The 144179-nt window shown below is 42.6% G+C and overlaps 2 protein-coding genes across 2 annotated transcripts; one reads left to right on the forward strand and one right to left on the reverse strand.

The window, feature by feature from the left end:
• The first annotated feature begins 20880 nt into the window (after nucleotides 1-20880).
• Nucleotides 20881-69331, forward strand: castor2 (cytosolic arginine sensor for mTORC1 subunit 2). Its single transcript, XM_047051878.1, has 9 exons — nucleotides 20881-21283; nucleotides 39380-39450; nucleotides 48552-48745; nucleotides 52107-52239; nucleotides 62011-62134; nucleotides 62435-62545; nucleotides 67203-67285; nucleotides 67582-67676; nucleotides 67779-69331. The coding sequence occupies exons 1-9, from the start codon at nucleotides 21105-21107 to the stop codon at nucleotides 67842-67844; spliced, it is 1056 nt and encodes a 351-aa protein (XP_046907834.1). The 5' UTR covers nucleotides 20881-21104; the 3' UTR covers nucleotides 67845-69331.
• On the reverse strand, nucleotides 69136-89660 carry rcc1l (RCC1 like). Its single transcript, XM_047051877.1, has 11 exons — nucleotides 89006-89660; nucleotides 88599-88728; nucleotides 87997-88125; nucleotides 85541-85607; nucleotides 84920-84971; nucleotides 84653-84737; nucleotides 72472-72653; nucleotides 71495-71582; nucleotides 71136-71309; nucleotides 70880-70965; nucleotides 69136-70763 (listed from the first exon to the last, which is right to left on the reverse strand). The coding sequence occupies exons 1-11, from the start codon at nucleotides 89285-89287 to the stop codon at nucleotides 70686-70688; spliced, it is 1353 nt and encodes a 450-aa protein (XP_046907833.1). The 5' UTR covers nucleotides 89288-89660; the 3' UTR covers nucleotides 69136-70685.
• Nucleotides 89661-144179: the final 54519 nt, after the last annotated feature.

Genomic DNA, 144179 nt, shown 5'->3' on the forward strand with positions numbered 1-144179 from the left:
TATAAAATTTGCTATGAAAATACTACTATGACGCTTTCTAACATGGCAGCTGCCTAAAAGACTAGGCGGTCTCACGGGCGACCCGCACTTGCTCAATTTACAAAAACTTTGACAACCTAAATCAAACATCCGAGATTGCAGTTCCACTCGAAATCGCTTTCTCAACAAAGCCAAATGGTTGGGATTTTTTGGGGGTGGTATTTTTCACTGGTAATCCAAGCTCCAATTTGCGTGCTAGAACGTCTCTATCACGTTGTATCCATGAGTCGTTGCTAACGTGTGTTGACGTGGTGACGTAGATAGCACAGATTACCCTTCGTCGACTAAAGGCACTTTGACGCCACAAAAACGTTGTAACCTCCTAAACTGTACAACGGAAGGTAAATCCCAATACAAGCAACTCAATCGCTAGCAAGACGAAACTTTTTACACCTAGGTTGTCTATGTAGTCGAAATATTGACTGAGTTTTAGGGGTGTGAAGAGAAACAATAATAATAATAATATATATGTGAGATAACAATGATATGTGCTAGCCGAAGGCAAGCACACCCCAATAAACTAACAATGACGTGACCTGACGGAGGAATCCTAATAATACTAACAATAACAATAGGTTTCCTCCTGACGGAGGAATCTTAATAATAATAAAACTAACAAAAACAATAGGTGCCTCGCAACTTTGCGTCTTGGCCACCAATAAAACGAACAGCTTCGCTGCTTGGCCCCTAATTATAGTCAAAGCCACCCTCAGCTTTATCCTAGCAGCGAAGAATCGCAGGAGAGGTAAACGGGCCGGTGCTTTGGTGCGACTTCATCGGCGCGGAGTGCGCACAGCATTACTGGGGATATTTCTCTCCAACGTTTGTTCGCTGAGCAACAAACTGGACGAACTTCAGCTACTGGTATGGAAAAACAGAGACTTTCGTTAATCTTCCGTTTTGTGCTTTACGGAAACATGGCTGAGTGAAATGATCCCAGACTCTGCACTACAGCTAGCAGGTTTCAAACTGCTGAGAGCGGATCGTGACTCCCTGCTTTCTGGCAAAACGAAAGGCGGTGGTATTTGCTTTTTTATTAACAGTGGCTGGTGTGAAGATGTGACAGTGATTCTGCAGCATTGTTCTCCTGATCTGGAAACATTTTTTATTACCTGTAAACCTTTTTACTCGCCACGTGAGTTTGCTTCATTCATACTGGTCGGCGTCTACATGCCTTCTGAGGCTAGCGCCAACGAGGCTCATCGTGTTCTCGCCAACCAGATATTGTGCGTGGAGCATGAAAATCCAGATTCCTTGGTTATTGTGCTAGGCGACTTTAACAAAGGCAATCTCACTCAAGAACTCCCTAAATACAAACCCTACCAGAGAAGAGAACACTTTGGATCACTGCTACTCTACTATCAGTAAAGCATACCATGCAGTTCCCCGAGCAGCACTGGGTCACTCAGACCACGCCATGGTCCACCTGATTCCTGCATACAAGCAGAAGCTTAAACGCTGTAAGCCTGCTGTGAGGACATCAAAACAGTGGACCAGTGAGGCTATGGAGGAACTGCGGGCGTGCTTGGACTGTACTGACTGGGACATGTTCATGACTGCTACCAATAGTCTGGATGAGCTCACGGAGGCTGTGACATCAAACATCAGCTTCTGTGAGGACTGCTGTATACCAACACGCACCAGGGTAAGCTACAACAACGACAAACCCTGGTTTACAGCTAAACTCAGAAGGCTGAGGCTGGACAAGGAGGCCGCGTTTAGGAGTGGGGACGGGGACAGATTCAAGGAGTCGAAGAACAGGTTTAGCAAGGCGGTGAGAGAGGCTAAACGACTGTACTTGCAGAGACTGGAACGTCAGTTCTCTGCTAACAACTCTGCTTCTGTCTGGAGAGGCCTCTAGCAGATTACCAACTTCAAGCCCAGAGCCCCCCACTCCACTAACGACTCCCGCCTGGCTAACGACCTGAATGAGTTCTACTGTAGATTTGAGGGACAATTGGACAAAGGCAAAGCCCCCCCCCCCCCCCCCCCCCCCCCCCCCCCACTGTGACGACCCTCTCCATTCAAAAGGGTGAAGTTAACAGACTTTCAAGAGACAGAACCCCCGCAAAGCAGCCGGGCCGGACTCTGTCTCTCCTGCCACCCTCAAGCACTGCGCTGACCAGCTGTCTCCTGCGTTTACAAACATCTTCAACAACTCCCTGGAGACATGCCATGTGCCAGCCTCTCAAGTCCTCCACCATCATCCCTGTGCCAAAAAAGCCAAGGCCAACAGAACTTAATGACTACAGACCCGTCGCCCTGACCTCTGTGGTAATGAAGTCTTTTGAGCGCCTTGTGCTGGCACACCTCAAATCCATCACAGACCCCTTCCTGGACCCACTGCAGTTTGCCTACAGAGCCAACAGGTCGGTGGATGATGCCGTTAACATGGCCCTCCACTTCACCCTACAGCGTCTGGACTCCCAAGCATCCTACGCCAGGATCCTGTTTGTGGACAGCTCTGTGGACAGCTCTGCCTTCAACACCATCATCCCCGCCCTGCTCCAGGACAAGCTCTCCCAGATGACCGTGCCCGACTCCACCTGCAGGTGGATCACAGACTTCCTATCTGACAGGAGGCAGTGCGTTAAGCTGGGAACACAAGTCTCTGACTCCCTGTCCATCAGCACCGGATCTCCTCAGGGCTGCGTCCTTTCTCCTCTGCTCTTCTCCCTGTACACCAACAGCTGCACCTCGAGTCATCCGTCTGTCAAACTCTTGAAGTTTGCTGACGACACCACCCTTATTGGGCTCATCTCTGACGGGGACGAGTCTGACTACAGGTGGGAAGCGGACAACCTGGTGACCTGGTGTAGCCAGAACAACTTAGAGCTCAATGCTCTTAAGACAGTGGAGATGGTTGTGGACTTCAGGAAGAACACAGCCCCACTCACCCCCATCACCCTGAGTGACTCCCCAGTCAGCACTGTGGAGTCCTTCCGCTTCCTGGGCACCATCCTCTCCCAGGACCTCAAGTGGGAACTTAACATCAGCTCCCTCACCAGAAAAGCAGAACAGAGGATGTACTTCCTACGGCAGCTGAAGAAATTCAACCTGCCAAAGACAATGATAGTGCACTTCTACACAGCCATCATTGAGTCCATCCTCACTTCTTCTATCACCATCTGGTACGCTGCTGCCACTGCCAAGGACAAGAATAGACTGCAGCGTATCATCCGCACTGCCGAGAAGGTGATCGGCTGCAATATGCCTTCCCTCGAGGATCTGCACATCTCGAGGTCCCTGAGGCGAGCGAGGAAGATTGTGGCCGACCCCTCCCACCCTGGACACTCCCTGTTCCAGCTCCTCCCCTCCGGCAGAAGGCTGCGGTCCATCAAGACCAAAACCTCACGCCACAAGAACAGTTTCTTCCCATCCGCTGTTGGCCTCTTTAGCAAGGCCAAGGACTCACCCTGACTTTAAATCACAATCTGCACAATGACACCCTGCACATTTCAATTTGCACTATTGTATCGTTTGCACTATCTGTATTTTTAGGTTAGATTGTAAATTAGGGCTCCTTATATTACATTTTTTATTTTTTATTTCCCTTAGTATTAGCTAGACCCCCCTTAGTGTTAGCTAGACTTTGCTCCTTTTGTATAGTTAGTCCACATATTTAAGTTTCAATATTCCTGTTCATTCATGTTTAATGTATGCTCCTCCCTGCCAAAGTAAATTCCTTGTTTGTGCAAACATTCATGGCGAATAAAATCCTTCTGATTCTGATGAAACAAGGAGATTCACTTCCAGGAAAGTTTGCTGTTCATGGCCTTATGGCCAGATCCAGTGTTTCCCCTACGTTGATTTTGTCGTGGCGGCCCGCCACGGCTAAAATTCTGCCGCCACGGTATCAGAAATAGGTCTGTCCAAGATTTTAGGCCGTTTATCAGCGATGATTGTTAGAGTGTATGTCGGAGAATAGCACGGAAACGCGCTTCACAGCGCAGTTGAGATTGCGTGTGTGTGCGTCCTTGAGAACTGTAAGTCGTATAACTTATGTTTTCAGTTCATTAAAGCCTGTTATTGTATTAGTCTACAGTTATTGCAAATTTAAGTTAACTGGTGATTTTCGTTGTTTGTATTCTTCCCCTGCTAGCATAATTGCATGTCTGTTGATTCGATAGCAATTGCTGCCCTTGCTCACATTTTAGGTGCATTATTATGCTGAAGTAGTTTTTATTAATAATGGGTATATTGTTATTATTTGCTATAGAATGCTTAGCCTATCAAGATCAAATGAAGCCGACAGTGTACATGCTTTCGAGTACCTTGATCGATAGGCTAGGCTACTGACCATTTACAATAAGTTGTTACGTCAATTATTAATTGGCAGCATATTTCTGCCATTTAGAACATACTTCAAGTAGCCTAACTGTATTGCTTTACGGAAAATAGGACAACAATATATGCAATATTGCATTTGTTATTAGACTACTACATTAATTTAATCCAAAATATTGGGTTAGAACTTTATTTCGGCTGAGCGATGGGTGGCGGACAGACCTGCCCCACTGCAAAAAAACATCTTAGGGGAAACACTGAGATCTATATACACATTTAGTATCCAATGGGATTGCAGGCAATACAATAAAACCCAATGGCCATGTATATGTGGTCTTTCCAAAAAAAGCTAAAGGTAACGTTGTAATATTACAATAAGGGGTCTTACAGGGTTAAGACTGCAAGGGAAGCTAAGCTTCAAACATTTCAACACATTTCTGGTCAAATATTTACTTTTGTGTTAACATAGTTCAGAATCATCTATATATATTAGCAGGTCGACTGATGTTCCTTCTCATACATTCCCGTAGTGCCAGCTCAGCTTCCAAGACTCCAATGGGGCTGCTTTGAAAGATCCTGTAAAGTGGAATTATTGATCTTATAAGATCTTAAAACTTTGAGAGACCACACCTGAAGACCAAAAATCCTAGATTTAGCCGTTTCGCTCCTACAGTGTGTGGTGTGCCATAATTTGACAAAGACAGCACACCACACACAAACAGATTTCCAACTAGTGTCCCAACTTGACACAAGAAATCTCGCAAAATCTCTCGAGACTTAAGAATAAGCATGGAGGACGATATGCAGGAAGAAATTGCGATGATAGTCTTTGCAATGATTTTCACAGAAAATTCACTGAAAAAAGAAAAGGGTTTGCTGTTGAATCCGTGTACCCTTCATTCTTTAATTTTTCAGCTTCAAAACCAAATCGGAAAAAACGAAAAACAAACTTGTTTTTTGGTTTTTCTGTTTTAAAACCAGAACGGAAAAGTGGGGGAAAAGACCAACAGAAAGAAATCACTAGTTCTGTAGCGGTTTTTGTGTTTCAAAACCAAAACTGAAAAATGGGAAAATTACGTTTTTGATTGTTTCGTCATTGTAATATTTTGATCGTGGAATTCTGGTGGAAATGTGTAGGTGCAGGCGCATGTAGTGCACAGTTCAAGATGACTGCAAGGCTTCATTGTTTTTCGGGGGATGATATATATGTTAATATACATTCGTCCCCTCCTTGAGTCACCACCTTACCGCGGTGGAGGGGTTTGCGTGTCCTAGTGATCCTGGAAGCTATGTTGTCGGGGGCTTCATGCCCCTTGGGTCACCCAAGGCAAACAGGTTCCAGGTGAAAGACCAGACAAAGCGTGGCTCAAAAAACCAACCATGAAGAAATACAACAATGGTTCTCAGTTGCCCCTGCCCGGAAGCGGGTCACCGGGGCCCCCCCCGGAGCCAGGCCCGGGGGTGGGGCTCGATGGCGAGCGCCTGGTGGCCGGGCCTTTTCCCATGGGGCCCGGTCGGGCACGGCCCGAAGAGACAACGTGGGACCCTCTTCCAGTGGGCTCACCATCCGCAGGAGGGGTCATGGGGGTCGGGTGCAGTGTGAGACGGGCGGCGGCCGAAGGCGGGGGCCTTGGCGGTCCGATCCTTGGCTGCAAAAGCTACCTTTAGGGACGTGGAACGTCACCTCGCTGGCGGGAAAGGAGCCTGAGCTGGTGCGCGAGGTAGAGAGTTTCCGGCTAGATATAGTCGGCCTCGCCTCGACGCACAGCGTAGGCTCCGGAACCAGTCTCCTTGAGAGGGGCTGGACTCTCTTCCACTCTGGAGTTGCCCTTGGTGAGAGGCGTCGAGCTGGGGTGGGAATACTGGTTTCCGCTCGGTTCGGCGCCTGTACATTGGGGTTCACCCCGGTGGACGAGAATGTAGCCTCCCTCCGCCTTCGGGTGGGGGGACGGGTCCTCACTGTCGTTTGTGCTTATGCACCAAACGGCAGCTCAGAGTACCCACCCTTTTTGGAGTCTCTGGGGGGGGTGCTGGAAAGCGCTCCTCCTGGGGATTCCCTCGTCCTCCTGGGGGACTTCAATGCTCATGTGGGCAATGACAGTGAGACCTGGAGGGGCGTGATTGGGAGGAACGGCCCCCCCGATCTGAACCCGAGTGGTGTTTTGTTGTTGGACTTCTGTGCTAGACACGGTTTGTCCATAACGAACACCATGTTCAAGCATAGGGGTGTCCATATGTGCACCTGGCACCAGGACACCAGAGGTCTCAGTTCGATGATCGACTTTGTAGTCGTGTCATCGGACTTGGGGCCGCATGTCTTGGACACTCGGGTGAGGAGAGGGGCGGAGCTGTCAAATGATCACCACCTGGTGGTGAGTTGGCTTCGATGGTGGGGGAGGACGCCGGTCAGGCCTGGCAGGCCCAAACGTAATGTGAGGGTCTGCTGGGAACGTCTGGCGGAACCCTCTGTCAGAAGGAGCTTCAACTCCCACCTCCGGGAGAGCTTCGATCATGTCTCGGGGGGGGCCGGGGACATTGAGTCCGAATGGGCCATGTTCCGGGCCTCCATTGTTGAAGCGGCTGACCGGAGCTGCGGCCGCAGGGCGGTCGGTGCATGTCGCGGCGGTAACCCTCGGACCCGGTGGTGGACTCCGGAGGTGAGGGATGCCATCAAGCTGAAGAAGGAGGCCTATCGGACTTTATTGGCTGGTAGGACTCCAGAAGCAGCTGATGTGTACCGGCTGGCCAAGCGGAACGCGGCTTTGGCGGTCGCGGAGGCAAAAACCCGGGCATGGGAGGAGTTCGGCGAGGCCATGGAGAATGACTTCCGAACGGCTTCAAAAAGGTTCTGGACCACCATCCGGCGGCTCAGGAGGGGGAAGCAGTGCTCTGTCAACACTGTATACGGTGGGGATGGTGCGCTGCTGACCTCGACGGGGGACGTCCTGGATCGGTGGAAGGAATACTTCGAAGACCTCCTTAATTCCACCAACACGCTTTCCGACGTGGAGGCAGAGTCTGGGGACATCGGGGGGGGCCCTTCTATCTCTGGGGCTGAGGTCGCCGAGGTGTATGAAAAGCTCCGCGGTGGCAGGGCCCCTGGGGTGGATGAGGTCTGCCCAGAGTTCCTTAAGGCTCTGGATGTTGTAGGGCTGTCTTGGTTGACACGACTCTGCAACATCGCGTGGACATTGGGGACAGTGCCTCTGGACTGGCAGACCGGGGTGGTGGTTCCCCTCTTCAAAAAGGGGGACCGGAGGGTGTGCTCCAACTTTAGGGGGATCACACTCCTCAGCCTCCCTGGGAAAGTCTATTCAGGGGTCCTGGAGAGGAGGGTCCGTCGGATTGTCGAACCTCGGATTCAGGAGGAGCAATGTGGTTTTCGTCCTGGCCGTGGAACAGTGGACCAGCTTTATACCCTCCGCGGAGTCCTGGAGGGTACATGGGAGTTCGCCCAACCAGTCTACACATGTTTTGTGGATTTGGAAAAGGCGTTCGACCGTGTCCCTCGGGGGCTCATGTGGGGGGTGCTCCGAGAGTACGGGGTACCGGATTTCCTGATCGGGGCTGTCCGGTCCCTGTACGACCGGTGCCAGAGTTTGGTCCGCATTGCCGGTAGTAAGTCGAACTTGTTTCCGGTGAGGGTTGGACTCCGCCAGGGCTGCCCTATGTCACTGATTCTGTTCATTACCTATATGGACAGAATTTCTAGGCGCAGGCAGGGTGTTGAGGGGGTCCGGTTTGGTGACCTCAGGATCGGGTCGCTGCTTTTTGCGGATGATGTGGTCCTGTTGGCTTCATCGGGCCGTGACCTTCAGCTCTCACTGGAGCGGTTCGCAACCGAATGTGAAGCGGCTGGGATGCGAATCAGCACCTCCAAATCTGAGGCCATGGTAATCGACCGGAAAAGGGTGGAGTGCCATCTCCGGGTCGGGGAGGAGATCCTGAACCAAGCGGAGGAGTTCAAGTATCTCGGGGTCTTGTTCACGAGTGAGGGAAGAATGGAGCGCGAGGTCGACAGGCGGATCGGTGCGGCGTCCGCAGTGATGCGGGCCCTGCATCGGTCCGTCGTGGTGAAGAAGGAGCTGAGTCGAAAGGCAAAGCTCTCTATTTACCAGTCGATCTACGTTCCTATCCTCACCTATGGTCACGAACTATGGGTAGTGACCGAAAGAATGAGATCGCGAATACAAACGGCCGAAATGAGCTTTCTCCGCAGGGTGTCCGGGCTCTCCCTTAGAGATAGGGTGAGAAGCTCGGTCATCCGGGAGGGGCTCAGAGTAGAACCGCTGCTCCTCCGCGTCGAGAGGAGCCAGCTGAGGTGGCTCGGGCATCTGATTAGGATGCCTCCTGGACGCCTCCCTGGTGAGGTGTTCCGGGCACGTCCCACTGGGAAGAGGCCCCGGGGAAGACCCAGGACACGCTGGAGGGACTATGTCTCTCGGCTGGCCTGGGAACGCCTTGGGGTCCCCCAGGAAGAGCTGGCGGAAGTGGCCGGGGGGAGGGAAGTCTGGGCCTCCCTGCTTAGGTCGCTGCCCCCGCGACCCGATCCCCGGACAAGCGGCAGATGACGACGACGACGAATATACATTCGTGCAACAGTCATACACAAATCCATTAAATGCATTAGACTCAATGATATACAATGCATAGACCAGATATACTGAAGATACATTTAATCTCCAAACCACAATTTCAAATTCACTAATTCAGTGCTTGATAGGGAGCGCTAAAAAGTATGTTTTAAATGGAGCTTTGATAATAAGCATGTCTGGCTGGGTAGCTGGTCAATGCCTCAAGGGGCGCCTACTAATTGCGGAGAGGGGTACTGTGTGTAAGTGACGTCGGCAGACACCCCCTGTGGATAAAGGGTAATGTGAGTTTAGATATAGTGACATGGAGGAGAAAGGGGAAGAGGTGAGACTCTGCAGCGCTGAAGCATGTGATGACAGGTAAGGAGGGCTAAAATGTTCTACAAAGCAGAAATGTGGTGAGTGATAGCTGTCAATCATCCCTCTGTGCTCCTTTGTCAAGAGAAACAATATTACTTTTGCTTTGCATAGTATAGTACTCACCTGTACACCTCATCATAAATAATAACATCATTTTTAATGGACATGGTTGCAATTGCCACAATTGTGGCCACGTGGGTGGCCCCAAACATGCACATTTTTCCATGTGTAATTTATGGCCCATGTATTCGGCATGGTAGGGGATGGGATTTAGATTACGACACCCTTTAAATAGAAGAGGAATATGCTTAACGCTGATTCGTCGGTCCTTCAGTGCATGCAAATGTAATGACACAATTTAAATTACAAAACAAATAATATAAATTTGCCAAAGTTAGGCTGCTTACATGTCGTTTTCAGCAGCATGTAGTCGTGAAGAGGATAGGACTTTGGTGATTTGGGCAGAAAAAGTTCCACGCATTGCATTTATGGGGAAAACCAAACTTAAAGTGAATGTATATGCCTTCATTTTCTGTTTCCCTTTCCCTTTTGGTTTTAAAACAGAAAAAAAAACAAAAAACAAGTTTGTTTTTCGGTTTTTCCGATTTGGTTTTGAAACGGAAAAATGAAAGAACGAAGGGTACACGGATTCAATCGCCACAAATCAATTCCATTTAACTTTGTGCTGCGCCGTGACTCCGTTTGTTATGCTTCCGTCTTCTCTCAGCTTGCTTTCTGATTGGATATTGTTTATTTTCACGTGATAAACTCTGCGTTTGTCCTCAGGATTCCCCCCACACATCAGGATTTCTGATCGCAAATATTCAACATGTTGAACATTTAGGATTCACGATCGCGGCGCCTCCGACGTCCTTCCAAGCTAATTTGGTCACTCTTGACACACCTCACACCAAGGGAACATCTGATAAAATTATGTGTAGAACCATCAAGATAATCGGGACGTTACCTAGGATTGTCGGAAAGAGCGAAATCGGCCCGATTATCCTGTAGTGTGTCCCCAGCATAAGCTACCTTTGACCCCGATAATGGACGCTACGTCAAGCCAAACAAAACAGGATAGAATTAGAATTTATTTGTTCAATGAGTGAAACATACAGATGCATATGAAATGTTACCCTGAGCTGTAACACAGGAGTAAAAATGTACACCATAGACAGCAGACAGTGAGCTTTCCAACTACTTCTAGCACATTAGCTACCATTTCACCATAATCCCACCATTCTACACCGAGTAGCCTAATATCAAGTTAGCGGTTTGCAGTAACTCAGCAGAGATACCTCTGGAAAAGTTATCTAGTATAATTATAACAAGCACACAGAACTGAGTGATGAATTGCTGGCGGCGGTGGAGGGTCCAGGTGCGACCGGAGAATGAACGGCCGGAGGGGCGATGCTTGGTACTAGTGATGTGTCGTTCGTGAACGATTCGTTCATTTTGAACGAATCCTTATAAGGACTCGGGAGTAATGAGTCCTCTCAACGAGTAATTCGTTCATTTCCCGACTCGGTCTTTCTACGAGTCTTTGGATCTTTTTCCACGTGACCTGCATAGGCTCTGTAGCTACAGGGAAACAAACGATTCGTTCATTTGGGTATTTCACACTGTTCCTTAAGGTCTCCGAATAGGGTATGTAACATTGGTTGGGTTGAAAATGGCCCGGGTGCTGTTCTATGCCCTCTGACAGATCCTCTGAAATGTTTCCGTGAAAAAACACTAGCTTTTCTCCTTTTATGGTATGCTCATTAATATTTAGATAAGCTGCGCGCTGATTGGTTGGTTACCAAGAGTGAAGCTGGGAGCAAAAACGCAACACGGCCAACAGTAGCACTCGCTGAAACACCGAAGTTGGAGACTTGAAATAAAAACGTGCAAATAAATCTATTGTGTCTACACAACATTGTTTTCAACAGATTGACTATATATCATTTGAAATGATAACATTACTTGTTTCCACTTCTGTTGTTGAAGCAAACTGGATTGACTTAGGTGGGTAGAACGTTAGGCTACAGCTTAGCAACCAAACCATAGCGTGATTCTACTCGGCTTCAGTTAGCTCTAGATATCTTGCTGTAAAATAACATGACAAAGATCTTGACAAACATGCATCGTGAATTGTAGATTTTCCTTACACAGGTTATTTATTTGAATGAAACACAGTCAGGAACATGAATCAACGTTAGCCCCATTGCTAATAAACTAGGCTAAATTATCACACATTCTACCTATGCTCTTGCGTTAACTAGCAAGCTAAACTTGTTTACATGCCTACAGTCTAGGTGTTACTAGTAACAGTTACTAGCAATGCTAACGTATCCTGTATCTAGAACCTGCCTTTCTCCAGTTCTTTCAAATAGATTATCTAGACAGGCGTTAGCAATAAGCCAGACTGCTGTTAGTTTTCTGGCTATTTTTCGGAAGCTTCCCTTCTAATGCCGACTACAGCTAGTCTAGCTAGAGTCATTTGATGTGTGTAGAAAAGTATTTAGCATTCTACTAGTACCTGGTATGCTATATACAGGAAACGTTAGCATTGCTAATAACTGTTAGCACAACATCATACTGTCCTTATAGCTTGCGGTTGCAATGAGCATACGATCGGAACAGCACCTCTTTCCAGGTTCAGCTTCCTAGCAAATCCTGCTTGAAATTGTCCAAGGTTGTCAAAACTGTCTTGGGTGAAATGTTCAGAGCAAATGAATGATTGAGTGTCGAACTTTGCCGGGATCTTCTCATAGACAACAGCAGCCATGCCTGTTGAATGTTTGGCTCCTTGGGAAGACTGTGAGTGTTAGCCTTCCCTGTACAGCCTGGAACACAGCATTTACGACCGTGGTCCATTTTCAATATCCTTGTTATAATTCAAAACGTTCTTCTTTGTAATTCCTTATAAGTAGCCTACACAGAGCAGCGCGCAGCTAAACTAGTATCGGAGGGAGATAGACGCTACCTCGGGCTGGTCTGGATGTAAATTCTGGGGCGTGACAAAGATACAGATACAGACCAGAGCCAATAAGAAGGCGATCACCGGTCCTACGTAGGATCATCATACAAATCATACAAACTCATGATACATTATTTAAATGCATGAATTTCTTTTGAAATAGTATCTGCTGGTGCACATGTCATGCACTAACCTACATGAGAATATCATACGTGTTTGCAGTGGACGTATAGCACCCCCCCCCCCCCCCCCCCCCCCCCCCCCCCTTGAAATGAACAAATGACTCAAAAAAAGATTGGTTCATTTTACTGAACGAGATTCAAAGAACCGAATCAGTAAAATGAACCGAACTTCCCATCACTACTTGGTACGGCTCTGCGCTGCAAGAGAAGCCGTGTGTTGGTGAACCCCTTCTGTCTCTGGTCCATGTTAAAACTGTCTGCCGAGAAATGGTCAGTGCAGAGGCGGCTGGTGGAGTTTATCCAAAGCTTTCCATGAGCGTGGCTCTTCACAAAATCTATCCACCTATTTTTCCTTTCATTATCAATTTGTTATTGCTTTGTTAGATGGTTTGTTCATTCATTAATTAATTCAGTAGGTTAGGCTAGTGTCATAGGGGTGAACTAGCCAGTGAACTAGCCTGCTAACTGCTAAATGAATGGAACTTTTTTAGGATGTAGGCCGAAAATGAGCTTCCCCTCTTTGAAAGACCAGCAGCCGCCACTGACATAAATACACAGTAGCGGTTAGAACCGAAACTGTACTGTAGCGAGTGGTACGTGACAGTGGAGTGAGTGGCCATGACGGTAGCTAGTGGTACATGCCAGTGCCTCCACTGGCACGTGACAGTGGCTATGTGCCAGTGCCTCCACTGGTACGTGACGGTAGCTAGTGGTACATGCCAGTGCCTCTACTGGCACATGACAGTTACTGTGCTGTTGATAGTGGTATGCAAATGTCTCGTGGCAGTAGCATTGGGTATCTTGCAGCTTTTGTTTACCGTCGTTTAACTGCCTCGCGGCCATTTTAGAATAGGAGAACAGGCTATACATTTTAATTTTTTAAATATAAGTTAAACTGTTTGTGCTAACAACTCGAAACCAGACTTTTGATGTCTCACTACATGCTCACCATACAAAGTAGTCGATTGACACATGATTTTGCATATAGTGTAATGGTGTGACTGTAATGTAAAGCAGACTTGTACACACGTAATTGAATTAACAAATTATTTTACTCAGAGTAACTGAATTTAAGCGTGCACATGAGCCACCGTTGTAGACTCTCCTACGTCTCTAATGCATATTGTTGTGTTGTTATCAGCGCTTCCTGGTGGCGTATATCATTAATTGTAATAACTGAAGTCAATATAGGTAGCCTACATTTGCATTTTGATACTCTGAGTAAATATAGTTGTTAATATTAGTTCATTATTATACGTATGAAGAACCATGTCAATACATGACACCCTATGATTGCAAATGTACTTTCTGGGTATTATACATATTGGAAACTACAAACTCTTCTGGATACAAATCTGTTTAACTCACTCAGATATCTTTATCACAACTGAAGTTACATCATTTTAAAGTCGACCTGTGTCAAAAAGTGATATGGGAGAAAATCATTTTGTTCTTAATGACGTTGTGAATGTAAATGTCAGTTTAAGTATAGGCTACATTAATAACTTCTCAGCAAGTTATTTCATTGATCAGTTTTTATGTAAGGTGGCCCAATGGTGCACACCACAGCAACATTAGCGAAGCAAACAAAAGTTAAAACCACAACAACATTAACACACAACACAACGACATTAACAAAAACAAAACATTTATAAAAACGCTATATTTCAAAAAACAATCTACTACTTACAACACAACAGCATTGGTACACAACACCAACATCAGTCGAGAACACACCAGCATTAGCCGAGAACACAACAGCATTAGCCGAGAACAACGCAGCATTAGCACAAAACACAACAACATTTGCAGAAACGCTGCATTTTAAGTTCACACCAAATCGTTCTCCAGACCAGTGGCAGTGCATGCAAAGTGGGGTGTTTTTGGTGTTTTACCTGTTGTTGTAAAATCAAGTTAAGTAAATTAACTCTACGGGACCACGCTTACGTAGCCTACCTTTAGGAAGTTTGCTATCGAACATAACGCAGTACAACATCACTGAAACTAAGAGAGGGCGTGCATTTTGTAAATCACAAGATTATAATTAAAATATAATAAAACCAACTTTCATTGGTGAATTTAAGTTGTGTTCTTGGTTCATGTTCTTGATTTGAATGATTTCAAATTGACCGGCTGTCAAAAAGTTCGTTTTTATTTTGGTGAGAACCCAACTAATTCCGCTTTGCACTACCCCTAGTGGTCTGGAGAACGATTTGGTGTGAACATGAAATGCAGCGTTTCTTCAAATGTTGTTGTGTTTTGTGCTAATGCTGCAGTGAGATAGCCATGGGAGGACCTTGAGTTGCTGATTTTTTGTATTGAAATTTTGCAGCAGTCACAAACTCAAGGTCCTCCCATGGCCATCTCAGTCCCCAGACCTTAACTCAATCGAAAACCTGTGGGGCAAGCTAAAGAGGAGAGGGCATAAGAGAGGACCCAGGACCCTGGATGATCTAGAAAGTGCAAAGAAGAATGGTCAAATATCCCTCTCTCTGTGTTCTCCAATCTTGTGAAATGTTATAGGAGGAGATTAAGTGCTGTCTTGTTGGCAAAAGGGGGTTGTACAAAGTATTAACATCAGGGGTGACAATAATTGTGGGACACAAGATTTTTTTTTCTTCTAAATGTGTGATTTTTCTTTTACCACCAAAATAATGTACTTAAATGAAAGGTTGGATTTTTCTCTTTTTTGCATTTGGGTTCTATGTTGTTTTTTTTAAGGAGAATTTTTTGAAATCCACAACCACATCTTAAACAGGGTTGCCGATAATTGTGGAGGGCACTGTACATTTGAAAGGGTATTCCCAATGTGAAAATGATATAGGTTTTTATTAGTGCTGTCAGTTAAACGCGTTCTTAAAGGCGTTAACGCAAACCCAAATTAACGGCGTAAATTTTTTTATTGCGCGATTAACGCTCTTTTTGACCTAGCAAACTTTGTAGTTTTTTTCACATTCTGTTGCAACATCCACTGACGTTAGAAAAACTACAATACCGCACCGGATCTAGCTAGACCGGAAACAAAACAACAGGCACGCCACACACACTTGTTTGGGCTTGCGAGCCAGCTAAAGAGTAGTAGCAGAGCCCATTTACAGATATTAGACATTCTCTGGTAGTAGGCTAACGTTACGTTTTGAGTTGATGCCGAAATGGATGCCAATAAGATTCTGAATGGAAAGTTTACTTTTAAAAGGTTGCCAAATGATTCCATTGACAAGACTAAAGTGATCAGTGTGTTCTGTCGTTGTGAACTGAGCTATCATCGCAGCACATCGTGGAGTCTAAAATACAATTTTGATGGCCAAGCACACAGCTGATGCGAATTCTGCGCCCGCTCGTCAAAGCCAGGCGATTGCAATGTTGTTTTCAATTAAAAATGTCCCTGGGGGGAATGTCCCTGTACTTACTGTAAGTTGCTCTGGATAAGAGCGTCTGCTAAATGACTAAATGTAAATGCAATCTGAACCACTTTTCCATCTTGATAAGAGCATTAAAATTTGAATAAATGATGGATGAAAAAGAAATCAAGGGACATTTAGAATAGAAGAAAATGGGCCATTAATCGCGAGTTAACTTTGACATTAATGCGATTAATCGCGATTAAATATTTTAATCGTTTGACAGCTCTAGTTTTAATTTTAATTTTAATTTGAGACTTTTAGACACCGCATTTATTTCCACACCACCTTTATCTCCACACCACATTTATTTCTGTGCTGTATTTATTTTCGATCTCACATGCAAACGAGAGGGGTTATCTTCAGACCAATGCAGCTCCACACAAGATCGAAGGCAGATAGGGACACCTAGATTCGGTAGATTATAGAAGACATTAGTCGTGTCAGAGATCGCATGCTGGCCTTATAGATCAACTTGATGTCTTGTCAGGATTATTTTGGCACACATTGTAGATTTTGTAGAGGTACTTGGGCGGATAAGTGCTCTACACAGAACATAGATATTGAAGTCTTAAATACCACCTAGGAAGATGTAGTGGTGGCAGTAATTGTTAGCTTTAAAGACGGATTACACTTCACACAAACTAAAGAAATGTTTATAAAGGTAACTTCAGCGCTACGTCACAGCTATCAAAGACCAAGTCCTCACACGTAGGCTACCATAGGTCACCGCCATCACTCCCATTGGGAACCAATGATAAAAAGGCAGAGATGACACAGACATTGTAGGCAAAGCTTGTCTACATTGTGTAGTGAATGACGGGGTTAGTTAGGGGAGCGGTCAAGCACTGCACTGATAATTGGGCAAGTGGCTGCACCTGTGGAGGGGAGTGTCGAGAAGGGTATAAATGGGGAGAAGGTCGGTAGGGGAGTGGTTGGTCTGGGAGCCGTTGTGGTGGACATCGCAAATCGTTAGACGCACTGTACGCAATCGGGGGGTGGCGGCGTTCGCAGATCATTTAGGGCTGCCGGCGTGAAGACAGCAAGGGGGGACAGGGCGAGGTTCCTGGCGGGTTAGGGCGACCTAGATAGCGGGGCTATAGGCGTACCCTTGTCCGCTCCCAGCCTGTGGAGGAGGCTCTCCTGCTATTTGTGGAGCGGCCTCAAAGCGCAGACCCCAGGGGAGGGTCCTGAACCCCCGGAGAGCTGAGTATATGATTATAATCTCTGTCTCGTTCATTGTGCAGGTAGCCGCACATGATTCGTTTTAGGTTGCGATTTTAAAGAATAGAGCGGGGAGCTAGAGTACCGCGGGAGGCACTGCGCACCCGTGCATAAGAGACACCCCACCAGGGGTCCCGAGAACACGCGTGACTTTGCGGTGAACTGTGGGTGTAATAGCACCGTGTGGCCAATGCTTGCTGTGCCCTAGGGGGATTTGAGCGTGGGTTTGCTATGTAAGGACACCTTTGCCGTGCCCGGTGGGGGTATGTATTTAAGAGGGGCTGCCCGAGTGACAGGCACTGGGGTCGGCCCGGTGGGGGGTTTCTAAGTGCGGGGGCTCTATCAAAGGCCGGAAGATCTGTGTGCCTGGCTCAATGCTCTCTTATGAATTCAAATAAAGTGACGTTTTTGTACTTTGAGTGTTCCCTCTCCTATGTCCAGCGCGTGTACTCTCACTAGCCTGCATTGACTAACTACACTCCATAGCGGAAGCAAGGTTTAATACAATTGTATGCTTTTCGGCAGTGCGATGCCACTGTCACCCCCAGGGACGCAAAAAGTGGGTATATGCGGCGCATAGGGGCGCAGCACCATGTGGGCGCCAAAGCGATGGTGAAAAATAATAAATGTAAACAAAAAAAAACAATATTTTGCTTCTGTTGTGCGTTTCTGCATTTCCTCAATGTAATATAACATTTTTGAGGAGTAACAGCCTAGAGCAGGCTTCCTGCTATCTCATAAGACTCCGTCATAGAATTTTGAAATAGAAGAGGGAGATGGGGTGCCATGAGCCCTGAGCGAAGATGGATAAAGCAAAAAAGCTGTCGGGGGCGAAAAATAAAAAAAAAAGGGGAAAGGGAGATGACATGTCGAGGGATGCAACATCAATTAAATATGTGGATGGTGAAAGGCAAAAGGTAGCATTTAAAATGTCACGTCTGTGCTTGAAGGCTTGCAAATATTCATGTTAACAGCTAGTGTTTGCTAACACTGGGAATGTAGCAGCCAAATTGGGGTTTAAGACTAGTTTAGAATATGCTAAAACGAGGTTGCTGAGCTGAAAACTGGAAAATATAAAGGTGTATCATGTAAAATAAATGACAATAATCTGGAAAACATAACTAATGCAATAACTCTGGTTTACCATCATGCATCAAGCTAGATACCAAACTTGAAGGCTTGCCAATATTCATGTTAACAGACTGTTCTCAGATTAGCTAACGCTAGTGTTTTCAAACACTAGCTGAAGTGGGGTTTACGGCTATCTTAATGCAAACCAACGTTTATGATAGCAAGATTTAGATTTTGGTTAAACCCTATGGTACCAATCCCCCGCATGACATATCTCAATTGTATTAAGATAAAATAACAACTGGTAAAGATTAGCTGTGCTGTCAGACATACAGGCTGACACAGTAATTAGAAGTTGTCTGACAGATTTAGCAATCTTCAGCTAATGTCCGAATAGTTTAAGTTCATCTTTAAAATGAAACACATGACAAAAGCTGAGTTGGAGGAATCAGTGACAAGATATGCCCTGGCTACTAAGAATGTTTCAAGAGATATCATTTAGGAAATTTACCCAGCGAGCCGTGTACTTAGGGGTCATGAAAAGTCTCTGGATAAATTAAATGTCCTCCTACAGGAGAACCTTGATTTGGTTTTTCCAAATCTAACGGTAGCCCTGAGAGTTTTCCTGACAATGCCCATGACAGTTGCCTCTGCGGAGAGATCGTTCAGCAAGCTAAACTTGATAAAGACATACCTTCGTTCCAACATGAGTAATGATCGCTTAACCCAATTAGCAATCATTTCAATAGAAAACAGTGTGGCACAAAGTATTTCATTTGATGCAATACAGGATAAATGGGCAAGTGCAAAGGCACGCCATGTTACAATTTAGCAGGAACTAAAGAGCGCTCTAGAATCTTTGGTAGCAACAATGTTACATAAGCTACATTATAGGAGGGTTCTAAAGGATCTTCGTTTGTAGGCTTACTTTTGCATTTTAAGGCATTATGTTGCAATGGTTACATGTTATATAGGTTATAATGATAATGTTAATGTTTGTCAATTTGCAACTGTTTATTAGCTGTTAACATTGTTAATAATACCATATCATTATGTATCATTATGGTAGGCCTACAGTGGCTGATACACTTGAAAATAAACCTTTATTATTTACACTTATTTATTTTTCGCCAAAATTGATGCTGCATACCCCTCCGACACTGGGTAGTTGCGCCCCTGGTCACCCCCATACAGGTAGCTCTACAGCTATCCCCTTAGCACAGGTGCTGGACACCCGCGTGGTTATCGCCCTGGTTTCCAGACTACCAGGTTTCTGTAAGCATGCGAGCTGTACGTTCACCTAACAGCAGCAGCTGCCGTTGGCCTCTATCACCAGATTCGTCACAAATTCACACAACACTCAACATTATTGTCAAATTTCAAGTCGCATCTCATATTCGCTGCTGTAGGTTAAGAAAATAAAACAGTTGCAAGCTGGTATTAAGTGGGATTCGATCGCACTAGAGCAAAAATACATGATTGTAGGTCCATTGAAGCTATTCAGGCTCATGGATGAAAGGAGCTTGTAGTCACAAATTTATTGGCATTTAAGCAACATTTTGTATGGCCTGGGTTCATCAAAAACAGCTGGTTATCGTGGGCACACGTTGTCTTGAGGCAATAGCCAAATTTCCCACGATACCACAGCCCCTTATGAAACTACATCTTAAAAATTAGCCTACTTAAATCGTCACTGTGAACCCAGACAATAGGTTACGATCAAAATACGCTAAACCCTAAAGGAAGATTCTTGTTGTGGCTTTCTACACTTGCCGTTTTGCACACAAACACGGTGCTTGATAAGTCTCAAACCATTTAAGACTTAGCACTTATCCGCCCGAGTACCTCTACAAAATCTACAATGTGTGACAAAATAATAGTGTCCCTATCTGCCTTCGATCTTGTGTGGAGCTGCGTTGGTCTGAAGATAACCACGCCCCTCTCGTTTGCATGTGAGATCGGAAATAAATACAGCACAGAAATAAATGTGGTGTGGAAATAAATGTGGTGTGGAAACAAATGTGGTGTGGAAATATATGTGGAATTAAATGTGGTGTGTTAAAGGCTCAAAAATAAATAAATGTGGCATTAGGAAATAGTCCCATGAAATAAATAGATGTTGTCTTTACAAAAACGTCATTTTGAAATAAATACATGTATTTATTGATGTCGGTAAATTGATTCAGCTATATAATTATATAATGCTATATTTATTGCAATTTTTTTTTAATTTCAGAATTTTTTTCATAGCCATAATTATTCATGTTGGGAGTCAGATGGCTGAGCGGTGAGGGAGTTGGGCTAGTAATCAGAAGGTTGATGGATCGATTCCCCGCCGTGCCAAATGACGTTGTGTCCTTGGGCAAGGCACTTCACCCCATTTGCCTCCGGGGGAATGTCCCTGTACTTACTGTAAGTCGCTCTGGATAAGAGCGTCTGCTAAATGACTAAATGTATGTATTTATCTATTTATTTATTTAATTTGGACTAACTTGGCGTTCCATACAGTGTAACCTGGTATTATATATATATATATATATATATATATATATATATATATATATACATACATATAACATTTTGAATATATATATATTCAAAATGTTTCTTAAATGGAACAGTTTAAAACCCCTCCAATATTCCAAGATCCTATATTCCCCTATAATCCTATGACGACATTGGAAATACTGAACTACAAGTTCCAACATGCTCCAGTTTCCACAGAGGTCCTCCCCCTCTTTTGAGTGGCAACTTGTTTGTTTCACTGTTACCAGCTGCTGGACGATTCCAATCCTTGTAGGAGAGAAAATACGGGGACCGACAGTCCTCTCTTCTCCCTCCCGTTAACCTAATTGTGCTTTCTTTTTATTTCGCCTTGCTTTTCTCTTTACCCTTTCTCTACCACTCTTTTCCTTAGAAGACAACTTTTCCTTATCACTCCCTTGCTTTCATCTCCGTTTTACGATTTTAAGATCTACACAGGTGCATGTATTTATGTATTATTAGGAATATATATTATTTTAGTTATTCCTCAAATGAGAAGACGGAAAAGATGGAGTTACATATTTTAGAACACAGTTTGAAAGTAGCGAGTATAGCAAAAGAGGGTATTCAGATTTGCACTCATGGATTAATCAAACTCGCCTTCCTGCCCTCTAAAACGAGGTAAGTAGCATAAGGATATGAACAATGTTAAAACATTGGTTAATGTAACACTTGTTATAGGCTATGCATTAGCCTACATGATTGTGAACTAATGACGAGGGCAAACGTTGCATTTACATTTTGTTCGGGCTGTTATTTTCGCACCTTTTGAACAACAAAATAGTATGCGTTGTTTTAGTATGCGTCAACACCGCCAATTTCAATAACCTTTTTCTGCACTGGAGCCTACAATTTCTTAGATTTTGTTGTTGTTGCTTTTATTCGTTTTCGTACGCTCAACGTGAAGGGGTGTGTGTCTACGGGCTTACATCGCTGTCGTGTGGTTTTTCCGTTGTGTAGTTGTAAAATTATATGGGGGAGATGGTTGCTTTAAATCAAACTTGAACCGGCAATGTGAGACATGCGTAACCTGCAATGATGCAAAATAAAGTGTCATGTTCCTATCAGTAATTGTTTTAGGCTGTGGCGCCGGGGTTTTGTCTATAGACTCACTCTCCAACAAAAACGCTCCGCAAGTTGGCTCACAGTTATAATTTTTGTCTAGATTACATTTATTGAACATGTAAGACAAAGCCTGTTAATCATAAAACAAGTGACTGATCTGCCACTGTTTTTGTGCATTTAAAATGACATCTCAAAGGTAAATCTGTCTAGACAATGTTCACATTATGGTTTCATTTTTTGGCATATTTTAAAGCTCTAGTGACCACTGGAAAGAACCATATAGGCCTCAAGATGTGAAACGGCACTAAACGTGTCTGACCTTTTGGGACTTCTGTACATGAAATGTCTCATGGTCTTTAATATAAAGACATTGGCATACAGATTGGATAGGAGCAAGTAGAACACGATCAATGGGGGGGGGGGTCTGATTTCCAGATACAAAAGGAAAATGTAAATATTTGCTGTTAAAAGTAGGTTGTGTTTTTCTCCTCATATTTTGGAACTGCTCCAGTACTGATTGCCAACAGTGGAAACAATGAAGGACTTGAAGAATGAAGTTCTGTTTAAAACATTGTTTGGTCTAAACAAATCAATCTTTGATTTAGGCCATTTTACAGCTGTCAAGTCTGTCTGGGCAATCTGGCTATATTTGTTAATTGGCTTCTCACTATATCCAAGTACCCCTTGTACTTTAGCTGCATAATTTTGTGTATAAAGTTACTGAAAGGTTGTGGCCTTGTAGCTTAACCTTACACAAACTAATTTAGAGAGTTTGTGTGAAGTGCCTCACATTCACTTTGAATGTATGTGATGCTAATAAAAAGCCTAGGCTGAAAAACAGGCTGAACCTCATTGAAAGTTCATTACCATCTCGAGTGTTTTTAATTTTGCAATCTCCCCAAATGTGCTATCTAACTGATAAGGACACAAATTAGCTGTGCAGACATTATGAATCGAGATCACCATTGGTAAAAAGTTCAGGAGGGAATTTAATCTAGCTGTACCTCTACATATCCACTTCCATCAGAGACACTGACTGTCTCTCCACCTTCAAGAAAAGGCTCAAGACGCACTTGTTCCGGTAGTACAACGGTACTTAGGAATGGTTTGCTGGACCCAATGTTAGTTTCCTCAAGGATCACAATGACTCTTGCTTAGAGACTTGTTGCTCTTGTTGGTTAGTGGTAACTGATTTAAATTGTTGTACTTGCTGCGAAATATCTATATACATATTATTATTTTTTTTACTGTTGCTTGCTTTTCTACAGGTACGCTTGCACTTATAGCGATTCATGTTGTTTAATTGTAACTTGCTTAACTATATGCTCTTATGGTTCTTCCCTTTGGCACTTATTTTTGGTTGTTCACGATATGTGCTTCATGTTTTTGCTACCCGCAATGTTTTTGGGGCTATCTTGTTGTTATTATCAGTGACCTATGCACTTTGTAAAGCTCTCTCTTGGAAGTCGCTTTGGATAAAAGCGTCTGCTAAATGAATAAATGTAAATGCAATGTAATGCATAAGTGTTTAACAATGCATGTAATCTCTTGATGTATGGTGAGTCCTCAGAACCTGATCTAGATACTGGGTTGTAAATGGTTTGCTAAAAAACTCAGAAACTCGGGTAGTTTAGCTTTCATTATTTGGACTTGTCAACTATTGAATACCATAAATGGGAAGGCTAGGTTGGAGGCCTTGTTTGCTGTCTCATTATGTTTCTTTACACCTTTGTACCTTACACAAAGTACAAGCATTCAATTGCAAGGATATGATCTGATTAGCATGGCCCCATTGTTTGTTTTTGCAAGTGTTTATTACATCTAAGAGTGGTTAGCGAGAAGTGCAAATCAAGTCAGTTAATAGACGGAAGTAAAGGGAGAGCATGCATTGGTGCCAAATGATTTGAGTATTCACGGTTCTAACCCTTGATTAATGTGGTGACATTGGCTAGGGCTGGGCGATAAATCGATAAAAATAACTATCGAAGTAATGACTTCCCTCGATAAAGATATCGTAACATTAATTCATTTTCAATTATATCGATAATGTCGATAGAGAATAATTAGGAACAGCAGTCCATTTAATTTCTGTGATGCAGCAGGAAGTTGCGGAGAAATGGTAGCCTACGCTCACTAATATATACTGAGCACCTCGAGTGGAGTAGCTAATGTTAACCGCGCAAAATTTGTCTTATTGCCGTAAACAGTGGCAGCGATAGCCATGGCAAGGGAACAACTTCCAATGAAGAAATTATTGATAAAAAGGGTTCAGCTTCTTCAGTTATTTGGAAGTTGTTTGGCTTTTTGAAATCCAACAAAGAGCAGAGCAATGTTCGGTGCAAATTGGTGTAATAAACAAACAGGTGGCTACCAAGTCTGGTAATACGACAAACTGCAAATGTGGAATTATTGTTGACCTCAACCTACGGTCTCGGTTAACAAACGTTTTAACAAATCTCTGCTTACAAAGGCGTTGGTAGATCTGTCGAAAGTCCATATTAGTTTTTTTTATATAATATAACAACACGTAGGAAAATCCCAAATCAAACACGACGAATCTAGAGCAGACGCCATGTTGTCAACATCTCCAAGGCAACCGCTTGCTAGGTCTGTAAATTGGTTTTGCGGATTTCTTCGAACGTCTCTGGACATATAAGAACAGCGTTTTGGTCCAATTATAATACTAATATATAAGAAACCTTTTTTACCACCTGAAGCAAAATCAGTCATTGGAACATGCAGAAAGTGTGAGTTTGCGCCAAGGTATTAATAGGTAGGCTTTTGATAAAAAGCAAGGTTTTAAAAAGCTTTTACTTGACCCCAGGTACATGCTCCCTGGCCGCAAAAAAAATTCTCCCACCGCTCTGCCTAAACTTTATGCTGAGTGTAGGTAAAAAGTTGAGGAGAAGACTTATTTGGCTACTACTTATTTGGCTACTATCGTTTTTTAATTATCGTTATCGAATGAATAAATATCTATATTGAGAATTTTTTACCCATATCGCCCAGCCCTAACATGGGATATATTCCCTTACATGATCATTTAAATGATTATTGACGTAAATACATTCTTATTGTGTAAAAGCCCTACAAATGCATGTTCAAGGGGGTGTTCCATCAACGTCGCTAACGCAAGTCGCGCTAACACGAATAAGTCTCACTTGGGTAAACGTCAACTTAGACTTAAGCCTCACGCCGTTCCACTAACGTTCCGTTCCACTAACAGGCAACGCTAATTCAAGCAAGACCTCAATAAGCTTTGACTGCAGCCCAGATCAGGCCATAGCAAGCCCTCAGCTTGAGGCAACGGCCCCGGTGGATGTAGGTGGTATTGCATTTCCGATTTGCTACCCGACTCGTCCGTTCGTTTTTATTCTATTAACTCCAGTCAACATATCTAAAACTATCTCCCCCAATAATTTTTTTTCGATTCTTGAACCTGGCTCATACTACTAGCTTTTTCATAGAATAATTTTTCCAGATTTTTGCTGAGTTTGAAACCAATCCGAAATGGGTAAACTAGCACCCCATTTATTTGCTTACGTCAAGAAAAGTTGCCTGGAAACGTGCTCGCGGATACGAACAAGGGACGAGCACAGAAGGGAGCATCAGCAAATCGCTGATTCACTTGAGCTGAATGAGAACAAAGAGAAAGGACTTGATAATCTACAGCTGCCTGCCTTTATTGTAGCTAGTGATGGGGGAAACAAAGCTTTCCGAAGCAACAAGCTTTTTGACACAATTGTCTCGAAAAAGTATCGCTTTTTCGAAGCGTTTGATACATCTTTTCCATAGGGACATCTGCTGGTCAGTTTATAGTATGGCGACTGGATCGAGCGAAGGAAGGAATCAAGTGACGTCAAGTCCTCGAGACGTCAGTCTCACAATCGTCATTGACAACTTGATAAATAAAGGTTATGTGACAAATATTTCGATTTGCAAGTGTCAAAAACATGTTATCATATATCTTCTTGTATTATAACAGTGTTTCCCACAGATTAGAAATCTAGTTGTGGCGGGGAGGGGGGTGGGGGTTGTCAGGGGGGGGTAGTCGTAATAATTCCTTCGTTAATAATTTGTTACACAGTTAATAATTTGTTACATTAAATATTAATCCTAAATGATTCACACTTTCACAAAATTAACAACAACTAATATATCATTTCTGCATTATGCATGTAGCCACGCTAGTGCTAAACAACTATTTAACTGGTCGGCTGCAGGACGCCGGGTAAGTAGCTAGCTCCTGAGACTTCTCACCAAAAGTACGAAGGGGAACCTTCGAGTAAGGTACCTAGCGAAAAGTAGCCTCAACTTTCCTCAACTTTTAGCTACGGCACTAATGCTGAAAACTCGCTGATATAGCTGTCGGTCTTACTAGAACGGCGTATGTATGCATTGTTGCTAACGTGTGCTGACGTTGTGTTTGCGCATATGTGAGAAAGACGCATGAGTGACAGAGAGACGGAGGGAGGGCAGGGGAAAGGAAATGCAGTTGAACGAATACGCTGCGTGTTTTAACCTCAATAGCGTTTTCACGAGCTGTGTGAAAATGTTTCACGAAACGCAATATGTGGTGGCCGGTGTTGATTTTGTGGCGCACCGCAGTTCACCATAGTCTATGTGTGGGAAACACTCTATAAACAACGTAACGTCTTTGCTACTTTACCAACTCACCAACCAGATCACCAACTCCAAGCCCAGAGCCCCTCACTCCACTAACGACTCCCGCCTGGCCAACGACCTGAATGAGTTCTACTGTAGATTTGAAAGACAATTGGACAGTCCTGAAGAACCCCTTTCCACCCGTGAGGCCCCCCCCCCCCCTTCCCCCATCTACAGTGACGACCCTCTCCATTCAGGAGAGAGAAGTGAACAAACTGTTCAAGAGACAGAACCCCCGCAAAGCAGCTGGGCCGGACTCTGTCTCTCCAGCCACCCTCAAGAACTGCGCTGACCAGCTGTCTCCGGTGTTTACCTACATCTTTAACACCTCCCTGGAGACATGCCATGTGCCAGCCTGTCTCAAATCCTCCACCATCATCCCTGTGCCCAAAAAGCCCAGGCCAACTGGACATAATGACAACAGACCCGTCGCCCTGACCTCTGTGGTAATGAAGTCTTTTGAGCGCCTGCTGCTGGCACACCTTAAATCCATCACTGACCCTCTACTGGACCCCCTGCAGTTTGCCTACAGAGCCAACAGGTCTGTGGACGATGCAGTTAATTTGGCCCTCCACTTCACCCTACAGCACCTGGACTCCCCAGCATCCTACGCCAGGATCCTGTTTGTGGACTTCAGCTCTGCCTTCAACACCATCATCCCCGCTCTGCTTCAGGACAAGCTCTCCCAGCTGAACGTGCCTGATTCCACCTGCATGTGGATCACATACTTCCTGTCTGACAGGAAGCAGTGCGTTAAGCTGGGAACACAAGTCTCTGATTCCCGGTCCATCAGCACTGGATCTCCCAAGGGCTGCGTCCTTTCTCCTCTGCTCCTCTCCCTGTACACCAACAGCTGCACCTCCAGCCATCCGTCCGTCAAACTCCTGAAGTTTGCGGACGACACCACCCTCATTGGGCTCATCTCTGGTGGAGACGAGTCCGACTATAGGTGGGAAGCGGACAACCTGGTGACCTGGTGCAGCCAGAACAACCTAGAGCTCAATGCTCTCAAGAAAGTGGAGATGGTTGTGGACTTCAGGAAGAACACAGCCCCACTCACCCCCATCACCCTGTGTGACTCCCCAGTCAACACTGTGGAGTTCTTCCGCTTCCTGGGCACTATCCTCTCCCAGGACCTCAAGTGGGAACTGAACATCAGTTCCCTCACCAAGAAAGCACAACAGAGGATGTACTTCCTGCGGCAGCTGAAGAAATGCAGCGTATCATCCGCACTGCAGAGAAGGTGATCTGCAATCTGCCTTCCCTCGAGGACCTGCACACCTCGAGGACCCTGAGACGAGCGAAGAAGATTGTGGCGGACTCCTCCCACCCTGGTCACTCCCTGTTTCAAACACTCTCCTCCGGCAGAAGGCTGCGGTCCATCAGGACCAAAACCTCACGCCACACAAACAGTTTCTTCCCTTCCGCTGTTGGCCTCCTCAACAAGGCCAAGAGCTCACACTGACTCTAATGACTTCATGTCTTAAAACGTTTTACTTTGCACTACATTCAATTTCTGTAATATTTGTATTTTATATTGTAATTTGTCAACTCATATTTTATTTTATGCCCACTTATTCTATTTTAGTATATTCCACTTATTACTGCTAGTTTTAGTATAGTTAGACCACATACTTAATTTTAAGATTCCTATATGTTTATTGTATGCACCTTCCTGCCAAAGCAAATTCCTTGTCAGTGCAAACTTTCATGGCGAATAAATCTGATTCTGATTATTTTGTTCATTTTCATCTCAAGTTATAAAAAATGTATTCTTTACTCAAAATAAACCTTCAAACTTTAATTGCTTTTTGGTCATGGGACCTATAATCCTCAAATTCATTTCAGTGTTCACTGACTATGCATATTTATATCATGTATTTTTTAGGAGCATGCCCCGGACCCCCGAGGGGGTTTGGATCCTTGTCACCTTTTTCATCCCTGATGAGTTTGCACCCCTGAAAAAATATGGGGAAAGATTCATTTGGACCCCCCCAATGTCTAAACCATGGTTACGCCCTTGCCTGATCATGTCAGGTTTTTTGTTTATTTGTTTATTTGAAAGGATCCCCATTAGCTGACGCTGAAACGACAGCTAGTCTTCCTGGGGTCCAAAAAGTACATACAAAACCAGTAATCACAATTACTCACAAATATCGTATATAAATACACACCAAAGAACAAGAAAAAGTAAACATTCGGAAAGTACTGAAAAAGGTAATACAATTAATGCAAAACAACCTGTCACATAATACAATCATGCTCAACCATTCCAGACGATTTTATAATGAAAGCAAATACAGTCTTAATCTTTTTTTTTTTTAACCAGTTTTTCCCCCTTGATTTCACGAACCCAACCTGGAAGATTGTTCCAAAGCACAATTGACATATAAAACACTTTTTCTCTTCTTCAAAGAGTCGGATTTTGGTAGGGGTAAAGAAATCTGATGACTATTCGCCCCTCTTGTGTAATGTGAATGCAAATCTGAATAGTAAATTATATTGTCATAAAGAAATTTAGGAGTGCGGGTGTTAATAATTTTATGAAAATATACTAGTTACACATGTTAGCAGATTGTCTATGCTTGACCCCCAGCCAAGCAAGACAGTCATGCATTTCTGCAACACTAGTCCGCAAAGATCAACCAAGAACCAGCCTTGCGCCTTATTTTGGGCCACTTGTAATTTTTTTAAGTGACTACTTGATGCAGCAGACCATACGACAGAACAGTAATCCAAATGACACAAAGCCAATGTACAAACAACACGACTGAACAACCGTGAATTTAGAAATTGTGCACATTTACGCGTTACTGCAACAGCTCTACCCATTTTAGCAACAACTTTGTTGACGTGATCAGACCATGACAACGTTGAATGTAATGTGGGACAGCATTTTTCAGGTAAAGTGGGACATCTAGTAATGCTGTGTTTATGCTATAAAAGTAATTTAATTTGACAGTTTTCAATGTTTAATACCAATGCATCATACTGCACTTAAGTTCCCAACTAAATAACAACTTACACTGTCATCGAACCAGCGCTCTCAGACCGCTCTCAGACCGCTAACGCTAGTCCAACAAAACGCTAACGCAGCGGGACTAGCTAGCTAGCACATAGACTGCAGATCACTAAAGTTTACATCAGTTACACTTTGCCTATTGTATAAGTCAAACCCCACAACTAAATGAATCTTGCCACACCCTTGCACCTAGCATTGTTGTATATAAACAAATTATTGTTATATTAGCATTTAGCAGACTATAGGCTGACAGACGATGACTGTCCCACTTTACCAGACAAGCTGTCCCACATTACCTGAAAATGCTGCCTGAGTGAGAGAGGGGGTCATGTTATGTTTGAAATAGTGTAGCTTCAATAATATTGTGTATTCCCATTTCATTCCAACATGAAAATGTTCCTAAGCCATAAAACGGTTTACAAAAACACCACTGGGGCGAGTTAACAGTCTACTGGAGCCTCTACCAAAAAGTGTCCCACATTACCTGAAATCACCCATGTAAACACGATTAGATTGAGGCTTTACAAGCATAGGTGATACAGGAAGTCTGTCACAGACATGTGTTGTCCGTTTTTACTACAGGAACCTGTTGGAGAAGGTGCAAGAATAATAAGCAGAATTTAACATGAAACTGAATTAATTGCTCATTGCATGATAGATAGGCTCCTTAACCCTTTACTGCCTGAACCAAAATTCTGAACATTCCATATGATGCTGAAATATCATATTAGGGATGCACGATAATATCTGCACGTCATCGGTATCGGCAGATAAAAGCTTCAAAACTTAATTATCGGCATCTGCAGATATGAAACTTTCTGCCGATGTACCTGGCCGATAAGGTGACGTGCAAATTATGCGCACGCAAAGCAAATGTTTAATTAAGCAATAAGCCCGTCGCGTTGTGCCTAACAACTCCCCTTACCTGTTCTAAAATCAGCGCAAAACACATACTTGCGGGCCTTATTGCTTTTCTAAAACTGTTACTACAAATATTTGATATGGTTTGATAAATAAAGACAATCAAATTTAAGAAACAAAATAGTTTAATAATAAACCGTCATTCTTCCGCCACTGCAAAGTATAGTTCCTACATAAATCGTTGCCACGCAACAGATTGAAAACAGTGGACGGCCCATATGGTCTTTATAGTGCCGGCTTCATTCCTTGCCTTTGCTAACGCTTCGATTTCAGCCTCTGTCTTCTCTGCATGCCTGGTCTTTTTAAACTCTTTCTCCTCCATTCTGTTAATAGTCTCCCACCACTCGTCAAACGTCAGCCCACCCAGCAAATCAAAATTCAGAACAAATGTTGCCATTCTCTTTACGACTAGGTTGCTTGCTACCGTGTAACTTGTAACGTCTTTTTTTATTTGAAATATTTGATGCGCAATAATATGGAATGTTATGTTATGAGGACAACTTGAAAGGTTATTTAAGCAATAAGCCCCAAAAGGCCGTTTTTTGCGCTGATTTTAGAAACAAATAAAGGGAGTTGTTAGGCATGATGCGAAGCGGAGTGCCAAAAACCCCCTTACCTGTTCTAAAATCAGCGTAAACCACGGACTTTCAGGGCTTATTGCTTTTCTAAAACTGTTACTACAAATATTTGATATGGTTTCATAAATAAAAACAATTGGAAACAAAATAGTTTAATAATAAACCGTCATTCTTCCGCCCCTACAAAGTATAGCCAGATGGACACCTTTGCTGTGTTTGTTTTATGGAATGTCAAAGAATGTTATGAGGACAACCTGTAAGGTTATGCTGGATTTTACAACGGTACGGAACGCGATATAGCCAATCAGAATCAAGGATTGGAACGATCAGTTTTAGAAGTTACTATGAGCGCCAACAACATGATTCAACATGTCGGCTGTGTGGCAGGACTTCACAGTACCAACGGATGATGACAAAATGGCTATTTGCGGAGTTTGTTAAGTGTCAGTGATGCGATACATTTTAAGTTTACAGAGTTACAGCTGCATTTCTGTGCATATGTGTCAAGAATGTGTCATTGTCAACAACACAGTTTTAAGGAAACTGTAGTTGTTCTGATTATACTCTGATTATACTCTGATTATGTTCTGATAATACTTCTGATTATGACTTCTGATTCAAGTTCAAGGAGGTACTGTTCAAGTATGAAAATTGTGACGTGAAAATATAAATAAATCTGCCATATTTGAAATCATTTCAATAGTTTTCATGAGTGAATGTCTATTTCTAAAACGATACAAAACAAGTTTTAATGTCCCGTATCTACAGCAAGTACCCCATCATAATAACAGATTAATTCTAGTACAGGAGAGACTTTTCAATAATTAAAAAGCAGAGGTGTATATATCGGTATCGGCATCGGCAATCGGCCAAAATGAGCTTGTAAATATCGTCATATCGAATATCGGCTAAAATTCAATATTGTGTATCCCTATATTATATTCATATTCATATTTTATGAATTTTCATATTAAATCATACACCTTAACTGTTTATACCATATTGAAGAGAACTAGGGGATTTTTATGATGTGAATAAATATATGATTACTTAAGGCAAATCATATTTTATCAAGGTGGTTTCAGGCAGCCATTTTTTACAAAAACGTCTCCATCCAGCATACCTCATCAGACAACTTAATTTTTAACCACTTTAATTACAAGATGGAGAAATACTTTGAGTAGGTGGAATATCCACAAATCTGTGGGCGATGTAGAACAGTAAACTGATTAGAAATATCATATTTTGATTAAAAGTTATGACCATTCTAGTGACTAGTGGAGACACATGGGAAACCGGAATTATCCTCCCCCAAAAGTAGCTAGCGCTATGGCTGGATACTCCTCGATAACTAAAAAACGTTCGAGATTCTTCCACAATCGACCAAATTGGCCAAACAAGGCATGTACATTTAGTTTACAGTGTACATAGTCTAGCTAGTTAATGTTGTTTTTATAATTTTTTTAAAATCTGTTCAAATCGAAACTAAACAGTGCTACTACCGTCATTGCTGCCTGTCACAAACGTCCATGCCGGACATGTCATTCTTTCCTGAAAAAACTTGCGTCACTCCCACAAACAAATTCTTCGTAAGTAAAAAGTTGAGACTTTTAATTGACAAGATTGACAACACATTAAGAAACTTGTCTTAACTCATATCTTCTCCGATTTCAATTCGAAGCTGTAAATCTAACACTGTAGGCAACCTCCCATGGTCTCCGCTCTGGCTCTGCCTCGGAAAACAATGGCTGCCGTTGCTGACGATACATTTATTTCCCCCTCCCAGTAACCCCTTAACCAATGATATGTGCTTTGAGCTTAAGTTGTCATGAGTATCTGGCAGTTTTCAGAAATAAAATCGGTGATTGGACAGCGAAGATATTAAGGCGGGAACCATGGGAACTTTTGTTCCCATATTTGAATGGTCCGGCAGGTTAAGCACAGCGCGATATGCTAGACTATACTTTTTGAGAGGATAGCCTATCGTTTTTTTGTGAGGGTGTCATTTACATAATAGATTTGTTGAAACCACATATTATGATTTAAAGATGATAAATGAAAATATGAAAGTATGAAAAAAACAACATAGGCCTAGCTTACTGTAATAAGTGATAAAAAGCATGGTCAGTACTCTACATTTAATTTGGTGTGCTTTCTTTATTAGATTTTGCAGACTTTGAGGTGTTTCCTGGCGTTCTGATTACATCTTTAAATTCTGAGTTACTTTCAAGCAAGATGTTGCGCTGTTGGCTCTGATGCCGAAAAAACAAGGCGCTCATTTTGGCCACGGTGAGAAGCCATAGACTTATGTGAGCAGCCAATAGCTGCATTGCTGATCAAGGTTTCTACTATCGATACATACCCCCTATTAGACCTACGCATAACTCAATCCAGCTATACTAATGATAAATAACATGGGTGTTCAAAGAACCGAATTAGCCAGATCATGATTAGCAAGATGATGTCATCTTGGATGTGTCATTTGATCTTGGATGTGTCATTTGATCTCGAATGTCAACGAGATGTCAACGAGATTATGATTTAAAGCATTAAGCCATTGAGCACTTTTCATAGAAATGAATGGGGACGCCATCTTGGAAGACAGAAGTAGCTGTCTCTAGTTAAATTAGGTGCGTTCGACATGGACTGCGGCTGCATGTAACGGCCGGCGAGAGTGGCCGCTTGCAGTCGGGGAGGAGTTGAAAACGGCTCTGTGAAGTCGGACATTTCAGCTTCTCGTGGTTTGCTGCGTTGACGTCAATCACGGCCGATTAAGCGCCGTTTGCTTACTTTACTCTATTTATAATTAAATGTAGTCTTTCCGTTTGTGAAGAGGCAGAATAAAACCCTTTCTTCCATATATTTTTTATTCAATTCAACTGTTTGGTCCGGATTTGAGCATTGGCGAAACTGAAGGTGTCTGAATTTTACAAAACACGCGTCAAAGTTGTCGTGTGTGAGTCTGGCCAATCATGAAATAGCTGTGTCGTCACTTGAACCCGTGCAGTTGCTCTTGAGAAAATGCGCTCGGCTACACAGTCGGCAGTTCTCGAATCGATCTCATGGTACGACGTCACTGTGACGTGTCCTCGGCGCCGTCTCAAGTCAGACAAAAAGTCTAACCAGAATTCACTGTTTCAAGTCAGCCGCCTGCAGCCGGCTGCAGCGCCGCATGAAGTCGGGTCATGTCAAACGCACCTATTAACTCTATGGGCAATAGTCGAAAAGAGGACTTATGTCGCAAAAAGCAAAGCGCAAAGCAGCAGAGACGTGTTGTTTCATAACTTTGCCACACGCATTTATTAAGTGATAGGCTAAATGCTGAGCTTTAAGATAAAATGGAAAGATAACCATGACTAAAATGGGGATTCACTGAAATGTCTAGTATTGCACAGATCCAGCACTGACTTTTTAGATCAGAAGGTGACCCAAACTGCACAATTTGCTTGGCAGAACAGGCATTTAAAATTGCTCAGCATGACTATCATTATTATATTACGCGTATTTCTAATTAACATAGTCTGCCTCCACAGATCCAGAGGGGGCTTGAACAGTGACAGACTGTGGCTGTGCCAAGTGTTGTCACAGCCTCACTTTGTGGGGAAGCATGCTCTACTGGGAACATTAGGGGAGAATGTTGGGCACAGCATTTAATTGTCTTCATTGGAAAGGGCAACATTTGGGACCCTGTATAAAGGGTGCTTAACAGCACCTTTTCCATTGGGAGTAAGGTCATGGGAACAGTCCAATTTAGGCCATTGTAAGGGCACCTTATAGGGTACTGCATCACATTTTCTATACTATAAAGGAACTCATTAAGACATGTTTTTACATTTATAGAGGGCGCACTGTCATTTATTGCATGGGGCATCCTATGCACTCAAGCATATTTCACAATGTGAATGACAGTAGGGCACTTGGTCTAATTGTTGCCACTCTAGAGGGCATTTTAGAAACACTTTCAACCATGGGGACACCAGGGAGTTACCCCCTGAGTCTTCCAATGGGCCTGTATACACCCATGGGGACAGTATATTGCACCTATACTATTGGGGAAGCCAGAGGAGAGGTAATATAGAGGCTTGTCAACATATAGGCTACTTTAAACAATAAAAATAATTTAAACAATTGAATAAAAAGTCTCATTGATTCTTTGTGTTTCAAGATTACCTAAAAAACTGATGATAATATTCAGGTACTACTTTGGAGCAAGGTATGCCCTTCATATTTCCTGGCATAGTTGCCCGTTCATGAATGTCCCACATGCAAAGACATAGACTAGACATAGATGCAGACAGACTGAACAGTGTCAAGGTATGGCTACAGTGGGTTTGCTTCCTTGTGTGTGATTCCAGCGGACTACATAGTCTAGGCCTACCTACATAGACTGCAGTCTACTACCCTCCTTTCTACTATTATAGTCTACTCTCCTCTCTATTACTTTCTACAAAGGATGGTAGGCTGCTCTTATGTGTTCATTGCCATCCTTAAGAGTTGCTAAAGTGTTATTTTATATATATATATATATATATATATTTATGTATTCATTTTTTTTAAGAATTACAATTGAATCTATCTGATAAACTATGCTGGGCCTGCTGAACCTATACTTCTTCCACATATACTGGTCAGGGAAGCATTATTTCTGTCCGAAGACCCTTGGGGCTGGTGGGATAAACGCTCTTTGTATAATCTGAGCACCTGCATCCACCACAGGGTTGTCAAAGAATGGATACGCCATAATTGATTGTAACTTGTCTTGACGCTCTGCTTAGTTTCTAAGGCCTTATTTTATGTCAATTAACCAATGGCTTTTGAAATGGATAAAGTGACATTATTTCTTAACTTGTTTATTTAAATTAATATATTTTTGGGAGATGAAGTAGGCCTAAACACGTTATTCATTCATGTATGCACTTCAAAAAGTCTGAATTTACGTTTCCGAACAAGGACTTAAGTGCTTAAGTGAATTTACTCGACAGAACTATCTTTTGAGATTCTGTTTCCGCCTGTTTGAAATTATTTGCAACACATTTCAGTTTAGCTTGACTTTTAGCCTGACACGGATCAGGCTAGTTCCAAACCTTGGTTGCGTAGCTAGAACTAGAATAATCCACCTTAATGGAACGGAACTCTCGCTAAAGTAAGTGAGACTTGGCGAAATAAGTCTCGCTTTTCCTTAATCGACGTTGATGGAACACCCCCTGGGCTACTCTTTGTTTAGACATGGTTTGAATTTATTTCTGATAAGACAAGTCAACAGTCAACATAAAATTATTGCATTTGTTTGGAAATAGTTTTTAGCATTTCAGTGCAAATTGTTTGTTTTCCAGATCCAGACAATATTCCCACCTTTTGTCATATTTGCTCAAATAAGCTTTATAACAACTAATAAAACAAATAAATCTAAAAGTTTGACAATAAAATAAAATTGATCCGATATCTGTGGGCATTGCAGGACAAAGAAACACAACGAATCATCAAGGTTGGACCGGCACAAATGATTGGATGGCATTTTGATTGAATGCAATGATTACACAAGCTACTTGTCTAACTACTTCCCGGCAGTTGTCAGGCAGCACTTTCGCGTGGCTTTGAGGGGGGGGGTGGGATATTTAGGATTCCTCCGTCGGGAGGAAACCTATAAGAATTGTTGGTATAATTGTAATAATTATTATTGTAATTTCTCATGAACTCATGGGTAAAGGGTTTTGAAATTTGGCAAATTGATACAACATGCCACAACTAAAGGCCGAATTATACTACTCCGACTCCGTTACCGACAGACAGACGGAGTTGGACGGATTAGTTTAATTTATTGTACTCCAAAGGCTATGGGTGCTGAAAACAATTCACCACCAGAAGAGTAGGTGGCACTGCACTTCGATGCTAGCTAGGTTATTGAAAAGTCAGAGAACATTTACAAATTAGGCGTTTCATCAATAAAATAAGCAAATTTTCAGCAACTACACTGCCCATTTCTCGTCACATTTTAATTCAGATGCTGATTTACATGCAATCAGCAATGCAATGGCGGTCAAAGGATTCTGTTCGTCGTGTTGGTCACGGCAACCCCGCCCCTGACGCAAGCGGTTCTTAATACGGACCAATCACAGCCAAGGGGTATCCGTAAAATGATGGACGGACGGATAGTCAGGAAAATCTGGAGGTGCACGCAGAACTCCGAGGGGCTCGGAGAGGGTGTTCCACATCGTTCCATATGTCTGTCTCCGTGAAAAAAGAGTAGTATATTTTGGCCTTAAGAATGGCCCACATCAGGCCACACCCAAATGTCCACTTTTCAAAATGATGGCATTACAACCCCATCGCTCCAATTATTCTGAAAATTGGTGTATGCCTCATCTTTCATGAGTAACAAAAAAGTCTCAAGGACCCATAATGTCTGCCATGATGGATTTTCCTGTACAGTGATAGTTTGGGAAAACCTTCAAAATTTGTCTTCTCTTCCAATTGACTTGAAATGTCATACATATATGTAGAATTTATGTATTTCAAAACGTTACCTGGGAAATCTTATATCAAATACAACATGGCTGAAAGGGGTGTATTTATGTAACTGTCCACATTGCCTCAAAATGTATGTGTCACTAAATCAAATGTCATCTTGAATGATGGTTTTCAAATGTTTGTTTTATTTAATTTAAACCTAATAGGTTTTAAGGTGACACACCCCTGAAGTACCGTGAACACATATTTTAACCTTGATAAGTGAAAATATGACTGAATTACAGTTATTTGAGTTTGGACCAAATCTGACAATACTTGCCTTGGAGAAACTTATTATTTTATTATCCAGTTACTGAACAAAAAATGTCCTGGTCTGGGAATGGCTCAATTGGATGAGATGTTGTGCAAACAACTGAAAGGTTATAGGTTCAAAAACAGTTAGAGGCATAGTTTTTTTTCTGACTGAACGGTTTCTAGTCTTCAGGTCAATCCTCCAGTTTTAAAACATAGCAATGAGTGTTTATTTAAGGAGGAATCTACCTTTGCTGCTTGCAGCTATATTTCGGTTTGAATCCTTTCTCCAGCAAAAATTGTTAGGTTTGCAAAACGTACCTATCCTGTCTTTAACTTTAAACTTTAAACGCTCCTTATCAGACCATGCATGGATACCTGAGTTGATGTAATGGCACAACATCAGATGTTTGGAGCACGTGGGCCATCGAAGAATCTTTAGGGGCGGATGCACAGCAGAATTATCAAGAAGCATTAGACATCATCTGCTTTTCAGAATCCTTAGTATCATGGCCTCAAAAATCTATGCCAGTCTATGTTCCACCATCAGTATTACAATAAGCAAATGTCCAGCTTCAGTGTTTCATACATTTGTGTATGTTTGCATAGCCTTCTGTATTGAGTGACAATATTCAAAAGCAGCTCTCATGCTTGCAATACCAGTGACAGCAAGGTATTGACAACTGTTTTTATTACTCATATTATGAAGAGCTGAAACACAACATACAGTATCACTCAGATATTTAGATCTGAACAACAGTAAGGTGTAATTTTATGTATTATTTTATGTAGCGATGAGGATTGGGATTAAATATAACTCCTGTGCCCCCCCGCCCCCCCCCCCCCCGAGTATGACAAATTGTATAGAATTAGGCTTTTTTTTGTAAAGTAAAATACATCAGTTTTCATACATACAAAAGTTGGATTCATTTGCAACTAAAGTTAGCACAACGTTGCCCTTGTTATTAACACCTGATCATCTGTCGATGAGTAGGCCTACACTAGATCCACTGGCAGCAACAACATTTGCGTCAATTCGCCTATTCGCTCCTCGCGAGCTGCTCTGTGTGGATATAAGCCCCCCCCCCACAAATTGGGGGTGCACGTCAGATAATTTTTTCCCAAAGATGGTTTCTGTTATTTTAGGTAATTCTTATCACACCGATGTCTGTTCAAGTGCTAATTTTTTTGTTTGTTTTTAATGAGTTATTTGACAATATAAAAAGGGGTTAGTGTGTGCTCGCAATTGGGTCGGGGAGTTGTGTTGGGGTGGGACCTCGATACCTTGGCTCCACCACCCGGTCACTGCTGCGCAGACTCTGGCTCCAAATGACATCTCAGCGCAATATGGCAGCACCCGTATCCAGGATATTTCATTTATGTACAGTGGGAGGAAGTGGAGACGCGTCGTCCATCTATATACAGTCTATGAAATGCCCTAATAAACGCATAGAATACGGTTGGCTTCTCCTGCTTGGCTACCTGTTCACGCTGCCAAGTATCTTCTCACAGACTCACACTGCCTTGGGAGGTAACATTTTGGTCAACCCCCCTCCCTAAAAAAATCCTTGGGGAAACACTGTTATATGTTGATTGTATTTCAAATAAGTTGATTGATGAATTAGAAACTGTTGTAAATGGATTGGATTTACAATTATTCACTAATATTAACCAGTATTTCTTTTAAACCTCCTCTTTCCTATCTAGATGCAAGTTTTTCAGTTTGACTGAAACTCCAGAGGACTATACCATTATCGTGGATGAAGAAGGCTTCAAAGGTGTATATTTTTTTTATAGATTATACATGTATTTCAAATACAACCACATTGATGTGTAGGTCATAATCTTTCAATAAATTTATTGTATCTTGACTGGCTGCCAAGGTTTTATCACACCACATCTCACCCCATCGGCTCTCCTCGTTACATTATGGGTTAACAGTGGCCAAGCTGTAACTGGTTTGGTTTGTGGTTGGTTGAGCGATTGAATCCACATCATTACATACTGGTTTCCAGGGTGACCCTCATTGGTTACCATGGATACTAGAAGTGTTGTGAAACAGGCGCAGGTATTCTACTGTAGAGTATTCTACTTTCTTTTGCGGTACAGCCTTATTAACAAAAAAATGTGAGAGGTACATACATGTCTGAAAATACATTGGAATGAAAGTTGTCACATCAAAAAGATTGTTGTCAGAGATTGTTGTCATAGTGTTAGCTATTAATTAGCCAACGCTAATAAACTGTCCCTTTAACGGTAATTTTGTTTTGTGTAGCTCATGCTAGGCTCTAACTTAGCTGGCTAACATTAACTATTGCGGCTCCACTGCATTGAAGTGAATAACGCTATCTAGCTATAGTCATAAGTCAAGTATACTAAGTATAAGTATAAGTATACTAGTCAAAAGTTTTTTATTTTTTTCTTAAAAAAAAAAAAGAAGCAAATGTTCAGCAACTACTCTGCCCATTTCTCGTCACATTTTATTCAGATGCTGATTTACAGGTACTGTTACAGTGCATCCGGAAAGTACTCACAGCGCTTATACCACATTTTGTTATGTTACAGCCTTTTTCCAAAATGGATTTAAAAAAAATAGTCCTCACAATTCTACATGCAATATCCCCAAGTGATAAAAAAATTACATTTTTAATAGATATGCAAAAATATAAACAAAAATATAACATGCACATGAAGCATACATTGTGAAAAGCAAATAAGCACCAATGAGAAGAAACATAAGAGCATGTAGTTAAACAAATGACAAATTAAACAACATGAACCTCAAAAGTGCAAGAGTGTGTAGGACCTCAGGGGTGTCCAATCCTGGTCCTCAAGGGCCACTGTCCTGCATGTTTTAGATGTTTCCCTGCTCCAGCACACCTGTTTCAAATGAATGGGTCGTTATCAAGCTCTGTGGAAGCCGGGTGATGACCAATCATTTGAATCAGGTGTGCTAAAGCAGGCAAACATCTAAAACATGCAGTGGCATTCATTATATCACCTCCCTGAGACAAGATCTGTAGTAGGCTAATGCTTATGCTGGAGGGGTAGCATAGTTAAAATGCACAAACGACCACCAAAGCACAAGGGAGGTGCGGAAAAATTACGGGAGAAAAATAAAAAAATCTACAGGCGAATGCCTCAAAATGTGCCAACATTTTGGACGTGCCTCAACATCAGTATTACCTGTAGAGGAAGAAAGAGAGGTGGCTGGTTCAGAGAAGCAGAAACAACATACTGACAGGGTCAGGGAAAAACCAGAGGAGGAGGAGACATGACAGGGGCATGGGAGCGAGTGAGGAAAAGATGGAAGAGAGAGTAGTTGACGACGTGGTAAGGAGTAGGCAAATTAACAGGGACTCTCAGGGAGGGAGGCTGTGTGTTTTGTCCAAAGCGACAAAATATGAATCTTACAATAGTTAAAGTTAACAGTAAACGGTTTTTAAAAGTTGCTAGGCCAATATTAAGCAAAATAATTACAATAATGGCAATACAATATTAAATATCAATAATAAATACAAAATACCATAAATATACTAATCATAAAAATCATTAATTAGTTAAGTGTAAGATCAATAGGTAAGTCTTGAAACCCCTCTTGAAGGATCCAAAACTATCACATGAACGTAGAACACTAGGCAACTCATATCATAGAATGCACGCATATTTTAAGAGGACTGTCTGCAGAATGTGTCTGACCAATCACGGTGGGTGTGGGCCAAATGGGCCAAAAATGCAGGTGCAGTCGCGTTCACCGCTCGGAAGGTCAGTACCAGGGTCTTGAATCTGATACGGGCCATGAGGGGTAGCTAGTGAAGGGAAATGAGGAATGGGGGAAAATTTTTGGGCAGTTTCTCCCATTTTTCTTTGCAGGACCTCTTAAGCTCCACCAGGTTAGATGGAGAGCGTTGATCCACAGCCATTTTCAGATCTCTCCAGAGATGTTCAAGTCCTTGGACTTCATCGCTTGGTTTGTGCTCTGACATCCACTGTCAACTGTGGGACTTTATATAGACAGGTGTGCGCCTTTCCAAATCATGTGCAATCAACTGAATTTACCCCGGGTGGACTCCCATCAAATTGTAGAAACATCTCAAGGATGATCAGTGGAAATAGGATGCACCTGAGCTCAATTTTGAGTGTCATCGCAAAGGCTGTGAGCACTTGTGACTCTTTCATAAATGTATTTTTTATAGATTTGCAAACATCAGTATGGGGTATTGTTTGAGGGGAAAATAACTTTCCAGATGCACTGTGCCTAAATAAGAAAAGTGAAAACACAGTTAAGTTTTTCCAGCTCTCCTGGCATTTTGCAGTGAGTTGTGGGATATACGATGCATTCTCGCTGGTTAAGTCACCAACCGATGCATGTTCGATTAAAAGGGGAGGATCAAGGACACATCCAGGTACTTTAGGCATCTTGTGTTCTTTGGATTGGAACCACGGTGCGTGTCCACTGCAGCGACGCGATGCGAATAACGACATGCTTTCCATTCATTTTCAATGGAGCCAGGCGAATCGCTTGTGTGGTGCATTGTGGGTAGCGATCCAAGCGATTCGAGTTGAGATTTTCAATAGCCGTATTTACCACCAGGGTGGATCTAGAGATTTTCATTCGGGGTGGCAATGGGGTGGCAGAAAGAAGTTGTTGGGTGGCCTCCTGGAGGCGAATTAAACCCAAAGTAGGGGGTGTTTCCCACACATAGACTAATTAGTGGTGTTGCGCCACAGAATCAACACCGACCGCCACATTTTGCGTTTCGTAAAAAATGTTTTTATCGCTATTTAGGTTAAAACACGCAACGTATTCGTTCAGCTGCATTTCCTTTCCCCTGCTCTCCCTCCATCTCTGTCACTCATGCGTCTTTCTCACATAAGCACACAGTCACAACGTCAGCACACGTTAGCAACAATGCATACATACGCCGTTCTAGTAAGACCGACAGTTATATCAGCGAGCCTTCAGCATTGGTGCCGTAGCTAAAAGTCGAGGAAAGTTGAGGCTACTTTTCGCGAGGTACCTTACTCGAAGGTTCCCCTTCGTTCATTTGGTGAGAAGTCTCAGGAGCTAGCTACTTACCCGGCGTCATGGAGCCGACCAGTTAAATAGTTGTTTAGCACTAGCGTTGCTACATGCATAATGCAGAAATGATATGTTAGTCGTTGTTAATTTTGTGAAGGTGTGAATCATTTTGGATTAATCTTTAAAGTAACAAATTATTAACAAATTAACTGTGTAACAAATTATTAACGAAGGAATCATAACAACCCCCCCCCCCCCTGGTCTGACAACCCCCACCCCCCTCCCCGCCACAACTAGATTTCTAATCTGTGGGAAACACTGGGGGTACAGTACTCCCTATGGTAAATGATTAGGCTACAACATTGTAGTTTAAATTAAACATTAATATTATTTATTGAAATGTTCTGTAATGTACAAATAATATTTTTCCATGGGAAGATTGAGGATCATGTTGTTTAATTGTAACTTGTTTCACTACATGCTCTTATGGTTCTTCCTTTTAGGACAGTTTTTTCACAATGTATGCTTCATGTTTGGGCTACCCACAATGTTTGGGGCTATCTCGTTGTTATGATGCACTTTTGTAAAGCTCTCTCTTGGAAGTCCTTTGGATAAAAGCGTCTGCAAATGCATAAAAAAAATTGCCACCCCTTAGATCCGCCACTGATTACCACGATATCACAGTTCCTTCTGACACCACATATAACAAATTAATACTAAGAACGTCGCTGCTAACCCAGACAATACGATCAAAATACGCGTTGACCCAAAACATTGGTCTATGAGTCTATTCATTTCATGTACGATTTCATGTATGGCTGAGTGTTTCTTCGCTATATCACAACATCAGGATGAGTATACGCACTTTGAAGTCACGTTTGAGAGAAGCAGGGTTGTACAGAAGGAAAAACTGTTCATGAGGTGAGACGTGCCATCCTTACAGAGCTGCGTAGACCAGGGCAACTATTCGGCTATCGGACTATGTGGCAAGTAGGGCTGTCACGATAACAGCTTGTTCTTGTGCAATATATTGCACCAAAATCAATTGCGATAAACGATATTATTGCACACATGTCAATTGTAATTTTCAGTCACAATTTTATGCCACTGATTACATAATGACCGCCCCCCCCCAGTTTTCACGGCTATGTCGCTTCACTCTCATCCCTTATTGTTTACAACGTTAACAGGGCTACTTGGTTGGTGTTGCCTTTTCAGCTTGAGATTGAGAGTGTGTGAAATGGTTGAACTGCGTGTGTCTCAAGGCCAATGTGTCCTCTCCAAGTTGGACTACTGCAACTCTCTGGTCTCCCAGCATGTGCAACCCGCCCTCTTCAGAGGATTCAGAACGCAGCGGCCCGCCTGGTCTACAATCTACCCAGACGCACCCATGTTACCCCGTTCCTCATCTCTCTCCACTGGCTACCCATCAACGCCCGTATCAGATTCAAGACCCTGGTACTGACCTTCCGAGCAGTGAACGGGACTGCACCCGACTACATCAAGTCTCTCCTGCAACCTTACACCCCCACCCGTCACCTACGGTCTTCTTCAGACAACCGCCTGGTGGTCCCACCGCTCAAGACCGCCCGGTCCCAACACAAGCTCTTCTCCTGCCTGGCCCCCCAGTGGTGGAATCAACTCCCCACCTCCATCAGAGACACAGACTGTCTCTCCACCTTCAAGAGAAGGCTCAAGACGCAGTTACGAGAGGATGCATGGTCACAGGTGATGTTAATTGTAGGAACAATAACCTATATGAATATTAATAATTGAATTTCTATTTTGACCAAGAGATGGTGTACATAGGGCAGAAGAATAAAGGCTGATCTTGTAAGGCTGCCCCCACCTCTCATATGGTAAAATATGGAGTTACTGGATGGAGTCTCAACTTGATGACAATGCAGGGACTGCAATGCACTGTCTCAGAGAAATTTCACTATTCCTTTAGATGTGAATTCAAATGGTCGATGTAGTCCTTGAAACTATGTTCTAAATGTGCACATTTTCATAGGCCTATATAAATTGTATGCAATGCACGTAACAACAACAACAAAAACGGGTGCAAAGTCGTCGCCTTTCGGCGAAATTCGCAGTTTTTGATACAAAATAAAAAAGTCATTTGTTTGATTTGTGTAGATCTGCAAAAAAAAAAAGGGGTTCCTCCAAGTAGCCTAGTCTGCGAACGCAAACTGTCATGAGTATTTTTTTTCAAGCTTGTTGTTTGGCCAACCAATGTCAACATGACACGCACGCTTTTCATTTCGAGTCTTCGGGTCTGTAACTCCCAGAGCCCCAGACATAGGCGTGAAATTAGTGCCAGGAGAGCGAGCTCTGTAAAAACGATTTGTAACTTGCAAAAAAGATTTGTGTACTTGGGAAAAAATAAAAAATTGTGTTCTTGCAAAAACAGAATTGTGTGTCCAATGAACAATTTGACAATTTTGGACCTAACAACTGGGTCAACTTTTAAATACTTTTCACGTTATTTACATTATATTGTCCTCCACAAGCATTCACTACATGTTACCTTTCTGAAAATCCTCCGCTTGCTTTTTCTACAGGTACCCTTGCACTTAGAGATTCATGTTGTTTAATTGTAACTTGCTTAACTACGTGCTCTTATAGTTCTTCCTTTTGGCACTTATTTTTTGGTTGTTCACAATGTGTGCTTCTTGTTTTTGGCTACCCGCAATGCTTTGGGGCTATCTTGTTGTTATTATCAGTGATGTATGCACTTTGTAAAGCTCTCTCTTGGAATTCGCTTTGGATAAAAGCGTCTGCTAAATGAATAAATGTAAATGTATGAGGAATTAAATGCTGCGCTACAGCTACTGAGCAGGTACACATTTGAACAGCAGGTGGCGTAGTTCTGCCAATTTAGTGGAATTTAATCTGAACCCAGATAACTGTTACACTGGCAGTAAATAATACATTTCGAATAAAAACCACTATACTTCGCGCCAGTTCCCTGCCATTTAGCTGCACATTGTCCAACTAATGGTAGGTTTAATGACTGGTTGTTTATCCGTATACATATTTACATTAAAAAACTATTAGACTTACTACGACCTAGGTCATGTGTGATAGACAGACAAAAATGTCCAATGATACTAGACACAGAAATGGCTATATTTGATTGGCTTAGATGGTTTTGGGAGTGTCCCCGCCTTCTTCTACGGAGACACAACTTTTTTTCACAAGTACACAAATCTTTTTTGCAAGTTACAAATCGATTGTGCAAGTATACAAATCTTTTTTGCAAGTACACCATTTTTTTTTTTTTGCAAGTTACAAATCGTTTTTACAGAGCTCGCTCTCCTGGCACTAATTTCACGCCATACAGACATGACTTCCGAAATTTGTGGTGACGAAATTCTAATTCGTGGCCACAAAATGCTATTTTGGAGATAATGACGTAGCCTAACTATATTGCGGGCAGTTCTGCTATACCTGTGTGGGGCTACCCAGAGCAAGCTAAAGGTGCAGTCATGGACAGAGATGATTGTATTGTATTTTAGGTGAATGACCGTGGTAAAGTTGGTTTGAAGTTGGATTTCAACAGATATTCGGACGCCCAGTGTTTTGTTATTTTAACCGGTGTTAGCACCGCTACGACCGGCCGCTAAGCCAATGCCTAAACAACGCGTATGTTTAGGGACCATCAACAAATTACACGTTTCAAAAGTCAATAGCTTCTCAACAACATGAACTACGAGTGTCAAAATAATGTTAAACTGTTGAAGATGTATGCATTCATGCTGCAAAGCCTTTATTTTGTTCATTTTCATCTCTATTCTTTATTCAAAATAAACCTTCAAACTTCAATAGCGTTTTGGTCATGTGACCTATAATCCTCATTCATTTCAGTGTTCACTGACTATGCATACATATATCATGTTTTTTTGAATAATATATTCCCCGAGGAGCATGCCCCGGACCCCCGAGGGGGTTTGGATCCTTGTTACCTTTTTCATCCCTGATGAGTTTGCACACCTGAAAAAATATGGAAAAAAAATTCATTTGCAATATGATACAAATTATTTAACCTTAATTTGACCATTCTTGCTATGATTTAACCCAAAAATCAAAATAGTCAAATAACTGTAATTCCATTGTTATTGGCATTATTTGGTTAATGTTAATACACTGTTCAGTTTCCCAACTTCCTTCAAACCATAGGGGAATTAGTTTAGGTTGTTTGGCCAATATTGACCCCCTACAATGTTGAAATAGATTTGCTGAAACAAGGACTGTTTCAGGATGGTAGGCTACATGTAAATTGTAGGAATCATATGAATCATGTAAATTGTAGGAATAGCCGATAGAGATAGGCTAGGCTACTTATTGTGATGTCTATTTGTAGGTAATAAAGAATATCAAATATAATTTCAATTATTTGAATTTATTTCAGTGCCCAAAAGCATTTGGTCAATTCTGAGTACATGTCCACGGCATGTAACACTAGCGACGAAGGCCCAAGGGATGAGAATGTTGCCAAAATAAATTACAGATTGTGACGGGAAACGGTAACGTTAACTTAGGTATTCATCAGGGAATTAAAGCACATCAAATCGCTATCTTAAAATCGTCTCCCAGCGTATAACTAAGCAAAATAAATTTAGTTCGAGATCGCTCGGCTGAAAAAGGAAATGATATGCCGTGTCTGCCAAAGCTATCGGGTTCATAAAGTGGGAGGGAATCGGTAGAAATGCAGAGTTTTGCATGGAAAACCTGCTAGAGAGCAGGTTAGTTTCACTGAGTAAGTTACCATGGAAACTTACCAAAAGGTTTCGTTACCTCTCTTTCTGGAACGTGGAACTCGGAGTATGCCTCTTTTCAGGGTTAAACAACTCAAAGTTTTCACTTAACCCGCTACCTGGAATCCCCCTGGTGTATCAATACTCCGGTGAATCACCGCTCACTGAACCCAAACATTCAAATATTTCTATAAACCTTGACTTTTGTTCTTTAATTTACTATTTTGATCTTTGTTTCATCCAGGCTTATCTGAGTTCTGTTGTATGGTTGTGCTCTATAGATTTATTTGAAAACTACAACTGTTTATTAAGTTTAAGGTTTTTTGCAGATTAGAACTTGAAGTGGCGATGAGGTCTTAAAATATTTTGACAAGGTCTTCAAAAAGTCTTAAAAAGGTATTGAAATTAACTTCAGGATTCCTGCATATACCCTGTTATGGTTCTTCCCTTTGGCACTTATTTTTTGGTTGTTCACAATGTGTGCTTCTTGTTTTGGCTACCCGCAATGCTTTGGGGCTATCTTGTTATTATTATCAGTGACCTATGCACTTTGTAAATCTCTCTCTTGGAAGTCGCCTTGGATAAAAGTGTCTGCTAAATGAATAAATGTAATGCAAATGTATTTCATCAGTAAAATAGTCTTGGATTTTCTTTATCGCACTGACATAAATAATATTGTTTCTATATCCATATATTTTTGGCTCGCGAGAGCTAGCTTAGTGCTGTCAACTCAACATGGCCGAGACTTGCGAGCATTTTTGAAAATGCTTATCCAAACAACGTCAATCCGGAACTTATAAAAAGGACACATGCGAAATATGAACTTTGCATAGTGCCCGGTTATTGAGATACTCACTGAAAACTAAACCCATTCTAATACATAGACAAATACACACACACATACAGACACAGATTCCTGTCATTATTAGAGAGATAGCAAGACAATACCTCATCCTGTGCAGCAGAATATGGTCAACTGGAAAATAAGGGGCAATGAAAGTCCAACACTGGCGTTAGGAGATTAATTTGCTGCTCAGGAGACCATTGACCAATTTAATTGTGTCCACTCTAACTTCACTCTCCTGACCTCTTTCAGAACTTCCTGAGACAGAACACCTCAGTGTCGCAGAGGCCACGTGGTTGGCTCTTAACGTGGTGTCTGGGGGCGGGAGCGCCACAAACTCTCAACCTATTGGAGTCACAAAAATAGCCAAGTCTGTCATTGCACCCCTAGCTGACCACAATATCTCTGTGTTCATGCTATCCACCTATCAGACAGACTTCATCCTGGTGAGTTCAAGACATACTTTATTGTATGTATCATTTCTTCATATCTGCACCTTTCTGACCTCATATTACTGATGTTCAGTCACATTTAATTTGAAGCCATGTTTGAGGTGCAGTCATTCGATACCGTGAGTATCAGTAAATATCTGGCAGATGTTACTTTCAAACAAGTCAAGAAGGAGTTGATGCAATATAGCTGCACATATTGTAGGAATGGATTATTTGAATACAGACATGCAGTGGCATGGAAGACAAACAATATACTTTTGTTGCCTATAACTTTTTCCCCATCACACTAGACCTGAAAAGGCAACAACAGTGGCAATACTGTACCTCCCAGGTTCCCAATCTTGCTGTGGGCTGTGAGTCTTTTCATTTTGTGGAAGTTGCTTAATCACACCAGTCCATTTTCATTCCAGGCCCTTTTGGCCATAGGGAGTCTTTTTATTACTCCAGTAATAGGAAAAAACAACATACATGGTCTCATTTACTAACAGGAGCTTGTTAATGGAAATGAAAAAGAACAGGGAAAAAACAAACTGTAGAGATGTTGATAATCTGGCGGTAGTTATGTAAAGAGGATCAGGCCGGGCTCAGCCTCTTGCTGAACTTCCCGGTAATTTTCACAGCCACTAGTCTCTCCTTGCCAGCTGCCCCCAGACACAGCCTAATAACTGGCAACATAATACATGAACAGGAAACAACCTGCATCGCTCTCACTTTCAACCTGATTTATGTCTCTTCAATTTATTTAATTTCTGCTATATTTTTTATTAGTGGTGGGCATAGATAATTTTTTTAAATCTAGATTAATCTCACTGTAATCTTGGAATTAATTTAGATTAATCTAGATTAAAATGGCTCTTTTGAAATCCGCCAAAGGCATTCAGAATATGTGTGCTACCCAAATAATGACTAAAAGTAGGTCTTTGAGAACGGGTTTCTCAAGCCAGGTGGCGCATTAGTAGCCTGGCTCTGCCATCCTACGTACTTCCGCTCAATTTTGATTTTGCTTCTGTACTCGGTCTGGCCGTTCAGTACGTAAGTCAGATTTTGCAGGTTAATTTTTAACTGGCCAATCAGAGATCAGAGAGAGTGGCTGAGAACGATGACGTTGATGTCGTGCGCTAGTTTGTGTTGTAGTTCCGTAATGGCGGCGGAGAAAGATGCCAGCGAAGCCATTCGGTCCGTTGTGGCAACACTGCCGAATATCTATAAACTAAAGCCAGAGCAAGAACACGTTTTTCTGAGTTTTGTTAGTGGCGATGATGTTGTGGCCCTCCTCCACACGGGGTTCGGGAACAGTTTGATTTTCCAGCCACGGCAACTAGCTCTGTAGTGGTGAAGGAATTGTCTAAGGCAAACGCTAGCGATTGGTTATGGCAGATCAGAGTGGCTCTGGGCAGATCCAATAGTTTTAAACTTCAACAGTACCCGCCTACAAGGAAGTCAACGCTTGTCAATGGAGCGAGGCCAGACTCTTTGTACAAATGAAATGTACGAGAGTCTGGTTAGGACCAGGCTAGCGCATTAGACCAGGGGCTCATCTCCTGTTTCCAAAATGCATCACAAACTGCTTGAGAAAGCTGTTCTACTATGATAATTGGTGATGAAAATAAATTATGTTCAATAAGATGTACCTGTGTTTACTAACTGTTTATTCAATTAAACATGCATTTTGAACTGTAGGCCTACATAAGAGGTCGTGATGAACGGTTTACTGTTTAGCTTGGCTGATAGAGCTGTGCTGACGGGCTTGCCTCGGTTGCACTCAAACATAGTAGTTTGACGACGACTCTTCCCCTGCCCTACATAAGTGCTTTGCCCGGCATCTTAGCTAAGGGATGCTTTGCGCTACAGTAAAATAATTCCGCATTGCACAAGGTGCAAACCCGGCGGCTTCATAGCTGCATCAATGTTAGCATGTCACGTTTGATGTGATCATTTCCGACACAAGGCATACACACAGGTTCGAAGACTCGTTCTCGCCCCCTACAGTGCAATTTGGCTAGGTATACATCCGCACTAAAATATCAAGGTGTAAGTCATCATAGCTTGTGTCACTAACCCGGCTCGGGGGTTGCGACAGAACAAAGGGGAACACAGGCGCGAGGACAAATGCTGTGGTAATTTATTAAAGAATACTAATTTAACATAACTAGACATGAGGTATGCAAGTCAGTAAGTCAGTGGTGTACATGGGTGTGAGTGTCTCATGATAGATAGCAAGCAGTGTTGAAAGGTGTATTAACAAAAGTCAAAAGGTTGCCACAACTCAAAACAAAAGCGCGCTGCGGACAAACGGAAGGGTTGTCTCTCTCTTCTGACGTCCTCTTAAAGATGAGGAAACCACCGGGCCCAGGTGTAGCCACTTGACGGCTAAGGAGGCCGTCACACTTGCATAGTACAGACCCAGCTCCCAACCCAACTTTGAGAATAGATTAACGGCGATATTTTTTTAAATCGCCCGATAAGTCTCACGTTAACGCAGCACGTTAACGCCGATAACGGCCCACCACAAATTTTTATGTTTATTTATCATGTTGTTTTGCTTTGCTTGCTCCATGTTCCTTCTGTCTTTGTGTCTTTCCATCACACTGTATCTGATTGCATTGCAAAGAGTCTGAGACAGGCCAGTTGAGGGAGGCCTTTCTATCAATCATACTCATTTGCATAATGTAAACAGTTGGTACCTGCCCTAAAGGCACTCAGAGTTAGAGAGTTAACCCACCCAGAAGGCTCCGAGTATGACTTTTCTTGGGGAGACTTTCACGTTGACACAGGCAATTCAAGTCAAATACAGGTATGGAGGGATCAAAATGGCCCCTGTGGATAGAAAATCAGTCTCACATCCAAACAACTTCATCACCTAAAGATGACTTCTTTATGTCAGGCTCTCAGAGGTTTTGGGGAATTACCACACTTTAGCTTTACAATAGAATTACAGTAAACTGAAGGCATAAAGATGGCTAATGAAATGTGATTGTGTTTTCTGAAATTTACGACATTGATCATCACTTTGCCTTTGAGGTTATTGGCCAAAAGGTGCATCAAATTCTCAGCTATAGTTTTGGACCTTGCTCAGGAGTGTTCAGATGAACATTTTGCAAAAGCCCTTTGTTCTTTTGTGTTTTGAGTCTGCTAGCTGTTAGGAGTCTATTGTTTCTGTCCTGTACTCTTTCAAGTCACAAACTGTGAAGTACAAATGTGAGGTTAGTTTATGTAATTGAACAATTTCTCACCCTTTTGTTTAGTGTTTCCTGTTAATGCACTTGCTTCATCGTATTGTACTGTTTCCAACGATGTTGTCATAGAACCTAGGCTAATTTCTGCACCTTTTTTATTGTGATCTTGTTGCCCTCAGGTTCGAGAGAGGGACTTGGCCATGGTAATGCACACCCTGTCTGCCGAGTTCACCTTGCTGAGGGTTGTCAACGGAGAGACAGTTGCTGCTCACAGCCTTGGAGTCACCAATGGTTTTGTCAAGCCAAAGCTTGGTAGGGATTGTCTAATTAAATGCAACTAGTGCAGAGTGCCCGTGATGCAGTCGGTTAAGATGCCAGTGAAACACAAATACTTACTTGAACTATAGACAGTGCCCTTGATAAAATTGGTGGCACAAACACACAGACTCCTGAACTTATAGATAGGGCAACATGCTCGCGATGATGTCGGGAAATTACATTACAGATTTCTGGAAATTATAGATAGATAGTGCAGTGCCCGTGATGCAGCTAGTGATGACAGTTCTTCTCAGTGGCAGAAGTCATTACATGCACAATGGGTGAGCCAGTTGTCATAATTGTAGGCCTTATTCACCATACAGCACCTGTTCTGGGGGTGCCGCCCCCCCCCCCCCCCCCCCCCCCCCCCCCCCCCCCCCATAAACCTATTGTTTCTGTCGTATGCCTGTTTCCTCTGTATATCCTTATTTTTTCGGCTCGCGAGAGCTAACTTTGTGAAGCTCAGTCAACTCAACATGGCCGAGAGTTGAGAGCGAAGGTCTCGTATGACACCTGCGAAATATGAACTTTGCAGAGAGCCCGGTTCTCAAGCTACTCGATGGAAACTAAACCCATTCTAATTTGTACACCCACAGAGATTCCTGGCATTAATCAAGAGATGCAAAAAAGACAGAATAATAAAAAAGGGTTTTTCCTCGCTCAAAATGTTGCAGAGGTGATCACATCCTGATCATCTGCATGCCTTCAACTGGCTCAAGCAAAAATGTTTACAAGTAGCAATAATTCGCTCTAATAATTATCATTAAATAAAATGACAATCACGTTAAATAAATAATTTAAAATAAATATTATATATATATATACTAATATATATTATATATGTATATATATTATAATATATACTAATAAATAATATAATAGCCATTTTTTTCCCTTACACAGTTCACAACCAGAGGGCAGGAGGCAGAACATTTTAGCCTCCTATTTTTTGTTTTATAAAATCTCTTCGTGAACTCCTTGTAGTCCAAGGCCTCCTGGTCTGGTCCATTGATAGCCACATTTCATCACGTATCTCTATAGAATAGGCCTATCTTTTGCGCACAAGTATCTTAACCTTCTTTCTTTTTTGAACAATCATGCCTTAAGAAACTCTCTGCTAGGCTATTCTGATACATACTGTGCATGACTTGTAATAGTGTTCTCAATCATTTATTACAATCTTGAGTGCTGAAATATTTATGATCGTAAGATGTTAAAGAAACTAGTTAGCGTCTTTAAGTCAACGCACTAATGTTTTTCATTTTATGCAGCTAGCTAGCTAACCTTTTTAAACAAAACAAAGCTGAATACACTAAACTGATGAGATGTAACGTTCATTTAGGAAACCTTTTCATGAAACCGGACTGGCTTGGATCCAAAAGACACAATATTCACCTGTTTGAACTACCATGAAAAATCAGGGTGCTAAGGGAAAAAACGCTATTTTGGCAGCGCCTTTTTCGGTGCACTGATCTTGATACAGCTCCACCACAACGGCATAGTGGCACAATTGCAGTTATAAACGACAGAAATATACCGATAGCAACGCTTGTCAGAAAACTATTTTTTTAATACTACTCCGACTCCATTACGGACAGACAGACAAATAAATCTAAAGGTTTGACAATAAAATAAAATCCATCCGATATCTGTGGGCGTTGCAGGACAAAGAAACACAACCAATCATCAAGGTTGGACCGGCACAAATGATTGGATGGCATTTTGACTGAATGCAATGACAAGCTACTTGTCTAACTACCTCCCGGCAGTTGTCAGGCAGCACGTTCGTGTGGCTTTGAGGGAGGGGGTGGGATATTTAGGATTCCTCCGTCGGGAGGAAAACTACAGCAGCTGTTGGTATAATTATTATTATTGTAATTTCTCATGAAGTCATGGGTAAAGGGTTTTGAAATTTGGCAAATTGATACAATATGCCACAACTAAAGGCCGAATTATACTACTCCAACTCCGTTACGGACAGACAGACAGAGTTGGACGGATTTGTTGAATATATAGTACTCCGAAGGCTGTGGGTGCTGAAAACAATTCACCGCCAGAAGAGCAGGTGGCGCTGCACTGCAATGCTAGCTACGTTCTCGAAAAGTCGGAGCAAATTTACAAATTAGCCGTTTCATCAATAAAATAAGCACATTTTCAGCAACTACACTGCCCATTTCTCGTCACATTTTAATTCAGATGCTGATTTACATGTACTGTTTAGCTGAAATATGAATTTTAAAAACGTACAGCAATGGCGGTCAAAGGATTCTGTTTGTCGTGTTGGTCACGGCAACCCCGCCCCTGTCGCAAGCGGTTCTTAATACGGACCAATCACAGCCAAGGGGTAGCCGTAAAAGAACGGACTGGCGGACAGATAGTCAGGAAAATTAGGAGGTGCACGTAGAGGGCTCGGAGAAGGTGTTCCCTGTGTCCGTCTCCATGAAACAGAGTAGTATAATTCGGCCTTAATGAACTGCCAAATAATTCTGGTCTTAGTGGAACGCCGGTAGCAAACGCATTGAATCAAAAGTTTAGAAAGTTGGCCTGAATGTAGCTAGGAATACCGCCAGAAAATCTGGCACCGGATCTTTCGGGTCCACCTCCTTTTCTCAGCTCAATAACTAGCGAGAAATTTAAAATAAATATGCCAATTAGTTTAGACCAGGGGTACTCAATGGGTGGACTCCGGTCCGGATCCAGACCCGGACGCAATAACAATTTGGATCGAAGCCCGAATTAACATTCTAATTTTGTCATGATCCAAGCAAGTTTTCATTGGTGCGTGATTTTGAACTATAGCTTATATCAGAGCCCGTCTACGGACAGCCTGTCCACTCACTATTAAGCCCAATTGTACTGAATTTGAGTTCCACTGCGGGTGATCGCCGGCATATGGCAATTAGTGCAAAATGAATGGGAGTCTATGGAGCTAGACGGCTAAATTTGTCTTTTGCCTGATTGTCGTTGAGAAATCTCAGATTTTATTTTAGTATTTGCAAGTTCAACATGGAATATAGGTTGAAAGTTGAATGAACGAGTACTTATGTATTTTCGAATTCTTACAGGGTGAGTCATTGCCCATAACACGCTAGCATTCTTATAATGAATGCTGATTGTATGATGTCATTGACATTTTAAAAGGCTTTTTAGAACAAAAAAGTGACACCCAGCAGTGTGTATTTTCTTTGCCTCCTCTTTTGAATGCAACATTCAAATTACTTGACAAAAAATGATATCCTGAGAAACGTGGATTTTGAGGGGTATAGCTCCATAAACCTCCATTAATTCTGCACTCACTGGTGAGCGCCCTCATATGGAACCAGAGTGGAACTGCAACCAGTTCAGAAGCCGGAAGTTTCCCGAGAGTGGCAGTTCTTCCCATATTCTCTGGTATTACTTAGCTTTGGTTCATGTAATGTAGCATGATTATACGTTAATATAAGGCAAGGTAGTGTGACGTGATGCAAATGTTACAAACTGATGCTGCACATTATTTGAGATAGATATGTATTTATTTAACTATTCACAGGGCATTTGTCATTATCTCCATTACTTCAAAAAGTGACGTGGAAGTGGAAGGGTTTTCCCTGGTTTTCCCTCTCCTTCACTCGCAGTGCACCGGTGTGAGAATACAAACAATGTCATGTAACTGGGGGCAGAGGGCAATGCTGACGTTATGGTGACAAAATAAATTAACACAGAACTGGATGATATTGCAAAATTTTTTTTTTTACTTTACTAATGATGGGCTTATCGTATTGATGCAGCCACAAAAAAAAAGGTTTAGGCATTTTTAGGCACATTTAACAGGTTTCAGAAGAGGTTAACTGGTGATTTTCGTTGTTTGTATTCTTCCCCTGCTAGCATAATTGCATGTCATGTCTGTTGATTCAATAGCGATTGCTGCCCTTGCTCACGTTTGTATTTTAGGTGCATTATTATGCTGAAGTAGTTTTTATTAATAGTGGGTATATTGTTATTATTTGCTACAGAATGCTTAGCCTATCAAGATCAAATGAAGCCGACAGTGTACATGCTTTTGAGTACCTTGAACGATAGGGCTAGGCTACTGACCATTTACAATAAGTTGTTACGTCAATTATTAATTGGCAGCATATTTCTGCCCTTTAGAACATACTTTAAGTACCCTAACTCAGTGGTTTTCAAACTTTTTGTGCCCAAGGCACACCAAAAGGCATGTCAAAATCTCAAGGCACACCTGTATTCATATCTGTGCAAAGCGCCTCTATAACATGTGTTATCACTCTGTAAACGTTTATTTTTATTTACTGATGTTATGGGGAAAGGTGCCATCGCTGAGGGTCCAATTAGAATGAAGAAAAAAAGGGAGACTTGGATATCCAGTAGAATCATAACTCTTTGTATTAAATACTTGTAAAAACAATGAATTCATTGAGGTGTTGGTGGGTGTATGTGGTAAAGCACAAACAGAAAATATACAAAATGCAGGTGTCATGCATAGCTCAGAAATTAATACATAACTCTGTAGTACCATTTGAATGATACATTATACAGGGAACTAGCCCTTGTGAGGCCAACAATGACGGTGTTTCACTGGGCATACAACGTGACTTCCATGTATGACTGAAGTGACCTATATACAAGGGTACCACACTATAAAAACCTTTAAAGACAAAGAAAGTGCAAAAGTGCCCGGACCAAGCTGCCACTCCATCCGAATGTGCCGTAAAGCAAACCAAAAACATTTGTAACGTGCGGAGTAGAGTCATGTGACCAACGTGATTTCCATATATGGTCATTTAAATAGACACGCATTATGGGCAACTGGGCAACTTAACTTATTATGGCCTCTTTTTTTTTTTTACAACTAATGCCAAATACAATTAGTCAAAAAACTATATTACTACTTATTAAATATTTACTGACAAACTAATTCTATAATTAATTTAAAAGTTTGTAAACTTACAACTAATGTATATTTGAATCAGCATTTAAACATTTTATATTGTACATTTGCTATTTAACATTTGCTATTTTGCCTGCTTACAAGCTAGTGAGAAACATGTGCCTGTCGTTGCTCGCAGATTTTTTTAATTCTTGGTGGTACTGAAGAGAGGGCCACTCGCAAGTCCTGTTCAACGGAGAGGCGTGACCTCCTGTTGCTCCTCATGTAAACTAGAGTAGAGAATGCCAACTCACACAGGTAGGTAGTGGGAAAAAGAAGAAGTTGTTCAATCGCGTGGCGGGAGATAGTTGGGTACTCTGATGCAGAAGCCAACCAAAACTGATCCAGTGGGAGCTCACTAAATTTGAGTTTCATTGTGCGGTCCATCCGGAGCTCTGCACATTCCTCTCTTTCCCTCAAAATGAGCTTTTGTGTTGAGGATTCCTGATTGAATGGGGCTCGAATCCAGTCAAAGTCCTCGATGTCGGCCACACGTGGAAAGTAGCGCTCAAACCTCTCTTTTAATTTCTGAAGGTGTTCAGCAAATAAAGCGCGCTCCCTAGCAGCCTGTGGCGCGGCTGATGCCAGTGGGAACATCTCCATGGAACCCTGTTGCAAAGCCTCCTGCCACAGGATAAGCTTGCCCATAAACCCCCGAATCTTGTCTGTGGACGATAGAATGTTCTCATTCCTGCCCTGAAGCTTGGTGTTTAACTCGTTGAGATGCCCAAAAATATCTGCAAAGTAAGCCAGCTTGGCGCCCCACCTCTGATCGGCGAGCTTGTCCTTATGAGGGACAGGGTGTTCCTTCGAAAACTCCAAAACCTCTTCTCGCAGCTCATAAAGACGGGACAGGACTTTTCCCCGTGACAGCCAACGTACCTCTGTGTGGAGGAGTAGGCTTTGGTGGTCAGCTCCCATCTCAGCGCACAGTTGGGAGAATAGCCGAGACTTTAATGGCCTTGATTTTATGTAATTCACCACCTGCACAGATTGATCCAGCACCTCAGCCAACTCCGGGGGCATGGTTTTGGCAACTAATGCCTCGAGATGTAAAATACCGTGGTTTGTCACATTATTTGGGTTTTGTTCTTTCACCTTGGCAATAACACCTCTCACTCTCCCCGTCATGCATGCTGCACCATCTGTACAAAGACTGACACACATTTCCCAGGTCAGACCTTTCTCTTTTAAATAGTCATTAGTTACCCTGAATACCTCTTCCCCTGTTGTGTGGCTTTCCACTTCTTTACAGAAAAAAAAAGTCTCTTTGATTGAATCACCATCAACATATCTGACGTTTGCCAGGAGTTGGGCAGCCCCACTTATGTCAGTTGACTCGTCCACCTGTAGAGAAAATGTGCCGCTGACCTGCAGTTTCTCCGTCAACTGTTGTTCTATGTCATCTGACATGTCATCGATCCTTCTTTTAACTGTATTATCTGACGAAGGCACTTTTGATAAGGCATTTGCGGCATCTGGACCCAGCATGACACCTGCAATTTTTTTTAAAGCGGGGAGGATGAGCGGATGAGTCTCCGCTATTGTGTGTGGTTTTTTCTGCTTTGCAATAAGCTCCGCTAGCATATAACTTGCCTCCATAGCCTTATCAGACACTTTTACACAATTCAACAAATGGTCTTGCTGCCTCTGGTTCAGATCCTTCGCTCTTTTAAAGAAGGCCAAGTTTCTCTCAACATGAAAGGGATGTTTGGTTTCCAAGTGCCTCTTCAATTTACTTGGCACCATGTTAGCATTAGCCAACTTCTCCCGACAGATTACGCACTCGGGATGGAGGCAGTTGACATCCCCGGTCCAGGTGAAGCCATAAGACAGGTAGCTTTCATGATACTGTCTGCTGACAGTCTTTCTTTTCTTCTCTTTAGGTGGTTCTTCTACGCTGACTATCTGTGGTTTGCCCCTCACAATAAAGCAATCCATTTTATTTCTTATAATGACTTTTAGCAAAACTAGCTAACCGCAATCCGTTATTGTTGTTTGACAGGACATTCTGAGGTAACATTCTTTGAGCGTCTGTGTGTTGCGGCTCTCGCTCTTTGCGCAAGAACGGTTCGAACGCGCCACCAAGTCTATTAACTTGGACGCTGTGTGTGCCACCACCAAGGCTGATATTTTGTTACAAATCTTACTGGCGCTAAGCCATCAATTTTGATATTTTTTGGGCAACATTTGTATGGCTGTCACAAAATCCCACGGCACACCTGGCCTTGCCTCACGGCACACCAGAGTGCCGCGGCACACCGTTTGGGAACCATTGCCCGAACTGAATTGCTTTACGGAAAATAGGACATAAATATATGCAATATTACATTTGTTATTAGACTATTACATTAACTTACTCCAAAATGTAGGGTTAGAACTTTATTTCGGCCGAGTGGGGGACAGACCTGCCCCCACTGCTAAAAAAAATCCTAGGGAAACACTGCACTAGTAAGAAAAACAACTCCACAGCTGTTTAGGAAGCATAACGGCGACAGAACATGTTCGGCACTCCCCTTACTTAAATCAAAAGTCTTTCAATAGGTGTTTATTATTAAGTTTTCCAAACTTAGTTTCAAGCTTATTTTTGTTTTTGTAGGCATATTTTTTGTTTGCAGATGGTAATTTTGGAATAGGGATTCCAGCTGAGATACTGCCAGTGAAAACATTGTTAGAATCAGCTTGTTTCAAAGTGGGTTCTTAATGAATGAATGCAATATGAGTAAATGCTTAAAAATATCACTAGAAGGGGAAAAACAAGGGAAGTTTAAGTCACATAGGTTTGGACAATTTTTACACAGGATTGCCCTATTTCTTCCTTTTCATGCAACTGTTTCAACTATGTGAGGCTGCCACAGACAGACTATCACCATCCCCTATTGCAGGATATGAGAAGAATCTCAGGGAAGTGAAAAGAGAACACTGTTTTATTATACACTCTTATTAAGTGTAAATGAGCAGCAACAAATGTAAACTTTTTAATTTATGTAATCTTCATAAATAATAAGTATGGATGTTATTTAAATTACCCAAATATGACTTGTACAATTTAAGTTAAAAAAAAGCAACCATTTGCAACCAACACAAGCATACCCCACAATTTCCCCTCAATGTACCCTCTCTAGTTTTGAAGTGAATTTGCTTTTATAACTGACATGGCCAGGTTAGCAGTGCTGACTGCTGGCATATGAATCAGCTGCTTTCAAAGGGTTTACGGATTAAATGCTGGCTAGCTAACAGAACAACAGTATAAAGTGGATACTTTCGGTATAGATCAGTGAATTTTGTTACATAAATTAATGTGTTTACTGATGTCAAAACTGCCTGCACGTTGCAAATGTGCTACAACATTATAATCACCAGTTGCATCACAGACATGGGCACTATTCCTACCACTTTAACCTCCTTGGTCATTTTCTTAAGGCATGGATATAGCGATCCACAAACGGGCATATGACAGGAACAATGTTAGTACAAATTTAGTCTAAAAAATAGTCTCTTATTTATACGAATGTGATACAGAAAATACATGACTACTTTACAGCATTGCATAGCATAAAGGAAAGAATGCAAACATTACTGTAAACATCGAACACACTTCTTAGGCAGAACTGCACATGCAAGCGCTGCATGGTGAATTTTTCCCACAATTATGACAACTGTCGAACAAATGAACGAAATGTCTAGATATTTGTGGTGGGAAGACACTTTAACAGAGAACCAATATAATACATTTTAATTAACATAGCATAAGCAATTGATAATGTCGGAAACAGCAGACAAATGAAGGCTTCATAATCATTTGCAGAATGTACTAGAGCATTGGCAATTTGTTTTAAAATAATGAAAAATTGATCTTATGATGTGCATAAGTGACAAGGCGGGATGATGTGGAGGTTGAACAAGTACTTCAGAGATGACAGAATTTCAATTGTGATCTCAGAAATATAGGTACCAAACCCACTGAGAAGAACCTTCATCACCAGCTGCATCACGTGCACTGCACTATCTATAATTCCAGAAAAATGTTTATATCACCGACATCATTCCCAATTTTATCACGGGCACTGTGCACTAGTATTTTAGAATGGCAGGAAATGAGTTTTCAAATGTATGGTCATTTTTTTGTCATTTTCTGGCTACCCAAGTAGAAAGGTTCTGGCTATGCTCCTGCATACAAATATAGCTAATTAAAAACATTTATATTTTCACTTATCACACACAGCCTTGCTTTAGTTTCAATACCTCTAAATTAATACATTAATATCTTCTTTCTTTCAGGCTGCTAGTTAGCAAGTTAGTTGAGGGCCTTGTCATCAGCTGAACTTACTACACGGGGTGTTGCTTTCAGTATCTTTTCCACTTATTAAATCCTCATTGTTGGTCTTTATTGGCTTTTAATCAAAACTTCAAGAATCTTACAGAAATCCGGCAGTTTGTCAGCCCTCAGGGACCCATAACGGGCAGTGGTATGTCTGTTCAAAAGCGGCACCTTTTATATCACCTCAAATATCCTTTGTTTTGTTAGTTTTTTGGCGTCCAAACAACTTTACCTGCTTCACTGCACGTCTTTTGGTCCTGAGCCATACACCTGCCAAATTTCATCTTCATACACTGCCTGGTTTGCAAGATAATCAAGCCATAGACAGACAGATTCCTGGCGTTACACCTGGATTACAGCTTGAATGGAGTAATCAAACTGTAACCAAGTGAAACTGTAAACTAATTCACCATTGTAAAAAATACATTATTTAATTTTTTTACATCTGAAAGAGGACCATTAACATATATTCAACATGGTTTGTTTCTTGAAAATGTTTGCTTTCTCTCTCTTTCAGTGCCTCGACCTATCATCCACCCATTGTCCAGCCCCAGCAACATGTTCTGTGTGACAAGCTTGGATCCAGACACACTGCCCTCAGTGGTCACCCTGCTCATGGATGTCATGTTCTACTCAGGCGGGTGAGGACCTCTCTCCTCAGCACTCTTGTTTCACATATGGCTGTCACCAGAGGCCATCTGTCGTCTCTATTAAGAGACTTGAGCAAACAATTTCTTGCAGACTAAACGGGTGCACTTCAGGACTTAAAACTATTTGTTTTCTCCTCATAGAAAGTATTTTACCTAACCTAAATATTGTTAGACTGGTGGGTGGTTTGGACCTGACCTGTACAAATATGTCTAATGTTGAACAAGGTGTCTAATTTAAATTTAAAAAAGACAGTTGAATAATTAACTTCCTTTGGCCATATTTTTTCTCAGGATAAAGGAACCTGGGGTGTCTAATGAAGACTCTGGTCACATCCGCTTCTTTTCCTTCTCGCTGATTGAGGGCTACATCTCTTTAGTTATGGATGAACAGATGACACGCAGGTAATGTGGCAAGGCTCACTGTACCTGATATATAAAGAGCATTGAAAGTGTTCTGATGGAATTCCTTTACACTACTACAAGGCCTTAGATTTTGTTTTGATGGGTGCCTGATGATTTGTCAAATAATCTAGAGGTATAGATTTACACATTCAAGAGGTCACTGAGTTTACAGACCTGAACTATGCTTTATGTGGGTCAGTGGTGTCTCCAAGCTATGTGGATAAAAAGTGGACCAAGCTTTCTATACTTTTGAGGGGACTTTTCTTAAGTAGTGTGTAAGGGAAACCTCAGACCGATTCATTGCCATGATAGTTCTATTAGTTCCATGGTAACCTGTTACATAGACTCCTTATCTAGCACATGTGAACTACTTACCGTATTTTTCGGACTATAAGTTGCTCCGGAGTACAAGTCGCATCAGTCCAAAAATGCGTCAGGAAGAGGCAAAAAACATATAAATCGCACTGGACTATAAATCGCATTTATTTAGAAATGCATTTCACAAAATCCAAGACCAAGAACAGGCATCTGGAAAGGCAAGTTATTCAACTACAGAATAGCACACGGAAAAACAGGCTAAATAGGTGTCCGGTATGTTAACGTAACACATTAACAGTTATTCAGCTACACAATAGCATAAAGAATATACCTGGGAGACTGAATAGGCTCAATTTAAATTTACATAACAAGCTAGCGAGTCCAACAAGCAAGTTACCGGTAAGCTAGTTCACCAAGCTCCAGATCTCATTCCACATTACTGAATCCGTTGAACTCGTTGGTTCATGTCAGTCAGTATGAATTAACATTTAAAAACGTTAAATTATATGTATTTTGATATATAAATCGCACCTGACTGACCTGAAAAAAGTGTGATTTATAGTCTGGAAAATACGTTAGGCCTATCTATCAGATGTAAACTAGTAGAATACATTGGCCTGACGTTGTCATACTCATAATTCTAGTCAGAATATGAGTCGGATAACTCTCCGTTGGGCTGTGAGTATGGGGCGTGTTTCAACCGAACTCGTAAAACAAATGCCTCTTCGCTCAATTGGATAGACCTTCAACCAATCAGAGCAACTTAATATGTTGTTTGTTTAAAACAAATTCAACCCAAGTGCTCTTTGGTGACGTGGTTGATTACGCTACTGTTGATCCATCATTGTATAAAGCCCGCTGTGACAATTTCATCGGTCCGAACAGCTCCCGGACATAAGCTGTGTCTACTACCGCGCACTTGTGCACTTCGAGCACTAACTTTCTTAGGGCGCTTCAATCACTAAACCAGCAGAATTCAGTGCACTGAAAGAACCCGGATGGCTCATGTACCTGTTACATGAGCAAGTACCTGTTCATGTTAAATTGATTTCATCCAATCAGAATCAGAATGGGATTTATTCGCCATGAAAGTTTGCACAGACAAGGAATTACTTTGGCAGGAAGGTGCATACAATAAACATATAGGAACCAAAAAAATTTATATGTGGACTATCTATACTAAGGGTACATAGGGTACATAATCTAGCAGTACTAAGTGGAATTGGAATAAAATAAAATGTACAATAAAATAAAATCTAAGTTGTCATAAAATATATTATAAGTTACCACTTACAATATAAAAAATACAAAAAATACAAATATTATAAAAAATGTGCAAGATACAATGCAAGATGATGATGGAGGGGGGAGTGAAGGGATAGTTCAGGGCTGTCCAATTGTCTTTCAAAACAACAGTAGAACTCGTTCAGGTCGTTGGCCAGACGAGAGTCGTTAGTGGAGTGGGGGGCTCTGGGCTTGTAGTTGGTGATCTGCCTGAGCCCTCTCCAGACAGAAGCAGAGTCGTTAGCAGAGAACTGGCGCTTCAGCCTCACTGAGTACAGTCATTTAGCCTCTCTCACCGCCTTGCTAAACCTGTTCTTCGACTCCTTGAATCTGTCCTTGTCCCCACTCCTAAACGCTGCCCCTTTGTCCAGCCTCAGCCTTCTGAGTTTAGCTGTAAACCAGGGTTTGTCGTTGTTGTAGACACCTGGTGCGTGTTGGTATACAGCAGTCCTCACAGAAGCTGATGTATGATGTCACAGCCTCCATGAGCTCATCCAGACTATTGGAGGCAGTCATGAACACATCCCAGTCAGTTGAGTCCAAGCACGCCCGCAGATCCTCCATAGCCTCACTGGTCCACTGTTTCGATGTCCTCACTGCAGGCTTACAGCTCTTTAGCTGCTGCCTGTATGCAGGAATCAGGTGGACCATGGCGTGGTCTGAGTGACCCAGTGCTGCTCGGGGAACCGCATGGTATGCTTTACTGATAGTAGAGTAGCAGCGATCCAAAGTGTTCCCTTCTCTGGTAGGGCATTAAGAATACAATATGATACAATACGTTGGAAATCAAAATCATACTCAAATCCCGAAAAAAAAAAAAAAAAAAAAAACATGTGATGACGAGTTCCATCTGGAATAGCCCTATATTTAGCCCTACAGCCTATTTCTAAAAAACAAGTTAAAGGAATATTAAACAGTGACACAAATACATTTCCGTTAAGTTTGCATCATGTCTCTGATACTTATCGGACTTGTACCCCATTCTGCCACTGTAATGCCTTAGGTCACACGCTCGTAACCATATAAATCTATGCTCGCGACTGGTTGTCGCAAAGTATGACGTGTACAGCTAGTTGCAAGCGTGCACGAGATCTCGGAGCTAGGGAAAAAGAGCCACTGTCTAAAGCTAGACCAGAAGAGTCGGAAGTGGAAAGATGGCCGCGTCCAGTCTCGCGCTCTCGCTTGCCTCACTGCGCCACTGAGCATTTTTCATAGAAACGAATGGGGACGCCATCTTGGAAGACAAAAGTAGCTTACTCTACTTCAAGTTCAAGTCTTTTATTTGTCAGGTACACAGAACAACACAAGGTCAGACTGGGCACTGAAATTCTTAAGACAAGACAACGCAAGCACCTGGCGTAACATAACATATAAGTACACAGAACATCATTTACATCTATGCTGAGCTTGAATAAGTGAAACTTCCTAAATATACAGATAGCAATAAATAATCGACTATACAAACCCTAATACTAAAACTTCCTAAATTACAGATAATAATAAATAATACACTATATTAACCCTAAATGCACATAAAACCTATTTCAACTCTATAACCCATTCTAACGTAAGTAGAGTACAGTACAATAGTGCAAAATTGCAGATCAGTGACTATGTCAATGACCATAAAGGAGCCTGGTGGCGAGGTACAGTGAGGTACAGTAGTGCAATGTTACTGATAGTGCAACCAGTAGCTGAAAGTGACAGTGTATAAGTGACTAGTGTGCAGTAAATCAATGTCCATATCAGAGTCCATTCAGAAGCCTGATGGCCCTTGGGTAGAAACTGTTGTCCAGTCTGCGTGTGCGCGACCGGTGCTCTGGTAACGCCTGCCAGAAGGCAATGGGGTAAAGAGACTGAAGGATGGGTGGGAACAGTCTCTTAGAATCCTGCCGGCTTTCCTTAGGCAACGTGTGTGGTAGGTGTCCTGTAGGGCTGCGAGCTTCCTGCCGATGATGATCTCAGCAGAACGGACCACACTTCGTAGGGCCTTGCGGTCCCTGTCTGTACAGCTCCCATACCACACTGTAATGCAACCAGTCAGTATACTCTCTATAGTGCATCTGTAAAAGTTAGTGAGGATGACTGAGTCCATACCAAACTTTTTCAGTCTCCGCAGGAAGAAGAGGCGCTTACGGTGGCGCTTTCCGCTCGAAGCACTTCATGATGACAGAGGTCAGTGCTATCGGGCGATATTCATTCAAACATGTGCAGACAGGTTAAGGGAGAGGTTGAAGATGTCACTGAAACCCCTGCCAGCTGGTCAGCGCAGCCCCTGAGGGCCCTACCTGAAATGCCGTCTGGGTCAGGTGCCTTGCGAGGGTTGATCTTCTTGAAGCACAGCCTCACCTCGGCGCCAGTGGTGTAGGCACACCACTGGCTAGGCCCTCAGGTAGCTCCACTGCAGGGGGGTCACTGTCCCTCTCAAAGCGAGCGTAGAAGGAATTCAGCTCGTCTGGCAGTAGGACAGAGGACTGGGTCTTATTGTAGCCTCTCCCTTTGTAGTCAGTAATGGCTTTAAGTCCACTCCACATGCGCCTGGGGTCAGAGCCATGGTAGCTGGACTCCACCTTGGTCCTGTAAGCCCTTTTCGCAGCTTTGATGGCCTTCAGAAGGTTGTATCTGGCCTTCCTGTATCCTGTAGATAATATAACTGTCTAGTTATATTAACTCTATGGTGGCGCGAGCAGATTTGCGTCCGTCACTTCCTCCAAGTGTTTAATATAAGTGTTCCATTTGAGACAGCACTTATCAGCGATGGAGTGCACTGAATATGTAAGTGAACTGTTTTGCAGTGCACTGTATTGCAGTGTACTTCGTAAAGTGCGCGGTAGTAGACACAGCCATTGTTTTTCCCCAACCGAGCTTCCCCAGACCCAACTTCCCGACCAAATCTTTTTGTGGGTGGGGCTAAGTTGGGCTGGCAGCCAGGCTACGAATACATAGGAATTATGTCTACAGTATATTCTTAGGACTTTAAAGACAGTGTATGATTGGGCAAGATTGCCAAACCTGAGAAATGATGACAGTGTCTCCTCATAATTTGCAATCCTAGGTTTCCGAACAATGTCCTATTCACGAGTGCTTCAGGAGAACTTTGGAAGATGGTTCGTATCGGAGGGCAGCCTTTAGGATTTGGTGAGTATCACAAGGCTTAAACCATTCAAGGTTTGTAAGTTGTGGGTAGTCAGATTTGGCACAGGTCCACTACATTATGGAGTTGGTCATAATAGAGATACATAAAGAGGCTGTGTGTCCATTGGTGTAACAGTTGTTTGATGCCAGCATCTTAAAGAGAAAATCAAACCTTAATGTTGATCAGCATATTTTTTCTTCTTGGCAGTGTGGAGAATATAATTGACATCAAGGCAGGCTTATTTACTTCTACTGACAGGTATTTCTGAATAAAAATCATTGTCATTGCCTTTTCTCAGATGAGTGTGGTATTGTGGCTCAAATATCAGAACCTCTGGCAACTGCTGACATTCCTGCTTATTACATCAGTACCTTCAAGTTTGACCATGCCCTAGTAAGTGATTAAATTGGCTTTGCATGCAGACATAAGTATCGGAAGAATACTTCTTGCCATAAAACCATCTAAGCTTTCACCCCTCACCTCTATCTCTCCCAGGTTCCAGAGGAAAACATCCAGAGTGTGATTGGAGCTCTGAGGACTAATGAGAGCCCAGAACAGTAAAGGAAATGGGGAGAGCCTTGTGTCTTCATGGCCCACACATTGATTTATCATGTTCAACTCTTAAAAGTGCCAAGATACCAGTTACCAGTGGACAGTTATTGGGGGTGGGGAGTTCTGTGGCCCTCCTTTTCTGAGATGGTGCCAACTATGCTCTAAATCTGCACATGTTAACCCTTCCACTGTACCAAACAACATCCACCCATTTGGGGGACCCTAACTCTGGAGTAACCACAGTTTTGTTTCATTATGGCTGTCTTTTCCACTCACACCATTGTTTCACCATGGCAACAGCCATGCCATGCCAACAGCCTACCATATTTGCACCCTTTTTTTCTGCAACACCAGCTCTTGAGAAGCTGCAAGCCAGGCCTGGACTACTCTAACCGACCATGTGTGCACACGTTATAGCCCAAGCTGCCTGAACCCATAAATGTTGCTTTAGTTGACCAGACTGAATCTGTTTTCCTCTTGACATTCTGTTGTTTCTCCCATGCTGCTTTTCCTGCAATGACCATATTGTAACAGTTACCTGCCCTCCTCCTGTGGAAGGAAAGAGAATGTACTCTACAAACAAGATCTCTCATTAGTCTTTCTCTTAATTTCTCAGTGCCAAGATGTTTAAAGGCCTTCTCTAATACCCAGTGCACAATTAATTAGGTAATCATTTCAGAATTTGAGTAGGTGTCAGATTCCAGTGACATGGTGTGGTCTGGAATTTTACAAGTTCTGGAACTAGAATTTGATATTATTCAAGACCTATAGTAGAATTAGAATTATATATCGCTGGATTAATGAGTCAAGATGTGTACAGGACTGGTCTTTGTCTCTCTGTTGACCAGTAAGGTTCAAATTTGTCTGATATACTGGATTCTGTAAATGAAACCTTTATGGCATGTGATTGGCAAATTTCTAAGCCACTGTTTTTATCATATCATTTATAAACAACCGTTGAAGTGTGCTATGCCTCAGCTAGTGTCCATGTACTAGAGTGACTGGGTTGTTCTTGGGAGACCGTTCTGTTTTAATATTTTTCGCATTAACTGCCACACCATGCTTGACCTCCTTAAGTCTTTACCATACATCAGTATAAAAGTAGCGCAGGAGAGGTGGTGGACATGAAGTAATTAGTTCAGTTATGAATGATTGTTGCAGTTGTGGATAAATGAACCAGCCCTGCAACACCCTGGTGTAAATCCCCCACCTTTTCCCAACTCCTTCCCCTGCAGTCTGCACTTTAATACAGGTCTATCCTAAAGACCTGCTGTACTGATGTGAAATTGGAGAAAACCTATTTAACCCTAGAAGGATCCTCCTGAGGAAGGTAGACGTGTCAGTCTTAAGCATTTGGTAGGACTTTCTGTCTACGCACCAAGCAAAAGCTTTTCTTCTGTTAGCTTGGATTAGCAGAAACCATGTATTTATCAGTGTTAAAAGAAAAACAAAAGGTGAAATTTCTTCTGATTGAAATAAAACAAACTACTCACTGATTTTTTGTCTGTTTAGAGCGATTTCACCTTTCATTTCCACTGTCTTTTCTTCAATTGTCTTTTTTTAATGGCAGTCCTCAAGGCAATTGTTATCCCCTAGTTTTATGAATTACTGACGGATCAGTGGAACAATTGATGCTTACATCAATGGTAATTTCTGAGATGGATAAAATGTAAATTAGTAAGGACTATGGGACTGTTGGGAATTGTGACAAGATGCCATACCCCCTATTACTGATCAGCTTTTTATAAGAGGAAGAAACAGGTGGATTACGTGGTTGATAAGTCAATGCAAAATGCAGTAACTGTCTGTTACTGCCTTTTGTTACCCAAATACACTGAACAGTACCCATCAGAATCAACCAGTGTTGGAAAATGTGGAATTGAATCATTTCTATAACTTAATCCAAATAAAAACTGTCAATGAGATTGCCCAAGGCTGACCACTCAACTTCTCAGAAGAATGAATACAATGAAATATCAAGTGCAGTATACTTTTTATCTGTCCTATCAAGACAAAACCTTTTATTTGACCCGTTTGTTGAAGAGGGTTTCTTGCTGTGCAATAACAATGTGGTCTGACATTGGTATTACAAATAAAGCCTGTATTCTATACTTGAACACTGACTGTACCTTTTCCATCTAAGGTACCTAGTTCTCAGTTCCAATGTTGTTGACCATTTTGTGGATGAACAAGGGTATGGTGATCCAAAGACGATTGATGGTCAAACAGGAAGGAAGTCCAACTGGTCTATCAACTTACTCCCCGTTTCAAGTATAATTGTCTCAAATAAACAGCTGAGAACAGTAGGAAGAAAAGGGGAGTGGTATCAGTTAGCTTCATTATTTGACTAATGTAAACATTGTAGAGTGCACAGATCCTGTTGGCTTGCACTGAAAGGCTATACGTCACAAGCTTTTCCCTGTTTAAACACATCAATGTGTTAGGTGAGGGTAACTCTGGTCACCCTTTGCAGGCCAGTAACAACATTTTGATTAGGGTGTAACAAGGTGGTAACTGCTTCAAAGAGGGGAACATATTTTATACAGATATGAGCTAGATTTAGGCTTTGTAAGGGAACATGAGGCTGTGTAAAGTCAAGCAACTGTGATGGATGACTTTGCATGAACATGTGGGGAGAATGTTTTCTACCCATTTTAACACAACTACTGAGCAAAAAACAATTGTTGCGAACGCACTTGGCAACTAGTCATTAAAAAATGTATGCAATTGACAATTACTGACAACAATAGTACTTTTTACAGAACCACCCAACAGCGGTGCGGGAACATGATATCCGAGGATACAGTCAATCTTGCACAGTGTGCTTGCGTGCGTGTGTGGGCAGGGGGTTCAGACAAGGGACTTTACTAGAGCCACCATGTGGTCAACTCCGCAGACCACATCCACCACATGACCTGGCACGGTTACCTAAAACCACAAAAAGACCAAGTAAATATGGTTTGAAAATGATTTGGAACCTTTAACATTTAATCTAAAATTTAAAGTAAACTGGGCATAAGTAGAATATTGTACACATAACTCACCCGCCATGGGAAGTACTGGTCGTCGTGTTTTCCAATACCCAGGCATCCTCTCACATTTTTGCCCCACACAAAGAGTTCCCCTTGGTCTATAACAAGAAACATCAAAATGTTTGAAAGCTCAATCAAGTCATTCATATTGAATTGTTTCTGCCTACATACAGCTTATCACATTACAAATTAAACGGAACAGCATCTGTCAGCTCTGAATTTCAGGTCCATCTAAGTCAAGTTAATCTACCAAAACAGGTTCACCCACCTGTCACAGCAGCAAAGTGGTTCAGTCCACAACGGATGCTTGAGAGAGTCACTGTGGGGTTAAATTCTGAGCGTCCAAACAGTGTAGGAGGGACCAGCTCAGGGGTCTGGGATTCAGACAGATTGGGGCCTTTTCCAAGAATTCCATAGCCCCACACAAACACTTCACCTCGCTCTGCAAGACAAAATGTTTCTGTATCTGCAGTGTCACACATTTCACATGGAAACACTATCTTACCAAGTCATAGTGAGTCTGATGAATAATTATTTTCTAAAATAATTGTAAAAACATTATGAAAACAACTTGAGCTTCCACTATTTTCTTTCTTCTTTTCAACTCTTCCTAAAAGCTTTGCTAACCATTTAGTATGGCCACTTGTGTGCCTCCACATGCTGCCTGAGTCACCTTGCCCACCCCTTTGAGAGGCAAGAGTCGAGGAGAGCTGATCTAAAAAGGAAGGAACATATGGATATAAAACAAGTGTGCTTTGCACCACATAAGGTGCTTGTCTAAATACCTCTTCCATGCTTTCTGAGACTTTAAGCTGTGTTTTCTTTTAAGATCCCATGACATGCTGTTTTTGGATGCTTTTATATAGGCCTTAGTGGTCCCCTGATACTGTATCTTAAGTCTCTTTCCCGAAATTCAGCCTTGGTGCAGAATTACAGCCAGTACAATCAGTCCCACAATGAGCTTTCCTCAGGACATTCCGTTTCTGTGTCTGTAGCTTTAAATGCTATAAGAGCGTCTGCTAAATGACTAAATATGAGGAAGAAAGAGGCGGGGATAACTGCCATGCGTCGGTCGTGTGCAAGCCATGTCGCGAGGAAAAACCAATATTGCGCTCGCACGGTCGTAGCTCATTTTCTCAGTGGTGAGCCAAATTCTCTGTGCGGGCTAAGCAGAGAAAGGGGAGGTAACCTTCCTTATTGTGACGTCACAATAGGAACATATTCAAAATCGAGCATTTCAGCTTTAATTTTCTCAAAGGCGGAGAAGAATACCCAGGGCTTGGTTTACACCTATCGAAATTTCTAGCCACTGGGGGACCAAAGGCAGGCTAGGGGAACTCATATTGGCCGGTTTTCCCAGATTCGTTAAGAAGCTCTTAACGCTAAGAGCGTCTTAAGAACATTCTAAGGGCGCTCTAGAACGCTCTCAGAACGTTCTTAAGAAGATCTTAGCGTTAAGAGCTTCTTAACAAATCTGGGAAACCCAGCCATTAATGTTAAATAACCTCCTAAAGTGAACATTTCATGTCATGGGACCTTAAAGGTTTTCCTGCAGCTCTAAGATTTGTGATATACAAGATGTGATGTATCATGCATTGTGTCACCTGGGTTGCCTCAGTTACACACGCCAGCTGGAGGTACTCTGAGTTTCCCCAGCCATAGAGCTGTCCCTCTGCAGACACGGCCAGGCTGCAGTCTCCATAGGTTGTCACCTGGGTCACCTTCACCCCTGCCAGATCCCCTCTTACAGGTAGGGCTGTGGCAGACATGTCTAGGTGGCCCAGACCTGCAACCACATCACCATGACCCATGGCACAATTTGGTTCAGTTTCATAGGTAATTTTACTACATTGGTTTTGTACCAAAAAAATCTAAAATAAGACGAATAGTGTTTTACTGAATGTGCATCGTGACTGTCTCCTGACTAAGTGACTTTAACTTGTAGTATTGTGTTGTGTTTTTGCTAAAATCTTGTGTCTGACTATAGCTGAGAGACAGCAGCTATCCAGACCGTTAAGTAACTAGCCAGAGATTGAGTTTCAGGGTACTTGCCGCTGCGTGAGACCCTGGCCTTTGTTTACATAATTAGGGTCATTGTCAGCTGCGCCTTGCATATTTAAGGCGGCTGGCACTCTAGAGGCAGCCTCGCCTGGCAGCCTCGGTGCACGAAGACTCGGTCGAACAAAGACAGGGAGTCTACCTAAGGGAGTCCACCGAGGAAGGCCGACAAGGCGGATCACCTCTTCTGATAAGTATCACCCTATTCATATTATATTCCACCTAGAACATTTTCATAGCTAGCATGTGTTTCCTTAGCATTCCTGTTCATTACACTACCCGTAGACGTAGATATGTCACAAAGTATATACGGTCAACCTCTAACCTTCACTACCTATCCAGATCTTCTCTACCTGCCCTCTCTCTTTCTTTAGGGCACTGGAACTGCCAGTCTGCTGTGAACAAGGCAGACTTCATCCCGGCCTTCTCTTCATGCCCTTGCGCTGACAGAGACATGGATCCGCCAAGAGAACACTGCAACTCCAGCTGCTCTCTCTGTCAACCACTCCTTCACTCACTCACCCTGCTCAACCGGGCGGGGTGGTGGGACAGGGTTGCTTCTTTCCCCACATATGAAATACACATCCACACCACTCCCTGTTACTGCCAAATCATTTGAACATCGTTATGTTATGCTAACTGATCCTATCAAAGCATGCTTAATTGTTCTTTATCGCCCACCAGGACCGCTAGCCGACTTTGTGGAGGAGCTGGACATGCTCCTCAGCGTCCTCCCGGATGATGGAACCCCCCTGATAGTCCTTGGGGACTTCAACATCCACCTCCAAGGAACGCAGGCCGTCGACTTCTTGTCTCTCCTGACTTCCTTTGACCTGACGCTGCTGAGCACACCGGCGACTCACAAGGCAGGCAAACAGCTAGACCTCGTCCTGACACGTAACTGTATCACTGACTTGACCTCTGTAACCCCACTGCACACTTCTGATCACTACTTTATCCAATTATCTGTCTCTCTTTCTCCAACCCCTCCTACCTCCCCTCCCCTTGTAACTTTCCGCCGCAACCTCCGCTCCCTATCTCCCTCCATTTCTCCTCATTGTAACATCCTCCCTCCTTCCCATTGACGAGTTCTCGTCCCATCCCACTAACACTGCCACCGACTCCTTGTTAACCACTTTAACTGCATCACTTCACTCTCTCTGTCCCCTGTCAACCAGGCCTGCACGATCTTCTCCCTCCTGCCCGTGGCTTACGGATGTTATTTGTGAAGAACGGTCCATCCTTCGGGCAGCTGAGAGGAGATGGCGCAAGTCCAAAGATGGTCTGGACCTTGATAAGTATCATTCCCTCCTTAAATCTATCTCTTCTCACATAACTGGTGCTAAAACCCTCTACTTTCTGAACAAAATTAACTCTGCTTCAAACCCCCACAAGCTTTTTTCTACCTTCTCCACCCTTCTTAACCCACCTCCCCCACCCCCTCCCTCCACCCTGACAGCAGACGACTTCTCCTCCTTCTTTGAGACAAAAGTCGCCGACATTAGCAGTCGGTTCCCTAAACCCACCTTTCCTACCCTCTCACCCTCCACGACTGACCAAACTAAATGTCTAAACTCTTTCTCTCCCCTGCTCGAGGCAGAGATCTCTGACCTCATTCTCTCTCATCGCCCCACCTCCTGTCCCCTTGATCCTATCCCCTCCCCTCTCTTTCAAACCATCTCCCCCTCTATCATAACTTTTCTTCTCCATGTCCTAAACTCCTCTCTTACCTCCGGCATCTTTCCCTCTGCCTTCAAAAAGGCCAGAGTTACCCCTTTACTCAAAAAACCCTCCCTTACCCATGCCATCCTCCAGAACTACAGACCGGTATCACTGCTACCCTTCTTTTCAAAAACAATTGAACGTGCTGTATCTAACCAACTGTCTTTCTCTCTCAGAACAACCTGCTTGACCCCAACCAATTGGGCTTCAAGACTGGCCACTCCACAGAGACTGCCCTTCTTTCAGTCACCTCTGCCCTCCAGTCTGCCAGAGCGGCTTCCAGGTCATCCGTCATCATTCTGCTGGACCTTTCTGCAGCGTTTGACACGGTTAACCACCAGATCCTGCTCTCCAGACTTTCTGAGATGGGCATCACTGGCACTGCACTCCAGTGGATCTCATCCTACCTGTCGGGAAGATCCTACTAGGTCTCCTGGGAAGGCAAACTGTCAGGCCCTCGCCAGCTCTCCACTGGTGTCCAACAAGGCTCCGTCCTTGGACCCCTCCTCTTCTCTCTGTACACCACCTCACTTGGACCAATCATCACCTCCCATGGCAACTAGCTGCTCGCTGGTCTCCCAGCATGTGTAACCCGCCCTCTTCAGAGGATTCAGAATGCAGCGGTCCGCCTGGTCTACAATCTACCCAGACGCTCCTACGTTACCCCGCTCCTCATCTCTCTCCACTGGCTACCCATCAACGCCCGTATCAGATTCAAGACCCTGGTACTGACCTTCCGAGTAGTGAACGGGACTGCACCCAACTACATCAAGTCTCTCCTGCAACCTTACACCCCCACCCGTCACCTACGGTCTTCTTCAGACAACCGCCTGGTTGTCCCACCGCTCAAGACAGCCCGGTCCCAACACAAGCTCTTCTCCTGCCTGGCCCCCCAATAGTGGAACCAGCTCCCCACCTCCATCAGGGCCACTGACTGTCTCTCCACCTTCAAGTAGAGGCTCAAGACGCACTTGTTCCGGGAGTACAACGGCACTTGGGAATGCTTGGCTGGACCTGATGTTAGTTTCCTCCAGGATCACAATGACTCTTATTGAGTGAATTGTTGCTCTTGTAGGTTAGTTATAACGAAGTTAAGTCTTGTACTCGCTGTGAAATATTTTACTGTTGATTGTTCTTCTACAGGTACAGTCCTGCACTTTTTGTGGTTCATTTTGTTTTAATTTGTAACTTGTATAACTGCATGCTCTTATGTTATATATATTATATATTAGTTTTTTCACAATGTATGTTTCATGTTTTGGCTGCTTGCAATGTTTGGGACTACCTCGTTGTTATGATCAGTGACCTATGCTCTTTTGTAAAGCTCTCTCTTGGAAGTCGCTTTGGATAAAAGCGTCTGCTAAATGCATAAATGTAAATATAAGACTTATTTTGACCAGAATCTTCTGAGCCAACATCATTAAGGAAGGTAAATTGTACAGTGGCTTTACTTCAATCAATGCAGGGGGCTCAGAAAACATTACACTATATAGACAAAAATGGAAGGCTGTCCACAGAATGTTGGGAGTGTGTCTGTGGGATTTAGTGCCCATTCAACCACAAGAACATTAGGGAGTTTGGGCACTACCTGTTGGGTGACTAACACCATCAAACAGATTTGGGATAAATTCTAACACCATCTTCAAGCCAGGTCTATTCTCCCAACAGCAGTTATGATCACTAATGTTTAATTGATCAAGTTTTGCTTTATAGCTATGTCTTTTGAATTAAAGTGCGCAATGAACTCGGACAGGTTGAAATCTATGCTGGCGCTGTTTATTTTTTGCCACTACTTTCCTTCCAAAATGGGCGGCCATCCGCGTATTCTCATTTCCGGTTTAGATACTTTCCGCTATATAGCGGTACTAAAAGAGAATGTCTTAAACAGGCTCTGGTACTAATTTAAGGCTAATAGAGATGCCCAGCGTGAACTGTGCAGTTCGTGGCTGCCATAACAGCTGTAGAAAAACTGAATCAGACCCTGTATTATCATTGTTTTGACCATGGAAAGAAGAGGTTCGAGTGTTATGGGCGACATTTACTTTGCACCGACCTCCAACCAAAGTTGAGGATCTGCGTCCCTGGCTGAAGGCGCAGAATAAAAATTAAAAAAAACACTGAAGTTTCCCTTTGTCTGCTTGTATCACTAAAGTGTGTATTAAGAGATAAACTAGCAATATTTTAGTATATTTAAGTGTTCTCAATTTATGATATTAGTAGACACAAAATTATAACCAAATGTATAGGCATGGCTGTGAGCAAAACAACTGCTGTAGTGCATCTAAATGTAATGTAAAGCTTTTGAAACAACGCAGCAATCAAATGATTTAATGGATGTGTCCTTGTAATTGCCATTAGATAGGAGGGAAGATTACTAGTGCACAACATCTTGTAAGTTTTAACACGTTGCATTAAGCTTGTACCCAAGACCCTTGATGAAAAAGTTGATACTATTTATTATTACAGCACATTTTGTCACTCATACATTTGCAGTTCATGGCTAATAGCAGGGACCTTATGAAAAAAACTAGAGCCTTAAGTAGATAAACAAGAAGCTAACGTTCTACTGCTAACAATGCTAGCTGGTCGGTTTTGCGGGGGAATCACGTTGTTCTGAAACACATGGCGGAGAAATCAGTACGACCTAAGTCATCCAAGGTGTGGGAGCATTTCACACTAAATACGTCGAAAAGGTGTGTTAATTGACCAGGGTGAAGTTAGTTTCATATTCGACATTCATCTCACATTCGGAAGACGTTCCTTTGCAGCTAGGGACCGGGTGAAAACTACCCATACCATTTTGAAAAATGTACTTTTATAATATTTTTATGAATATAAAACCTCAGACAGACACCAGAGTATCTTAGCAATGTCTGGTATACTTCCACAGCCTTTACTTTTTCAATTAAGTTTCAAATAAATTGATAGAAAATCACTGATCTTTGAAAATAGCCTAATCCTCGCAAATCTTAACTTTTTTCAAAATGGTGTCAAAAAATCATACATATACACATGATTATTCTAATAAAGTTTGGCCTACTTCCACAACCTTTCAATTTTCAAAAATGTTTTAAACAAAATTCAAATAAATTGCTCATCTCTGAAAATAGCATTAAATCCACGCTAATATTAATAACTTTTTCAAAATTGTGTGCCTGTTTGTGCACATTCTGAAGATGTTTTGCACTGCCAGTTCTGTTTTTGAATAAAGGGTTGGAAATGAATGCTTTTTTGTTTTTTTATCCAATTCATCGATTAATCGAAAAAAGAATCGACCGATTAATCGTTTACTAAAATAATTGTTAGTTGCAGCCCTATTTTGCACAAATCCACCTAATTATTTAATATTTTAGCTGCAGGACTTCTCGGCAGTTCTCCTTTGAATTGAATGATATCCCCGTTAAAGCGGAAGTGCAAATACAACGGAAGTGCAAAAAGATGAAAAAAGTGGGCGGGGTGGAATAAGGTGAATAGCCACATGGGGTGGGCAACTCCCCATGTGCCCACCCCCAAATCCATATTCTTGGGTGTGTTTGCCTTTGGCAAGAGCACAACCTTTGTTCTCTCACATATTTATTTATTGGGTGTGCTTTGCCTTCGGCAAGGGCACTACCATTGTTATCTCACATATATATTATTATTATTATTATTTCTTTTTTCCCCCCTAAAACTTTGTTAATATTTGGACTACATAGACAACATCAGTGTCAAACGTTTCGTTTTGGTAGGAATTGAGTTGCTTGTATTGGGATTTACGTTCCGTTGCACGGTTTAAGTAGAAATTAAGTTTTTGTGGCGAAAAGTGAAGCTAACGGTGGCTAACTTGCTAGCCACAGTCACTGACGCCACTAACGTCACCAACGTCACGAAAACTTGCGTGCCTATCTCTAGCAGAACATTAGTTTAGCAGCTCGTTAACTTCTGGGAGATGGCTAGGCTAACTGCTTTACTGCAAGGCAGCTGCAGAAACGCCACAAGCAAAGAGGCCTGGGTGATAACTATTTGCTCATTTTACTTCGTGATATGACACACAATTGTAATGTGTATTGTGCAATACAAGCTAATATCATTAAGGAAGTACATCTACTTTCGGAAACAGTAGTCTACTATTTCACTGAAGCATTAGCATCATGACATTAGCCTCTGTTGCCCGGGCAACACATACTACGGTCTATGATGCATCTGTTTTCAATCGTTAAAATAAACATTCCTCACAAATACATTTTCGTTGTAGGATTTATTATGACATTAGATCACAAGTAAACAATTAGTGGGTGAAATTATCATTACCTGTGGTTTCAAACCAGTGTAGCTCACTGCATTGCTGTAGCCTAGTCTAGTAATAGGGAGGACAAACGTTCTGCTCACAATGTAATCACAACGAAGAGTTCCAAGCGTCAACAAATGCCAAACTGAACTTATTGCTCATTTAACATTATGATAAAAAACACAATTGTGATATTTAATGTACAGTACGATGTACGCTGATATTATCAGTACATTTACTTTCAAAAACAGTAGTCAATTTTCGTTTGATGACTGAGTCGTTAGCGTAATTAGCCTCTGTTTAACGACATATACGATAGCGGTCTGTGATACATTTGTTTTCAATCGTAAAAATAATAAACGTGCCTCACATATCGATGAACCTTTTATGATTTATTATGACATCATATTACTAGTAAACAATTCATGGGTACAATTGTCCTTATATACCTGTAGTTTTAAACCAGTGTAGCTCACTGTAATGCTGTACGCGACGCGGTTTAGAAAAACTTGGAATTCTACTGCTGTTTAGGAAGCCAAACGGTGACGGTAAAATCTCGGCACTCTTCTTAGAAAAATCAAAATTCCCAGATGAGTTTTTCAATTGGTGAATCAACCTGTCACTCAAATTAGAGCCAATCCCTGTGTGAATACCATCCCGTATGTGGCACAGAGGTTTTCCCATTTTAAGAGGTCTGTAAATGGCTGAGAGCACTTTGAGCCATTGCCTACTAACCTGAACTTCAATGCCACAGCCTCAATTTGATGTCATTGTGTTCATGAAGGTCTCCTCTACAGTACTGTGAAAACCGCGAACATTTCCCAGCTGGGGGATTTTTTTATAATCGAGCTTATGTCCTAGGAGTGCCCCTGTTTAAGAGCTACATTTTGAGTGCTAACAAACTCCCCATCGCTCTACCCAGCCAGTTAGCTTGCCACGAGCATTCCTCTCCCTGCTTCACTAACAAAATATGGACAGATGTGCCTTGTTTTCGCTCATTTAATCCGATCGCCCTTAAAATCGGTTAACATATAGTGGAAACGTACATCTACGAATTTGTGGTCTCAAATATACATAAAGATGAACATTTTTTAATTCCAGCGCGTTCAAACAGTCCCCTCAGTAAAGGTTGGCTAGCAACTCACAGCAGCAGCCTGGCCCAGACAGGTGGGGGGAGGGGCGCAAAGGCCACACTTAATAGTGGTATTGTGTTCCAACTCATTTTTTAGACTCATTCATTTGTAGCAGATAAACATCTAAAAACATTCGAGCTAGTAGGCCTGAAAACTAGGATTGATCCAATGCCTGTGTGAATACCGTCCCGAATGTGGCACTGGCGTTTTAACAGTTTAAGACGTCTGTAATTAGCCGAGTGGTCTTTAAACCCTTGGCTACTAACCTGAACGTTAATGCCACAACCTCAACTTGATGTCAATCTGTTCAGAAAAATGTCCTCTACAGGACTGTGAAACCGCTAAAATTTTCCAGTTGGGACATTTGAGATATTTGAGTTTAAGTCCGATGAGTGCCTGCAACCATTCACTGCAACGCTTCATGGAACTCGACTCGAAATCTGAGCTTCAGGGACGCTTGACAAAAAAAGACAAAATTTGGCGTGTCAAGCATTTTAGAATTGTTAATGTGATGTGTTCCCTTCGTATTTAAGACGAAATACTTCACAAGCAAGAGGTTTGTTAATGTAACTGTATACATATCTCACTCATATTGGCTAATCAGATAACATGTTAAAGTAGTTTACATCCAAAGTTGCTGTTGTAAAACTAGCCTCTTTTTCACAAACTGCTGATTAACGGAAGTAGCTTCGAGGTAAAATTCAAAACCTTTAAAAACGTCTACATTTAGCAAATATTGTTGATATTATTGTGCACACGTGTTTTAATATCGTAAATATGTCATTTAATTCCATAATTTCACCAGGAATAACTAATAAAAACGTATTTCAGGAAAAACGCTCAAACGGGTTTGTCCTCCCTATTCTTTGTACATTGCGAGCTAACAATGTCCGGTAGGCTTCTTCGCTATCAATAATGATGTCGCTATAAATGATGATGTTAAACCGACCACTAAGCCCTCATAGAAAATGTATGGTCAAAGAAACAAAAGAAAGGTTTGAGGTTACTCTGAAAATTATGAATAAAATAGGCTACTGTAATAATAAAACTGCTAAATCCTTCTCTAACTAGGCTACTCTATCTTGCATGATGAAACATTACGTTTTTTTAAGTAATCAATAAGCCTGAGCTTGCCCTCATTACTCAAATGATGCCGATCAGGGCGGTAAAATTACAAAATAGGATGCGAGTGTCTCAGAAATAATATAGAGCTATTTGTCTTCAAGGCCAACCAATGAGAATATTGTGAATAAAAACAACACAGACACAGGTGGCAAATAAACAGGCAGATGTTAGCCTTGCATTGTTTGAAAAAGAAGAAGCGGGAAGCCATCTAGTATATAAGAGGCAGATGTTGGATGTTGGATCATATCACACCATGGAAAACCAAAGTCGTCCGCACGTCTGGATCGTTGGCAGCTCGTTGGTCTACTGGCTTGCACTGGAGTGCCATATTGAATGGGTAGGGTTGAGGGGCATGAGGTGGGCAACACCAGGGGCCTCATGTATAAAGGATTGCGCAGCTTTCATACCAGAAGATGGCGTACCGCCAAAACTCGGAAAGTACCTACGCACAGAAATATTCACATGTATAAAACCGGTCGTACGCCAGGTCCTGCGCAACTATAAATCACAATCAACGTGAGATTGACCGCACGTGAACGAGCCACTGACCCCGCCTTGCCTCCTCCCATAAATTAATATGCAGATGGCCTATAAATGCGCTCCTAAGGTTATTTCGTTGTCTGAATTACCATATTTCCTCGAAGAAACGCTGCACCAAAAATGAACGCCGCAGCGTTTATTCGAAGAAATACGGTAAGTGTGAGATCGAAGTTCTGACAACAGAGGTGGAGACGAGAAAATGTGTCCTGTTTGGCTGCCTGTCATCAGGTATTAGTGACAAAAGAAAGTTGGCAGAGTGGAAAACTGTCACTATTTGCGCCCTTTCTTGTTTTTAACCTGCAGCACTTAGAGATTTAGAGCTGAGAATTAGCTCAATGTAAAGTGCATTACAAATAAAATTATCATTATTATAATAGGGCCATCAATGCTGTAGGTTTAGAGAACCGGACCAGGGCAGAAATTAAGAAGAAATGCTCCGATATAAAACTTGAAATGAAGAAACGAAAGGTGGCACATCTTAACAGCATGGCAGCTATAGGGTTAGCGTGACATGCATTTCCTGAGTGATTTTGTGGTTCGTTTGACAGCCTCAAGTTTAACAGAAGTTATTATGTGGTGGCGGTATAAACAGAAGGCAATAGCATTTCCCGTTTCGGGTTTTGGCATTTTGATGTGATCATCCACATTAATGATCAAACTTTTATTTTTATGTTTTTTAAATAGTTAACGTCATAAACGTACTAGTAGAAACTTTATTTTGTAATGTTTGGTGAGTCTCTGCACTTTTCGGTTAGAATTCGCCATGTTACAGAGCCAGACAAGCCTTTGCGGACGGTCTGCACATTCTCACGTCTGCTCAAAAGTTTCTGTGACGGCCCGCACATTCTCACGTCAAGTAAATCTTTATACATCACAAAGTGTGCGTGAAAACCAGCGTACGCAAGCTTTTTGTGTGTACGCAACGTTTATACATGAGGCCCAAGGAGAATATGGGCAGCTGGGGCAGCCGCAAGCACACCCTCACAATTTCCCCAGAAATTGTATGCTCTCTAGTTATTATTATTATTATTATAGTTTATTTTCGCGCCCCTAAGGCTCAGTCAGTATTTGGACTACATAGACAACGTCAATGTTAAAAGGTTCGTCTTGGTCACGATTGTGTTGGTTCTATTGGGATTTATGTTTCGTTGCACGGTTTACTTTTTAATTAAGTTTTTGTGGCAAAAGTGAAGCTAACAGTGGCTAACTTGCTAGCCACAGTCACTGACGCTATTAACGTCACTAACGTCACGAAAACTCGCGTGACTATCTCTAGCAGAACATTAGTTTAGCAGTTTGTTAACTTCTGGGAGCTAGCTAGGCTAACTGCTTTACTGCAAGGCAGCTGCAGAAACGCCACAAGCAAAGAGGCCTGGGTGATAACTATGAGTCAATACGCGGCTGGCATGACTACCCATTAACCAATCAGAGCGCTCATACTGTCGTTGCCATATAATAGAAGCTGATATTATTAAGGAAGTACATCTACTTTCGGAAACAGTAGTCTACTATTTCACTGAAGAATTACCATCATGACATTAGCCTCTGTTGCCTGGGCAACACATACTACAGCGGTCTATGATTCATCTGTTTTCAATCGTTAAAATAAACATTACTCACAAATACATTTTAGTTGTAGGACATTAGTTATGACATTAGACTACAAGTAGACGATTTGTGGGTGAAATGATCATGACCTGTGGTTTCAAACCAGTGTAGCTCCCTGCAACGCTGTAGCCTAGTCTAGTAGCTAACAAAAACATCTCTACAGTACAGGCACAGCTGTTTACAGAAAGTCAAACGGCGGCACATAATCGGCACTACCCTTACTTAAATCAAAAGTATTTTAAAAGGTGAAACTATCTGACTAGTGACTTCTAACCTAAACTCCATTGCCACAACTTGTCATCTGTTCATGAAAATAATTCATTTCAGCCTAAACCGTACAACGGAACGTTAAATTGAATTCAACCAACGCAATTGCTACCGAGACGAACACAGTCTAGTACTGTACTGTAGTAGTACAATTTACCGGGGCAGCAGGACTATTTTGCATTGTTACTGACAATGATCGCTACCACTGAGCTTTTTATGAATGAGGGATTTTCCCCTAAATAAATGTCCATTTTATTTACGTTCATGGGGGCATATTTTTCAGTTAGCAGATGGTACTGTTTGAATCGAAATATATGCCCGGTAACGTCGTTTTTAGAATAAGCTTCAAAGGTTGGTTCTTAATTAATAAATGAATGCGATATGAGTAGGCTAAATGCCTGAAAATATCACAAGAAGGGAAAACTTAAAATTACGTTTAAATCATAGAGATTAGGTCCAGTTTTACACTGGTCTGCCAAATGTATTCGTTTTGATTCAACTATGAGACTGCTCCCTCTTGCAGGGGGAATGAGAAAACAACTATTTCAGTCTACTCTTCACTAAGTATTTTGAATAGTAAATGAGGAGAAAAAAATTATGCTTTTAAATCTATGTAATCTTTATAAATAATAAGTAAGCTATGCATTTTTGATATAAAATATAGCCTACAGAAATATCAGTTGTAAAAATGTCATTAAAAAACTGACCCCTGTGCAACCAACATAAGCAAGCACACCCTACAATTTCCCCAGAAATGTTACCCTCTCTAGTTGCCTCTGGATTCTGAATGGAATGTCATAAAAGCCGCTGTAGGTGTAATGTGTCGGTGTCAAAATACTACATATATTATAAAGTGTATGTATGGTCATTCATCCAAATAAACTTTGAGAGTAGTACTTAGAGATAGACGTAGATATCTGAAAAAAAGTAATGTGGGTAATAAAATCCAAAAAGTAAACAACAAACAGCTAAACTGATGAAGAGTATATGTATTAGGCAGCAATAATATTCAGAAACTTACATCAGGGTTGTGTGTATGTGTGTGTACTGGATACACTTTCATACCTGTCTGTCCATCTGCCCCCCAACCACAGGCATACACCTTGCCTGTCTCAGTAAGGAACAGACTGTGGTCCTGCCCACACGCAACCTATAGGACAGACATGAAACTAGCAGCCATCAGATATAATGCAATCCTAACATGGAACATTAACAGTTTTCACTGGGTGTTGGAAAAATAATAATGCTTATGGGATGCTTATTCAGGGAATCCTATATAATAAACAAAGCATTACTGAAGTGTGTATGCTTCGAAGAATAATATGAACACACCTGGGTTACAGTGCTGTCAAACCCCAACATCTTATGAATGACATGACTGCAACTGCAACAAGATATTAAGATAATGACACAAACCAAAAGAAGTGAAAGAGATTGAGAGATGAGAAAAGAGAAAAAAAATGCAAGAGATAAGTTATCAATCTGTCATACAAGGAGGCCTGTCTCAACAGAAAAGGTCACCTCTTCCCTCCTTGCCTCCCAGCTACATTCTGCCAACAACACAACCATTTACAAAAATAGGTAAATTACAACAGTTCTTAGCTCATATATAATCTGAAAAACAAACAACATTTGAGCACGTTGTTCTAATATTACTAAGGAATCTATTAATCTTTGTTTTGTAATGGAGAAAACTAAGAACCGCTTGATGAGTGCTGGACTATAGTTCCTGGAAAGGTAATCTATGCCTTGCTTCCATTGATCTGACAGTGTGAGTCACAGCATGACTCAACACTCAGCAGAGAGGCATGACAACAGCACAGAGACAGATTTAAGATTCCACACACAAGATTATCTGGCCTTCATCTGCTGCTTGGAGGTGTGTTTTTGTACATGTAAGTGTAGGTATATGGTATATGAATAGGTATGTGACAGATGTGTGAACAGACATACCTGTAGATTTCATCTTCCACTATCTTCCTCCCACATTGTCCATAGGCATTGTTCCCCAGAGTGAACACTTTGATGTGGGAGAGAGAAAACGAGAGAAGGAGAAACATGTGGGTGTATGCACTTGCTGTTATGTAATTACTGGGGAGAATGATACGGATTTCACAGCTGAGTACAGCATATGACCAATGCTTTCTGTTCATCATAAAAAAATAATCAATTTTAGATCTTAAAAAATAGACCCATGTACTGTAATTGGATATTTAATACTGAGTCTAAATGTAGGTTAAAATCAAAGGAACTTCATCCAATCCACTTTTCCAAGAATATTGTCTGCAACTTACAAAATAATTTTCCATCATCTGGGTTCAAATCAAATACTTGGACTTTTGAGTATGTCTTAAAAATAGTGGGATGGACCAATTTTCAGAGTGCTCGGGGCAGTCAGAATCAAGGGAGGGTGCCATGAACGCTGACAGCCCGGTCATCTTGATAGTTGGGGAGGCATATATTAGGGCTGAACGATTAATTGCATTTGCGATAATATCGCGATGTGACAAAACAAGATTTTGTCACATCACAAAGGCTGCGATTTTACTTTGGTCACGTGACACGGGAGAGTAACGCAGTTTGCAGACGAAGGATAAACTTTGCATGTTACACTTTACCTTGACCTGTACAATGGCCTCAGGCTCGACAGAACCTGACACTACAGACACTTTTTGCCTTTAAAAAAGATGCTGCGCAGTGTCAAGTCTGCCTGGCTAACGTTGCTACTTCACGGGGCAACACCACCAACCTAATTCGGCCCTAAAATACCACAAAGCCATGTACGATGCATAGCTAAAATGCTGAACACCAGTGTGTCAAATCAGCCAAATAACACCCGAGAGGATCACTGATCAAAATGTTTCAAAGCCTAACTCCATCTGTTAGGCTACTGATTGGATCAGAAATGTTCAGACAGTGTTCCTTTTTCTTTTAAGATTTAACCTTTAGATGCGTGAGTTCTAAATATTTCTGACGGTCCCCACAACGCAAGTTTTTTTTTCAAAACGGTAGCTAGCTAGCTTTAGTTAAGAAAGTACAACACACATGTTATTGGCCTACGTTTAGCTTTGATTTACCAAAATATTTTCGGAGAGGTATAGGCGGTATGTTTTCCTTAATTTTTCAGAACTTTGTGTGTTATGTTGCTGACTGGAGATCAGTAATGTGTATATATACATATATATATATAAAAATACATTTTCCCTGAAGCAAACCAGGCGGCTTCATAGCTGTATCCATGTTAGCACATCACGTTTGATTTGTTAATTTTATACACAAGGCATACGGACAGGTTCGAAGACTCGTTCTCGCCCCCTACAGTGCAATTCGGCTAGGTATACATCCACGCTAAAATTTCAAGGTGAAAGTCATCATAGCTTGTGTAGTATAGACCCAGCTCCAAACCCAACTTTGAGAATAGATTAACGGAGATATTTTTTTTGTCGCCCGATAAGAGTCTCATGTTAACGCAGCACGTTAACGCCGACAACGGCCCACCACTAATATATATATATATATAAATAATCATATATAAATCGCATATTAAATCGCAATTCCAATATTAGTCAAAATAATCGCAATTAGCTTATTTTCCGAAATCGTTCAGCCCTAGCATATATGGGAGTCAGGTGGCTGAGCGGTTAGGGAATCGGGCTAGTAATCTGAAGGTCGCCAGTTCGATTCCCGTTGTGTCCTTGGGCAAGGCACTTCACCCTACTTGCCTCGAGGGAATGTCCCTGTACTTACTGAAAGTCGCTCTGGATAAGAGCGTCTGCTAAATGACTAAATGTAAATATATCCACATTACTTCACATCTCAGAAAGCATCAAAGCAAAATATAAATTATGCTCCAACTTGTTAATTTGACCACAGATTCAAATTCTTGCCCAAAAGAAATCTTAAAACTACATTCTGCGACACAACAACAGCAATATTAAAAACTAAAAACTCAGCCATTATTGCCTCAGACATTATTGCCGCTTATAGGTGTGAAATGCATTTTGGGATATTTGGCTGGTCCACTCAAGTCACCTTCCGATGAATTCTCAATAAAACGGGCAGAGCAAACACTTCCGTGTATTTTGAGTGTACTTGGCTAGATGCATACAACAAATTGGCAAGTACTTGGGGTGAGACTGATGACGTTTCACAAGTCACAAGAACACAATTACAGACAAGAATGCAGACTGCAAAAGGCCTTTGGTCAGCGAGAACGGATCTGCTTTCCCAGAAGTCATTGCATTGCATTCTCCGTTCTTGTTCTCTTGTAAGACCATTCTCATAAAGAATGTTCTTCTCAAGAATACAAGCATGTTCTTAGTGTTTTTCGGATTGATAAACGGCCATGAGAGGGTGCCAAATTTCTGCGGGAAACCCTGAAGTTATAGTAGGATTTTAGTATTCCTCACCTCCCTCTGAGTCTGTCAGGATCAGTGAGTGGGCACGTCCGCAGGCCACCTGAACCACCCTGGTCTTCTGAGGCTTGTCAAGAGGCAGCGCCACTGGGGAGGGCTCCAGCACATAGTCATAGCTTTTACCTAGAAAGACAGGAGGATACAGAGTCCATAGCTCACTTAAAAACGTTATGTTGACAATTAAGCAATTGTTAGCTCGGTAACCTTTTGTACGTCAACGTTAGTCTTAAATCTTTACATTTTGTTAGCAAGCCAGTGCTAGTTTATTATGCCATCAGATGCAAAGTCATGCAGATGCATAGTCCTATCAGATTGCATGAATTGAGCTACCCGTTACAAAAATGTTTTTTTAGATCATGTCCTGAAATTAAAATGGTGTGTAGCCTAGTGTTTTAATAAGGTTGAAAATCTACTTACAGCCAAAGCCCTCGCAAGAATACAGTAAATCTATGCAAGACCGTGGACATTTTAAACAAAATCTACATATGAAATGATAGTGATGCTCTATGCACCCTATTTTCTTGGTTGACCAGCTGTGTTGCTGACATTAGATAAATAAATAAGGATATGAGGATGGGAAGTGATCTAAGTCTTACAGCGATCATGTTGTGTGCGTTGGAAGCCCAGCTGAGAGTCTTTGTTGAGGCCCATGCCCCACACTTTGGCAAGGTCCTTGGTGTTGGAGGAGAGTACTGTGAACCCGTACCCACAGGCTGCAGAGGTTATCTATGGAAAGACGCAAGTTTTTTCATCATAATAGTCTATGGCGATTTTTACCAAAAAATAACATTATTTTCACGTTTCAAGGGTTTCTAGCTCGTCGTGTTCAAACTATCATAAGGTACAATTTGGCTGTTTGGAAATTTTATAACCAAGCTTTTCCTCTGCCTAATTCTAAGCTAGATGTATTTCACACCTAGTACCAAATCACTGCGCAGCAACACTTTATTCTGCCTTAAAATCTCAAGACAATAAGTTGTTTTATGTCAATCAAACAGCTTACCTGATGCTCTGTCTCAAGACGATAAGGTGTGAGCTGATATTTTCGAGGCTTTTTCCTGCCAGTGTCAGGAACCACAAAGCTGGGGATACCAAGAGCACCAGTGTAGCTGAAACCCCACACATAGACTTTGTGGTTTGCCTTTCGGTGCTTTCCAACGTACTGAAACATCGGGCTATCATTCTTCTCTTCGCGTGTTGTGGGGGCACTGCTGGTTGCTGCATATCCACAACTCCTAATTCGACACCATTGTCGTGACCACTGGCGTAGGGAGACCAGTGACATTTTCTCAGAACATTAAATTGTTATCAACTATATAACCAGCCAGCACTAAATCTAAATACAAAAAAGAGTGGAGGACTTAACTTGGCCATTAGTTAGGCAAGGTTCTAAAGAAGTATGGTGTAACGTCTCAGTAATAGCAAACATATTTTTGATTTGAAAACATTAGGAAAAGCCAGCTAGGTTAAAGATAATAGAAAGCTATTTAAATATGATATTATGTTCGTTAATCTTAGTTAAGAGTTAGGTTAATGTCTATCAACTATTCTAGGTTATAGTAAGTTTCCGTACTAATTTGAGAAACAGAAACGGATCAATTGTTAGCGAATGAAAGGCATGTTTGCGATGGAGGCAGCCATGACAGTCAACTGTGCACTTTCCCCTTCGACTCAGTAAAAAAAACAAAACCAAACGCCATAGGGAGCTACCACCTATTGGCCCGGAGTGTACTCACACTGTGATGTGTCGTTCATGAACGATTCGTTCATTTTTTACAAGGACTCAGGAGTAACGAGTCCTCTCATTCTCGTGGCCGCGCATCGGGACTGTTGCATAGGCTCAGTCGAGGAAACTGAAATGATTGTTTATTTCCCAACTGGGTCTTCGAGTCAGGGGCGTGTCCATACATTTTTGATAGGGGTGGCACAAGGGGTGGCACAAGGGGTGGCCCGCCTCTGACTGGGCATATAGCCAATCATATTTTAAGATATTGGGGTGGCCAATTAGATTTCAGGGGTGGCCCGTGCCACCCTAGGCCACTCCCTGAACACGCCACTGCTTCGCGTACGAGTCTGTCTTTTTTCACGTGACCTGCATAGGTTTAGTAGAGGAAACAGATACCTAATTCCCTGCCGAGTGACCGCTGTGTTTAGTATAGTACGTGAATGATATTCGTTCACAAGTCATACTGACTGGTTTTGTTATTTTCACTTTAGATTTACACTTACAGCTAAGAGCAGTGTAATTGTTTGCCGGGATAATTAAATGCTAGTGTGATAATAAATGACAATTTCAAATCATACACACTGTCATGATGCATTATTTTAATGCGGGTGTAATTTGTCTTTTAAAATAGTATCTGCTGGGTTATATGCACTAACATATACATGAGAATATGGTAAATGTTAGCAGTGGACCACGTATTCAGGCCAGGGAATTGGCTATAAAATGTTGAGCAATCCCCCCCCCCACCACCACCACCCATATCAAGTATGGGTGACTGCAGTCCTGGAGCGGGGGTGTAAGTGAAAAACTCGACCGGGGCGCAAAATGTGCTAGGACCGCCACTGGTTATGGGAGCATGTGTCAGAAGAGAACAAATGTGCTCTGTGATTGGCGTTCTCTATTCTTGCTCTCTGATTAAGACTAGTTAAGACCCTAATTAAGATTTGGACCTCCCTAAAAGAGGTAAAAACAACAGGTCCGGGGGCAGGGGTGTAGCCAGAATAATATTTTTGGGTAGGCCTAGAAAAATATGGTGCATCTTTTCAGTTTTTTGTATTTTATTTACTTTGCGATGTGCACCCGGTGCATAATTTTTCAGAGATATATTCGTTTTCGGGGGATTGATACATTTATATATCGTGCTTACATGTAATCGTAAATATTACTTTACGCCCTGGAGAAAAAAATGACCCCCCCCGATTGTCATTGTATAATTTGCATTCTGAATGGAAGAACAATATATCATACTGTGTCATTTGAATAAATCAACTTATAGATATAGCATAAAAATATGACAATAAAAGTATTTTGACGTTAGTTATTATGTTATGTATAATATATGTAATACATCAATTATGTATAAAAGTAATACAAAAATCTGACCACAATAACTGCGGTGGAGGCCTGACCCAACTAAATGTCTAAACTCTTTCTCTCCGCTGTCCGAGGCAGAGATCTCTGACCTCATTCTCTCTCATCGCCCCACCTCCTGTCCCCTTGATCCTATTTCCTCCCCTCTCTTTCAAACCATCTCCCCCTCCATCATAACTTTTCTTCTCCATGTCCTAAACTCCTCCCTTACCTCTTGCACCTTTCCCTCTGCCTTCAAACAGGCCAGAGTTACCCCTCTACTCAATAAACCCTCCCTTAACCCTGCCGTCCTCCAGAACTACAGACCGGTATCACTGCTACCCTTCTTCTCAAAAACAATTGAACGTGCTGTATCTAACCAACTGTCTTACTTTCTTTCTCAGAACAACCTGCTTGACCCCAACCAATCGGGCTTCAAGACTGGCCACTCCACAGAGACTGCCCTTCTATCAGTCACCACTGCCCTCCAGTCTGCCAGAGCGGCTTCCAGGTCATCCGTCATCATTCTGCTGGACCTTTCTGCAGCGTTTGACACAGTTAACCACCAGATCCTGCTCTCCAAACTTTCTGAGATGGGCATCACTGGCACTGCACTCCAGTGGATCTCATCCTACCTGTCGGGAAGATCCTACCAGGTCTCCTGGGGAGGCAAACTGTCAGGCCCTCGCCAGCTCTCCACTGGTGTCCCACAGGGCTCCGTCCTTGGCCCCCTCCTCTTCTCTCTGTACATCACTTCACTTGGACCAATCATCACCTCCCATGGCTTCTCCTACCACTGCTACGCTGACGACACACAGCTGTACCTGTCGTTACCCCCGACTGATCCGGCGATCTCAGCTAGGATTGAGGCCTGCCTCACAGACATCTCTGCCTAGATGACCGAGCACCACCTCCAGCTGAAACTCGCCAAAACAGAACTTCTCATCATACCGGCTAAACCCTCCATCTCCCATGATCTGTCAATCACCCTGGGATCTGCGACGGTAACCCCTTCATCCTCTGCCAGGAACCTTGGGGTTACCATGGATGATGAGCTCTCCCTCACGGCCCACATTGCCGCAGTCTCCAGGTCTTGTAGATTCACCCTCTACAACATCCGGAAGATCAGGAGATACCTGTCTGAGCACTCCACCCAGCTGCTAGTCCAAGCAATGGTCCTCTCCAAGTTGGACTACTGCAACTCGCTGCTCGCTGGTCTTCCAGCATGTGTAACCCGCCCTCTTCAGAGGATTCAGAACGCAGCGGCCCGCCTGGTCTACAATCTACCCGGACGCTCCCATGATACCCCGCTCATCATCTCTCTCCACTGGCTACCCATCAACTCCCGTATCAGATTCAAGACCCTGGTACTGACCTTCCGAGCAGTGAACGGGACTGCACCCGACTACATCAAGTCTCTCCTGCAACCTTACACCCCCACCTGTCACCTACGGTCTTCCTCAGACAACCGCCTGGTGGTCCCACCGCTCAAGACTGCCAGGTCCCAACACAAGCTCTTCTCCTGCCTGGCCCCCCAATGGTGGAACCAGCTCCCCACCTCCATCAAGGACACTGACTGTCTCCCCACCTTCAAGAAAAGGCTCAAGACGCACTTGTTCCGGGAGTACAACGGCACTTAGGAATGCTTTGCTGGACCTGTTGTTAGTTTCCTCCAGGATCACAATGACTCTTATTGAGTAACTTGTTGCTCTTGTAGGTTAGTTATAACGAAGTTAAGTCTTGTACTCGCTGTGAAATATTTTACTGTTGATTGTTCTTCTACAGGTACAGTCCCGCACTTTTTTGTGGTTCATGTTGTTTTAATTTGTAACTTGTATAACTGCATGCTCTTATGGGTCTTCCCTTTTGGCACTTGTTTAGTTTTTTCACAATGTATGCTTCATGTTTTGGCTGCTTGCAATGTTTGGGACTACCTCGTTGTTATGATCAGTGACCTATGCTCTTTTGTAAAGCTCTCTCTTGGAAGTCGCTTTGGATAAAAGCGTCTGCTAAATGCATAAATGTAAATGTAAAAGAAAATGAGTAGTAATACAATCCATCATATAGAATTCTACAAAAAATGTACTGCTCATCAAATTTGGTTTGATTGAAAATACAGTGCACAGTTCCACCACATTTCACCCAGTACAAATATATACAACACAATCAACCTTTACCTCAAAAGTTCAGTGCATAACATGTAATTTAAAGCCCTCCTGGCACCAACCTAAAACACTCCAGGAAAGTGAGGAAAAACTCCCCACAGCAAAAAACTATTTAGAAACAAATACCAGGAAAGAAACCGCGGGAGGAGCCATTTGAGGAGGTATCCCCTCCTCCACAGATGATTGGGGTGCTGCAGGTGGGGCTTGATGCCTGTGTGCTGGTAGTGCAGTGTCTCTGTGCATTTGGTGAGGGTTCCTGTGATGTCCAGGTGGGTGGGGTGGGGGCAGACTTTCTGATGAAGGGGGTGGGGAGTCTTCTTGGTGAGGGGGGTGGTAACAGTTCTTGTGTGTGTGTGTGTGTGTGTGTGTGTGTGTGTGTGGGGGGGGTCCTTTTCGGGGGCCCAGCGAGAGGGATCCCAAGTGCTGCAGCGGGTGTGGAGACTTTTGGCGCTGCTGGAGGGGGTGTGTACGACTGGAACCAGAGGGCAGGTGTTGATCCCCCCAGGTCGTCAGGCTTGGTGCCGAAACAGATGGTGTGGTGGTGTTCAAATTCAAGTCTTTTATTTGTCAGGTACACAGAACAACACAAGGTTAGACTGGGCACTGAAATTCTTAAGACAAGACAACGCAATTTACATCTATGCTGAGCTTAAATAAGTGAAACTTCCTAAATATACAGACAGCAATAAATAATCGACTATACTAACCCTAATACTAAAACTTCCTAAATTACAGATAACAATAAATAGTACACTATACTAACCCTGGTGGTGGTGGTGACGGCCGGGATAGTGGTAGTGGTGTTGGTGTCGACGGGGTGGCGATGAGGGTGTTGAACTGGTACGCCGTTGGGTGTTCGGGGACGGAGAGCGGAGTGCTTTGGTGATGGTGTGATGGTGTGGGGGGTAGAGTTAGATGGACACATCCTTCCACCTCTCCACCCCCCATGTGTCTCTGGCGGTGTCCGGGTGGTTTCATCCAAGTCCAGGATGGCATAGTCGATGAGTGGACAATGAATGGTTGATCCTGTTTATGGTAGTCCTTGATGTTCCTTGTCTCCCATATCACCTGCTTGATGGCGCTGACAATCCTCCACTGATGTTGTAGAAGGGGGCTTGTACAGCCCCCGGAGGACTGAACAGGATGTTTTCCATCGTCAAGCGAGGCAGGCTGATGTGTCTGTTGAGGGAGACAGAGGGAACAAACAGGGCCCAAACCCGCCTGACCACGGTGAAGTTAACATAAAGATGGTAAATATGTTCAGTGTCAGTGCAACCATGGGGGCAGTACCTGGCATGTGTCATGAATGAATGAAAACCTATATTGCCCCGAGGGGAATTTGCTCTGCACCAAGAGCTTGAAAACAGAGATACATTCAACACTGCAGACAGGACAGTACAGTGGACATAACATAATTATTAAAAAGCACAGCGAGACAATAAATGCAAGAATAAAATTATAGAAAATACAACTGAAGGCATCACAGAAATAACTCAAGAAATAACTTGAGAATGTCACCAGGCCCAGTACACTGTAAAGTGCATAGTGCCAGAAAGGATGAGAAGATAAAAAAGGGATAAAAACATTATCTGATTTGATTGAGCAGCTGAATACTCCTTGGGACAAAAGATGTGATGCCTCTCTTGGTCCTCATCCGTGGCATCATGTACCTGTGTCCTGAAGGTAAGAGTTCATACTCAGACCACAGGGGGTGATGTGAATAGCAAACAATCTTTTGGGCCAGATTCGCCGTATTTGTCAGTCAGAAATGAGATACTGTTCATGGTTTCACCAGTGATCTTGCTACCGACTTTAACAATTTTGCCCAATTTGTTTTTCTTTTGTAAAGACAGTGCTCTGCCCCAGCTCTGAATACAAAAAGTTAAAACACTCGACAAAACTTTTATAAAACAATCTCAGCATTGTACTATTCACGTTAAAACTTCGTAATTTCCTTAAATAAATAAAAATCTGTACATGAACGGGGGAGATAGCCGTGAGCAGATGACCAGTGTAACTCCTTTTGTCTGTTGGATGTCCAAGGCAGGTAGACCTGTCCTAAAGGCAAAGTTTCTCCACTCCTTTTATACCTTCGGGGGGTCCAAGCAGCAGGGCAGCAGGGTGTGGTTGATGGCGGTGTCGGTGATACGAAGTGGTCTGAGAATGGGGGTGACGAAGTACCTCTCGAAAGCTCCGGCCTTCCTGTCCGGTTTATGGATGTTGGTGATCAGATAGGAGAGGCTGTGTGCCCTGATGATGCTGAGGATGTCTGGGACCCCTTCCCCCCCTTCTCCTCTGCGTTCTTCATGATGGTCCTCTTCAGGCGCTCCATGGTGCTCCCCCAGAAAAAGGTGAACATCATGCACTCAATGGTCTTGCTCGTCACCCTGTCCGGGGTAAACAGCCTGCCGACAGAGGAGAATGGGGACGATTATTGCCTTCAGGATCTTACCCGTCTTTGTGAGGGTCCGTGCACTCCATTGGGCAATCTTTTTAATCATTAACATTTTTATATTAAAATTCACTATTTATAGGCTATATTAAAATGCAGTGAAAATAGAAAAACAGCATGTTTCCGCATTGAGATCTGTGGCTATTACAAGAAAAACAACTATTTCTGTAACTCCTAGAGGCAGCTAGAAGCCTGTGCTCAAACACAATTGACCCTCGTTTTTTTCCCGGCTAATTAACAAAGCTTCATAAAAACCTTTGCCCTCAACAATACTTAAGGGTAGCATATCCATCTCGATGGACTTGCAGATCCGTTGGGTAATTTTCTCTGCTCGTTGTGCATCGCGGCTCCTCCGTGCTAGCACCGAGAGCAGGATGCACCGCCACTAACCAGGGTCGCATTTACGTTCTTCAAGTGGTACATCATTTGAGTCGTGGAGGAGTTGTATTTATACTCAGCTTTGCAGTGTTGGCAGTGAACAAAGTAATTTTTTAGTCAATATGGTCTCACGCTACACTTTGCCGTGAACTCTTCATGTGAACTCTTACTTTTGAAATACATGGAAACTCGCCGGTAACTGAGTAGGCATGTGGCATTTTGGTAAAATGTTTACTTGCTACCACATAGCGAAATCCATTGCATTCTTTCAAGACTCACACTACGCAACAGAACACGCATTAGTTTTATCGATGAACAAATAATGTCATCGACTAAATTCTTAATGATCGATAATCGATCGTCGATTAATTATGCCCATCCCTAGTGCCGACGATGGTGATGTCATCCGTGTACGTCCCCACCTGAAGCCTCTCTCCCTGGGCCCCCAGGGAGATGGTAACCCTGGATGGTGTGGGTGGATCTGATTTTACGGAGTTAAAGGCTCCAGGTAGATGATGTACAGCAGGGACTCTAGGGGGCATCCCTGTCTGACCCCCCGTCAGCTGTTTGTTGACCAGGACTCTGCTAATTATTTCTCATCAAAGATGAAAAGACAATTGCAAAATACAGCTGCAAGCAGCGATGCGGGTTCCTCCGCAAAATGGCAAAATATTATAAAAATGTACAATGTAGAAGGTCAAGAGTTGGACAACAAGAGAGCAAAACGACTTCATGTTTGGCCAACAACAACAGGCTGAATGGGGATTTGAACTCATGACCATAAAGTTACATGCCAGTCCCTCTATCCTCTCTGCTACACACCAACTTGAGATTGTATGAATAAAAATGGGAGGGTATTACCTTTGGTCAGCTTTGGGACAAAGGTTAAGAAACAATTGACATTTCAATGTCAAATTGCATGAAATTTGACATGGTACTTCTTCAGAATGATGTCATCTCGAAGCCAATAAGGTTTGAAAAACCATCAGTCAAAATGATATTTGATTTATTGACACAAACATATTGAGGCAATGTGGACATTTACATAAATACACCCCTTTCAGCCATTTTGTATTGCATTTCTTATTCCATTTCACCCTAAATAAAGACCACATCTGCCCACACACAACTTCCATCCATGCTGTTTACCTCTCTCCCAGCGCAGGTCATGCCAAGGGGGAAATGCTGCGGTGGCCAAATGAGGTTCAGGGGTAGTTTAAGGGAGTCAGATGGCTGAGCGGTGAGGGAGTCGGGTTAGTAATCAGAAGATTGCTGGATCGATTCCCCGCCGTGCAAAATGTCGTTGGGCAAGGCACTTCACCCTACTTGCCTCGGGAGGGAATGTCCCTGTACTTACTGAAAGTCGCTCTGGATAAGAGCGTCTGCTAAATGACTAAATGTAAATGTAATGTAGTTCAAAAACATGCCTCCCACAATTGACACATTTTCCCCAAGATGGCTGAAAAACTGCACATATGGTATCTCTTCATGAGTTTCTCTTTCCAGAATCTCAGTCAATGCAAATTTATAAATAGACATGTGGGCAACTGAGCTACGGTAGAGCTCAAGTTTAACTCCTAGCGAGTATAGCTTATGGCAGTACAGCAGCCGACTCTCTGGTCCTATTAAAATACACATCATGCACAATCAGGGTGACCAACAAGATTATATTAATATTAAACAATAACATTACAAACATCTAACTGAACAAACACAACAACTGAAATCCCTCGCACGGCTGTTGTAACCGCACTATTTTCCACAAGTCTTTGCCTATTTGACATAACGCACTGCATGCTGGGTACCCAAGGGGCGCTGACTCTGATTATCTAGCTGTGCTACGACTATGATTTGAGTATTAGCTTTGGTCAGCTTTGGGACAAAGGTTAAGACACGGTTGACATTTCAAGGTGAAATTGCACATGGTATATCAGAATGATGTCATCCTGTTTAACTAAACAGATAATCAAAATTATGACAGGCCCAAAGACTGCAGCTGGATTTGAACCTATGACCTTGCTCCTTGCACTGCACTGTCTTAGCCTACTGAGCTATTCTCAGTGTTGAAAACCATTATGGTCAGCTACTGCATAGCTAAGTAAGCTATTTGTCCTGTGGCAAGCATTATAAGATTTGGCTGAAGTTTAAACAGTTGGGCAATTCCAGCCTTATGGATGCAACATTTGTACTCAAAATGACAAGAAAAATGTATCAGTAAAACAAAACTTCTTATAATATTTAAATTAGTTATGCATATTCTGAAAGTACGCAATGGGTAGAGTAGAGGAGGAAAACAATTTTTTGCAAAAACTATTTTTCAGACACAAAATTATTACAAAAACACCTGGATGGATGTGACGAGAAATGAGTCTCCAGAAAATCATTTTCTGGAGACTATACTTTTTTCTGTAACTCTGTGAACCATTAAGTCTAATGTAGAAAGTTTGATATTGACATGATCATGGAGTCTTAGGTGAGCATAAAAATAGCAATTGTTTAAACATGTAGTCTTTTATGCAGAATTTTATGATTTTATGAAACCTGCATTATGGATGTGACATTATTCTGTTATGGATGTGACGTGTCTGAAATACACACAGAATCTGTTGGGAAAGAATCAAACTTTCACAGCACTTTTCTCAACATCTAAAATAACTTGTGAATTAGTTTTAACATAAAGCAAACCATCTGAAATGTCACTGGAGATTTTCAAGATGGCCACCAAAATAGCATTGATAATGACATTTTGGGCCCTATTTTAACAATCTGAAATGCAAGTATCAAAGAGTGAAACGCAAGTGACTGTTGGCGGGACTCCGGCGCTGTTGCTCTTATACCGGCGGGATAAATGACTCAGCGCCTGGCGCAAATCTAAAATGGGTTGGTCTGAAGTAGCTACTTATTACTATTACTTATAGGTGTGGTTTGGGCATAACATGCAATAAACCAATCAGAGCAACATCTCACATTCCCTTATAGAGCAGGCGCGCTTGTTATCTTGCGGATTGCTATTATAACGGAATTTGCCACAATTGTTACAAATCAAGACAGAGACAAGACATCATACAGAGACTCATGAAACTCTTTTCAATCATTGACATTGAAGAAACGTAATGTAGCTTGCAGGAAAAGGAGCCTGGCCTCGCCAGTAGTGCGCACGGGCCAAGCATGCACCCTTAAAATAGCATCTGAATAACGCGCCATTGACTTTTGACTAACTTTTTCCTGGTCTGTGGCGGAACTTTTTTTGCAAACTGCAAAATAACACCAAGGAACGTTTGCGCCGGAACACGCCCCCTCTTTTTGCTGAACTGCCCTGGGAGCGCAAGTTCATTCCCTAATTTACCGACTTGTGTCTGTGAAGGGAAAAGTCCGCTTTCTGTTGAGTGCAAAATAGGAATGATACTTGCGTCAGTGTACAAAGTCAATTGCGCTGGGTAAAAAAAAAGGACCCCTTATCTTTTTTAGATGGAGTTGTTAAATTACTATTATAAAAGTTCAGAATGGTCACCAATCATCTTTAGCTGTGAATACTCTCACACAGTCTTACAAATGATTTTGAGTAATAAACACAAAAAATATATTTTTTAATATTTGTCTTTTTTGGAAAACCAGCATTTCGGATATGACGTTTGAACATCATGGATGTGACCCGTCTGGACCAGTCTTCTGCAAATTACATAAAACGCCTACATGAATAGTGATTTTCAACATTAAACTATTAATTAAGCACTGAAATTAAAAACATTGAGTTACAAATAAACTGTGTGAAATACCCCCAAAACACAGTCAATGACCCCTTTAAGACATCTTTGATCGAAGCTGTCAACTCTACCTCAGCTTGATCCGACAGGTGCGTGAGCAAATTACAGAGCGCCGCGTTAAATGCCTTAACAAATCGAGTCCCTCGAGCACTTTCGAGTTGCCTCTCTAGTAGGAAGTAAATATTACAAACATGGAGCGGGGATCGAGGTTATGGCAAAGACAGTTACGGCAAGACAATTAGGCTACTCGAAATTTTAGTATCACTGGAGAAGATGTCGATCGTTGAAAATATGTTTAGGCTATATCATGTTACCCATGATTCCAACTATAATCATGACTGGAATGTCTGTTTCACTGAAACACGTTGATGAAAGGGGTTATAACAGCCGAAAACACTATGATAAACAAATGAGCTTTGCCGTTTCATTTGAGAAAATTTCCATTGTGTTGTGAACAGTGTATTGTGAAGATTTACATTGTGTAGCCTCCGTAACGTCACGCCCATAACACATCATTAAAGTTTTTAAAAGTAACAAAGGGGCAAGATTTGTTAACTAAACTAACCATTGGTATAAATAAGCTTTACACAGAAACTTTGGATGTTGTAGCATCGGCACTGTTTGATAGGCATAAACTTATTCTACAAAACGTTACGGACGTGACTTGGCCATGGAACTCACTGACTCATAAACAAACGGCTTAATGCATTTAAGGAGTTGTGCTTTTAACTCAAGCTGAGCATACACAAAGCTCTATCATTCCCTTGTCAATCAGGAAAATGCTAAACGGTAACATTTTATTGAAAACCATTTACCCCGTTCTTGAAATGGTACAAAACGGCCATTTGACAAATGTTTTTTTTGCATGAGTGCACAACTTGTATATTATGTAAAAGAGTGCAATTGTCAATAAATTTAGATCAGAGTGGTTACATGCAACAAAATAGACCTAAGTGAACATTTTAACAACAGTTATATTTGTGTGGGCACAACTTTTTTTTCTATGGTAAGGGCAGACATCCCAACTTGCAGAGACTCATTTCCGGGAGGTGCCCCCCCCCCCCCCCGGGACGCAATCCGCACGCATGATGTACCCCCTCAACCAGCAGTGGTGACAAATGAAGCTTTTTCCATCTACACTTGATACAGACTTCAGTATTGACTGTGAAATGCAGTGGCAACCCTTACAAAAAAGAAGTATATTAAAGTATACTATAAGTATACAAAAATATGGATAGTACACTTTTAGTTCATTTTGATATACTTTTAAGAAGTATGCTTAGAAAATAGTTCACTTTTAATATACTTTTAAGAAGTATACTTAGAAAAGAGTTAACTTTTAATTAGTGCTGTCAGTTTAACGCGTTATTAACGGCGTTAACGCAAACCCAAATTAACGGCGCCAATTTTTTTATCGCGCGATAAACGCTCTTTTTGACCTAGCCAACTTTGTAGTCTTTTTTCACATTCTGTTGCAACAACCACTGACGTTAGAAAAACTACAATACCACACCGGATCTAGCTAGACCGGAAACAAAACAACAGGCACGCCACACCCACTTGTTTGGGCTTGCGAGCCGGCTAGACAGTCGTAGCAGAGCCCGTTTATGGATATTAGACATTCTCTGGTAGTAGGCTAACGTTATGTTTTGAGTTGATTGCCAGCGCCAGACGCCGAAATGGATGCCAATAAGATTCTGAATGGAAAGTTTACTTTTAAAAGGTTGCCAAATGGTTCCATTGACAAGACCAAAGTGATCAGTGTGTTCTGTCGTTGTGGACTGAGCCGGAGGGAATGAGCTATCATCTCAGCACGTCGTGGAGTCGAAAATATAATTTTGATGGCACACAGCCAAGCACACAGCTGATGCGAATTCTCCGCCTGCTCGTCAAAGCCAGGCGATTGCAATGTTGTTTTCAATTTAAAAAAAAACATTTGCACAAAGCAATCCGAACCACTTTTCCATGTCGATAAGAGCATTACAATTTGAAAAAAGAATGGATGAAAAAGAAATCAAGGGACATTTAAAATAGATACAAATGTGCGATTAATTGAGATTAATCGCGAGTTAACTATGACATTAATGCGATTAATCGCGATTAAATATTTTAATCGTTTGACAGCTCTACTTTTAATATACTTTTAAGTATGCTTTAAAAAACAATCACTTTTGATATACTTTTAAGAAGTATGCTTAGAAACAGAAAATGGTATACATTTCTTCTGGAGTAAGATTTACGTTTTCTATTGTTATACAGCAAAAGCAGTCAAAAATAATTTTAAAGTACATTACAGGTTACATTTTTAGATCCATCTCATTCTATTTATTCATGTCTATGAAAATCGATTATGCATTGCACATTGAATCTTTTTTTGTTACTGAATCTGTAACCTTAATTACTGCCAAAACATTCTGAAGCCATATACTTTTCTACTAATAATTATCAATTGGAGTATTAATGGACAAAAAACGAAAAAGCTACTTGAGAATCAGTCAGTTATACTGTCAAACTGACTGAAGAACGAAATAACAACCTGAAACAATGAAGATAGTGTGGCTCATTGGCTAGTCAATTCCCATGATGCAAGGCGGTAAATGGTGTAAAGAATTGCTGATAAGTTTGCAATTTGTTCGAAATACAAATATAAATTCATGAATTTCGTTTTTTAAATGTGTCTGTTTAAAATGTAGTGTTTTGTTGCATGGTAATTGTTATTGTTGTGCTGGTTTACCATTGTAACCACGAGTTAAATGACTGTTACGTTTCATGAGAAGAGCTGGATTCATAAATTGATGCCCAGCAGTAAGTAGCATCTTTCAGAATCTGCAGTGTGACTTTGTGGGGGTACCGTTCTCGCCATGTGATGCAAGATCTGAGGCGTCTGAGGGGCCCCTGAACATTTTTCTTTAATAGTAAGTCATAGCTAAATTATATTTATGAAGTTTACTTCTTGAGGTACTTACATTAGTTGAAAGTGCACTTGAAAGTATTGCAAAGTATACTTTGAGGCTGTTTAGGAAGTATACTTTATGAACTGCAAACACAGGCTCTAACAAGAGTATTTAGCTCTGAACTGGTCAATATATACACATTTGACAAAAGACCAGTTCGACTTTTGCCTGTAAACAGTGATTCTGACTGTCAGAGACCTTTAAATAGGCTGACCAAGTGAAACTAGTCTGGCTAACGTAGGTCGCTTTATCAGGCAAATGACAAATGAAATAGGCTTGTTTTGAAAGATCCTATATACTAGCTGTCTTCAGCAGGCTCTTGTCTATAAAAAGCAGCCCTCGCTGACGTTTTAGGAGTAAAATTGAGTGAACTACACTATTGTTTACACACTGTCAGTGAGCGAGCCGAGTCTGTCTCTGAGGCTAAGTCAAAACAATGGACCCCCGGGACGCAGTCTCACTCCACTTGCAAGTTTTCCACAAATCACAAAAATAATCGGAGCTTCTGGCTAAAAGCACAATTCCCACATCTCCTAAAGGCTGCCCTCCTCGAGGTTTGGTAACAAACACATTTTTGGTGTCCACCGAACTAGAAAATGGTGAACTTATGAACATGACGCGACCAAAACATGGGTGCCGCCTAAGCCTATTCGGGCGCCCTGGCGCATAGGCTTATTACAAAGACTTTCACGACCCAAATCACAATTCTGAGCCTACTTTCTTCTCTTTCTTTCTTTCGTTCTCTTAAAAGCTGCCCTCTTCTACCTTTTTGATGAATTTGCAGAGATGCTAAATGATTCACTAATTGCACTGAGGGAAAAAGCTAGCTACTTTTTGAGTTCAGTGTTCCGTCACTTCAAACTCACAATCTAAAGAAAGGCCTCAAAGTGCTCAAACCTTCACCATAATTCAAGAGTAGTGTACTTTCACGAACCCAATCATTGATTTTAGCTTGAAATGTGTAAAAATAGGCCTTACGTGGCTGCCTCCAACACGACTATCAGGCGATTGTTGAAAACAACAAGGCCCGCCAAAAAATTATTTATATTTGTAACGGCGAGCTGCGATTGGAAGCGAAATGAAACAGGAGCTAAAGACCAAGGGTGGGGGCTTGGTCAGCACACCATGTCCAGAAAGGACGTGTGTGCGTCTCACCAAGCTCGCGCGTGTGTCAAGTAGGGTGACCACCTGTCCCTCTTTGCGGTGTATCATAAAGCATTTCCAATATGCGACGTGTGGGACAAGGGGTCAAAATGCTGTGCGTCTAGTGTTAAGGGGCAGGATGAGTCTGTGAGAATTGAGCGTGCGCGCTGTGGAGAAATTCAACCCCAGCAGTTTTTAGCAGTCAAATGACCCTGAAAACATTTGTAGACATTCTCAGAAGAGGGTAAAGAGTACAAGCAGCAAGTTTGTTGTGAATCCATAAAAGATTTGCTGAGATACGACCCAACTTCCTGTTTGCTGGCTTAACGGCAGATTTTGATTGCCTGTACCGGCAACCAAACCGTTTCCCAAATCAAAAAACCATGAGATAATTTTTGTGAGGCTTAGTCTGAAAATAATCTCTGCCAAATTTTGTAAAGATTGGACAACATGTGTAGGAGGAGTAGAGAAAAACCTTTTTTTAATTAATTCAAAATGGCGGCTGCATCAATTCGGCTATTATCACAATTTATGAGTCACACACGGGACGTCCCAAGATATAATGGCTCTGTTCGAAATGTCTTAAAATGCCTTCTTCCTTCCTATTAAGAGAGCAAGGACTGTTCGAAATGTCTTAAACCTTCTCTTCCGCTCTAATAAGATACCTTTAAATACGTCACATAACGGTCATTTTTCAAGAGAGCATATGAGCTGCCTTGTTGTCTTAATGGCGGCAGGTATTACCCATAGCTCTGTGCACGGGGTTACCGTGAGCAACAAGTTAAACAGAATCCTTTGACCGCCATTACTCTAAGTTTTTACAATTCATATTTCAGCTAAACGGTACTTGTAAATCAGCATCTGAATAATATGTATCGATAAATGGGCAGTGTAGTTGCTGAAAATTTACTTATTTTATTGATGACGCTCCTAATTTGTAAATTTGCTCCGACTTTTCGATAACGTAGCTAGCATCGCAGTGCAGTGCAGACACTAGCTAGTTGCTGCGTTTTATCATAATCCCATCAAATGAGCGAAAGACAAACACAAATGTTATGAGCTATTGAGCCTATATTTAACACAAGTTTAAATACAGCTTAACTTGACTTAGTGTGACAACAAACTTGTGTGACAATAAACTCAATGCAATTGACTGCCGTCTGACAAAGCGCGCTAGTGCGAGCACATAAGTACACGCAGCGCGATGACGTACATCCTGTCTTAATAGACTGTTCGAAATCAACGGTTTTGGAGATACCTTCCCTCGAAAGGACCTGTCTAGTTAGACACCTGTCTAGTAAGAGATCAAGGATTAAGACAGCTATTTAAGATTTTGAACACAGCCCATGAGACAAAGGAATCACTTAATAAAGGCAAACAAATCAACGGCTATTGGCCAAAACGCATTTTTGCTTCTTGCGGCCACGCCCAGTGATCACATCACACCAAATTGTGTGGACATCCTCAGAAGAGGGTTCCCAGTCATCATACCAAGTTTGGTGTTATTATCTCAAAGATTTGCTGAGATATGACTTCACTTCCTGTTTGGCGGCTTTTCTGCTGAATTTGATTGGCTGTACCGAACAAACAGTTGTCAGGATCAAAATTATTTTTGATAACTTTTGTGAGGCTTGGTCTGAAGATCATCTCTGGTAAATTTGAAAAAGATTTGACGAAAATTGTAGGAGTAGGCTTTCAAAGGTTTTTTATCAAACCGGAAATTTACGTCATAGAACTTGTCTTGACCCAGGGAATCCAATTGTATCTCATTTTTGAAAATCGGTTATACGGTTCAACAGTTGCGTGTGTAAACAGTCCAACTTTGACCCGTTGGTGGCGCTAGAGTGGTCTAATGGTAGACATGAAACTTGGTGTAAGTATAGAAGGGACTTTTCTTAAAGAGTGTGCCAAATTTGGCTAAAAGTTAACATACGGTTCTAGGGGCTGCCATTGACTCCCATTGCACTAGAATAATAATAAATATAGCTGCAAGCAGCAATGGAGGGGACAAGCAGTCCAGAGCAGGACATGGCCTCCATAGCACTTTTGCAACAATTAAGTCACAACAACCTGTTGCACTCATGCAACACACCAAGTTTGGTTGAAACATATAATAATGTTTGCGTTCAAGAGTACTGAGAGTTCAAAGTTATTTTTCTGGTATAACACTGCAGGCCTCCTCTGCTCCTCATGGGAACGATGGAATCTAAGTTTGGTGACAATCGAACAAATGGTTGCTGAGATATGCCCTTGCGTCTCGTTTGGCGGCTTTGCCACCGCTTTTGATCGGCTTTATCGAAGAAACGGTTTTGACATTTGAAAATCCATCTGATACTTTTCGTGAAGCTTGGTCTGAAGATTATCTGTGCCAAATTTGGTAAACCTTGGACAGAAATTGAGGCGTGCAAAAGGTTTTTAGCCTTTTCCATGAAATCTAAAATGGCGGCCGCGTCAATTCGGTTATTATGAAAAGTTATCAATGGTCAGGCTTGATATCTCACAAGACATCAACAGACAAAGAAATTGATTTATTAAGGTAAACACTTCCAACAGTTATTAGCCAAAACACATTTATTCTTCCGGCCACGCCCACTTTTAATCACTACACAATTTTTGGAGGACATCCTCAGAATAAGGTTCCGAGTAGGCGTACCAAATTTGGGGTCACTGCCTCAAAGAACTGCTGAGATATGACTTCACTTCCTGTTTGGTGGCTTTTCTGCTGAATTTGATTGGCTGTACCGGACAAACAGTTGTGAAGATCAAAATTATTTTAGATGACTTTTGTGAGGCTTGGTCTGAAGATCATCTCTGGTAATTCTGAAGAAGATTTGACAAATTGTAGGAGGAGTAGGCTTTCAAAGGTTTTTGATAAAACCGGAAATTGCGGAAAATCTACATAACCGGAAATTGACGCCATAGGGTATGTTGAACTTGTCATGATCCAGGGAATCCAATGGATTTTTGCTATGATATGGTTCAAAAGTTGCATGTGAAAACGCATCCAACTTCGACCTGTTGGTGGCGCTAGAGTGCTCCAATAGGACACAAAACTTGGTGTAGGTATAGAAGGAACTGTCCTTAATGAGTGTGCCAAATTTCACAAAAAGTTACCATATGGTTCTAGGGGCTGCCATTGACTTCCATGGTACAAGAATAAAAAATAAATTAAAAAAATAACAATAACAATAGGTTTCCTCCTTACGGAGGCATCCTAATAAAATTAACAATAACAATAGGTTACCTAGGAATCCTAATAAATCAATAGGAATCCTAATAAATATAGCTTTAAGCAGCAATGAAGGGTCCAAGCAGAATTCAACATGAAAATTCAGTAGCTAAAGTAGCAAAGCAAAACTTTGAATAAAGTCGCCATAGGGTTCAGTCAAATCGTCTGCATCTAAGGAATCCAATGATACCTCACTTATGAAAAACGGTATTACGGTTCAAAAGTTATGGGCGTAAACACACTTCCAAGTTTTACCCCTTGGTGGCGCTATAGTGGCTTCAGTGCTCAACATGAAACTTGGTGACGATAATCAGGAGACCGTTCCCAATCAGTGTGCCAAAATTCTAAACTTTTCACCAATCGGTTCTATGGGCTGCCATAGACTCCTAGTCTTAATTATAAATACAAATCTCCTGAGAATAACGTTATCGTTACCATTATGATTATACTGCTAGACAGCTACTGTGGCATGCCTGGCTTCGCTAAACAGATAATCCAGTGTCACGACATGCTTGACGACTGTGGCTGGATTCGATCCTACGAACTTGCGTTTCAAAGCAGTCCGTCTTATCCCAGTGAGCTATTCTCGCTGCTGGTAAATGCTGGGTTTGGTTACTTTATTAAAAAAAGGAAGCTGTTTCTCCCGTGGCGAGCTTTGTCAGATTTGACCTTAGTATAAACAGCTGTAATTCAGTCATATTTTGACATATCAAGTAGGGATGGGCATTCGACTAAATTGTCTTAATCGATCGTCGAGAGAATTAACGATCGATTTTCGATTATTCATTAAAAAATGTATATTAAAATTCACTATTTATAGGCTATATTAAAATGCAGTGAAAATAGAAAACAGTGTGTTTCCGCATTGAGATCTGTAGCTATTACAAGAAAAACAACTATTTCTGTAACTCCTAGAAGCAGCTAGAAGCCTGTGCTCAAACACAACTGACCCTAGTTTTTTTCTGGCTAATTTAAGGCTTTTTTTAAGGCTAACAAAGCTTCATAAAAACCTTCGCCCTCAACAATAGCCTACTTAAGGGTAGCATATCCATCTCAATGGACTTGCAGATCCGTTGGGTAATTTTCTCTGCTCGTTGTGCATCGCAGCTCCTCCGTGCTAGCACCGAGAGCAATGACGCCATAGGGTTCCAGTCGAATCGTCTGCATCTACGGAATCTAATGAAACCTTACTCTCATGGTTCAAAAGTTGTGGGCGTAAATGCACCTCCAACTTTGACGCCTTGGTGGCGCTATAGAGCTTCAGGGATCGACATGAAACTTTGCTGCTGTTGGAGAACTTGAAGATGTAACACATTTATCCTGTATAAGAATGATTCTGTGTTCAGCATTCCTTGTGTGTAGAGAGAAGCCTACCCCCAAATCTGGACTTTGGGTGACATGAGGCATATGTAAACAAGGTGACCTGGGCTGACCACTCTCTTACTGGAGAGGCCATAAAAGATGTCTGGCCTTATCTGTGTTGGGTGAATCATGTGGTCAAGCTTACAGGGGTCAAAAGGCGCACATACGCACACACTCAAACACGCACGCACACACGCGCACCAGGTCTACGCAAGGAGCCAATGAAGAAGAGCCATGCAACATTTGCATGCCTTTGTCTTAACCAATGACTGTAAAGAGTGGGGCTGCTTAAATAGCTAGCTAGTACAGCATGCTAGTGGACAAACTTGTAGCACAATGGGGTGTGATGTTTTGTCTCCTTGTGGGCCGGCCGCAAGCAATAAAGCTTTCTTAAACTTGTTCACCGACTGACTGTGCAATGCTTGATAGATTAATATTTCTGACAGCTGACGATAATCCGGAGACCGTTCCAAATCAGTGTGCCAAATTTCAAAACTTCGCACCAATCGCTATGCATGATAATAATAATAATAACTAGAGAGGGTACAATTTCTGGGGAAATTGTAGGGTGTGCTTGCTTGCAGGTGGGTCTGTTTTCCTATCTAGTGATATTTTCAAGCATTTAGCCCACTCATATTGCATAATTCATTAAGAACACCCTTTGAAACAAGAAAACCCCTTTGAAACAAGCTACTGTAACAGCGTTGTCACTGGCAGTATTTCAGATGGAATTGCGATTCAAATAATACCGTCTGCTAACTGAAAATAAGCCCCCCAAAATGTAAATAAGTTCGATATTAATTTAGGGGGACATAGCTAATTCAAAAGCAGTTTGCTAGAGGCAAGCTAGCAGCCGTTGCTATCCACAATTCACTGATTGTTTGAAAGCGCCGGAAATGAGAATGTTTCTTTAGTAAGGGATAATGTATAGAACACCGGTCATTATCGGGAAATTAAGCCCCGACAGGGCGAACAGCACCCAGACGCGAAGCGGAGGGGTTTGGTTTCCGCCCTGAAGGGGCTTATTTTCCCAATAATGACCGGCGTCCTATGCATTATCCCGCTTATTACACGGCTACTTGCCAACAAAAATAACTTTAAAAACAGTGTGTCTTTTTACAATGTATTTGTTACCATTCGTATTGTTGTTCAGCAGAGAAATAGTTCGCCAAAGACGTTGAACTTCATAGACTTTGAACATTCTTTAGGCTTCGAATCAGCTGACGTCGCTAAGCAACAGAGTACACTGGGGTTGAAAAGTTAGATTAGATGCAATTTCCCACATTCTGGTGCATTTACCACAACTATTTACCGTAGTTGTTATACATGTACTCAGGGGCTGGACATTAAAATATTTTGAAAACTAAACTTCCCAATAAGCAATGGGACATCTTCAACTACCTGTCACCTTTCAGCACTCACCTCAGCAACAGAGCTGTCTCCACTGCCCCTGCATGCTGCCCCTGCCTCTGACTCACTCTCTACCACCTATATCAGGAGACAGCACTCACCTCAGCAACAGAGCTGTCTCCACTGCCCCTGCATGCTGCCCCTGCCTCTGACTCACTCTCTACCACCTATATCAGGAGACATTGGAGATGCATTGAGCATTCTTTCATAATTGATAATAGTAAGCTTGATGTAGATTTTTCATATGAAGATTTCTGAGTCTGGACAGTTCAGTAATGATCAAATTTGTGTTCAAACCTGTAGTCTTTTCCACAGATTTCAGAAAAAAACATTTGGCCTACTCCATTTACCAATACCGAATTTATTATGCATGGGCAGCATACTAATATGGAGAGATGGACGTGCCTCTTGTCTCATTAGATAACATCCTGAGGGTATAAACTTTCAGATGATATATGGTTTTAATGGTTGAATCAGTTTTGACTTCATGTTACAGACTAACATGTAGCAATTAAATTCTGCGAATTGCCAAAATTACAAGTTGAGCAACCTTATTTAAATTGGAAAACAATTCTGAAATAAAGGTTTTTTTCTTCTTTTTTTTCAGTCGTTAGAAAAACTAGCATGTTAGCTAAGGTTAACTCCAGATTAGCTCACGGTTGTTATGGCACACCATAATACCTTTTAACACCCAGCAATTTATTTGGTAACACTTTAGAATAATGGTCCGTTGTTAATGAGTATCTACGCAGGAAGTAATAGGTAGTTCTACATTAACACTGAATTTAATACTATTAACTAATATGGAACCAAGATTAACTAAGCAGTAAGTAATAGCGAATTTAGTACAAAGGTAGTTCCTTGGTAGGTATTTGACTATTACTAAATAAATATATCCTCATTGAGAACTACTTGTGAACTATGACCAATTAAGAAAGAATAACCAATGAATTACTAATCACAAAAGTAACGTCTACAAAGTGAACAATAGTTTTTTTTTTACTCTTAACAGGGTCATGACATTTCAAAAGCTTGTGCCTGCAATGAGTTCTTTGTGGAAACCAGTTTATGAATATTAACGTTATAACACGTCCCTGTATGATTATGGGACAGGTCCCCCCAATATTTGTTCATACTGTATGATTATGGGACACGTCCTCCCCAATATTTGATCATACTGTATGATTATGCGGGCAATTTCGATGTGTCTGCTATTAGGTCTTTCTGCAGCTCAGAAAATATCAAATCACGGCCGGTCCGTTTTCCAAATCCAGTCGACTTGGCTTACCAAAACCTATTTGTCCTGAATCCATGTCATGTTTTCCCCTAAACCTACACTGGTGCAACGTCAACGAGTGAGTTTGGAGCGCAAAATCATTTGGCAGTGGCACATTTTCATGGATTGTAAATATCCAGTATTTGGCTAACATACAACAACAACGACTAGGTGAATTTCACTAGAATTTCGAATTGTAGAATTAGTGCAAGTTTGGAATTGTAGAATTAGTGCAAATTTCAATTGCAATACTATACAGTTTGTATGAGGGACTTTTTACAAGCTAGCCGACAGCTATAGTCTAGCTTTACAGCTAGCAACAACTGTAGCTAGCGTTTTGGGCCATGTTCCTGTTCTCTGAATTGGGTTATCTAGCAAGTTATTTTACAGTCCTGCCATTTGTTCTTTCTTCCTTAATCATGTTTATTCCTTTGGGAGCGTTGCTGTTGTAGTGGATAGGCCTATAAGTTGATTTGGGTTAGGGTTAGCCATGTACTTACTTATTACTTAAAGGGGCAATTGACTGCAAAACCGATTTTACCTTGTCATTGTTGAAAAACGACAGTTCGGAGGGTAAACTGAACATACCGTGAATATCAAAGTTTATTGACACCTCTTTGCTATTCAAATCTCAAAAAGAAAAAATTTGGCTGTAAAACGCTAGCTTTTCAACAAAGCCACCGGTCCTACGTAGGACCGGTGATCTCCCTCTTATTGGCTCTGGTCTGTATCTTTGTCACGCCCCAGAATTTACATCCAGACCAGCCAGAGGTAGCGTCTATCTCCGATACTAGTTTAGCTGCGCGCTGCTCTGTGTAGGCTACTTATAAGGAATTACAAAGAAGAACGTTTTGAATTATAACAAGGATATTGATTATGGACCACGGTCGTAAATGCTGTGTTCCAGGCTGTACAGGGAAGGCTAACACTTACAGTCTTCCCAAGGAGCCAAACATTCAACAGGCATGGCTGCTGTTGTCTATGAGAAGATCCAGGCGAAGTTCGACACTCAATCATTCATTTGCTCTGAACATTTCACCCAAGACAGTTTTGACAACCTTGGACAATTTCAAGCAGGATATGCTAGGAAGCTGAACCTGGAAAGAGGTGCTGTTCCAACCATATGCTCATTGCAACCGCAAGCTATAAGGACAGTATGATGTTGTGCTAACAGTTATTAGCAATGCTAACGTTTCCTGTATATAGCATACCAGGTAGAATGCTAAATACGTTTCTACACACATCAAATGACTCTAGCTAGACTAGCTGTAGTCGGCATTAGAAGGGAAGCTTCCGAAAAATAGCCAGAAAACGAACTGCAGTCTGGCTTATTGCTAACGCCTGTCTAGATAATCTATTTGAAAGAACTGGAGAAAGGCAGGTTTTAGATACAGGATACGTTAGCATTGCTAGTAACTGTTACTAGTAACACCTAGACTGTAGGCATGTAAACAAGTTTAGCTTGCTAGTTAACGCAAGAGCATAGAATGTGTGATAATTTAGCCTAGTTTATTGGCAGTGGGGCTAACGTTGATTCATGTTCCTGACTGTGTTTCATTCAAATAAATAACCTGTGTAATGAAAATCTACAATTCACGATGCATGTTTGTCCAGATCTTTGTCATGTTATTTTACAGCAAGATATCTAGAGCTAGCCTAGCTAGCTAACTGAAGCCGAGTAGAATCACGATTACAACAACGTTTGGTTGCTAAGCTGTAGCCTAATGTTCTACCCACCTAAGTCAATCCAGTTTGCTTCAACAACAGAAGTGGAAACAAGTAATGTTATCATTTCAAATGTTATATAGTCAATCTGTTGAAAACAGTGTTGTGTAGACACAATAGATTTATTTGCGCGTTTTTATTTCAAGTCTCCAACTTCAGTGTTTCAGCGAGTGCTGCTGTTGGCCGTGTTGCGTTTTTGCTCCCAGCTTCACTCGTTGATAACAAACCAATCAGCGCGCAGCTTATCTAAATATTAATGAGCATACCATAAAAGGAGAAAAGCTAGTGTTTTTTCCCGGGAACATTTCAGAGGATCTGTCAGAGGGCATAGAACAGCCATTTTCAACCGGGCCATTTTCAACCGGGCCATTTTCAACCCAACCAATGTTACATACCCTATTCGGAGACCTTAAGGAACAGTGTGAAATACCCAAAAAACCCAGTCAATTGCCCCTTTAACCCTCACGCTCTCCTCATTGTCTATGCAGCTTGCATTTATCCCTCGCGCTGTCTCCGGGTCGTTGTGACCCACAGCTCCGTCTATTACGCCACCTTCGCGCTGTCTCGGGGTCATTGTGACCCACACTGGGGGAATATAAATGTTTCACTTTATTATTTTTATTTTTTTTGTATTATGAGAAGTTGTCAGAAGACCGCTGTGGGTCACAAGGAACCGGAGACAGTGCGGTGTCGCGTAATAGACGACACAGACGTTGCAGTGTAAAAGAAAAATATATATATATAAACAGGCAGAGACAGCACAAAGAACAAGCAACTCCCCTTGTGGTCTAGTGGCAAGGCTGCGAGGCTGTCAACTCCACAGCCCTGGATTGCTCCCCGGCCAGGGAAAATATGAATTATTTTTATTTTTTTATGTAGACAGATAATGTTTCACTTTTATTTTTGTATTACGAAAGGTCGTCAACACGAGAGTGGCGTAACAGACTAGGTATGGTGAGTCACAGCGCAGACTAGGATACAGCACGAGAGTGTAATAATAGGCATGTAGACAAGGCTAGAAATAAAAAGTTTCACTTTATTTATTTATTTTTGGCTATGAAAAAGTTGTCACAATGTCAGTTTGACTCACCACGACCCCGAAACCGCACGAGAGTGGCGTCATAGACTAGGCAGACAACGCGAGGAATAAAATCAAATGTTTCACTTTATTTATTTTTGTACCATGAAAAGTTGTCACACCGTGCATGACACCGTGCATCACAATGACCCTCAGACAGCACTATGGATAGACCTCCAGCCTGCCGTCCTGATACATCATCTATTCATCCCATGCATGTAGTGGTGGTGGTGGTGCTGCTGGTGGCGGTGGTGGCGGCGGCGGCGGCGGCGGCAGCGGCAGGAGCAGCAGGAGCAGCAGCAGCAGCAGCAGCAGCAGCACTGTGCTTTGACTTGAGCAAAGCCCATCTTCTGCACTCGACTGAGTTGTTCAGTCTCCTGCACACACTCCCGCAGGTCGCCCGGGGTCAACGGGAACCTCTCCTTGGCCGAAGCCCAGCTCGGTGGGGCATGTGGGGCAGTATACACGCGAACAGGATTTGCAGACATGCCTCTTACATCCGCTACAAACAGTGAACGTTTTACGGTCCTTCTTCACCGGGCAGACTTGACATCTCTTCCTCTTACTGGCAGGGACCGGCGAGGTTGGTCCTGCCGATGAGGAGGCGGCGGCTGCTGCTGCGCCATCCTCTTCGGGTTGTCGTCGAGGAGGTGGATCGCGACAGCTGGCCATCCGTAGATCTTTCACAACCGCGGCAGCAGCTTCCGCGCGGGGCAGACATCGTCTCCTCTCGATCAGCGGAGTCACGAGGGCCCTTCCGAGCTGCTCGAGGAAAAACCTCCTCTTGTTGCGCTTACGCGGCATCCAGTTGGGGTTGACCTCTCTCCATATCACAAAGGCGTTGTAGGATGAAACGTCAACGATGTTGCTGAAGATGACGAGGGGCCACCGGGCCGTCTTCCTTTTACAGCTGTAGGCCGCGATGACCTTGTCCAGATTGTCTACACCTCCTTTGTTGCGGTTGTAGTCTAAGACGATGGTCGGTTTGCCGTCGTTTCTGTCGCTGATTTCGTCGTTTGTGTGGCGTGTGCTCATGAGTAAAACGTTCTTATTTTTCTTTGCGAGGTAGGAAACCAGAGTGGTGGTGGGAGTGAAGGCGAACTGCGACGACAGCACCCGTCGCCTGTTCGTCGTCGTCAGCAGCTCGGACGGGAGCTCGGACCTGTTCTTTCGCACGGTGCCAACCATGGTCATGTTTCTCGTCGCCATGAGCTCTCGTCCGAGGTCGTAGGATGTGAAGAAATTGTCACACGTGACATTGCGATCCTTCAGGCCGTCTGTCATATCGAGCACGACGCGCATCCCCTGGCTCCTCTCCGGGGCTCCGTCGCTCGACTTCCCGGTGTAAACTTGCATCTTCCAAGCGTAGCTTGATTTTGCGTCGCACGTGACCCACGACTTGATCCCATACTTTGCCGGTTTGCTCGGCATGTACTGCCTGAAAGGACACCGTCCTCTGAACGCGACCAGTTGTTCATCCACGGTCACTTCGGGCCCTGGGTCGTAGAGGCGGGGTAATCTCTCTACCCACATATCCCAGACCTCTCGTATCGCCGCCAACTTGTCCGTGGCGCGTCTCGCCGCTCGCGTCCCACGGTCGTCAAATCGTATCAACGTCGAATAGGTGTAGAAGACTTTCAGCTGCATGGTAGCGCGGAATATCGCTCTGCCGCTTTGCGCGTCCCATAGACTGGCGGCCGCTTCGCCTCGGGACTTGTACACCCCTGCCAGGATTAGCAGCCCTATGTAGGCACGTAGGTCAGAGGCGTCCATGGCTTTCCACTCCTCTCCGCGTTTCAGATAGCCTTCCCGATTTGTCTCGTCCAAGATCACTGTTTCGATTTGTGGCGTGACAAAGAGTAAAAACGTAGAGACGATGTCGAGAGGTGGGAAACGGCGTACGCTGTGGGTCCTCTGGGGGTCCTCTCACGGCTGTCACGTTGCGACAGCAGCCTCGGATTCCTCAGATACGCAACCGAACGCCATTCAATTTTGTCATCTTTCGACAAGAAAGTATCTCTGTCGATTTCAGGGGCTCGGGCGGCGGCGGCCGCTGCTGAGTTGTCGTCGACCGCATTATACTCTTGCCCGTCTGCTTGTTCCGACACATGCTCCGCGTACTCTTGCCCGTCGTCTTTTTCTTCTTCTTCTTCTTCCTGCTCTTCTGCCACATGCTCCACGCACTCTTCGCCGTCTTCTATTTCTGACACATCCTCTGTCTCCTCTTCGGACTCACTTTGCTCGATGTTTGCAAACATCTGTTGTAGAACTTGCAGGGCACTGAAATCCCGAGCCATAGCTGCGTGACCCTAGACAACGGCTGTCCTGACCCCCAACGAATGTGTGTTAGTAGCACTTGCCTACAGCTCACGTGATTACATGGACAAATGATTGATGATATGATCGACGATCGTAAAGGCCGTGGTTGGACTAAATGGAGTGGGAGAGTGGGATGTTTATATATTTATATAAAGGTATATAAAGGCAGGCATAAAGTATAAATTATAAAAGTGACCAACTTTTGGTCGCTCGACCTGACCTCACAGGCCTAACGCGCCTCCGGGCCGGCCGGCGGACGGGCGGGCAGGCATGTCCCGCCGCGGTTTCCCCCTGACGACGCTCGACCTGACGTCACAGGCCTAAAACGCCTCCGGGCCGGCCGGCGAACGGGTGGGGGGGCAGGCATGTCCCGTCGCGGTTTCCCCTGACGTCACAGGCCTAACGCGCCTCCGTGCCGGCCGGCGTCCGGGCGGGCAGGCAAGTCCCGCCGCGGTTTCCCCTGACGCTCGACCTGACGTCACAGACCTAACGCGCCTCCGGGCCGGCCGGCGTCCGGGCGGGCAGGCAAGTCCCGCCGCGGTTTCCCCTGACGCTCGACCTGACGTCACAGACCTAACGCGCCTCCGGGCCGGCGGACGGGCGGGCAGGCATGTCCCGCCGCGGTTTCCCCCTGACGACGCTCGACCTGACGTCACAGGCCTAAAACGCCTCCGGGCGGGCCGGCCGGCGGACGGGCGGGCAGGCATGTCCCGTCGCGGTTTCCCCTGACGCTCGACCTGACCTCACAGGCCTAACGCGCCTCCGGGCCGGCCGGCGTCCGGGCGGGCAGGCATGTCCCGCCGCGGTGACCCCTGACCTCGACCTGAGGTCACAGGCCTATGGCGCCTCTGGGCCGGCGTCCGGGCGGGCATGCATGTCCCGCCGCGGTTTCCCCTGACGCTCGACCTGACGTCACAGACCTAACGCGCTTCCAGGCCGGCCGGCGGGCGGGCAGGCATGTCCCGTCGCGGTTTCCCCTGACGCTCGACCTGACCTCACAGGCCTAACGCGCCTCCGGGCCGGCCGGAGGGACGCCCAGCCAATTCTCCCGCCTAGAGGGATCGACGATCGTGAAGGCCGTGGTTGGACTAAATGGAGTGGGAGAGAGGGATGTTTATATATATTTATATATATATTCTCGAGAGTAACGATGCAAAGTGTTTCATTCGAATCCAAGAAAGCAATTCATTTGACTCAACTTTTCATGATAAAATAAATAAATAGAAACATTTTCTTTACACTCCGCGTGGTCTCTCTCTCTCTCTCTCTCTCTCTCTCTCTCTCTCTCTCTCTCTCTCTCTCTCTCTCTCTCTCTCTCTCTCTCTCTCTCTCTCTCTAGCCACCTAGCGTTAACTAGTGATATAACGTGGTATATTCACTTTGGGGGCCACAATGACCCGAAGGTAGCACAAGGGTTAGGTAAAATTATTTACCTACACGACGGTGGGTCACAATGACCCGAAGGTAGCACAAGGGTTAGGTAAAATTATTTACCTACACGACGGTGGGTCACAATGACCCAAAGGTAGCACAAGGGTTAAGAATGCTTGGCTGGACTTGTTAGTTAGTTTCCTCCAGGATCACAATGACTCTTATTGAGTGACTTGTTGCTCTTTTAGGTTAGATATAACAAAGTTAAGTCTTGTACTCGCTGTGAAATATTTTACTGTTGATTGTTCTTCTACAGGTACAGTCCTGCACTTTTGTGGTTCATGTTGTTTAATTTGTAACTTGTATAACTGCATGCTCTTATGGGTCTTCCCTTTGGCACTTGTTTAGCTTTTCACAATGTATGCTTCATGTTTTGGCTACTTGCAATGTTGTTATGATCAGTGACCTATGCTCGTTTGTAAGCTCTCTCTTGGAAGTTGCTTTGGATAAAAGTGTCTGTTAAATGAATAAATGTAAATGTAAATTACTTATTTAGCCATTATGTTTGACTCAGTTTATCATCACATTTTGTTGAGTGTGTTGAATGTGTCATTCCAAAATACAGAATTTTTGTTTAAATGCTAGGTTTCATCATTGTGCAAAACGAAAATAATGTTTAATTCAGACATATTTTACAAAATGCTTTATTATTGCATGCCCATGTGCATTTTTGCATTATGTAGGATTTTCTTTTACGACTTCATGGAAATCTTCCAGTGGATATAATTAAAAGAAATGTTATCCAATCACTGCAGTTGTTTTATGTTGTACATCTTGTGAGGTGACATGTTAGTGAGGTGTTAACATGTTTTTCACTTTGAAATAATGGTCCAGATTACAGTTACTGCGGGATGATAAGGTAACTCTTGAGTAATTAGTGAAGAGTTAACATGTTTGTCACTTTAAAATAATGGTCCACATCACAAGTAGTTCCTGCAGGATGACTATGTAACACTTGAGTAATTAGTGAGGAATTAACATGTTTGTCACTTTAAAATAATGGTCCACATCACAAGTAGTTCCTGCAGGATAACAAGGTAACGCTTGAATAATTAATGAGGAGTTAACATGTTTTTCACTTTAAAATAATGGTCCACATCACAAGTAGGTCCTGCAGGATGACAAGGTAACGCTTGAGTAATTAGCGAAGAGTTGTACTGGTTTTCACAAGTAATAGACCTATAATGAGTCTAATTTTATATTTGACACATACGGTACAGGCATACATTTCTGTGAGGCACTAGTGATATTCTAACAAACATTGTAATCTGGAAGATTTGATTTTGCGCTTATCGCAACATAAATGCAGGATGCAAATTGTTTTTGAAAAGAGAACATCAATGTTTATATTCATATCCTAAAAAGAAGTCCTCCTCAGGCGGCTACTGTAACATAAAGGTAGGTCTTTAGAGTCTGAGACATTGAACTGACACTCAAGAGCTCATAATAGTAAACTAATACAAACATGAGTGTCAGCATCACTTCCTAATTATTATTATTTTTTAACAAATTATCATTTGTATTATGCCATGTTTAAGTTTGAAATAAACAGAGAACATTCGTCCATCCTTTGGTAAGAGTAGGCAAAATCTCAACCTGTAGTTAACGTATTTGGGGGAATATAATATTCATAAACTGGTTTCCACAAAGAACCCATTTGAGGCACAAGCTTCTGAAAAGTTATGACCATGTTAGGAGTAAAACAACCAAATTGTTCACTTTTTAGACATGTTACTTTTGTGATTAGTAATTAATTATTATTATTATTAAGTTGTCGTCGTCGTCATCTGCCGCTTGTCCGGGGATCGGGTCGCGGGGGCAGCGACCTAAGCAGGGAGGCCCAGACTTCCCTCCCCCCGGCCACTTCCGCCAGCTCTTCCTGGGGGACCCCAAGGCGTTCCCAGGCCAGCTGAGAGACATAGTCCCTCCAGCGTGTCCTGGGTCTTCCCCGGGGCCTCTTCCCAGTGGGACGTGCCCGGAACACCTCACCAGGGAGGCGTCCAGGAGGCATCCTAATCAGATGCCCGAGCCACCTCAGCTGGCTCCTCTCGACGCGGAGGAGCAGTGGTTCTACTCTGAGCCCCTCCCGGATGACCGAGCTTCTCACCCTATCTCTAAGGGAGAGCCCGGACACCCTACGGAGAAAGCTCATTTCGGCCGCTTGTATTCGCGATCTCGTTCTTTCGGTCACTACCCATAGTTCGTGACCATAGGTGAGGGTAGGAACGTAGATCGACTGGTAAATAGAGAGCTTCGCCTTTCGACTCAGCTCCTTCTTCACCACGACGGACCGATGCAGAGCCCGCATCACTGCGGACGCCGCACCGATCCGCCTGTCGACCTCGCGCTCCATTCTTCCCTCACTCGTGAACAAGACCCCGAGATACTTGAACTCCTCCGCTTGGTTCAGGATCTCCTCCCCGACCCGGAGATGGCACTCCACCCTTTTCCGGTCGATTACCATGGCCTCAGATTTGGAGGTGCTGATTCGCATCCCAGCCGCTTCACATTCGGTTGCGAACCGCTCCAGTGAGAGCTGAAGGTCACGGCCCGATGAAGCCAACAGGACCACATCATCCGCAAAAAGCAGCGACCCGATCCTGAGGTCACCAAACCGGACCCCCTCAACACCCTGGCTGCGCCTAGAAATTCTGTCCATATAGGTAATGAACAGAATCGGTGACATAGGGCAGCCCTGGCGGAGTCCAACCCTCACCGGAAACAAGTTCGACTTACTACCGGCAATGCGGACCAAACTCTGGCACCGGTCGTACAGGGACCGGACAGCCCCGATCAGGAAATCCGGTACCCCGTACTCTCGGAGCACCCCCCACATGAGCCCCCGAGGGACACGGTCGAACGCCTTTTCCAAATCCACAAAACATGTGTAGACTGGTTGGGCGAACTCCCATGTACCCTCCAGGACTCCGCGGAGGGTATAAAGCTGGTCCACTGTTCCACGGCCAGGACGAAAACCACATTGCTCCTCCTGAATCCGAGGTTCGACAATCCGACGGACCCTCCTCTCCAGGACCCCTGAATAGACTTTCCCAGGGAGGCTGAGGAGTGTGATCCCCCTAAAGTTGGAGCACACCCTCCGGTCCCCCTTTTTAAAGAGGGGAACCACCACCCCGGTCTGCCAGTCCAGAGGCACTGTCCCCGATGTCCACGCGATGTTGCAGAGTCGTGTCAACCAAGACAGCCCTACAACATCCAGAGCCTTAAGGAACTCCGGGCGGACCTCATCCACCCCAGGGGCCCTGCCACCGCGGAGCTTTTCAACCACCTCGGCGACCTCAGCCCCAGAGATAGAAGGGCCCCCCCCGATGTCCCCAGACTCTGCCTCCACGTCGGAAAGCGTGTTGGTGGAATTAAGGAGGTCTTCGAAGTATTCCTTCCACCGATCCAGGACGTCCCCCGTCGAGGTCAGCAGCGCACCATCCCCACCGTATACAGTGTTGACAGAGCACTGCTTCCCCCTCCTGAGCCGCCGGATGGTGGTCCAGAACCTTTTTGAAGCCGTTCGGAAGTCATTCTCCATGGCCTCGCCGAACTCCTCCCATGCCCGGGTTTTTGCCTCCGCGACCGCCAAAGCCGCGTTCCGCTTGGCCTGCCGGTACACATCAGCTGCCTCTGGAGTCCTACCAGCCAATAAAGTCCGATAGGCCTCCTTCTTCAGCTTGACGGCATCCCTCACCTCCGGAGTCCACCACCGGGTCCGAGGGTTACCGCCGCGACATGCACCGACCGCCCTGCGGCCGCAGCTCCGGTCAGCCGCTTCAACAATGGAGGCCCGGAACATGGCCCATTCGGACTCAATGTCCCCGGCCCCCCCCGAGACATGATCGAAGCTCTCCCGGAGGTGGGAGTTGAAGCTCCTTCTGACAGAGGGTTCCGCCAGACGTTCCCAGCAGACCCTCACATTACGTTTGGGCCTGCCAGGCCTGACCGGCGTCCTCCCCCACCATCGAAGCCAACTCACCACCAGGTGGTGATCAGTTGACAGCTCCGCCCCTCTCCTCACCCGAGTGTCCAAGACATGCGGCCCCAAGTCCGATGACACGACTACAAAGTCGATCATCGAACTGAGACCTCGGGTGTCCTGGTGCCAGGTGCACATATGGACACCCTTATGCTTGAACATGGTGTTCGTTATGGACAAACCGTGTCTAGCACAGAAGTCCAACAACAAAACACCACTCGGGTTCAGATCGGGGGGGCCGTTCCTCCCAATCACGCCCCTCCAGGTCTCACTGTCATTGCCCACATGAGCATTGAAGTCCCCCAGGAGGACGAGAGAATCCCCAGGAGGAGCGCTTTCCAGCACCCCCCCCAGAGACTCCAAAAAGGGTGGGTACTCTGAGCTGCCGTTTGGTGCATAAGCACAAACGACAGTGAGGACCCGTCCCCCCACCCGAAGGCGGAGGGAGGCTACCCTCTCGTCCACCGGGGTGAACCCCAATGTACAGGCGCCGAACCGAGGGGAAACCAGTATTCCCACCCCAGCTCGACGCCTCTCACCAAGGGCAACTCCAGAGTGGAAGAGAGTCCAGCCCCTCTCAAGGAGACTGGTTCCGGAGCCCACGCTGTGCGTCGAGGCGAGGCCGACTATATCTAGCCGGAAACTCTCTACCTCGCGCACCAGCTCAGGCTCCTTTCCCGCCAGCGAGGTGACGTTCCACGTCCCTAAAGCTAACTTTTGCAGCCGAGGATCGGACCGCCAAGGCCCCCGCCTTCGGCCGCCGCCCGTCTCACACTGCACCCGACCCCCATGACCCCTCCTGCGGATGGTGAGCCCACTGGAAGAGGGTCCCACGTTGTCTCTTCGGGCTGTGCCCGACCGGGCCCCATGGGAAAAGGCCCGGCCACCAGGCGCTCGCCATCGAGCCCCACCCCCGGGCCTGGCTCCAGGGGGGGGCCCCGGTGACCCGCTTCCGGGCAGGGGCAACTGAGAACCATTGTTGTATTTCTTCATGGTTGGTTTTTTGAGCCACTCTTTGTCTGGTCTTTCACCTGGAACCTGTTTGCCTTGGGTGACCCTACCAGGGGCATGAAGCCCCCGACAACATAGCTTCCAGGATCACTAGGACACGCAAACCCCTCCACCGCGGTAAGGTGGTGACTCAAGGAGGGGACTTTCAACTTTTCATGATAAAATAAATAAATAGAAACATTTTCTTTACACTCCGCGTGGTCTCTCTCTCTCTCTCTCTCTCTCTCTCTCTCTCTCTCTCTCTCTCTCTCTCTCTCTCTCTCTCTCTCTCTAGCCACCTAGCGTTAACTAGTGATATAACGTGGTATATTCACTTTGGGGGCCACAATGACCCGAAGGTAGCACAAGGGTTAGGTAAAATTATTTACCTACACGACGGTGGGTCACAATGACCCGAAGGTAGCACAAGGGTTAGGTAAAATTATTTACCTACACGACGGTGGGTCACAATGACCCAAAGGTAGCACAAGGGTTAAGAATGCTTGGCTGGACTTGTTAGTTAGTTTCCTCCAGGATCACAATGACTCTTATTGAGTGACTTGTTGCTCTTTTAGGTTAGATATAACAAAGTTAAGTCTTGTACTCGCTGTGAAATATTTTACTGTTGATTGTTCTTCTACAGGTACAGTCCTGCACTTTTGTGGTTCATGTTGTTTAATTTGTAACTTGTATAACTGCATGCTCTTATGGGTCTTCCCTTTGGCACTTGTTTAGCTTTTCACAATGTATGCTTCATGTTTTGGCTACTTGCAATGTTGTTATGATCAGTGACCTATGCTCGTTTGTAAGCTCTCTCTTGGAAGTTGCTTTGGATAAAAGTGTCTGTTAAATGAATAAATGTAAATGTAAATTACTTATTTAGCCATTATGTTTGACTCAGTTTATCATCACATTTTGTTGAGTGTGTTGAATGTGTCATTCCAAAATACAGAATTTTTGTTTAAATGCTAGGTTTCATCATTGTGCAAAACGAAAATAATGTTTAATTCAGACATATTTTACAAAATGCTTTATTATTGCATGCCCATGTGCATTTTTGCATTATGTAGGATTTTCTTTTACGACTTCATGGAAATCTTCCAGTGGATATAATTAAAAGAAATGTTATCCAATCACTGCAGTTGTTTTATGTTGTACATCTTGTGAGGTGACATGTTAGTGAGGTGTTAACATGTTTTTCACTTTGAAATAATGGTCCAGATTACAGTTACTGCGGGATGATAAGGTAACTCTTGAGTAATTAGTGAAGAGTTAACATGTTTGTCACTTTAAAATAATGGTCCACATCACAAGTAGTTCCTGCAGGATGACTATGTAACACTTGAGTAATTAGTGAGGAATTAACATGTTTGTCACTTTAAAATAATGGTCCACATCACAAGTAGTTCCTGCAGGATAACAAGGTAACGCTTGAATAATTAATGAGGAGTTAACATGTTTTTCACTTTAAAATAATGGTCCACATCACAAGTAGGTCCTGCAGGATGACAAGGTAACGCTTGAGTAATTAGCGAAGAGTTGTACTGGTTTTCACAAGTAATAGACCTATAATGAGTCTAATTTTATATTTGACACATACGGTACAGGCATACATTTCTGTGAGGCACTAGTGATATTCTAACAAACATTGTAATCTGGAAGATTTGATTTTGCGCTTATCGCAACATAAATGCAGGATGCAAATTGTTTTTGAAAAGAGAACATCAATGTTTATATTCATATCCTAAAAAGAAGTCCTCCTCAGGCGGCTACTGTAACATAAAGGTAGGTCTTTAGAGTCTGAGACATTGAACTGACACTCAAGAGCTCATAATAGTAAACTAATACAAACATGAGTGTCAGCATCACTTCCTAATTATTATTATTTTTTAACAAATTATCATTTGTATTATGCCATGTTTAAGTTTGAAATAAACAGAGAACATTCGTCCATCCTTTGGTAAGAGTAGGCAAAATCTCAACCTGTAGTTAACGTATTTGGGGGAATATAATATTCATAAACTGGTTTCCACAAAGAACCCATTTGAGGCACAAGCTTCTGAAAAGTTATGACCATGTTAGGAGTAAAACAACCAAATTGTTCACTTTTTAGACATGTTACTTTTGTGATTAGTAATTAATTATTATTATTATTAAGTTATTCTTTCTTAATTGGTCATAGTTCACAAGTAGTTCTCAAAAGGATAAATTTATTTAGTAATAACTAAATACCTACCAAGGAACTACCTTTGTTGTAAATTAGCTATTACTTACTGCTTAGTTAATCTTGGTTCCATATTAGTTAATAGTATTAAATTCGGTATTAATGTAGAACTACCTATTACTTCCTGCATAGCTACTTGTTAACAACGGACCATTATTCTAAAGTGTTACCATTTATTGTAGCTACTTGGAAAAAACATCCTCTTTCTGCCTGAAACAGACGCCCAGGTCTGAACACGGCCAAAAGCACAACATATTCAGACCCAGATTAAGAAATCAACAAATGCTGTTCCACTTGTAATGGGTAAATAAAGTATGGTATTGCCTAGTGCTAGATGTAGGTAAAAAGCTTGCTTATCTAGCTAGCAATAATCATAATGTTTGCAGAAGGATCTTTGTGACTTAACTAATGCTATTATAGTCAGAGAATGTCTTATAAGGGTGCTTTGGCCACTGACGGGAAAAATGGGCAACTTTGACTTACTTTCCTCTTCCTCCAAAAAACCCTCCTTATGTCCATCTCGTCTGTGGAACAGTCATGTCTGAAGTGCTGCTAGCTACAAGCGCCATGCGTCGATCAAAGAGTATGGGAGTTGAATCTGCGTGCTTGATGCTGTTTTTCTAGAAAACGTGGAGTGGAATTCTATTGCTTTGAGTATTCTCCCTACTTATACAGTGGAACGGATTTGATTGTGAAGCAATGGAAAGTTAGCTGGACCAGTAGACCAGTCATGCACTGATATTTTGATCGCAAAATATCCCCCCCCCCCCCCCGGCTGTCTTAACATTTACATTTACATTTACATTTATTCATTTAGCAGACGCTTTTGTCCAAAGCGACTTCCAAGAGAGAGCTTCACAAAGTGCATAGGTCACTGATAATAACAACAAGATAGCCCCACAGCATTGCGGGTAGTCAAAGACAAGAAGTACATATTGTGAACAACCAAAAAATAGTGCTAAAGGGAAGAGACCATAAGAGCATGTAGTTAAACAAGTTAAAATTACACAACATTGATCTCTAAGTGCAGGTGTACCTGTAGGAAAGCAATAAAAATAGGATTAACTAAAAAAGAAGAATACAACAGTTTAAATCAGCTACCACTAACCAACAAGAGCAACAGTCTAAGCAAGAGTCATTGTGAACCTTGAGGAAACTAGCGTTGGATTCAGCAAACCATTCCTAAGTACCATTGTACTCCCGGAACAAGTGCGTCTTGAGCCTTCTCTTGAAGGTGGAGAGACAGTCCGTGTCTCTGATGGAGGTGGGGAGTTGATTCCACCACTGGGGTGCCAGGCAGGAGAAGAGCTTGTGCTGGGACCGGGCGGTCTTGAGAGGTGGGACCACCAGGCGGTTGTCTGAAGAAGACCGTAGGTGGCGGGTGGGGGTGTAAGGCTGCAGGAGAGACTTGATGTAGTCGGGCGCAGTTCCATTCACTGCTCGGAAGGTCAGTACCAGGGTCTTGAATCTGATGCGGGCCGTTATGGGTAGCCAGTGGAGGGAGATGAGGAGCGGGGTAACGTGGGAGCGTCTGGGTAGATTGTAGACCAGACGGGCCGCTGCGTTCTGAATTCTCTGAAGAGGGCGGGTTGCGCATGATGGGAGACCGGCGAGCAGCGAGTTGCAGTAGTCCAACTTGGAGAGGACAAGTGCTTGGACAAGCAGCTGGGTGGAGTGCTCAGACAGGTATCTCCTGATCTTCCGGATGTTGTAGAGGGTGAATCTACACGACCGGGAGACCGCAGCAATGTGGGCCGTGAGGGAGAGCTCGTCGTCCATGGTCACCCCAAGGTTCCTGGCAGAGGATGAGGGGGTCACCGTCGCAGATCCCAGGGTGATTGAGAAGTCATGGGAGATGGAGGGTTTGGCCGGGATGATGAGAAGTTCTGTTTTGGCAAGGTTCAGCTGGAGATGGTGCTCAGTCATCCAGGCGGAGATGTCTGCGAGGCAGGCCTCAATCCTAGCCGAGATCCCCGGATCGGTCGGAGGGAATGACAGGTACAGCTGCGTGTCGTCAGCGTAGCAGTGGTAGGAGAAGCCATGGGAGGTGATGATTGGTCCAAGTGAGGTGGTGTACAGAGAGAAGAGGAGGGGACCAAGGACGGAGCCCTGTGGGACACCAGTGGAGAGCTGGCGTGGGCCTGACAGTTTGCCTCCCCAGGAGACCTGGTAGGATCTTCCCGACAGGTACGATGAGATCCACTGGAGTGCAGTGCCAGTGATGCCCATCTCAGAAAGTGTGGAGAGCAGGATCTGGTGGTTAACCGTATCAAACGCCGCAGAAAGGTCCAGCAGAATGATGACGGATGACCTGGAAGCCGCTCTGGCAGACTGGAGGGCAGTGGTGACTGAAAGGAGGGCAGTCTCTGTGGAGTGGCCGGTCTTGAAGCCCGATTGGTTGGGGTCGAGCAGTTTGTTCTGAGAAAGGAAGTTAGACAGTTGGTTAGATACAGCACGTTCAATTGTTTTAGAAAAGAAGGGCAACAATGATACCGGTCTGTAGTTCTGGAGGACGGCAGGGTTAAGGGAGGGTTTTTTGAGTAAAGGGGTAACTCTGGCCTGTTTGAAGGCAGAGGGGAAGGTGCCAGAGGTAAGAGAGGAGTTTAGAACATGGAGCAGAAAAGTTATGATAGAGGGGGAGATGGTTTGGAAGAGAGGGGAGGGGACAGGATCAAGGGGACAGGAGGTGGGGCGATGAGAGAGAATGAGGTCAGAGAGCTCTGCCTCGGACAGGGGAGAGAAGGAGTTTAGACATTTAGTTGGGTCAGAAATGGAGGGTGAGGGGGTAGGAAGGGTGGGTTTAGGGAACCGACTGCTAATGTCGGCGACTTTTTTCTCAAAGAAAGAGGAGAAGTCGTCTGCTGTCAGGGTGGAGGGAGGGGGTGGGGGAGGTGGACAATCGCCATATCTTTAAAACAGTGCTCTCCATTTGGATGTAGAATTGACCCTGGTACGAAATTAAGAAAAGACTCATCGAGTGTCAACACTCGTTAACAACACTCACTGTTGTTGCTGCCGCAATCGTCAATGGAGGCTGACGGGCGGTCTCACGGGCCACCCGCACTCGCTCAATTTACAAAGACTTTGGCGACCTAAATCAAAAATCCGAGATGGCAGTTCCACTCGAAATCGCTTTCTCAACAAAGCCAAATGGTTGGGATTTTTTTGGGGTGGTATTTTTCACTCGTAATCCAAGCTCCAATTTGCAATAGGCTAATTTACATTGAGCCGCAATGCTAATTTTCGCTATCTTAAACACTATTGACTTATGCTAAAACCGAAGTTCAATGTAAGTTAGCCAATTAATATAAATAGCCTACAGTATCCTCCGACCAGCGGTGGCGCTAATACCTCGGATACACATGAAAAAAGGGGCCTGGGGAGAGAGTTCCGGCTTCAGGGGCCTGAGGAGAGAGTTCCGGTTTAGAGGGGCCTGAGCAAGCCCCCACCCCTCGGCTTGAGGCAACAGCCCCGGTGGATGTAGGTGGTATTGCATTTCCGATTTTCTACCGACTCGTCCGGTAGTTTTTATTCTATTAACTCCAGTCAACATATCTAAAACTATCTCCCCCAATAATTTTTGTTCGATTCTCGAACCTGGCTCATACTACTAGCTTTTTCATAAAATAATTTTTCCTGATTTTTGCTAAGTTTGAAACCAATCCGAAATGGGTAAACTAGCAGCCCATTTATTTGCTTACGTCAAGAAAAGTTGCCTGGAAACGTGTTCGCGGATACGAACAGGGGACGCGCACTAAAGGGAACATCAGCAAATCGCTGATTTACCTGAGCTGAATGAGAACAAGGAGAAAGGGCTTGATAATCTACAGTTGCCTGCCTTTATTGTAGCACGTTTTACAAATGGTTGCACACATACATGACGGTTGTTTGTAGAGTTTATGTCCGTTATTTTAAAGCAGATTTAACCATTTCGTAATGAACAAATTATTATGCTCACGGCATGACAAACGTAATTATAGCATCATATAATTAGTTGTAATATCGTGGCATGTTACGGCGTCATTATTGATTGTTGACATGTTATTCTGGAGCAAAGACGAATATGAATAATATGTCTGATAGCCACAATATGGTCGTTATATAGTTAACTTTGTCAACACTACAACTATGGCATTAACAATAAGCTAGTAATAGTAAACAACACTCATCATCATTATAATAGTAACATAGGTAGGCTATACAGGCTTAATTTAGCTTGCTTTGCAAAGCTAGAACAACGACAGAGCCAGATATATAAGTTTAGAGTTTATTTATCCAACACAATACAGCAGTCAAACTATAAACACGAAGCAAAAAGAACAACGTATAGGCCCTGCACGTATAATAATGTTTACATGCATCTGCTTCTTGATTGGGCTTGTACCACATTCTGACAGTTTTCTGCTATGCCTTAGCTCCAGCTCACAAGCTCGCGAGTGGTTGTCGCAAAGTATGACGTGTACAGCTAGTTGCAAGCATGCACGAGTTTCGTAACTAGGAATAAGCTTCTGCGCAAGACCGGACGAGTCGGTCTGGAAAGATGGCGCGGTCCATTTAGCGCTCTCGCTTGCCTCACTGCGCCACTGAGCACTTTTCATAGAAATGAATGGGGACGCCATCTTGGAAGACAGAAGTAGCTGTCTGTAGTTATATTAACTCTATGGCCTGAGGAGGGAGCACTGCAATTGGACCCTTTTGGCCTAAGGAGGGAGCACTGCAATTGGACCCTATTGACCCAGTTAACAACAGCGTTGTTTTAACATCGTTTTCCGACGTCGAAATGGATTCACATGCGCACATCGATTCTTGGCTGATACAACATTGTTTCAACGTTATTTTACGATGCACCCAAACGCAGAAACAACATTAAATCAATCATACCTTTTGGTTGGTTTATGGTTGTTTTGTGCGTTACCACTTAATCAATGGAGTGTATGCTTACAGGCTACATTGACAGAAAGTTAATAGGCATTTTCCCAGCAGGAGCAACTTCACATTAGGTCTGTTCTTTGGGATAGGCCTACATTCGTTTCAGCTACTGGCTGTAGCCTATCGAGGCTACGATACTGGCACAGCTGGGCATACTCATACTAACTCATTTACCATTGAAGAATACAATAAAAAGAAAAACATGGTTTGATATTCAATAGAATGGCGACTTTATTTAAGTAGACCTATGGTTCATTTGTCTCTCCAGCGCGTTTTCGTCCTTTCCCCCCGTCTCGCTCTGGCGCATACCGCAGACAGCGCTTCACGATGTCAGAAAACTCTGCATGAGTTTCGCCAAGAAATAACTTCCGTACAGCATCTGAAACAGATAAGGGACCTAGTTACATACCAGTAATGCAAATGATACAAAGTAGCTGACCTTACATGTGTAGCCGGGTGGGGAAAATACAGTGTATATATTTTGTCATAAACCTTGAAGGTATTTTGATTTATTTATTTCGGCCACTAGGTGGCGGTGTGACGAGAAAGGCCTTAGCGTAGTGCATCTTGGTCGTTTACTCTTTTTCTTTTCTGCCAAGCATGAAAGCAGCACCAGAGAATGTCTAATAAAGAAACTTAAACAGGCTCTGGCAGCACCTTCGTGGATGCCGGAGTTAACCTTTTTAAAATATAGGTAAATATTGTAATACCGTTTTAAAAAGGTTTGATTTACACCTGTTAGTCTTGTGACTGGAAGATGTTTTGTGTTTATCCTTAATTTTTGGATGGATGTCTATGGATTCGCATGTGGCTGCTAGCGCCAGGGTTTCCGTGACTGTATATTTATATTGTTTTGTTTTCTTTGTCAGTGTCCTAAGCCCACTGCCGTATTGTTTTTATTATTTTGTTATAAATAATTTCTTGGGGTGTTACTGGTATTAACTGTGTTACTTTCGGCGAAAGTAACACAGTTAATAAACGAACCCGGGAAAAGTAATTGTGTCCTGGGTGGGTCTCAGTTCGGCAGGCTACACGTGCACTAGACATACAAAGTAACTCTGGTCGGTAAATGTTTTTGTTTCTTGACAATAGTCTAGTGGAGTTAGGGAATTGTGTTGCCAATGAGAATAAATAAAACATCTGTTGTTACTTTGTTAACCTCTTAATAATGCTATCAAATACGCCTAAACCAGGGCATATCGAAAGTAAGTTGAACGCTGTTCTTGAACCATTTGGAGTACATGCATGGTTGTGGTCTCTTTGGAAAGGATTCCTATAAGTCCTACTGGTTAAGCTTGAACACAATGACCTTTAACATTTTTACAAGTTTTTCAGTACGTACAGTAATATCACAGTGCAATCTCAACCATGTGATATTCAGCACAAACGCATAACCTCGGGTGTCACATTGCTTACATTTCAGTTGAATAATTATCCTTATTTCAATCTATTATGACTTACAGAACATGCAGTCTTGCACTTTTGTGGATTTTAGTCCTGTCTTCATCCCTTTCCCGGCCTAGTTGAGAGAACTGGCAAAGGAGTTTGTGAAGGTCTGAATGAGCAGACGCCTTGTGAAATCCTTTGCCGTGTGACCACCCAATGCAGTATAGTATGTTGTCTAGAAAACAGAAATACAATGGAAATTAATTTAGAACTCACTGTATTAGCTGTGACAGTTAGAGCTTATTGGCTAGGGTCTAGAACGAGTGGATGAGCAGTGCATTGTTGCCAAGAGAGGTTGATATTTATTGTGACTTTAATGTGTTTGCTTTTATTGCTGCATTTTGTTAGTGGCCTTTGTATAGCCTTTTAATTTGAAATATAAGTTTGAGTGAGTAAATAATTATGACAAAAATAATTCTGGTTGAAATTAAATATTTGTTTAGTGCCTACCAATTTTTGCCGCTCCATCTCCTCTAGCATGGCAAAGGTTGTGAGGGGACGGCTGACTGGTGGTCTGGAAATGGTTTGAGGGTCATTGGATCCTGACTTGGATTTGGTCCCCAACATCTTCATTTCAGCCCTCATCTGGACCGTCTCCTGCCTGAGTGCCTGCACCTCCTCTTTTAGCTCCCCCAGGGCCCGCAGGACTTTACTGAGAGTGAGGTCTTTGGAAAGATAAAAGAGAGGGAGGGGAGGAGAGGAAGGAAATTAATACAGACTCAAAGTCTCTGACATTTTCCCAAATCTAGAAATACTAATGATTGGTCATGAGATGTCTGAAAAGTCTCTCCAAGTCCTATGCTTACCACTCATGATCTTCCTGGGATCCTCAGACTCCCCGAATTGGAATCCTGCACAATATTGTACTGATTAAATCTGTGTTTTGTTTTTTGGTACAAGTGAAAATACAACAGAGAACCTGTAGTTACCCTGGTAGAAGGGAGGTGGCTGAGGTTGACCATATTGCCATTCACTGGCCCGTGGTGCTTCAGCTGGTTCTGAAAACGACATACCACATATTATTTGAAATTGAACTATATATTGATATGCTAAACAAATCCTAACACAATACCAAATGTTCATTCTAACCCCTCCTGTTATAGAAGGGGTTAGAATGAAAAATTGGTGTCATGTTAGGATTAATGATGACGTGATAAGGAGATACATTTGGTCTCTTGTCATTAACCAAGTCTGCACAAATAACACTTTACAAATGTTTCTTTTTACAGCAATTACTATTATGTATTTATTGCTATTCTGATTACCTGCAAGTGGTCTCTGGGACAAGCAATTCCAGGACATACTTGGTTGTGCCAAGACTTGATCTAAAGCCAGAACCAAAAAAGTTAAATGTAATACTTTGTGATATACACAAGTGTTATAGCTTTAAACACTTGTGTGTTTATGTTAAGTTCACGGATCTATTGTTTTAACCATACCTGGCATGACTATTGTGGGTCCGACCACTCGCCTTTTAGGACCCCTGTCAGGTTCCTCCTCACTCTCCTGATCCTCCACGTAACGTGGATTAGGCCTTCTGAACAAAATGAGTGATGTGACACAACCCAACATGGACTTGATATGCAAAACAGATACAATTTAAGGTGAATACAATTTACCGAACAGAATCCACTTACTAATAGCTGGGCAATATGTACGTAGTCATAGTTTAAATATCAAAAGTGAATTGACAGTACAATAAGAAATTCAACCAATATGGTTACAGAGTTTATTACAAACTCTCTGCACAACAATTTTTACCTTCTTTTTCTTTGCCTGATGTCGCTCTCTTCTTCGGACTGAATGTCCGACGTGGGGCAATCTGGCTGCAAAGACTTCTGGAGATATTTCTTTGCCTTAACATAGGGTGCTGAAAGGGAATTAAGTAAATGAAACTAAACAAGTCTGTTTTTAGTTTTTTTGCTGTTTTCCTTAAGTAACTTTACTTACCACAGTTAGCCAAGACCCTGACGCCTTTATGAATGGACCACTCTCGTCCTGGTGGGATGTGGTTCATTATTGCTTTTTGCATCCGCTGTCCATCATATGGAGGCCAATAGCATGTCCTTTCTTGTCCTGTCTCTTCCAACCAGTTGGATGCAACAACTGCGGTGCTTTGGTCTGGAAATTCCACCACTTTCCACAGCTGTGCCATCTAGTAACCTAATAGTTATTGAATTGAATGAATTAGTTCGAGAGATTCATTAAACAGGGCACACAACATATTTTGAGTGCTAAGGAAAAGGCAACCCTAAAAACTGTAGCCATTTATTATTGGTGGCCAAGCGGCGAAGCCACATAAGTGATTCTACCTTTTCTTATTATAAGGGGCCAAGCAGCGAAGCTGCGAGGCACCTATTGTTATTGTTAGTATTATTATTGGGGTGTGCTTGCCTTCGGCGAGCACAAACCATTGTTATCTCACATATATATTATTATTAATATTATTATTATTTCTTTTTGCCCCCCTAAAACTTTGTTAATATTTGGACTACATAGACAACCTCGGTGTCAAACGTTTCGTTTTGGTAGGCATTGAGTTGCTTGTATTGGGATTTACGTTCCGTTGCACGGTTTAAGTAGAAATTACGTTTTTGTGGCGAAAAGTGAAGCTAACGGTGGCTAACTTGCTAGCCACAGTCACTGACGCCACTAACGTCACCAACGTCACGAAAACTCGCGTGACTATTTCTAGCAGAACATTAGTTTAGCAGCCCGTTATTTTCTGGGAGATGGCTAGGCTAACTGATTTACTGCAAGGCAGCTGCAGAAACGCCACAAGCAAAAAGGCCTGGATGATAACTATTTGCTCATTTTACTTCGTGATATGACACACAATTGTAATGTGTATTGTACATTACAAGCTAATATCATTAAGGAAGTACATCTACTTTCGGAAACAGTAGCTTTCTATTTCACTGAAGCATTAGCATCGTCATGATGCTAACAGTGCATTCACACTGCAGCGACGCAAATCGCTTGCCCTCCCACAGTTCACCACGCTCGGGGGCGTTTCAAACAGATACATGTAGAATGTAATTCTCTAAAGTCACTATTGTAGTTGTCATGGCCAAGTGTGCAGACTTGGATTTACGTAGTTGCAACATCGATCAAAATACAACTTGTATACAACATAAAAAACTGTTTAATAGACACGTTGACATGTGTAAAAAACATTTTACTATATTCCTCAGTCTCTGCTAATCTGTCGATACGATAGGGAGTTCCAGCCGGGGTAGCTACTGTAGCTAGTTACCACAGAACGAAGTTACGTAATGTGACTATTTAAACTGAATTTGAAAGTACAAGCACCCACAACTTCGGCAAACCTTGCGCCATGCATTGTTTTTTTTAAATTAACATCTCTGTACTAATACAGCTATGTATCTTACAGGACTGGGTAAGCAGCCACACAAACGATTAGTTTCTCCTCCACCTAGAAAGCTAGAAATGTTTGCCATGGTTGCTACGTTAAGACAAACAAGAAAACACTCCAATTGGCCATGGCTAGCGAAAATCTCTCCTCATTTCGCTCCGTTTGCATAATGCTTCAGTGAAATTAGCCTCTGTTGCCCGGGCAACACATACTACAGCGGTCTATGATGCATCTGTTTTCAATCGTTAAAATAAACATTCCTCACAAACACATTTTCGTTGTAGGATTTATTATGACATTAGATTACAAGTTAACGATTTGTGGGTGAAATTATCATTGCCTGTGGTTTCAAACCAGTGTAGCTCACTGCATTGCTGTAGCCTAGTCTAGTAGCTAACAAAAACATCTCCACAGCTGCATACAGTACTGTACTAGTAGGAAGTTAAACGGCGGCACATGTTTGCCACTAACCTTACTTAAATAAAGTCTTTCAATAGGTGAAACTATCTGACTAGTCCAGCAGCGGCCGGCTCATAGAGGGCGCTAGGGCGCCGCCCCACCACTGCTGCATCACATTCCGACCTGAAACTTAATTTAATAAGACTTAAAAAGAAAGAAAAACATATCTAATGAGTAAAGTCAATATTATATAGCTAATAGAATATTGAATCTGCAAAAAAATGTGGAAGAAAAAAAGATATACGTTGTCTAAAGTTAGCTGATGGGCTACGTATTTCCGGCTGGGCGCAAGTTACTTGCGCCCAAGGAGCCCCATTGACTGTCGTTATAAGTTGTACATGCGTAGTTCGCTCCTCTCAATGCAAGAGATAGGACCTCGCCGGGGCGCAGAACACCTGCGCCCCAAACTGCTGATTTACTAGAGGGCTTGTCAAATACATTATGATAGGGCCCCTTATGTATGTCACATCCAATCACATCATTCATCACATTTAAGAAGTTGTTTATTTACGTTGTCATGGTGTTCTCTCAGAACAGAACTTGTAGCTACCATAGCTCTAGCGTTATACAACTAGCTAGCTAGCTAACGTCGTAATGGAAACTTGCAATTCAGTCAAGTCGCTTAAAAATACGCCCTTTAAAAAAGAAATGTTGGACCTGATCGGCGTGACCAATTTTCACCCTACGTCACACGACTGTCAAGCTGGCTCAATTCCGCATGTCGGTTGCAAAAGACAAACTTCTCCAGGGTACAGTATAATACACTTGGAGTGTCGATCAGGTCAGATATAACCTATATCTGTTCACTGGATTACAGGTCTTGACATTAACTTTTTGAGGCACTTGTCATTTGGGCAAGTATATTTACTTTTTACTTGTCAATGCACTAAAGTCACTTCGATACCTTTATATAGCCTGACCAAGTGATCGGGCAAAACTAGCCTGGCTAACGGAGGTCGCTTCCTCAGGCAAATGATGAATGAAACAGGCTTGTTTAAAGAAATCCGAGAAGCTGGCTATCTTCAGCAGGCTCGTTTCTACGATAGTCCGCCCTGACGTTTCTGGTGTATAATGGAGTGAAGTACAACATTGTGTACACTACCAGTGAGTGAGGCTATGGTCAAAAACTGTGTAACGGGACACAGTCTCACTCAGATTGCCAGTTTAAACAAATCACAAAAATAATCCGACCAGCTGGCTAACAGCAGAATTCCAATCTCTCTTGAAAGCTGCCCTGGTCGACTTTTTAGATGTAGAATTGACTGTAAAACTGTAAAATTATGAACTTAGTGACATGAGTCATGATGTGAAGACATGCCGTTCGACTATACGGTCTGTACTGTACCGGGCGACATTCTCACTCAAATGTCAAGACTTTTGTGACCCAAATCAAAATGTTAATGCGACAGATCAATGGGGAATCGCTTTTTCTCTTATAGGCTGTCCTCCTCAAATTTTTTGGTCTTTTTAAATCTAACTATTTGTATGATCCGTGTGGTCCTTTTGCCGTTTAAATGCTATCCTATCCCAGTTTTCTGCAGCCACATAGTGCGCGCATCCCGAATGTTTACAAACAAAAAAAATTGGTCCATTAATTCAGCAACAGTCGAATGACAGGGGAAAACACGTTTTCATCACTTCAATTGACAAATTAGTAAATACATTTAGGAATGCACCAAAATACTGCTTTCTGCTGTTGAGACATAATTTTTTTCCCCGGGGGGGCATGCCCCCCCTAGCAAGGCGAGATACTAGCCTAAATATGCTTGACCCCCCTGGAAATAAATGCACCAGCCGCCACTGGACTAGTCACTACTAACCTGAACTCCATTGCTACAGCCTAAACCTTGTCAATCTGTTTATGAAAATAATTCATTTTAGCCTAGACCGTACAACGGAAGTAATGTTAAATCGAATTCAACCAACGCAATCGCTACCAAGACAGTCTAGCAGTAGTAGTAGCCTACAATTTACCGGGGCAGCTTCTCCACACAGCAGGGCTATATCACATTTTGCCTTGTTACTGACAATGATCGCTACCACTGACATTTTTATGAATGAGTGATTTTCCCCAAAATAAATGTCAATCTTATTTACGTTTTTGGGGGCATATTTTCAGTTAGCCTATGTTACTATTTGAATCGCGATTCCATCTGAGATAGCTACTGCTGGTTAGCCTGACGTTGTCATACTCATAATTCTAGTCAGAATATGAGTCTGAGAACTCTCCGTTGGGCTTTGACTACAGGGCGTGTTTCAAACGAGCCTGGAAAACAAATGCCTCTTCGCTCAATTGGATAGATCTAAAACCAATCAGAGCAACAGAGTATGTGACGTATGTTAAGCACCGCATAGTTGTTGTCAACAGAACTAAACTACAAGCAGACTTGAAGTATGCTTGAAGAATGAATACAAACGATTTTTGCCGGTGTTGTAAAATTAATTTAAGGGTAGGGAGAGTACTTGTTCACACGGTCAACCTTTTTGAGCGAAACAATAAAGGGCAATGCATATACGAAGTTCTCCGTTTAGGATTACAACTCCATTGGGGCCAGCTGATAAATTAAACTTTTACCGAATCCCGTAGGAAGGACGGCAAAAACATATTTTCCATCGACAAATGCCTTGATTGCGTCTCTCTGTTCCTCTTTCAAAATTAATGCGCTGTCGATGTCTTCTAAAACAGACTCGATGGCAGAATCACAACATCCCAGATCTCCAGCGGTAGCCATGTTTGTTCAAAACGAATTCAACTTAAGCGCTCTTTTGTGACGTGGGTGATTACGTTACTGTTGATCATCTGTCCATCATCGTATAAAGCCCGCCCTGGCAATTTCATTGGTTCGCCCAGATTCTGGTTTTCTGTAGTTGGTCTCCAATACGAGACCCTCCAGACCCAATTTCCCGAAGAAATTTCTTTTGGGCGGGGAGAAGTTGGGCTGGCAGCCAGGCTAACTGCTGGTAACATTGTCGTTAAAATAAGCTTCAAAGGGGGTTCTTTATTAATGAATGAATGCAATATGAATAAGCTGAATGCCTGAAAATATCACGGGAAGGGAAAACTTACAATGACGTTTATTGGCTTAATGCTAAGAGCTTCTTAAGAGAGTTCGAAGAGCGTTCTAGAGCGCTCTTCGAACGATCCTAAGAAGTTCTTATGAGCTTCTTAACGAATCTGGGAAACCTGGCCAATGACGTTTAAGTCATAGAGATTAGGTCAATTTTTACACCAGTCTGCCAAATGTATTCATTTTGATTCAACTATGAGGTTGCTGATCACCTATGAGGTTGCTGATCACCATTCCCTCTTGCAGGGGAAGTAACAACTTTGTTGCACGAGCATTCTTTGTGCATTGCGAGCTAACAGTGTCCGGTAGGCTTCTTCGCTATAAATGATGATGTCGCTATAAGGATGTAAACCGAGACCACTAAGCCCTTAAAGAAAATGTTAAGTCAAAGAAACAAAAGAAAGGTTTGAGGTTACTCTGAAAATTATTAATAAAATAGGCTAATGTAATAATAAAACTGCTAAATCCTTCTCTAACTAGGCTCCTCTATATTGCATAATGAAACAAAACGTTTTTTAAGTAATCAATAAGCCTGTGCTTGCCCTCATTACTCAAATGATGCCGATCAGGGTGGTAAAATTACAAAATAGGACACGAGTGTCTCAGAAATAATATAGAGCTATTTTTCCTCTAGGCCAACCAATGAGAATATTGTGAATAAAAACAACACAGACACAGGCGGCAAATAAACAGGCAGATGTTAGCCTTGCATTGTTTGAAAAAGAAGAAGCGGGAAGCCATCTAGTATATAAGAGGCAGATGTTGGATGTTGGATCATATCACACCATGGAAAACCAAAGTCGTCCGCACGTCTGGATCGTTGGCAGCTCGTTGGTCTACTGGCTTGCACAACACGCGGAGGAGGTCGGACTGTACCCCGACCTTGCACTGGAGTGCCATATTGAATGGGTAGGGGTGAGGGGCATGTGGTGGGCAGACCTTGTGCCTAAGCTCCGTGAGAAGCGTGGCATGCTTCCCAGCCCGGACATAATGGTGCTCCACGTCAGGGGAAACGACCTCAGCCAAGTGACTGGGCTACACTTGACGAGGCGGATGAAGCGAGACCTGGTGGCCAGCATGGAGATGTTCCCAAACACTCTGCTGGTGTTTTCGGATATCCTGGAACGCTGCGTCTGGAGGTATCAGAGGCGCACCAGAGCTTTTGGTATTGACAGGGCAAGATGTCGAGTCAACGCAGTGGTGTCTAGCTTCCTGGCCGACCGTGGGATGGGGAGCATTCAACACCCCCAAATACGACACGGTTTCGTGTGGATGTACCGACCCGACGGTGTCCACCTTAATCGCGTTGGAAACAATGAGTTCTTGGGAAACATCCAAGACGGTCTCCGACGACTCCTGTGCTAGCCACAGCACACACAACAACGACTCTTTTAAGAGCCACCCAAAATGTAAAAAATGAACAATTAGACCGTTCAAAGTGCCATTGTAATTTTACAACCGTGGGGTCTTACAGGGTTAAATGGTACGATCTTTACATATTTGAAGTGTGTCATAAAAAGCGGCGTCACATAGGCTACATTGTGAGGTCAGCTCACGGTGTCCTACTCTATATAGCAAGCAACTCCACATTCATACGTCTCTGAGCTTGCTTTAAAATAACAGAAAACATTAATATATTGACGTTGATACATTAAGATGCTTTTATTAATCAATATGTCCTACCACTTGAGAAACACTGTCCTACACATAATTAGACAAATGCAATATTAGACGTCCCATAGCCTACAACCTCATGACCAGGTGCAACAGGTGCCTCAGAGGATTAAGGAGTTGAAGAAGCATATGCTGTGTGTTCCTCTTGTTGGGCAACCAACAAGTTGTTTATATCTGATTACAATTTACTAAGTTACCTACTGAGCGCTACATCTTCATGAGCTACATTTGGCCTCCTTCTCTTCCAACCAACTAGTATCACCTCTCCTCCATCTGAGTGATACATGTAATTCTTAAAAAATTATTACAAAATTATTATCAAGGGAACACAATGGTCAGAACTGCAGTCATACACTTAAACCCTAACCAAACACCAGGAGACTATGGGCAGCTGGGGCGGCCGCAAGCACACCCTCACAATTTCCCCAGAAATTGTATGCTCTCTAGTTATTATTAGGGGCCAAGCATCAAAAACCTTTGAAAGCCTACTCCTCCTACAATTTTTGTCATATCTTCTTCAAAGTTACCAAAGATGATCTTCAGACCAAGCCTCACAAAAATTATCGAAAATAATTTTGATCCTCACAACCGTTTGTCCGGTACAGCCAATCAAATTCATCAGAAAAGCCGCCAAACAGGATGTGAAGTCATGTCTCAGCAAATCTTTGAGATATCAACACGAAACTTGGTATATCGATGGAAGACACTACAACATGTTACCGTGTGCAAAGGCAACTTCATATCTCCAAAAATGATTGATATAAAGCAAATTGAACTTATCGCTAACGCTAAAATAATGCTTTACACATCAGCCAGTCAAAAACTGATACTCTGATTCAATCACAAGTTCATATGAAGACTCTTGAGAACGTTTATAACACAAATCTGTAAAAAAGTTGACTGTAAGATCAAAGGTCGATTTTTGGTGAATATTTGAAACATGCTTGCTTGGCTAATTTCTAGCCAAATTTCCAATGAATGTCTCCCCTCCTCCTGCCCGCGCGTGCTCCACATCCTCACACACTCAGCCTTAACTTACACACGCGCGGGCTTGGCAAGACGCACACGCAACATTTCAGGAGAGTGTGGGCTGACCAAGCCCCCACTCATTCCTTGGTTTCTAGCAAAGGCCTTGTGGATCTTGTAATCTTGGATCTCTTAACAAAAGCTGATCTTTTTAGTATTGCATTTCCGATTTTGTATGCAATGGTAAAAAGTTATACAAATCCTGAAACATTGATATATATATATATATATGTATTTATATATATATATATCTTTATTTCAGACGCCAAGTTCCACATAAAATAACAGACATAGAGCTATAAAAAAGAGAGTAAAACAAAAACATAAAACATAGATAATACAGTGCATAAAAAGTATGAAGACTTTTGTGCCAATGTAGTCTTAAGTTCCAAGTAATCGATAGCAGCTCTTTAGAGGGTTGACCAGAGCCTCTACTATTCAGTTCTCAGACTTGTCCAGTCGACACATGAAACCATACATCAGTTGTCTCAGGAGTGCCTTACAGGTTGGTACGTGCTTAGACAGAAACAACTGACCAGCACTATGCCACCTAGGCACATTAAGTAGCAATCTAAAAGCATCATTGAAACCATACATCAGTTGTCTCAGGATTGCCTTACAGGTTGGTACGTGCTTAGACACAAACAACTGACTAGCACTATGCCACCTTGGCACATTAAGTAGCAATCTAAAAGCACCATTGTAGGCTACTTTCAGTATCTGTATACTCCTTTACCTGTACATAGACCACAAATGAGCAGTGTACAATGGTGTTATGTAGGTTCTAAACAGGGAACATTAAACTGAATCTGAGCACATAGAAAACGTCCTTAATAACATATTGGCCTGAGAATATATTTTACAGCGCTGTTGATACATATCGTTGTCATCTGTCCAATCATCAGAAATGACATGGCAGATATTTTATTTCCTCACAAACACCAAGGGGACTGCCAGATAAATAAAAGGTAGGGAAGGTTAATTTCCTGTCCTGATTACTTCTGACTATCATTATGTGGCTTTTCTTTGCATTATATTTTATATCATGATCTAAGCCATACTGAGAGCACACCCATAGCATCTGTTGCAACAGGCTGAGTGGAACCAGATAATCTGCGTACATCAGATGATTGACAATAGATTCACCAACAAGACAGCCTGTATTTGTCTTATTCAGCTGGCTTGATAAGTCGTCCATATCCATATTAAACAAAAAGGAAAATCAAATTCCTCCTTGTCGAACTCCGTTACCAACATGGAAAGGAGCTGATACAACATTGTCCCATTTAACATGAAAAGTTTGATTGGCATACCAGAACACCAAAATCCTCACAAGAGGTTTAGGGACACCTCTCGCTATTAGCTTCATAAACAGTTTTTCATGACAAATTCGATCGAAAGCTTTGTAAGCATCAATAAAGCATAAAAATACAGATAAATTAAGACTTGTGTACCTGAGACAATCTCCTTCAGAGCATAGATACAGAGATCAGTACCATGTTTTCTTTTAAAACCAAACTGATTTTCTGCAGTCAGAATATACATTTCCAATTTCAATCAAATCATTCTCTCAAACACTTTAGACAAGATACTGGCCAATGCAATGGGTCGATAGTTGTCTATGCTGTTCAGTTTACCAGCCTTATCTTTAACAACAGGCACTAACAGTACTGACATAATACAGTTCGGTAGAACACTATGAACCATAATTCCAGTGAGACACATGGCTAGAAATGGACTGAGTCTATAACTGGCATTTTTTAGATGCTCTGCAGAAATGCAATCCATACCACAAGCTTTGTTGTTGTCTAGCATGTGGATGGCATCATAAATATCTACTGATCTAACTATCAAGTCTGCAGAGATACCTTTATATTCATTATCAATTCTCACTGTGTTACTTTGAACACAATTAAATAGTTTACTGTAGTGCTCATGCCATAGATCAGCAATCTTCTCTGGACAACTAACCCCTTTGATATCAGAAGGGAGGGGAGTTCTATTATTATTTATGATCTTGACCTCCTTCCAGAAGTCAGTAAGATTGTTATTCTGCATCTTTCTGGCCAGCGAGTCTGCTCTCATTGTGTTTTCATTTCTCTTAATGAAATGAGTGCATATTTAAATCTAGCATTTGTGAGGTTTTTGTTATCAAGCAGCACTCCCTGTCTGGGTCTGCCTGCCTCTGACCAGACTCTAAAGGCTTCTCTAGCAGCAGCATGTTGGTCAGACACAAACTCATTCCAGACAGGCCGTGCGTTAGGGACCTTACTCTTGTGATTAATAAAAGGTTCACTGGAAGCATAAAGACATTTGACAACATCATCATACATGGCACAGAGCTTTTCAGCATGATGTTTATCCTTGCAGTTCATATCCGTGCACATTAGGGCATCCCTAGAAAATGCAACATCACTATGTAAGCTGTCAGTTAATAGAGAATATCTGTGCATAACCTCTTTGGTCAATTTTGACCAGTCCAGTTTTCTTGGGGGGCCAGCAACAAGGGTACACTCTCAACATTTAGCAGCATAGCAACTGGTGTGTGATCAGTGGTGGCCAGCCCATAACACATCTCTATACTTTCCAGTGAGTCATGAGCATCGGCTGTGGTTACAATATGGTCTAGCCAGGAAGTTGTGTGCCACGTTTCACTTATATAGGTAAAACTTGTATCAGGCAATAACGCTTGATATAATTAATTTAGTTTCATTACAGAACTGCTGCAGATGTTGTGCGAATAAACGCTTATCTGACATGTCAGCATTAAAATCACCCATGACATAGACACAACATGAACTATTGTCCTCTATGAAGGACTGAATAAAAGCTAACCTGTTCTGAAATTCATCCTCATGGTCATAGGATTCATATGGTGTGTACACATTTACAATAGTACATTTATTTTAATTGTGATTAAACTCCAACCCAATAGCCCAGTCAACGTTAAGCCAAACCACCTTTACCGTTGGGTCATATTTTATGTTCCACAGTATAGCTACACCACCAGCTATCCTCCCACAAACCATTCTCATGCTGAGATCGGTAGTAGACTCTCCAGCACCATGAAACATCTTGTGTAGGGAGTTCAATTTGTCCAGATCTTGCTTGGCCATCCAGGTTTCTTGAAAGCAGACAATGTCACTCTCGTCCAGCAATGTGTCCACCACCAAACGTCTTGATCTATCAGCAGCAGTATGTCCTACTCGGAGGCCACGAGCGTTGTAGGATACAACCCGCA

The sequence above is a fragment of the Hypomesus transpacificus genome, unplaced genomic scaffold (assembly GCF_021917145.1).
Source record: "Hypomesus transpacificus isolate Combined female unplaced genomic scaffold, fHypTra1 scaffold_185, whole genome shotgun sequence".
NCBI lineage: Eukaryota > Metazoa > Chordata > Actinopteri > Osmeriformes > Osmeridae > Hypomesus > Hypomesus transpacificus.

Bases quoted from the DNA above. Each gene is read 5' to 3' on its own strand.
- castor2 (XM_047051878.1), top strand. From the start codon at position 21,105: ATGTATTTATGTATTATTAGGAATATATATTATTTTAGTTATTCCTCA. The intron at 21,284-39,379 runs GTAAGTAGCATA...TTTCCTATCTAG, and splicing joins TTCCTGCCCTCTAAAACGAG to ATGCAAGTTTTTCAGTTTGA. The intron at 62,546-67,202 runs GTAATGTGGCAA...TTGCAATCCTAG, and splicing joins GATGAACAGATGACACGCAG to GTTTCCGAACAATGTCCTAT.
- rcc1l (XM_047051877.1), bottom strand. From the start codon at position 89,287: ATGTCACTGGTCTCCCTACGCCAGTGGTCACGACAATGGTGTCGAATT. The intron at 84,738-84,919 runs GTGTGTTCATAT...TCTGTCCTATAG, and splicing joins TTGACAGCACTGTAACCCAG to GTTGCGTGTGGGCAGGACCA. The intron at 71,310-71,494 runs GTTAGCAAAGCT...TTTGTCTTGCAG, and splicing joins ACAAGTGGCCATACTAAATG to AGCGAGGTGAAGTGTTTGTG.